The 115,973-nt window shown below is 40.2% G+C and overlaps 13 protein-coding genes across 23 annotated transcripts; 7 read left to right on the forward strand and 6 right to left on the reverse strand.

The window, feature by feature from the left end:
• Window positions 1-2,409: 2,409 nt before the first annotated feature.
• LOC108113961 (alpha-ketoglutarate-dependent dioxygenase alkB homolog 7, mitochondrial) lies at window positions 2,410-3,885 on the reverse strand. Its single transcript, XM_017224675.2, has 4 exons — window positions 3,761-3,885; window positions 3,514-3,707; window positions 3,296-3,463; window positions 2,410-3,070 (listed from the first exon to the last, which is right to left on the reverse strand). Exons 1-4 carry the CDS (start codon window positions 3,819-3,821, stop codon window positions 2,726-2,728), a joined length of 768 nt encoding a protein of 255 aa, XP_017080164.1. The 5' UTR covers window positions 3,822-3,885; the 3' UTR covers window positions 2,410-2,725.
• A 2,891-nt stretch (window positions 3,886-6,776) lies between these two features.
• LOC108114741 lies at window positions 6,777-8,292 on the forward strand. Its single transcript, XM_017225856.2, has 3 exons — window positions 6,777-7,084; window positions 7,150-7,185; window positions 7,274-8,292. Exons 1-3 carry the CDS (start codon window positions 6,860-6,862, stop codon window positions 7,850-7,852), a joined length of 840 nt encoding a protein of 279 aa, XP_017081345.2. The 5' UTR covers window positions 6,777-6,859; the 3' UTR covers window positions 7,853-8,292.
• On the reverse strand, window positions 8,202-9,780 carry LOC108114739. 5 transcript variants are annotated; one of them, XM_041818318.1, is made up of 3 exons: window positions 9,713-9,780; window positions 9,325-9,413; window positions 8,202-9,245 (listed from the first exon to the last, which is right to left on the reverse strand). In XM_041818318.1, the coding sequence occupies exons 2-3, from the start codon at window positions 9,360-9,362 to the stop codon at window positions 8,384-8,386; spliced, it is 900 nt and encodes a 299-aa protein (XP_041674252.1). In that variant the 5' UTR covers window positions 9,363-9,413; window positions 9,713-9,780; the 3' UTR covers window positions 8,202-8,383. The 5 variants fall into 5 exon arrangements, with proteins under 5 accessions (XP_041674252.1, XP_041674251.1, XP_041674253.1 ...); XM_041818317.1 differs by having other exon boundaries at window positions 9,709-9,741; XM_041818319.1 differs by having other exon boundaries at window positions 9,306-9,413; window positions 9,709-9,741.
• A 670-nt stretch (window positions 9,781-10,450) lies between these two features.
• On the forward strand, window positions 10,451-10,826 carry LOC108114082. Its single transcript, XM_017224836.1, has one exon. It carries the CDS (start codon window positions 10,551-10,553, stop codon window positions 10,746-10,748), a length of 198 nt encoding a protein of 65 aa, XP_017080325.1. The 5' UTR covers window positions 10,451-10,550; the 3' UTR covers window positions 10,749-10,826.
• Window positions 10,827-11,767: 941 nt separating this feature from the next.
• LOC108114060 lies at window positions 11,768-12,970 on the forward strand. The gene is made up of 2 exons (XM_017224813.1): window positions 11,768-11,853; window positions 11,939-12,970. The coding sequence occupies exon 2, from the start codon at window positions 11,945-11,947 to the stop codon at window positions 12,935-12,937; it is 993 nt and encodes a 330-aa protein (XP_017080302.1). The 5' UTR covers window positions 11,768-11,853; window positions 11,939-11,944; the 3' UTR covers window positions 12,938-12,970.
• Window positions 12,971-20,237: 7,267 nt separating this feature from the next.
• Window positions 20,238-22,894, forward strand: LOC108114711. Of its 2 annotated transcripts, none has more exons than XM_017225811.2 (4): window positions 20,238-20,342; window positions 21,429-21,465; window positions 21,540-21,975; window positions 22,199-22,894. In XM_017225811.2, the coding sequence occupies exons 2-4, from the start codon at window positions 21,455-21,457 to the stop codon at window positions 22,679-22,681; spliced, it is 930 nt and encodes a 309-aa protein (XP_017081300.2). In that variant the 5' UTR covers window positions 20,238-20,342; window positions 21,429-21,454; the 3' UTR covers window positions 22,682-22,894. The 2 variants fall into 2 exon arrangements, with proteins under 2 accessions (XP_017081300.2, XP_017081301.2); XM_017225812.2 differs by having other exon boundaries at window positions 20,244-20,342; window positions 21,411-21,465.
• Window positions 22,895-25,284: 2,390 nt separating this feature from the next.
• Window positions 25,285-114,810, reverse strand: LOC108114377 (putative dipeptidase NECHADRAFT_87110). 2 transcript variants are annotated; one of them, XM_017225329.2, is made up of 4 exons: window positions 114,785-114,810; window positions 112,902-114,410; window positions 28,775-29,403; window positions 25,285-27,535 (listed from the first exon to the last, which is right to left on the reverse strand). In XM_017225329.2, the coding sequence occupies exons 2-4, from the start codon at window positions 114,258-114,260 to the stop codon at window positions 26,638-26,640; spliced, it is 2,886 nt and encodes a 961-aa protein (XP_017080818.1). In that variant the 5' UTR covers window positions 114,261-114,410; window positions 114,785-114,810; the 3' UTR covers window positions 25,285-26,637. The 2 variants fall into 2 exon arrangements, with proteins under 2 accessions (XP_017080818.1, XP_017080819.1); XM_017225330.2 differs by lacking the exons at window positions 112,902-114,410; window positions 114,785-114,810 and adding an exon at window positions 37,950-39,089 and having other exon boundaries at window positions 25,290-27,535.
• On the reverse strand, window positions 44,802-45,457 carry LOC108114382 (mpv17-like protein 2). Its single transcript, XM_017225340.1, has one exon. It carries the CDS (start codon window positions 45,429-45,431, stop codon window positions 44,844-44,846), a length of 588 nt encoding a protein of 195 aa, XP_017080829.1. The 5' UTR covers window positions 45,432-45,457; the 3' UTR covers window positions 44,802-44,843.
• On the forward strand, window positions 53,346-56,696 carry LOC108114381. Of its 4 annotated transcripts, none has more exons than XM_017225339.2 (3): window positions 53,346-55,682; window positions 55,739-56,194; window positions 56,307-56,449. In XM_017225339.2, exons 1-3 carry the CDS (start codon window positions 54,668-54,670, stop codon window positions 56,339-56,341), a joined length of 1,506 nt encoding a protein of 501 aa, XP_017080828.1. In that variant the 5' UTR covers window positions 53,346-54,667; the 3' UTR covers window positions 56,342-56,449. The 4 variants fall into 4 exon arrangements, with proteins under 4 accessions (XP_017080828.1, XP_017080826.1, XP_017080825.1 ...); XM_017225337.2 differs by having other exon boundaries at window positions 53,350-54,590; window positions 54,651-55,682; window positions 55,739-56,696; XM_017225338.2 differs by having other exon boundaries at window positions 53,352-55,682; window positions 56,246-56,696.
• On the forward strand, window positions 57,177-59,638 carry LOC108114380 (myosin-9). Its single transcript, XM_017225335.1, has 6 exons — window positions 57,177-57,274; window positions 57,338-57,780; window positions 57,845-58,539; window positions 58,599-58,851; window positions 58,906-59,161; window positions 59,227-59,638. The coding sequence occupies exons 1-6, from the start codon at window positions 57,205-57,207 to the stop codon at window positions 59,352-59,354; spliced, it is 1,845 nt and encodes a 614-aa protein (XP_017080824.1). The 5' UTR covers window positions 57,177-57,204; the 3' UTR covers window positions 59,355-59,638.
• LOC108114383 (peritrophin-44) lies at window positions 63,430-64,538 on the reverse strand. Its single transcript, XM_017225341.1, is given in 1 exon segment — window positions 63,430-64,538. A coding segment is annotated over 1 exon segment (954 nt). The 5' UTR covers window positions 64,524-64,538; the 3' UTR covers window positions 63,430-63,569.
• On the reverse strand, window positions 98,381-100,426 carry LOC108114379 (succinate dehydrogenase [ubiquinone] flavoprotein subunit, mitochondrial). Its single transcript, XM_017225334.1, has one exon. The coding sequence runs from the start codon at window positions 100,354-100,356 to the stop codon at window positions 98,401-98,403; it is 1,956 nt and encodes a 651-aa protein (XP_017080823.1). The 5' UTR covers window positions 100,357-100,426; the 3' UTR covers window positions 98,381-98,400.
• On the forward strand, window positions 103,409-111,881 carry LOC108114378 (T-related protein). Of its 2 annotated transcripts, none has more exons than XM_017225331.1 (7): window positions 103,409-103,745; window positions 108,181-108,505; window positions 109,459-109,579; window positions 109,709-109,852; window positions 109,913-110,708; window positions 110,925-111,309; window positions 111,388-111,881. In XM_017225331.1, exons 2-7 carry the CDS (start codon window positions 108,186-108,188, stop codon window positions 111,692-111,694), a joined length of 2,073 nt encoding a protein of 690 aa, XP_017080820.1. In that variant the 5' UTR covers window positions 103,409-103,745; window positions 108,181-108,185; the 3' UTR covers window positions 111,695-111,881. The 2 variants fall into 2 exon arrangements, with proteins under 2 accessions (XP_017080820.1, XP_017080821.1); XM_017225332.1 differs by having other exon boundaries at window positions 111,356-111,451.
• Window positions 114,811-115,973: the final 1,163 nt, after the last annotated feature.

Below are 115,973 nucleotides of genomic sequence, written 5' to 3' on the forward strand. Positions count from 1 at the left end.
CTCAAAAGAAAATATTTGGCAGCGAAAAGTCCGCGGAATGGCGAGAGTCGTTCGACAGGCGAAGGAGGACAAAAGCCCTGCCCGGAGCACATTTTACGCTTTTCCCGACCATCGCCTTTGAAGTCCTGCCCGAAAAATTCCTTAAAGCAAAGGCGTTGTATTTTTATGGAACTTCGGGACTATTCTAAGTATAGCTAGAAGAGGAACTGCTATAAATTAAGATAGTATTTTTTAAAGCTGTCAAGGCTGTAAAAATTAAACTTAATATATTTATTAAATTACCAAAGTAACAAGCTAAAAATGTCTCTTAATTTTTTCTTTGACATTTTTAAGGCCAAAGAGAAAAGCGCAGAAAATATATATAAAATAAAAATTTTTAACTACCCTCCCGAATTAAATCCATACTCATTTGGACCTATTTTCCGGTAGTCCAATTCCGGGAGGGGTCAAAATCCTGGCGAGTGGAGTTCCAGAACTGTTTCAGCGAAATGAAAAACCCAAAGTTTCGGCCAACTTTTCGGGGAGTCCCACAGAAAGGGTGAAATTGTTCCGAGTGGATGGCAGGCAAATAATAATAATAATAATAATAATAATAGCAATAACCGAAATAAAGCTACGAATGAAAGTTGTTTAGGGTTTGGGTTGTTCCTTTTTTGCCGGCTGCCTCTTGAAATTGTCGCCGAGATTATTGTTGTTATTTGTGTGCTCTTTCTGTTACATACAGTTGATAATTTGTTCAAAACTTCGAGTTGCCACTTTGTTGTTGGTAAGGACCAAAAATAAAAAAAAGGACGATGGAAGTCCCTTTTGCTCTTTGTGTGTTTGTACTGTAGATCTCGGTTCCAGTCTGTGTTTCTGGGGCAAAACAAAATGTTGATGGCTTTTTTATCGACTCACCTGCAGGAGAGCTGTATTTCTTCATCTGGCTTTCATTTCGAGCCACTCGAGTCGTGTTCTTCCCCCATTCCCCATTTTCTTATCCCTTACAATCCTTTTGCTTTTTAGCCATTTCTCCACTCGAGTCCTGAACATTGTTCAGAAGTTCTTAAACCGTTGATGAACCGAACACCTGACAGGGTGACCAGCTGGAATGGGTAGCTAGTGTTGCTACTAACCATAAACGGAATGAAGATTTATTTCACGATGAGACTTTGTCTTGCAATTTAATTGTTAGCAAGCCTTGTTCAATTGATTTTATTGTTCTTTTATTGAGAGTTAGTTGATGAAAATGGCATTAAATTAAGCAAATTGGTTAGAACAACAAAAATATTTAAAGTTTTATTAAAGACAAAATAATTTTCAGTTTCTACACAGTTTTTCACATCTTTATTTAGCTTTTTATTTATTTGTTGATAGAAATATCCATTGAACAGAAAAGGTAGTAACCAAATAGTTTAGCTTTTAGCTTTTCTTCTTATTTTGTAGTACTATTTCCACACAGAAATGCCAATAAAAACACATAAACTCTTTTTAAGCTGGTTATTTAATAGATAAAAGTCTAAGGTAAATATTTAGCTTTCAAAATCGAAATATGCATAGCTAACTAAGTAATCTTGTAATACCCATGTTAGCAATGCAGATTAACGCTTGATGGAACTAACAGGTCGAACTTAAGTTGGCTGAAGCCTAACAGCCGTGTGGATGGCGTTCTAACAGCGTAAGAGAAACTAACAGCGAGCTTTTTGGCGGCCCACCCACTTTTGCGCGCCCATCCTGAATTTTAAACCACACAAAAAATCACATCAAAGTGCGAAGATGCTTTATCGCCGAATGATATCCGTTCGTCACCCCGCATTTATCATAAACAATACGTATATATATATACTATATATATATGTATATACCACCCAACAGTGCCGTGTTGGTTGTAAATTTATGACATCATTTGCAAATCGTCATGTTTTTGTTATCGGGCGCTAAAAATAACGCCCCCAGTTTTATATTTGCACAGGGATTTGCCGGGATGTCTTCAATCTCCTTCGCAAATAAGCCAAGCCAGGACCTCTAATAAACAAACAAATGGGCTAAAAGGCGTCAAGCGCTGTGCAAACGAATGCCACTAACGCTGATTTGTTGTTGCTCAAGCTCTTAACTTTTAATCAAAGATACACTTCTCCAACTCTCATTTCGTAGTAGCTTTTTTCTGCAATAGGTATTGGGAAAATGCCAGGAAGAAGTTTTGCTATTTGTATACAATTCTATTTAACTGCTCGATGCATTCGAAACTTTAACTCACAAACTAGTTATCGAACAAATGCAATGTTGTTCGTGCTTTGGGGTGGGTATCAAATTCTTTCTGTCGTGATTTGGTGAAACTACCTGTTTCACTGTAATTACGGGGCAACAATTACTGCCAAACTTTAAAACTTTTCAAGGAGACTTGTGAGCTTATTAACAAAATAACATAAGTAGCTTTGAACCTTTAATGACTCTACATAATGAAAGGTTTCTTAAAAAGTAACAATTGAAAATGTATTTAAATTTTCTTTAAACGGAAATAAATTCTTGAATAAAGTACAAACTAAGAAGTAACATTGCCGCAATTGGTTTCTGAAACTATAATGGTTTACTACATATATGTACAATTTATATAAACTATAGATTACATAAATAAACATCTGGATAAATTACTATGTTTCGGCAAAAGAAAACTAAACAAATGTTTTGACTTTCAGACTTTAGCTGCACCGAAGTGCATTTCCAGCTCAAATAATAAATGGCCCTCTCAGGGTTCGTTGCGACAAATGATGGAAATGCGACGTGTCTTTGGCACTGGCGTCCCTTGGAACTCGGAGTGCTCCTTGGCCAGTATCTCGTGCGTGAAATTGTAGCGAGCCGTGTGGCTCATTATGTACAAGGAACGTCGCGGCAACAGGAGATCAGCGTAGAAGTTGTTCTCCAGTGACGCCTCCGGCTGATGGCGATAAGCTGCATCGGTTTCGGAACCCTTGGATTCTTGTTCACTTGCAGTGCTCGTCGATTGCTGTTGGTATCGCTGGGCATCCGTGCGCACAAGACGCATCACACTGTCGCTAAGTAAGCTGATCCCAGAGATTGTGGTGCCGCAGTACTAGTAGCGAGAGAACGTTTTACTTGAAGTCAGTAATGATGCGTTTATAGATTAGGATTTAATATTAAAATATCTCTGAACGGGGGTACTTAAAGTACATAACATAAATGGAATGTATGGATTAATAATTAGAATACATAGGTCCTAACTCACATGAAAGGTATAGCTTATTATGATTATGATATACGAATCAAACTATGCAAAGTATATGGATGCTACACTTACGCGCGTGCTATCGACATGGGGTTTGATAACGCCATCCGGTGCCAGATCCAGGATATGAACATACGGCATAACCGCTCCATCGAAGGCAACTTGACGCACGCGCTCCAGAATTTCTCGATTTTTTGGGAACCACTTCTTGCGTTCTGTTTCCCGGAAACCATGAATGGCCTGCAAGGTAGTAAATCTTAGTTTTGGTACAAATTATAAAAATGACCTACATCGTCCCAGTGATCAAACTCGTAACGCAGGCGACTCATATACGGCTCGATTTCCTCGTGAAGCTGTTGCTCTTCCGATTCACTGATGAAATCCGAAATAATTCGCATGTGCTGCCGGAATTCCTGTTGCTCTTTTTCGGGCCATTTTCCAAAATAGGCGGTTAAACTTACTTTATTATTGTTGTTTTCAAGAGCTGGAAAACGATAAGAATGAAAACTAAGATTTTATATTGTTATCAGTACTTACCTTGACGATGACACTGTCTCAGAATCTGCTTTATAGGCGAACATCTATGTAAAATTATCATTTCCCCGTTAATTTATTTGTTTTGAAAGTTACGTGCAACTGCGAAAAAGACCGACAAACAGCTGATTGATAATGGCCTGGCGTTGCCACTACTCCGGTGACATTAGCTGTCACTAATATCTGGTATCACCTATAAACCGTTAATTTCAAATATCACCTTAAGCAATTAATAATTCTGACACTCAACAATGCAATTACTTTTAACTGTCATTTAATATCGCCTTGTATCTAGATATTTTTCCATTCCTTTGGCAATGAAAATATTATTCTTTTTTCGCACACGATGCGCCATAGGCACTTTCCAATTCTTTATTTTCTTTCGCTGTTAACGGGTGGCCCGCGCACACGTACATCCACACAACTATGTAATGAAACCATCAACCATTCTTTTGCTTTTGTTTTAAACTTTTTCATCGTATATTCGTACAGTTTTGTTATTGTTTGAAAGCCTGTTGCGAGCAGCATGGAAATGGAGTGAAAGTTTATACACCAAAAAATGGACCGACCCAGTGAGTGTGTGGCATGATATTCAATTTCGACAGTTGAGCTTTCATTCGAGAATGCACCTGAACTGAATTCTGATTAATCCTGCCATCCCTAGAATATTTTGAACATCTGCACTGTTTTCCATGTGTTGTCATTTCAATATTTGTCTCATTCGTTCAATTTTAAATATTCACATTTTTTTGGTCATGACCTTAAACTTTTGATCTAAATAAGTATAAAACACGTGATTTTAAAAATATTATCGCTGTAAATGAAAACCATTGGATGTTATTTAGCTTTTTTATATTTATGCACCTGTTGTATTAGTCAATTCGTTTAATTTTTTTCAGTTTTAAATTGTAGTCTGTTGTTTATGTTTTAAAACATTGAAAAAGAAACAGAAGCATAATTAAAGTCACTCTACACTGTTCCCCAAGGAATCAATTACATACATTTTCACCTTTTCCCCTACGAGTACATCACGGAAAATTCACGAACCAAAATTCAAATTGCCAACCGAGAGCTGGTGAAATTTATTGGAAACATGGGTACCCAACGTGGATAGAAAATTTTTTTGGGAAAAAAAAAATCTAATAAAAACAAAGGCAATTTGTGGAGCAAAGCACGAAAAAAAGGCCGCCAGCAAAAGTGCATAAAAAAGGAGACGCGCAACAATTGAGCGGAAAGTTGGTGGGGATTTTTGAAACCATTTGCCGAACCAACCGCAAAGTGATTTAATCAATGCAAATGACGGGCCGATGTGCCGCATGCGCCGACATAAAGCGTTAATGGAATTTCCACCGAGGATTTTCTATCCCAGCCAACCAGCCAGCCAACAACAACCCATCATTTGGCCATGTTCGGACTGTTTTCCCGTGCGTTGGTGTGTAAATGATAAATGAGGGACACAGTCGGTGGTGGCTCCGCGTGCAACTGTTCCGGCCGGAACCAACGGCTACACCAGCACACCACCAGACCCAAAAACACCACTGACACCACAACGGACCATTAGATGCTATTGTCCCTTTTTTTTTTTGTTTGGTCCTTTATTTTGCGCCTTGAAAAGTGGCTCCTTAACCATCGCATTGCCAGGACAACAACGACTATTGTTCTGTCCTGGACCCATCTATTATTGCCACGTCCATCCTTTGAAGTCGCAAGATGAATATTGCTTGGCATCCAGGAGCCATCAGTTATATAGACTCCCATTTCAACTGAAGTACGTGGAGAGCTTTTCGTTCGGGACTTTTTTATTAGCTTTGCGATACTTAAGACGGCCTTAAGAGTAGACCAAAAAACAAAAACGATAAAAACAATTAATTTGCCGGTGATTTTGTGGAAGGTAAGGCGAGTACAACCTGTGGTTCGAATTTAATTTACAACTTTTTAATGAAATATGAATGAATATATATTTAAATTTCTTTGAGTTCGAAAAAAAGGTAAACTTTATTATAATATTTTAATATTAAAAGATTAGTGTAGTTTATATCCTTAAACTTCTTTTAAATTATATTTATGTTTTTTATGTAAAGAACCTTAAAAGTACGACAGCTCTCTTCGTTTTGAAATAACTCATTTCCAGTTAAACTTAAAATCTCCTTGTGCTGAAAGCGAACTTTAGATTTTGGCAAGGCAGAGCTTATGATGAGATTTGGGCTGCATCTGTTTTGTCTTTTCCCCATTGCTGGCCAAGATTTGTTTCGTATTCTGGTTGCTTTGGCAATGCGGAAAGTCTTTTGAGGATTACGGAGCTCCTACGGCAGACCCTTTTGCGGTCAAAAGTTTTCTTGCCGGGCCAATGAGCTTTAAAGTTGCCGGAGGATATTGCAAAACAGATGAAAAACAAGAGTTGACAGTTGAGGAGCCTCTAAAGCAGTACACAAAATATCTCGGAAAAAGAAAAGTTAAGTGCATTTCAAGCAAAGGAAATATTGATGTATATTTTCGGTTCTCTGAAAATCGAACCATCAATAGCACTTCTTCATTTATTTGCTGCAAACCTTTATTAAAATGGACGCTGCTTGGCACGCACTTGGCACATTTCTGCTTCCATCGAATGATCAATATGTAAATAATTAAATAGTAATTAATCTATTTACGCACATGGCTGAACAGAACTCAGCCACAGTTCAGACACTATCAATCATATTTACTGCCGTAACATAACAGTGAGCCTGAATTGACAGCTGTGCCTACTCGGGCCGTAAATTGGGGTTTCCCCATTAATTACCAGCTATCAGAGGGCGAACATGGCAATTCGAAATGCTAAATATGAGAAATATTAAATAATTGTTTTGATTTTAGTAAAGAAAAAGTGTATTCAAATATTAACTTATTTAACTGTAATACATAAATTAAAATTCGATAAGTATAACGACTGCTGATCGATAAATATCTTATCGAAATCACAGTGCTGCCACTGCACAGTTAACTTTTTAGGAATTGTCAAATCTCCTCCAGCGACTCTGGCCACTCTATTTGTCAAGAAGCCGCAATTTCTAGCATCAAAACAAACAAAACATAATTATAATCTAAATAATATAAATACGCCTTATGGAGAACATAAATTTTAACGATTTCACGCCCAAAGAGCGTTACGAGATCATCAAAGAATTTCTAGTAAAGATGCAAAAAGCCGATTCTATGCCGAGCAAGGATATGCATGTCCAAAGATTCTTCGAGCATTATTTACGAAAATTCTACATATTGCCAAAGAAATTGATCAATGATATTGCTTACTGCCAAAGGGCCATGAAATCACATTTGGCTATTCATCAGGTATGTGTGGATCATATAAGCCATCTAAGCATTTATACATACATATATGTTTACTTTTCATACAGACAATCATTAGTGTTTTTGGGCAACAAGCTGATGCTGTAAGTATATTTTATCAAGTTGAAAATAAACACTGTATACATTCATACATCTTTTGTGAAATTATTTAATGGAATAATCCGTTCACAGGATCCTGTGATCAAGAACAACTACATAACCGAACTGGAGGATATGCTGTACGAATTAAATGCAGAATGTCAATATTTGGTCCTATGTCTCCAAGACGACATAAATCGTTTCTGCTTAGCTTTTACAGAGCAAAACCTGAAGCCCAATGAGCAAGTGATCAAGGATATTGTGAGTGCAGCTGTCGTGCCGCTCATAGTTAACCCGGATATTTCACTTAAGCCGTGTTTTGTATTGGAGCGACCAACCGACAGTGAGTTGCTAAGGAAATACTTTATAATAGAAGGAGCAGAACCGGCAGAAGAAGTTTCAACTCCTGTGGAACCACCAAAACAAGTTCCCTCTTCACAAACTAATCTGGATGTAAATAAGAGTCGGCTCAATCTGCAGGCAGCTTTAAGCCGAGCTCGTTCCAATTCCAAGCCAGCGGAAAAAGGTGAAAAAGATGACCAGCAAGGGCGCGCAAAGGATTTCTTTATGCAATCCGTAGGTCTTTGCTCACACGATGAGTACAAGCGCTTGAAGTTATCGATGGTTCTGCTCCAAAAGCGTAAGCCTAAGCCATCTAAGAAAAAAAAATAATTTTCGTCACAACTGAAAAAGGAAACATCTGTTTTTGTTCTGTTTCCGAACGATTTTTATATGAACGTTGATATTTTTAATAGGCTTAATGTACTTAAAGAAGGGATAACGTTATCGCAATAGGTAATGTTACAACCTATTATTACATAACTGTGTTATATACTCCAATTAAAATACAACTTCTTGGTTGTCTAATTAATTTTCAATATTTAGACTTTCCTAGGTAATCGATATTACTATCAAATGAGGAGCAAGTAACTTATAAACAAACACATTAATAATTTGTATGTGTTTTGAAACCATAAGTGAAAATTCCACCTCATTACAAATTGAAGAAGAAGCTACCAAATGAAAGAAATAGAAAAAGGCTTTTTATTTAGATTAACTCTTAATTATAAAAGAAAAGAATGACACAATAAAGTTCAAATTTTTAGATACCATTGCGATTTCTCTACTCTCATGGCATAATCACTCCCAAAAAGGAATCCGAAGTTTCTGGAAAATACAAATCCATCGCATGCTGCAAACCCCCTACGATTTTGATTTTGGGTACAGAAAATTAGCTGCGCACTTAGCAGGCATTTTTACTTTGCGTTTCTCCTCCTCGCTGGAGAGCTGGAAGGTCTGAAGAATTTGTTCTGTCAGCATATCATAGTCATCATCATCCCCATCATTTCGGTGCTTTGTGGGAGCAGATTTCTTGAGGAACGTGCACCACACTTTAAACTTGTCCATATTGAACTCCTTGCCATGATACTTATACATTTTGATAGTCTTCTTGACAAGGGAGGCTCGCATCTTGAGATCCGAGACTGTTTTAATGAGGGCTACCAAAGCGATGTGACACTGACTGTATTTCAGATAATATCCATCGGTTTGGCAGCTGCTGATGATGGCCACTACGATTTCTTTAAGTGGTTCACCAATAGCTTGAGCCAGTTTGGGTATTTCAAATTTGGAGAACACTGCTCCAGCCAGGGGAGTAAGTACAACCTCACCTCGCTTCACCTGATGTGGAACTAATTGGCAGTATTTCTTCACCGCAAGAAGACTAGCATGCTTGAATGATAACAGCAGAACACCCCGAATTATAGCTGGTTGGTTTTGCGGTGGATCGAGGATCCAGTGGGTCTGGATCTTTACTTCGCTTTGGATTGAAGTTCCCTTAGCATTAATTACATCCAGTCGGATCGACCACGACATATCCTTCTTCTTGGTCTTGGCTGCCGCTGCCTCCTTGCTGATGTGGAAAATCATATTCTCGGCAAAGCGACGACTCACAGTGGCCTTCTCATAGCTGGGCTCCTCTCTGAAATCCGGACAGATCTCTTCAAACGTCTGCTTCAGCTTCTCGAAGTCAAAGTTGTATTTTGATTTGGATTCAGTCATTTTTCTATAAAAAAGTTGATTGCAAAAAGTATCTACATATTGTGTATATATATTATATATTTACATATATAATATGTACATACATATGTAAGTATGTATATTCGCACTTAACAGTTAGCATTTTTCCTTTTGTGTTGATTCTTTTTTTTTTAGTTTCCAATTTCAGACGTGCCTAAAGGGTAATTAAGCATTGTTGTTGTTTACGTTTAACATTGAGATAAAAATACATACATAAATGCATTTAATAAAAACAAAATACAAAGTTCACAATTCATCGATCATTTACATGTACATATGTATTACAAAATATTTTTAATTTTTCTTGTCATTTAGATATTTTATAATGACTTAATAAGATATTTAGAACTTTAAAACTTCAATATTTTTTAAATTCAGATTTGATATATGTACACAATATGTATTACATATGTATACATATATGTATAAATAGGTGTTTAAATACATACTTACGATCAACAAAAGCCGTAACTAAAATTTTGATGTCTTGCGATCCGTCGAAGGTTCGAAAACTAAATGACTTCCAAGCGGAAAATCGAACAAATTTATGCGATCCAAAGAGCCGAGACTCACATACAACCGAAGTGAAATTACACATACATAGATACATCCAATATATATAAATGTATATACTGCCGAACACTTGCATTTTTGCAGTTAAGTTAGGGGAATACCATTAATAAATGGACAACATTTTTTCAGCTAAAAAAATGGGTTTCACTACATCAGCTCTTAGTTGTGAAGTCCCGTTAATGTAATATCCAGATTAAATCATATAAGCCGAATATTGTTCCTTTTGCTGTCTGGATGTGGGTGGTGTGAACGTCGGTTCATATCCACTGCTGATTTGCATATGTGTGGTCTGAGTGGGGGGTTGCTATGGGTAGTCTCTTTTTTTTTATTATTGACTTGACAGTCTCCGACTTGCGAGCAATTTGCATACGAAATATATCTGCACATCCCCGTCATCACCCGCGGCTTTCCTATTCCGACGTATTGATATGTATATCGCAACCAAAAATGCGCAGCATGGGTGGAGAGAACAACAATGGTCTGTGACCGACCAACTGACGAGTGACACTTTTTCAAATTGAATTTCCCCAGCACAACTCCACTGTACTTCGATGGTGGTGAAGTGGAAATCCGAGAAGATTTAGCTGAAGTAGCCTCTGCAGGGCTTGTCAGCCGAAATGTCATAAATTCACATAAGTACAGAGATCGACCAATCCAAATTCAGTTTTCTTGTTTTTATTTTTAAAATTTTTGGAATATTGCCGACGGAGAAAGCACAATGGATGGTTGCCACAATGACATCTTAGCACCCCTTATACTAGCTGTAATGGTAGCCAGTGGTCATCCACTCACCCTGGACGAGATCGTCGATGAAGTGACGGCAGTGATCAATTCCCAAACTGAGCTCGCCGTGGTTTCAGATAATATTGGAGACGGAAAATTTGGCTACAGAACGTTTAATCCCAGACGAAAATAGTGGAATCTCGTCTTTGGGACCATTTATAAAGCAATAACTCGAGAATGACTCTAATAAATTTTATCATTTAAACAAGAACATTAATATTTTAGCAATTTTATCGGTTTAACAGCTTTTCTATAAACTAAAAAAGCCTTTTTGAATCCTAAAAGAGGATTTTCTAAATGAAAATGAAAGGCAATGTAACGAAATAAGAATCTTTCCTATAGCAAAGAATTTTCTTTAAAATATTCCTTACCTTTAAGCATGCCACATAGCAAGGTAATGCTCAAACGAGGACGCTGTATAATATTTTCCAACCATGTGGGTGGAGGTAACCGAGGCAGACCCATGTACGGAAAATGTATGGACTGAGCGAGTTAAAAGTTTTTCAGCGTCGGGAAAAATTGTTTATGTTTCGCCTTAAAAGGAGCAAGGGAAACATTTTTTGAATATGTGAAGATGACGATGGTGGCTGGTTTGGGAAACTGCGGAATCGCACCCATGTGGCTATGTGTCGGTGAGCCATCGTGGATGCGGTGTGGTTAAGTTGCCCAAGGAAAAACACTTTTCCTGGCTTGGGCCCATGGAGTTGGGGAATTGTCAGCACCTGTAACCAGCCTGGGATGGGAAATTTTCGGTAAAGAATCCTACACGTACGCTCGTTCGCCTAATAATCACGTGCGGTGGAAGCTCATTAAATTCGAAGGTGAAAAGCAGCCTCCTCCTGTCTGTCGCCAAGCTACATAAATATATCCTGGCTGGCTGATAAGTAAAAGCATTACATTGTTACTTATTTTAGCAAAAGCAACATTTTAGTGCTTAACAATAAACATTTGTAATACCATTGAATTCTTTCTTAACTTAACAATAAACAGAAAAGTTAATCAAAAATATATCGAAGCTCCAGCGACAAGAATTTCTTTCCGTGTAAACTTTTCGATACAGTTCTCGATCATTATCCATTGAAATATCGAATTTCGTTGAGTCGCAGTCCAGTCAGTAGCAATCAGATTTTCCTCGAGGGCAAATCGTTTTATTCCAGCAAAAAATCGCTTAGCTGGGCAATACAAAATTGTTTATAAACTGAGCCCTCTCTATTAATAAGGTTGCCATATTAATAACTGTATGTAGATCAAATTTACAATCATAGTTCTAATCATATTCTCTCTTAAGTTTTATTACTGTATTTTCGATTTGTTTATTTTTAGGTAATCATGGCTAATGGTTCTCAAGGTCGGGCCAAGGATTTTGACTTCAAGACGCTTTGCGAGACCTTTGCTGAGATCTGTCCGGATTTTCAAAGTGCCACCGGATCGGATAAGTTAGAAAGCTTGGACTTTGCCAACCGTGTGCTTTTTCAATTGGGTCCCAAGATGCGGCAGTTGAAGCAGAGCGGCAATGATCAGATGTGGCGTCTGGTGTTCAATGGCGGTGGGAGCGTCTATGTATATACGTATACGTTCCAGAAACCGATCAGCGGACAGCCACGGCTTGGTGGAGGCAAGCTATATCTGACTGTAAAGCAGGCGGGCTTGCTGGCGGTTAAGAAGTTGTGTGCTCTTTTGCCCGAGTTTTATAACCCGCGAGATAAAATTCTGCTGACTCCGCTCGCCAGAGCTGTATTTGATCCCTCAAATATTCAGAAGATTGCCAGTGGACTGACCAATATTCTTGGGCAGAGAGTGGATTGTAATGAAGTGGTGCGTGCTGTGATCAGCAGCTGTCAGACCGATGGTTTCCATTTGGAGCATAGCAAGAGCCACATTGCCGTAGTGGCCGTCGGTGTCAGTACTCGTGATTTTGCAGAACGCAAAAAGCTTCGAAAGAAGACCGTAAAACAGTACTTGAATTATGGCAAGTTATTTGATCCAAATCAGTACAAGATTTACACCAGATTCTCTAGGATGACTGCCCAAATCGCTGCAGAACCACCACTTTCCGATCCAGATCCAGAGCCCAGTGTCAAACCAAGAGTGCTTAACGTTAGTGGGGTATTAAGTTCCATTGCCAAGGCAGCCGATGATCCATTGAGTGGCGAGACCATCTACATGAAGTTTAAAGCTCCTCTTAATCAGGGAAAGAGAGCAGAAGTGGAGGCTATGCCAACGTCAATGGATATCCGTCTGGAAGGGACAAGCATGGAGAACGTAAGATCCAAAATACTGGCATCATGTCAAACATCCAGTTGGTCAACTGATGGCTGGTAAAATTGATGATGATTTATAATTTTTAAATATTTTTTTAAAATGTGAACGCTCACGAAATATTTTTTTTTATATTTATTTATTCCACTGAAAGTAAAATTCTGTTAAATAAAATTACACATTTCTGAAATTAGTTTTTAATTAGCTTCACTAATTGGTTTATAGTTAGTTATAGGAACTTAAACCTATTTCATAGATACAACAAGCCAACTCTTTGCTGTAAAATATTACGAAATTATTTTTATCATTAACAAAAGGTGTCAACCGAATAAGGTATAAAATTTAGCAATTTCCTCCTGGTTTTTAGCTCCCGCTTGATGGTGTCAATCGGGCATTAATTTCAAGTGTTCAACAATATATATAGCGTTTAATGACGATACCAATCCTAAGGAGCCCGTAAAAGTTTATGGTCACAGCCTCGTTTTTATCATCGACGGGAAGTTCAACCTTCTTTGATGCCAAAATAAAGGCAAGGGCTGAAAACACAGGCGAATGCGGCAGACAAGTTTGCCAGTTCATAAAATGGCAGACGGGCTGCGACAACAAAGCAAATTGGTGGACAGCTAAGGACACCAGGACTGCAGATCCATTCCAGGATGTCCTCTCTGCATGAGCGAGTGTTTTTAACCGCAGAGTCACTGCTGCGGGCGCTCATTTTTACGGTCATCGGGTCACTAGTAAAAATAATCTTATGACTGCTTATCTGCCCTTCGGAGTCCTTTGACTGTCAACGCCAGCTTCCTTTTGGTGCCATTTTAGAGTTTTCAATCGCTTCTCCGGTCGAAGGATATTTTTCAGATTTTATGCAAGTACCATAACTTAAAGCAGTCACATTCACATATTTAACACTAAATTTGTGTTCTTGGGACGAAATAAATGTAACTAAGCTGTATTTATTAATCAATTTAATGAAATTAAAGTTCTTAGCTTTCTGGGAAAAATATTTTATTTCTATATTAAATCAGAGACATCTCTTGTTGCCTTCGCAATCATGACAATATTAAATTGAAAAATAAAATAAAAAGTAAAAGAAAGATGCATCCACTATATTGGATTATTTGCTTGCACCCACATAGTCTGTCTATATCTGTATACACAATCCAGACTAGCGCCTCCATTTGCTCATCAAATGTTTCACCTCCTCCTTTGTTGAGAAGTAGAGGAACATCCCAGTTCACCCACCAAAGACATAAAGTACTTTTGAAAAGACAAACCAAGTTTGCAATGTACATATGTACACGTGCGATTTGCGATTGGGTATAACGTTTGGGACATTTCGAAGGTGAATGGGTCCCGTGGGCGTATTTTGGAGGACTCTCAACGAAACCCACGGATGTGCTGACATGGCCTTGGACGTGTTAGCGATACAATTTCTCAGCTTTTAATTGATTCTCTTTAGCTTGCTTGGTACTTTGTCTATCCGATAATCAGCAAAGATACAAAAGACTTTTTCTTCTAAGACTAAAGGATATTTTGTCTATTTATTGCTAAAAGAACCATTCAATGCGTACCATAGTCATTTGGTTAATTGAGGCATCAATTCCGTTGGACTAATCGAAGGTATTTTACTAGCTCAGCGGGGAAAATTAATTAGAATACATAGGCATTTCGGGACTCAGCATAAATTATTGGGGGTTCAAATAAACAATGTATTGCAAATATACCCGAAAAACCAAGGAAATCATTTTTTTCCAAGATTTTTGACCCACTCTGGCGGCAACTTGGGATTTTTGCTTTCTCCATTTAATTTTATTTGTTTCTCGGCTTGTTGCCCACTTTTTATTTGTTAAAAGGGAGCAATCTGCTAGGGCCAACATAAGGGCGTACGTATATAACATACTCTTATATATATATTTGTATATTTGTACAATTATTGGCGTATCTGCATCTGTGTATCTCCACAATTTCAATGGCTTTTTCGTCTTTGTGCTTTTCATTTCAACTGTCTCGCCATCTGCAATAAAAACGTTGATAGAAGCGAATGCCAAATCAGGAATACCATACCACAAAATAATAGTAACAAAAACAAAACGAAATAAATACATTATTATTTTAGCTTGACGAAAAAAATTAGATATCTTTATGATTTCAGATTTAAAAATGAAATGGAAATAAAAAGTCTAGAACCTTCAAGTTAACCAAATCGGTTTTTGTAAAGTGTAAGATAACTTTTTTTATTGTTTTGGCCAAGGAAAAGCTTCTTTCACGGAAAATGCCGGTTCACGCTCGTAAATCGCCCAAAAAACACGCTTCATGCATAACCAGACCAAGAGGTTTCGCCTCGATTCGGGGCCAAACACGAAAATCAATCGAAATGTAATTGAATTGCAGGCACTTGAGAGCGAAAACCGCCGAGGAAACGCATGCATATTTTACGTGAGCGATTTGCTGAGGCGCTGTGGAAAATGGTTGCCGAACTAAGGGTAAAAACGAAAGCCGCAAAGTCGAGACGACGTCGCCGAGTGTGGAAATCCTTTTACCCAAATTGCCCGCAAAATATGCAAAAGCGAAAAACAAATATCGCCCAGGGATCTGAGGGACTTGCGCTCTGCTCTGTTCTGCAAGTTCAAAATATTTCGCGGACGTGGGAGTTGCGATACCCGGCTAGTCCTACGGTGCGTATGAGTAACGTTGTCGGCACGTACACAACGTATTCATCATACGCCGACAGGACAGAGTCTCGGGCAATTGGCAAAAAATCGAATCGAAAATTTTGCTTTTTTTTTTTGCTTTGCCTTACTCACCCCAAGGACCCCCAACGGCGACATCGAGTTGCCCAAGAAGGAAACGGAAATGTAAGCGGTGCACATTGGTTAAAAGGATTCCGATTTTTTTCAGCAGAAAACCCTTTTTTCTTGTATCTTTTGTTTTTTCAAAGATAAAAATACGATTTTTTTACAGTTCCAATTTGTTTAAAGTTTTATAAATAATTTATCAATCTACTATTATCATTTTGCTTTAACTATTTTTGCCCAATGTGCAATGACAGCCAAATGAAACCGAATGGGGAGCGAGAAAACACTGGCGTGGTCATGCATGAACGCCAAACGAAGGCACAAGGACTACGGCCGTACACGATTCCGCCGGATGCGCTGCGAGTGCACGAACGCGTCCAAAAGAAGATGAGCAAATTAACCGACTTCACGCGGATGAGTTTTTGAATTTGCACCAGCCTGTGTCTTCTGCTTTGTGGGAAATCATTGATGTTCGCCTAATTGAAAATTCAAAGCTTTTGTCGGTCCAAAAAAAAAAAGAAGGAAAACGGGAATCCATTAGTGGCTCAGGCGGTGTCCCTTTAAATTTCGAAAATATGCGTGGAATTTTCTGATATCAAGCAAAAATTCACATGTTCCATCATTGTAGAAAAGGACTTTAAAATTACACTTTATTAATACCATTATAAGTTAAATAATTTACAGTCACTTTTCTTTGAAGTTTATGGGAAAACCTTTAACCCTAAAAACGCGAGGGGGATTTAACTAGCACTCAATTAGCTGCAAACAACTCTGGGCTTGGATTAAACACAGAACTTGTTTATGCCACATAAATATACAAACTTTAACTCTCATTGAGAGAATCTCAATGGGATTGAATAGGATGGGTGGGTTTCGGTTGGGTTTTGGGTTCGGTTAGCTCCCAACTTTGCGACGTGTCTCCGGGAGTTTGCGTTTGTTTGCTTATGTCAGAGTTGGTAATTCATTTTTAATATTTTCCTTATGAATATTTGTATGAGCTCGTCTCTCACCTAGCTATGTGTGTCTCTATCCTTGCGCTTCCACATGGGTGTTATGTTACGCCCAACTGGATTCCGCCATTATGTTGTCCATAAACGTACACACCTGAGTGCCGGAGTCCTCCAGCCCGGTTTCCTTCTACCCACATTTTAACTTAACGCCGTAGATTGTCATATTTCACGATGTAACGACCATGCAGATGGACAAGTCGACAGCTATACAGCTGCACTTGCATGTGTACAGGGAAAAATGATAATTAAATATTTAAATATTATATAATATTTTTTCAAGCTTGAAAAAACGTAAAGTGTAGGACGCTTTATCAATTTTATTTAACTTTAAGTTTATACTGAATGGGATTTGAGTTTTTAAAACTTAAACTTAACTTAAAACATAATTTTGATATTTTTCTCTCTCTGTAAATACACCATTGCTCGCATGTTGATGATGGGAGCCTCCTGTCACATCTTTGTAACGTTTCCTTCGACGCGAAGCCGGAGTTTCCTTGGCGAATGCACTTGGCTGACGGAAAAGCAACAAGAACGCGTTGATAGTGCAGTTTTCCCCACTGAAAACAAGCCCATTTCAATTTTCTACCAACATTTGTACCCTTGCCAAAAGGAAAGTGTTTAAGTGGATAGTTTTAAAATTCTTAGTTACTGGAAAGGTACGACCACAATAGCCAGCATCCAATGGCGAATTTTAAGCTGTGATGATGACTTTATCCCCCAGTTTGATTGCTCTATAGAGTCCTCCAGAGAGCAAGGATGGTCTGGCTAATGACCAAGCCCATCTGTGAGGATTGACATGGTTTATCGTGCAAAGCGTTGATTGGCAAACTCAAAAAAAAAAGTGTGTCAAAATCCAATTCTATGTTAAACTAAAAAACACATATATAAGTTTATAGAGGATTTCTTAGCCCGAGTGTTTGCCAAATTGAATATGGAAATGCCTTAGGGTAGGCTCCTCTCCACCCATGTAGCGCCTTTTCACCTGACAAGTGCAGCTTCCGGCCGTAAATAACCCAATTCACAGACATCGGAACACAGGCAAAAGTCAAATTTATGGCACCACAACATTAACTACACTCCGGGGACCGAACAGAGCTTAATTACGACCATGTTTGGTTGGCGAACTCTTACCGGCCAAGTCATGATCTGGCCAAACGAGCGTGCCAAATTGGCCTGCAGTAAAAGTAAATCAATTTCAAGTCGTATACACACGCACCGCCAAAGTATTGGGTATTGAAACAAAGCATTGCTCTTGAATACCTTAAATAGAACGCTAAAGTTCAACAAAAATGATAGTTCTAAGATAGTTAATAGGCTTGATTCCCAAAAAAAAAAAAAAAATGGAGAAAAGTAGAATCAATAAATCGTCAAATTATCTCCCACATACATGCATACTACATAAGCTGCCAATTATATAAATGTATATCATTTGTAATCCTACACCCAAATGCTTTGGGTAAATATCGGAGACCATGGACAAATATCAATAGCAAGTGTGCAATGGCTGACCAAGATGAATTATTATAAATGGATTAAGGACGAGCTCTGTAATAATTAACTGATATTTGTACTGCAAACACAGTCTATGGCCAAGTGTTCGATGTGAAATGAGATTCGTTTGTGTGCATAATGCGGTTTCCGACGTTGGGACTCGAGGATTGCCAGATTTGCAGATTCATGTCTGGCAAATGGAAATTTTCTGCAAATTTCCTAATTACTTACAGCTGGGCGGGTAGGCGTTGACCGCCCATCAATGGAGTCGGTCAATTGTTCAGGACCGACCGGGGCGGGTGCCACAAAATTTACTGTCGCATTTGCCAGGGCACACTGCAAACTGATGTCTTTGACACACCATGGTGGATGGCCGATTGTGGTGGCCACCGAGTAGTCCATTTAAGCAAACAGATTTTGTGTTAATTTATATTTGAGTTGACCAAACAGTCAACACTCGCTTAGCACTCTACAGTTGTCCTTATGGCTGCAAGATAACCATTCTTTAATGCAATAATAAATACTGTCGAAAATATATGATGTCGCATATACACTTACACACATATGTAAAGGGTGTTTTTTTTAGAGATATAGTTCTTTAAATTTTAATAAAACAACGATGTCCCATTCGACGAATCTACGCCTTACTTGATTTCTGTTTGGGTTCAATTCAATACGTATTTTGCAACTATTATTTTCAAAAAAAAATTCCAATATTTTCAAGCATTGAATTGAATTGAATTGCCAATCCAAACCAAACGCCATCTAGAACAGTAATGCCAACTTACAGTTAAATTCCTCTAAAAAACACCCTTCACAAATATTTAATCTTGTTTATCTTCCTCCACACTGTTTGTAAATAAAGCCAACAAGAAACATGAAATATAATTGATGCGTAAGCATATCTTCAAAAACTGTGAAACTAATCAGAGGCCTCCCCACTGGGAAGTCGGGGTTTCAATGCTATGCGATAGTTATTATAACGTTAGTTCGACAAGTTTCTTTGTTATATTATAATATAAATATTTCGGGGGCGGGGGTATGTCGGTCGGCGGCAAGGGTATGTTATTCATGCTGACACTGTTATAGATTCTTGCAGTTACACAGTGAGTTCCGATCGGTTCGAACTTCGAATACCCAAGTTCAACTAACTCAGCATAAGCGCTCACGTCATAAACTCACTCAAGTTGAGCGTATGCAGCCATCTCTGTCTTATAGAGGTGGAGAAACATCGATGCGAACATCGATGACATCGATGTTTTCGAAACATCGGCAACATCGATGTTTACCGGAGGAACATCGATGTTTTTCCTGTTCTAAGGCACATTGATTGATTGGCGAATTGTAAGTACATATATAACTTAATTTAATGGCTACGCTTATAAATCTGAAAGAGTTTTCAGTAAAGCTGGACAACTTATAAGTGTACGTCGCACGCGGCTATCATCGACCGTTGTCGATAAGCTCCTCTTTTTATACAAAAGCAAAGATGTAAATAATATGCAAATATACATATATAGTAGAGTTCGGAATAGTAAGTATAGTAGGAATATCACAATATCCAAAAGAACTATTATTTTCTTTGGATCATGTATGTATATATTGAAACATTGATATAAAATTTGTTTTTTTTTGTTATTATTTACAAACTAAGAATATGACAATATACCAAAGAAGTAGAACATGAATATCATGAACAGTTTTATTTTAATTTGTTTTTCTTTTCGTTTTTATTTAATAAGTGATTAATAAATTGGATATTTTTTGTTGAAAATTTGACTTTTAATTTTTAAACATTACAAATTAAAATAAAGTTCAAATACATTAAAATAATTGCACATATTTTTTAATTTAAAACATCGATGTTTCATCGATGTTTTCGCCAAAAACATATATGAATAGTATTTCCGACAACAAAATAAAACAAACAAATTTAACAATAACATATTTTAAAAACTAATTTTTTTAATCAATATTTTTTGAAACTTAGCACGGTATTTTTTACGGTCAGTCGAGATTATTCGTGGTCTAAAGATTTTAGGACATCTGGTAACACCGATCTACGCATTTCGAAAGTGCCTCTTGGTCCCATTAAAGAGTCATCTGTCTTTCAGTGAAGTCTATTCTCTGAATTCGTTTTCTTAACTTTTAGTTTGTTGAACGAAATTCTGAGTAAGTCCGTAGATGCATACAGTTGGTCAATAAGAGATTTTTCTTCAGTATACATATTTGAATACATACATTCAATACATTTACATATATTCATAATACATTTATTATTAATGTTTAAAAAAAAAACAACTGGTGCAACGAATACTTTTTTGAGCATTAAAATCGAGTTAGTTTTACAGTGGCTCCAAGCTTATTTCGTTCAAGAATAAATCAAAGTTTTAATTTGACACTGCTGTTATATTTCTGTCTACAACCTTCTTTAGAAAGCTTTTTTAGTTTTTGTTTATTTATATATTAGTAGATAAAGATGTGTACAGCAAATTTCTCTCGGGCACCCTCGCAACGAATACTTTATTGACTAACTGTAACTAACTGTAGTTCCTGAGATCTCAGCGTTCATACGAACGGACGGACGGACAGACGGACATGGCACAATCGACTTCGCTATTGATCCTGATCAAGAATAGAGCGTCGGAAACGCTTCCTTCTATCTGTTACATACTTTTTAATGAATATAGTATTCCCTTTTACTCTACGATTAACGGGTATAAATACGTAATCACTGGAGAATTTGCAGTAGAACATAGAAAATCTGGACGGACCCACATATTAACACCACGGAAGGAGCATAAAGTTTTAAATGAAATTGTTGTTTTTTTTTCAACATTTTATAAAGAATACGAATAATTTTTGTGCGTAAAAAATGACTTATTTGTGTTATTAAGGAAATTATCTAGTATTAAAGCTAAAACTTGTTAATTTTATGTTTAAAATATATTCTCGAAATGTGTATCTTTCATTTGAGATATTACATTTTAATTTCCGTTACGTATTTTCGAGATATTAGGCAATAAACTTGCAACTCATGGGTGTACGAATATATTATGTGCAGACTGTATTTATTTGATAAATTAAATTTTTATACATACATATATGTTCATATACTCATATTTATTTATGTATAATACATATGTACATACATGAGAAAGATATAAGAGCATAGAAACATGCTTGATAAAAAAAATGACATAAAGCTTATCTTTATTTAATGGAATTTGAATTGTCTAGACTTTCTCATTGTTTCAGTACAACAATCAACTTTATAAAGAATAATGGATGTTTGGTGAGTATAAAAAATAAAATAATAAATATAAAAAATAAAGATAAAACTCTTCCCAATGTAATCGTGCTTTTTAGGCTACAACCGGTGTTTAAAGATCTCAATGAAAACAAAAAGTTCTCCGATTGTCGTATATTGGTGGAGGACAAATCTTTTGATTGCCACAAGTTAATTTTAGCCAGTGCATCGGAGTTTTTCGAACGCATGTTTTTGAGTGATTTCAAGGAATCCAAATTGGGCGAATATCGCGTGAATGATGTGAAACTGGAAACATTCTCAAAGTTCCTCGATTATGTGTACACCTACAGCAGGGAAGTTTTGGAAGATTGTACAAACTCTTTGCTAATAGAGCTAATCATTTGTGGCTCCGCCTGGCTTGTGAAGTCTATTGTCGTCGTCTGCGGAGATATCCTCGTGACTAGGGCACCAAAAATGGTGATCGGCGACCTGATTCAGCTTTTCCGGCACGGTCAAATATTGCACCAAAAGAACTTAATCGCTGTATCTGTTAACGTGAGTCAAATTATTCAAAAATGTGTAAAGCAGAGAAGGTGAAATTTAAGACCAAACTTAAAGCAAAATAAATAAATAATAATAAAAGTTTTCAATAAGCTAAAGCACACGTACTGTACATATCAATGAAAATAAATGAAATGTAATATTGTGTCATAAACGTATTCTAGAATCTAGATCATTCAATGCTAATTTAATTTTCTTTTTTCTTTTACTTCTTAAGAACTTAAGGACGCGATACGCGACCCACTTGAACTGCTACGACGCACTATGCTTGGAGTCAGAAGTCTTCAAGGAGTACACTATTTTAACCGGAGACTACTTGCCCGAGATCGATCGATTCAGGATGATCGAAGCATACGTAAACTTACATGGATTGATCCACAATGTTGCGGTTGATCCTTTGGAGCCCGTCGAAGACGATAAGAAAAATGCATCTGATAGTAGTGCGGTCATCGTGATGAAACTTAAAGAGTGCGATGAAAAAGCATCGGAAGCTGATAACAAGCCGGGAACTTCCATCAAAACTTCCGTTAACAATAAGGAAGAGCTTGACAAGATAAAACTACACAGCAAATATGTAAAAACTCTTCTGGGCTATATTAAGTACAATAAGATTTCTAAAAGGAGTTTTACGGATAAAATTGGCAAGTCTGATTTGTTAACCCCAGAAGAAAAATACGAAAAACTCTATTTAACTTACTAAAGCAGTTTTAAAATTTAAAAACCAAATACTTATATCATTTGTTTTCTATTCAATATAACATATATTTTAAAATGAACAAAATATCGTAGAATGGAAAAGAATATAGAATTTTTTCTTTAATGAATCTCAGCCTTCGGTTATGCTTACTTTGACAAGAATCAATATTGTTCTTTAATATGAAAATTAATAAAAGTTCCCAATTTGAATTGCTTATATTAAGATCAACTTTTGTAATTTTTAAGAAGGCGGTTTCTGATTTTTGAGATTGTGTCTAACTAAAAGTAAAATTTCTTTGAAGAATTTTCGGACCGTTATAGACTGATAGAATCAGCTATTCTATCTTTAGTAATAATGCCTTAAAATAATAATTAAGCTTTTTTGGGATGTTGCAAGTGAGTGGGTAAATGAAGTGCACAGATTTATGATGCTGTGAAGCGCAAATTTCGGCCACATGAAGCGAACTTCCACTTATCAAGAGCTATACAGTAACAACAACAACGAAAAGCAACAACGTTTTCCTCATTATAAATGTCATCAGGCATTATTTTGTCCATCAACTCGTCGCAGTTGTCGGAGGGCAATGTTTATGGCTTTTTGCCTCGTGGTTCCGGACTTCAGAGTTGACTGGCACTACAGGATCCACTACTGGGCATGCAGAGAGCCATTTATAATGAAAAGAAAAATTAAACAGGAAATTGAAACCGGACTGGCGTGTTAATGAGAATGCGATGCCATGCCGCACGTCTCGTTAACGGCCAGTTCTTAATTTTCGCCTGGGGACCTTCATTGTTCTTTAACAGCCTCCCAACATCCACTGGATTGTCGTTGCTGTTTACGTTGAGGTGTCCGTGAAATTGGGTAATTACTTTTAATGGCCAATGTAACAGTAAACGAAGTTATGATGATGTCCAAAATTTCCGAATCCTTAACTTCATGCTAAATTCCGCCATCCTTCTTGATACTGTTGTGTATATTTACTAAGACAATTATAAGGTATTTAATATTAATTAAATATTGATTAAAACTAATACTTTAACTATTTGTGAGATTAAAAATCACCCTGACTAAACCTAGCATTTTATTGTAAGTGCTTAAAGCAATGTTTAAGTTTATGATAGGATTAGAGAAGTATTAGAATTTTTAAAAATTGGTTAAATAATAAGATTTAAATTTAATTTCTTACCCCTAGCTTGCATTTAGTATTTATAAACATTTTGCTTAGACAATACCCCCTGATTTTCCGGGGATTGCTGGGCAAGCTTTATCCCCCGTCTGTACACAACAATTAGTGACTCTATTAAGTCGTCGCAAAATCAACAAAATTGAACAAAGCCCAGCGGAGTACTCCCACGCGGGGTTCAAAGCCAAGCAAAAGCAATCAAAACAGAAACTTGTAAACAAAAAAAAAAAATAAAAATAGAGGAAAAAGAGAAAATTAAGCGAGAAAAAACGCTGATATTAAAAGTTGATGGCGTCGCAGCCGACAAATAAAGGCGGGCCAACGAAAAAAAAAAATCAAATGTGTTTTTGGCTGGGATGGGCGACCGCTTAGTTTCATTAAAATTTAAGCAAAACTCAATGGACTGCAAATGCAAGAAATTGGATTGCCAGTGGCCCACAGCAAGGATACGGATGCTTCTCGACAACCTACTCCCGTTACCAATTTCCGGATCTACTGGGAGTTACTTTTTTTTTTTTTGCTTTTCGCCTAAGAGTATCTGGAAATAAATACCAGAGAGAGGACAATAAGACCGAACAGGCAAAAGGGACTCCGTGTCGTCGCAAAGTAGTAGAGGAAGAACTTTGGCGAACTTTCCCATTCTTGCACAATTTTGATTTACGACCACTTAACGTTTTTTATGGTTCCAGACTCGGCGATTGTATAGGAATTCGCGTGTGTATGTATGTCAGATTTTTCTTATAGTCAAGCTACAGTCGACATTCCGGCACTAACTTACCGTTATAGTACATACATAAATGTATATGTATAAACTAAAGTATCTAATGCCGTTGATTGATTAGGCATAAAAGTAAGGTTGAGTCAGCAGCATTTTACTATTAAGATGTGTTCGATACTCTTTTTGTTTTACAAGGCAGAAGTGCTCAACGCCAATGCTCTGAGAGTCAGAGTCTAAATTCTCATTTGTTTTTGTAAATGCTCGCTGCAGTGGTGCTAGTGGCGCTATTCCACCAACAAATTTTTGTTTTCCTCTTTATGCCTCATTCCGTCGTTAACTGTTCTTTTTTTTCCCTGGAACATCTTCGAATATTTGCACTGTAATTCATTTTTTTTACCTTCTGTTGGCAATTTGGAGTTTGTTTTTCAGTGTGGCATCGACGTGACTGTTAAAATGAGTGATAAAATTGTTAGCAAAAAAAATGTTTTTCTTTCTCTCAGTGTACAGCTGCAAACCAACACACTAATCATGTGCACATTCTCTTGTATTTGTGTTAGTAAATGCTCCGCTATAAGATAAATTTGAGCAACCCTGCCCTAAAGTGTATTTATGGTGCTAATTTTCATAGAAATATGTTAAGGATATTGAATAATAATAATTAAAGATTTATAAAATTTTAAATTTAGTGCGATTTTTGGACAATCCCTCATTCAAACAGCCCAACATAAAAATAAAAAACAGAGAGTGTGAATTTTATTTCCGATTTATTTTTATGGAAATGCGTGTCTCTCTATTCGATTAATCGCATTGCCCTGCTGGAGTTTACTTTTATTTCAGTTTTTTGGTGTGATATATATTGTAGCTATGCATACACGAATAACATTTCGTTTTTGATATAATCTTTTTTTTTTTGTAATTTTTGTAATATTTATTTTTAACTAACCTAGTACAGAAATTAAGATGGATTCAACACATACAGTCAGGGTGAGAAATCTATTTTTAATTGGAATCGCTGTGCTTACGTTTTGACTTTTGATCCTGGCATTAATGGTGAAAACTCTGGCAATTAATTTCGTTTCATTTTGATGATTTATATATATGTACGAGTATATTGGGATGTCTGTGTGATTGTTCGTGATTAAATATATTGCGCTTAATTGCGATAATTAGCGTGAATCATTGATGTGTGCCCTACATATATATATAATACATTCACAGACAAGTCAAGAAAGAATTTCGGATTGCGGTTCGTAGTTTGCTGTGTTGCTGTATCGCGCATACACCCCGTGGTACAGCAACATCAATAAGTATCCGGACTGTGCATAAATTATGCATTGCCACAACACCAATAAGTATAGCTGCAAACAATTATGGGCTAAATACTAGTACATTTATTATTATTATTTATTCATACGCCTATCGATGCATCCTATGGAAGTAAATTACGAGTACTCACTAATTATTCACGAGGGCTGCCACGAGACTGGTTCACTTTTTGGCCTGAGGGCGAGTAATGGCAATAAAGCTAATATATATATATATACATATTTAGTTATTTATTGTACCTAAAAATCCCCTCAAGATTTCTATGAAACTTTTTCGTTAATTTAATTTATAATTTTCCCTTAAATATAATATTTTTATATAGCTGGAAGTTAAAATTTGACAAAACGATACAACAAATTTTTAAAACCAATAAACTACCACCTTTTATTGAAAATAAAAAAAAATTTGTAAGTCTGGCAAAGAGTCTTTGCAGGCTTTCATTGTCTCATTACTCGCTCTCTGTCCTCGAAAACCTAGCAAAACCAAGACGAACCGCAAACCCAAAATCCCTTGCTTTGATTTGCCCTCCAAGCCATTTTACTGGAGCAATTCGCTGACCGTAAAGCTCGTTGCCGTGGCAGCGATAAACGCAGGATTGGTGTGATTGCTGGCGGAGTCCTTTGACTCCGGACTGTGGTTCCAGAAGTGTTCCCCCGCCAAGGTGGCAGTGGTGCGATTGGCGCGTTCCATTGGCGGTTCATCCCGCCGCTGCCTTACCGCCTGCGCCTGTGGTCACGAGGACATGTAGGTGCACTGCGTCTTGGGCTGAGGCTCTGTCTGTTCAATGGGCTGAATGGCTGCTCTTTTCCAGTAGTCTCGCACCGTTTCGACTGTCTCCATAATACGTAGGAAATTACGACCCGCCAGCATGGCCACATCCTCCTCACTCCAGTTATGATCCTCGAGCAGGGCGGCCAGTAGCTCTGGATATTTGGATACATCCTCTAGTCCCAATGGTGGCAATTCAATGCCATCGTATCCGGCTCCCAGGCCAATATGCTGGATGCCGGCAATGGCCCGCACATACTTAATGTGCTCGATGACGTCCTGGAGGCGTGCCTGTCGCCCACATGCTACATCTTCAGAATCGAAGCTCAGCATGATTAAGCCACCGTTCTCGGCCACCAGGCGCAGTATATCATCTGGTACATTCCGCGTCGAATTGCACAATTGGCGTGCCGCGGAGTGAGAGAAGATGACAGGAGCCCGGGTCACCTGAAGGACATCCCTGGCTGTGGCATCTGAACTGTGTGAAAGATCGATCATCATGCCCAGCCTATTCATCTCACGTACGATGGCCTTGCCAAATGGCGTGAGTCCTTGTTCTGCCACCGATGCACTTGATCCTGCCCACGATACGTCACAGCGATGTGTTAAGCTGAGATATCGTGCTCCAAGGGAGTAGAAAGATCTTAGGACCCCCAAAGAGGAACCAATTGTATGACCACCCTCCACTCCAATCAGCGAGGCCAGCAGTCCACGTCGATGTGCCTCCACAATGTCCTGCGAGGATGTAGCCAGCACCGTTTCCCGGGCATACATGTCCGACAGGCGCCGCACTATGTCGATCTGTTCCAGAGCCAATTGGACGGCGTCCAAGCCCTGTGCCTCGCACGGTACATATGCTGACCTGCAAAAATGGCAACGAAAGTGAAAAGGTTAAAGGACTTCTGCCAGGATTTGTTTTCCAAATAAAAACATAAGCTATATACTTAGCAAAAATAATGAATTTAAACAAAAAACTTCTCTAATTCAGGCCCTTAAAAATGTAATGACCCACGATTGCTGTTTAATTGGAAAATGCAAATTGAAAGTGCCAAAGTGGTTAGTTAGCAGTTGCGTTGAACTTTGCATTTTAGTTGCCATTTGATATGGCCATAAGCGAGCCAGGGGGCATTCAAAACTTCGCAGAGGACTGGGTTAAGCCCAGAGATCCTGCTGGTTTTGCCAAAAACTGGAAGTGAAGTTCAGAAAGGACGTCGAACGAATTGAAATGCCAAATTGGCGAAAAGTTACGCTTGCGCCATCTGGTGGTCACAGCAGCCGGCTCAGGCTAGTAGTTCGTTCTTTGGTGTGGTGTAGTTTCCTATCCAAAATGAAGTCAAGTCGATTGCCCATCAGCGTTGTTTCCCAAACTGCTGCTGTCTGCCGGCTGTCAGATTGTTCTCCTCCCTTTTTCCTCTAACCGAATTTGAAAAAGGACATTGAGTGGGTGTGCAATCTGCACTGGAAAATAAATTGATCAAATAGTCAAAAAAAAAATGTAGAAAAATATAACACTTTTTTGGATGGTAGCAAAAACTACTTTCCCACTAAAGGTTTCCAATTGCTAAAGATCTTTGTATTAAAAAAAATCATACAATAATTTTCAATAAACCATTTCATGCATAATTTTTTTTCAGTGTGAGATTTGTGTAGGGAAAGGCTGAGTACGACCAACAGCAGACAGGTTGGCTGCTTGCCCTGGGGCATCCAGTCGGTTGCCAAATTTTATTTTGCAGTCAAATTGTTGGCAGCTTTTTATTGCCGCGCGGGGAAAATAGTGGGGTTCAGCCGGAGTGGGCGGCTGTTTTGGATGCCCCCCCACGGTGGGTGTGGCAGCTGGCTATATATGTTGCCATGTTTTGGCCAACAATCGAATGCATGGTGGCAAAAGGGTCAGATCTCTGGCCCGGGTAAATGTCGCCTCGGCCTGATTGCAGTTTTATGTGACTTTTCAATTTTCATGACTTGGCCGCTAGTGGGCGAATTTTCATATCGTATACGCCTCATTGAACTTTGTAATTTCAATTGTAGTTCTTTATTATAATCAATAAATTAAAGTTCAATTTTCCATTAATATCCTATAGTATAACTTTCCTGAACTTACCAAACTTGAACGCTGACCAATCCCTGCTTAAGTCGCTCCATATCCGTTTGCGCCCATGCCGGCCGTGCCCACAATGACTTGTGATCGACATCATGGCTAAGATGGAGCTCCAGGCTGCTGTGGGCGTACTTGCGAACGTTCCAGGCATAATTGTTGTGTCCATCGACCAACGGTACTTCACGCAGAATTCGTCGGACGATTCTCAGTCTTTGGGCGTGCGAATTACGGCTGGGCGCCATAAGGAAGTGCTGATAGGCTAAGGTAGCAGCAATGGCTAGCAGACAGATGGCACTGACCAGTGTGATGGCCACCAGCCAGGAGCCTCTCTTTCCCTTCTGACCACCATCGGCTCCGGCGTTTGCTTTTCTTAAGCCTTTACCCTTTACTTTTCCGGTAGCACTGGCTCCCGTCGCCGAATTGAGCGATGTTGGAGATTTGGCATCGAGACCCACTATCTCACCGCCCACTACGACGCCCCCGGCCATTGGATTGCCAAAGTTCACCTTGGACTTTTGGATGCTGGCTATCTCGCCACCGGAATCGCTGTTCGAGATCGAGTTCTGGCGGGAAAGTGTACGGCGGATGTTCGAGTGCTCGGTGACATCGGGCAATCCACCGAAGCCAGTCGTCTGAAATGGAAAAAATTCAATTTAAATTAATTTTATTAAATCAAATAAAAAGACGTTATTTATTATGAACCAATAGTTATTCAAAGTATATCATTGTATATTTTTTAAGCCATTTCTTTGAGGTATTTCCAAGTAACATAGGCCCAGTTAGTGATTCATTTGACGGTTGAGTTCGTTTCTGAAAATGGTCTGAAGCCCAGCAAATACAATGGTTAACTTCGGTGGGCGGGGGTGGTGAGGCGTTGACTGCAGGGTGATACAACCGTTCGTCGAAAAGTTGCTTCATTAAAAGTGCGTCAAAGTTTCTTCGTTGATTTTGTGCCCTAATTAAAACTGCAGCCGAAGAAGCAAACTTCGAGAGCTCTGCTATATTCATAACTTGCATGAAACATCAACACGATGCGCAGGGAAACTTTTTAATGAACCAAATAACCATATCAGAATCAATATAATGCCCCAGCCACGTTCCATCCACCAACCATAACCATCACCACCCACCACATATTCCTTACCTTTTGGCATTCCCAGTGACGGAATCGAGCTAATCTTGGCCCGACATAATTAAGCCTTAGTCATAATTCATGGACTTGGGCCACATGTGTCCCCAGGTCCGAAAAGCTAACTTCTTCGACCCAACTCGATCCCTTGACGGAGGGGGTGTGCAATGGAATACGCCCACATATACAAAAGGACAAAACTGGGAAAGTTTGTCGTGTGAAAGTTGTGACATAAAGTTTGCCAGGGGCAGGCAATGATTTGTTTATATTGCGACTGCCAGAGGAATTATGCCAAAACTGTGCAAAGTACAAATCAAATCTAAATGCGCACATTGTTGAGCACAAGCCAGGGAATTCCAAGATGAAGATGTTTCAGGGTACAAAATTAGATTGGAAACAAACTTGGAACATTGCTCAAAGATGAAGCAAACTACTTTATATAAGGAGTATTAAGTGAAAGGAACCTACTATGAACTAACATTGCATTTAAAAAACTTTTTAAATGTATTTTGAATTAAGTTGGGGAAGCCTATTATATATTTTGTATGCCCTGGATTGTCAAAAAACTTGTTTCGCAAACGCATTTCATTACATAAATAAATAATACATCGTTTAATACTAAACAAGACCATTTAAAAGGCACACCATTTTCCGTTTGATCAGCTTAAGTAACTTATTCAAGCGAAATAAAATATTGTGTAAGTAATCTTACTACATGGTCACCCTAATTATCGATATGATTCCGATAACCGATAAACAAAGGTTAAGCTAAGATATGATAATTGGTTGGAAAGCATTTTTCGATTGTATTCATTCTTGGTTAAAAAGGGGTAAATAAAAGATTAAAGAGACTTAGAACATAAATATATACATAAATCTACTTTTACAAATATCAACTTCAACTTAAATAAACTTAAATGCAAAAATTGAATTTTAAAGAAGAGTTTACATATCTGTGAAAGCATTTTAATTATATTCTTTCTATGCAGTTGTAAAGTCTTGTGAAAGACATTTCTTCGCAGAGTTTTTATGATGTTTCCGTCGAAAGCTTTGACCCACCCGGACTGCGGCTAATTAGCTGGAAAATCGGCACCACACGGCGTATGAGCAACGAGCGTGATGGAAAGCACAGCAGTGTTTTTGCTGGATTTTAATGCACGGAAATAATTAAATTAAATTGAATGAAACGTGGCCGTAAAAGGAGCTACGTGGGCTTTGACCACTCGCTACATTTTCAACTATTTTTAATTATGAATTTCAAACATCATGAAGCGCAGGGAACAGTGAAATTAACTTTTTTTTTACAAAAAGCAGCAAACTTTTGTGCGGCTCCGCGAAAGTAATAAAACGATAACAAGATGACTGCAGGGGAAGGAGGGGGGAGAGAACTTTTGGCAGCGAAAGAAATATTCATCTCAATTTATTCAATTTTTAATAAAAATGCAAATATTTTACGTGCTTCCGCTATCGCACCCTGGCACCCTCGCACTGCATCCAACACAAAGTAGCATAATTTCTTTCCCCTTAGAATTTGTGTTTAAAAATAAAAATAAAAAAGAAGAAAAACAAAAATCAAGCTAAAAGTTATAGAGCCACCGTTGCGCTGCTTAAAAGGCGCTTCATTGTGCAGTGCACTGCAGTTTTCCACAATTTTTTTTTTTGGGGAAGGACCTAGGCGGGACTTTTCCGGGACAGCTTGGTGTGACGCGAAAAGTTTGTTTGCCAACGGAGGTCGCATCATAGTCAACGTCATCTCGTCGTTGGCATTGCGGGAGCTAAAGCTGTAATCCGCACACCACATTTGGCCACATTTTCCCCCAGACTTTGCTAGCATTTGGGGCGCAGGCGAGAGATAGTTGCCCGAAAAATGCATGACCGTGGGGACCAGCAGCCACAAAATCTGTCCCACAGGTTTGCCTTAGTTTAGCCAAGTTTATAATTAGTTTAGGCCGGGTCATGCCCTGCATTGACATGCCACCAAGAACAAAAACTATTGCGTTTATGGTGAAGAATAGTTTGCTGTTGGGCCAACTAATCGCCACCTTACATACCTTAGCTACTTGAGTGCTAAACGAGATATCTGTTAAGTTAGACATAGGTTAAGATAATCAAAAGTTATTATTTTTGATTTCATTCTTACAATAAATATTATGCATATGATCCTTTAGATTTTATATTGAATTATATAGCAATTTGGTATGCAAGGCAATGTGATTATCTAGTACAGCTCACTTAGCACTCTATTTCCAGCGATGTAATGATGGGTTTTCCCCTTTCAAGTGAGTGCGATAGAAAAGGATGATGTTGGCGTTTTGTGCGTCTGGCGGATTCTGTACAAATTGGCTCTATTGTTGTTGCCTGTTGCCTGATCCCCGACCCGGGGCTGAAATTCGTCCAATTGAGTTTTAAATAAAAATGAGCAGACTATGCGGCAACAACAATGGCAATGGCAATAGCAATAGCAGCAGCAACAACAACTCCATTTTCCTCTCAGCAACAGCAACAACCTGCAGCATGTCAGAAGCAGCAGCAGCAACATCAGAGTCATTCAGCTCGTACAAAAGGCGAAAGGAGGCGGCAACAGGACCAACGTCAACAAGGACAATAACAATGAAAACGGCAACGGCAGCGGCAAAAAATAGAAAACGGGAGCAAGAAAAAACTGTTACGGAATGCTTTATAGTTTCCGCCATTATTTTCCCTTTTGCAGCTGCAGTTTTTAGTAGAACCTTCTCTATATATATATATATATATCAACCTTTTTTTTGTGCATCAGCAACACCCTGGCAAGCAACGAGAATTTAGTCCGAGACTAAAAACAACTAAAATCTGTGCCGCATGTGCAACAGCCAAAGGGGTTTCGCAATGGTCGGTGGACAGGAAACGCTCTTTGCTGTATGCTGAAAAGTATTTGTCATGCTATATCTCATCCCAGCCGTGTGCATATATCATGTTATACGGCAGCACTCGTGGGAAACAAAGCAAATCCATTCCATAAATAATCCCCCAGTGGCTCCATGTAGAATTCCGGGTAGCGAAATGTTGGAATGGCGATCTCTTCTAGGTGCGAGTGCCAAAATATTCGCACGTTCTCTCGTGAAAGTAAATTGGTGGTATAACTTAATCTCTTCCTTTTGATTTACAATCGCTTTAACATGGTAATACGGGTGTTTTCCTAAACGTTTCCCATTTATTTACTAATTTTTGGATAAGTAATACTTAAGAGATGCTTAAATGAGAGGTTAGTTAGTAAGTTTCTGTAGTTTCCTATTTACTTCAGTTGGGTGTACCCCAAAGAGGCTACTTCATGTTAATGGATATTCCATCCTGTGTTCCTGTCATGTTAAGATGTCTGCAATAAGACAACTTTCTCGAGCAAGTAATAACTTTCGCAGACAATGCAGTAAACTTTGGCAAATCAATTTATCGAGTGGCCCTTTGCCTTGATTATGATTGATTCGACCAACAAGAAAATAACTCTATGTACAAAGAATTTCTGGTCAACTTTATCAATTCGCATCTATTGTACGCCGGATGTGATGAAGCTGTCCGTCTCTGAGCCGGAGACCCAAGGACCCCGGGGGAGATAGTGCACAGCAGGCATGTCGACAACCCCAGTCCTGGAGTTGTCGACTGTGGTCCTTGCCAGCTGCTGTTCCTGCTGCTGTTTTTAGTTTTTCAAATGTCATTTGGCCATTTCACGCTGATGGACATCAGTCTCGGTCCCCCCTTGCTCTCATCCCCGCCAGTCCACAAATTGCCTTGTGGCTGCCACGTAATTTCTGCCTTCCGTACTGAGGTTGCTCTGGCAACAGCCGCATTCAAATGTTGCAATCGTTGAAGGCAAAACCAAAACGAAACCCAAACCGTCTACACAGAAAAAAATCGAAAGTAAATAAAATAAAATGTAACTTTTAAGGATTTTATAATTTAGAGATTTCTAATGATGAATTTATCGTGGAACGATAATTTTATTTGAATATAACGGTCGTCTCGTTTCTAGTTCGCTGTCTCGTTTCTAGTTGGTTCATAGTACGGTACTTTCTCGTGTTATGTTAGTATAAGTACGACTACAAAAGAGTAAAAGTAAAGAGTAAGTGAGACCAAGCTAATGCATTGCGTGATCTCTTGAGATAAGTGAGAGTGAATGGGATGATGATAGTAATGCATGCAAATTGCGCAGCTGAATTACTCGTTAAAAAAATATAAGAGAAGAGGAGGAAAAGTCATTCAAAAAGATTACAAATTTGATTACCAATTACAAATATTTTCTTTAGTGTAGGCCCAGGAGATTGGTCCGAAGGACAGCAGACTGTTGGCCGTTGGCGTTAGCCACAATGGCTGTGTTAGAGCTTCGCATTTTGTTTGTTTATTTTGCCGTCCCATTGCGACTTATGTATGTGGGCGATGACCGGCAAATGTCCGCACCCTCTTCCCATTTTTTACCCACTTTTTGCCCCCTCACCCTTTTGGCTGTTTGTTTTGTGCCAACGGAATCGAAACGTTCTAAGTGTTCATTAAACAATTTAAAGTTGATTGGCCCTGCCCAGCTTTTTTGCCCCAGGAATGTGTGTATGTGTGAGTGTAATATGTCTCAATGGATTTGGACTTAAATGTAATTTGGCTACTGATTGCGTTAAGCGGCTGAGCACTTTCCTAATTGTGATGTCTTGTGGCGGAATTAATGCCTTATCGTATACAGATTGATGTGTGTTATCATCAGACAAGTTGCTATGGTGGAATGCTCCTTTCGGCAAAAAAAGCAATCTAATAAAAGTTGTGCGGGCTTTTGGTTCAGAAATGCTTAGGTCAAGTTTCTGCCTTGAAGTGCAGTGAGGAAAAGTTCCCAGATTGGAAGATGTTATTAAATTATGTTATTATATTCTAAATTATGTAATAAAATAATAATTAAGTAATCGGTTTTTTTGATGTTATCTTAATGTTTCTTGTTTTTAAAACACCAAAATTATTAAGGGTCTTAGGGTTTAATCTTTAAAGTACCCCCCTATAATTAATCTTAAATTCAAATATTTTATTGGTTTTATCCCAGTAGCTTAATGTCCTGTGCATCCCCATAACAGAGTGTTTCATCAATTCTGCATCGCAATCCTGGCTAGTGACAGCCCTTAACACCCGCGAACAGGACCAGAAAGCCAGTATACCAGGACAATGGATTTGGAGTGTCTGGTTTTGGCGAACCTGACACGCCGTCCACCACGTCCATCAATCAAAACTCACTTGGAGCTGCGGTGGAGCTGTGTCTGTAAAAACTTCTCGAATGAATGGCAGCTCCTGGCCAGAAACTATTTGCACACGAAACACAGGAAAAGCTGGACGTAGGGAAAAGTTTGACTACGACGGCAAGTGCGGACTCGACATTTTTGGGCGGTGTCAATGGGTGGAAAGGGGGCGGAGTGTTAGGGATTTGGCAAACTATTGGCAAACTCAATGATGGGGAGCATCGGAGCGAAGCAACCGACATGGATAGGGAACGCAAAGGATACACAGAGGAAAGTGCTAGTGAAATTTGATCTAATAGTTTAGCTTAAAATGTATTTTAACTACTGTTTTGGCTTTAAATTAACCCATACTATACAATTTCGAAGTGAAAAAAGTTGTCCAAGTTTCAGTAATGCATGTTTTATCTCAATTAATAAAATGCAAAATGTGAAATGAAAAATGTGATTTTAAATGCCAGCAACACATTGTTAATGTGGGAAATAAAGATTTTAGTGTTTAATAAGCACTTTTCCTGGAATTTTTCAACGTGTTTCGGGAGATCCTGCAAGTGGACATGGCACCAAAGCGCGAAATGAAGATGGGCGGTGTGGGGGAGCTGGAAAATAATGGCGATTTTTATGGCTTTGGCGGAACGCATAAAAAACCCAAGCTCAGTGGAGGAGCAAGAGCAGGACCAGCACCAGAAGGAGGAGGAGAAGCTAGAGCTGGACAAATGCCCGGGCCGCTGAAAGGCAACTGAAACTGAAAACTGAATCTGAAACTGCAACAGAACGACATTTGCAACATTTAATTTATTATTCAAATGTGAACAAATGGCGCCGGCGAGCAAAGATGACAGCGTTCCCAGTGAGTAATGGTTTCCCAAGGACAATTGCCCCGGTCCCAGACCTTTTACCCCTGCAAAACCTACCCTACCCTACTTTTTTGGGGTTCTTGAGCTTTAGTTTGCCTTCGGTTTATTGTTGGTGGCTTTGGCAGTCGGATTGGAATCATGTCCTGGATTTGATTCGCCCTAGTCCGTAGTCCAAACAAATTGAGTTACATGCAAATAATCGTTTGTCCGATTTGGTCACAGGATGTGTGTCCCACGCTTGTGTAAATAAAGTCCTTGGTATTTATCATGTTCCAGAATCCTTCGCAGTTTGGTTCTATCTGTCCAGTTTCGACAGCAAAAAGATACGATTGCGAAGTAAAGTTGCTCAAATACGAATTTGAATAGATTTTAAAAGTGCTCTGTGGAGGGTTTAAATATTGTAGTAGGATAAGTGACTTGCTATAATTATAATTAAGTACAACTCTGCTATAAATATGCTATAAACTAGTATTTGAATGTAACGGCTAGCTAGTTAACTTCTAAAAGTATCTTCTGTGGTAAAGTAGCCAATCTGGCAACGCTGTTAAAATGTTAAGTATCGATATTGATCGCAGCCAACTTCAGGTAATCGTATATAAAAACCGACATAGCGTCGGGCAGTTGCGAATAAGAGATAAAAGAGGATGGTCAAGTTTTTATAAAAATGTTTTAATTCGTGTAACAATTTATAATGCTATAATATGTATTAAAGATTATTTTATACTTTATCGCCAATCAAACTTTAATCTTGATATATTTTACACCTTTTTTGTGGAGTTGCTAACCACAGAATTTGTTCATTTTTTGCCACATATAAAAAGTACAGCAGAAATTGCTCTTTTTTCAATCTAATTCAATGTAACCGCAAATAATTAAACATTCATCCGATTCGGGTGCGTTAGATTCACTTCAGTTTACGCAGCTTTTTGGCTCCACACTTCAAATTCAAATGCAACATCTGACAGAGCCAATTTGCATATTTCAGCATGTGGACGGGCACTTGTCTAACTAAATAAACCCCAGCAAGTGCACTTATCAATGTATGATAAACGTTGAATATATTTGCATGTAAATTTTAGTTATTATTTCATTTACAAGCTTAAACTTAGAGTGGGATTTAGTTTGAAATTCTTGATTTCACCTCAATATTAAAATAATAATAAAATATCATAAAGAGACCAATAATTTCCTTTCTCCCTTAGACGCTATAAAACTTAATAATCTCCACTGATTTATCGATTCTTTGACCTCTGTAAGCCCCTTGTGTCTTGTTCAAATCAAATCAACTACGGGGAATATCGTTAAATGAAGGGATACGGATATGGCGGATATGTGTGGGGCATAAAAGTATACGAGCTTCTTTATGACGGAATCTGCATAACGGATCCTATCTGGCTGAAATAAAAGCGGCACATCTTCCATTCAAGACCAGGTCGTTCGATTCTGTTAAGGCAGTCTCTCTCTTTGCACTGGCAAAATTTTAAATCTAAATTTAAAATGCAATTTAAAGCCTTTTCTTTGTTATTGAAAAAGTTTATAAAGTAATTTAGAAGCAAATATTTCTTTCTGTTACATTAAAGATGGTTTTTGAATGTGTGTAAGAACCATTTATTAGTTAAGAAATCACATTTTTCTCAGTGTTTATTTAGTGACAGGCTGATGTCGTCAGTGAAATCGCGGCACGAACACAAAGAGCCGGCAATAATCGTAAATGCTTCCCTGTCTTCATCCAATTTTTGTGGGATAAACGCCATGAATGCCAATTACAGAAGCGGCAACGGTCTTATCGTTATCAGAGCTCACCCCACCTTCAAATTGCAGGTTTTCTATTCTTAAGCTAATGGTTGGGTTGGCAATTTAATTTCCGAAACCTTGATATGCCAAACTTAAACCCAGAACTAAGTTATTTTTATTGCACATTTAGTCTATGTTCTACCCTTGGCTAATCCACCCACCTGGTAATCCATGTAGTTATCGAAGTGCATGTAAGAACAGCTGCCCGCATCACCTGGCCCCGGAATGGGTAGACCATTCTCGTCTAGCTCGACGGCGGGAGGCGGTGGCGGCGATGGGGGTGGCAGATTGTCGCCCTTGAAGGAGACCCTCTTTGGCTTGCCCTGTCCCCCGGCCAGTCTCCTGCCTCGTCCCAGAGTTCCGGAGCCCATCATGTAAGCCAGTGACCCGCATCCCACCACTGCCTCTTGTTGGTGGTGTTGCTGCTGTTGTTGTTGTTGTTGTTGCTGTGGGTGGTGCAGGGACTGAAGGCCACAGGCTCCGAAACGGAAGTGCGGCATGCAGGTGGTGGTCATACCACCAGCTCCACATTCACTGCCCTCGAAATCCGATTCGACGTCCGTTACAAAGGCGGCCGGTTGGAAACCGCGTGGTAAAGTAGCCGCCATCGAGGGATTTTGATTGGGATTAATATTTGGATTAGGTCCGCCTGCCAAAGCCGGCATCCTTTGGCGTCCCAATGTTCCGGTGCACAGGATATTCATTTGCTGTGGATGCTGGATAGCGTGTGGAATCTGTTCGCCTTGCAGGAGCGCCAATTCGCCGGAATTTGCTGTTTGTGTTGTTGTTCCTGCTGTTGTTGTCGTTGCTGTTGGGTCGACTGGCAAGAGGTGGTGCGTGGGCTGCAGCTGATAATAGTGCTCAACTCCCGGAACTCCACCGCCCACTGCCCCCTCAACAGGAGCCGGCAGCAAAGCTGTGGGTATCACCATAATGGGCATCATGGCCGGCGGTGCCGATGAAGCCGTCGAACCACCGGCTGCCTGGAGCAACTCCATTTGGCACATCTCCTCATAGCTAAGCGGACGCAAGTGCTCCATGTCTGGGATTTCTAGGGCGTGGTTAATTCACTACTCCGATATCCTCACTTCACTTTTGGTTTGTAATAATTTTTAAGAATTTGTAAATTTTTCTTGGGTTTTCCTGCGAGTTTTCCACCTGTACACTACCGATACATTTATTTTCTCGGGGGTGTAGAGAGGAGTGGGTGGGAAGTTTTCGCGCGCGTTCCCTAGGTTTTGCTCACATCGCGTCCGTCTGTTGAAAAAACTCGTGCGCCTTCGTCCTTTCGTCTAACTTTATTCCGCGACAGTCCTGCAGCAACTGAGTCTGTCTGCCAATCTCTGGAGATTTTTGCACGTCCAATTCGCCGGAGTCTGTGCAGACGCAGCGCATGCGCCACCCGGAAACTTTTTTCGCCAGGCTCGGCTCTTCGCAGGAGACGCTTTCCCCCTTTTTACCCTCACTTGGCGCGTTTTGTTTTGATTCCGTTTCGTACAGAGAAAGAAAATGTGAGACGGAAAAAGTAGTCATTTGAATGGTTTTTAGAAAATATACTTATTAAATTTATTAATATGAATGAATTTTCTTGTTTCTAAATAAAATCAAGATAAAAACTTGATCAGCTTTTCTTACAGTGCAAGCTTAGTGTAGGGGTTGGCGGAGTTGATTGCTCTCAACGTCTGTTTTGAAGCCATGTTGATTTTCGTACGTCGTGGGAAATTAAAGTACTTCCCATCTGCGCCCGCAACTCGAATACAAGATTTTAATTGCCGCTTGCCGAGATGTGCGGCGCTTCTGGTTCCCAGGAGTGTGGGCGTTGCGGTGCATCCCACCGTTTTGCTTCTTTCAATCCTGCTCCTGTTCCAGCTCCTGCTCCTACTCCTGTTCCTGCTGCAATGCGCAGCAGTGCAACCAACTGTTGGGCTAGAATCCTGTCCGGCCACCACCACCACCTACAACTATTTATGTGGATGGTTGAGTGGTTGAGTGGAGGGCAACCGGACTCCAAAGGGAATGACCCGGCTGAATGGCCGCTGATTGCACGAAGGTGGCCTGCAAATGACTTTCTGATATGGCCAGCAAAATATTGACTGCGTTCAGCTTACACAATCTCACGGCTCTTTCAAAATTCTTTGGGGAATCCGTAAATTATTTTCGCACTGAACGAAATAGACTTGATATTGACCAACAAAAAAAAGGGTATTTCAAAGAGAATCACTGAGCTGCAACTGGATTTTAATGGTCTATTGTACGAGCACCACTGCGGATGAGTAATATTTTTAAACCGTACTTGAAAAATCACTCATCCGCTACGTCGATGCTTTGCTTTATTATAGTTTAAAATTTTTGTGTTGTTGTTTTATGGACGAGTTATTTATTTTGATGGTCATAGAAAGGTATTTTTTTTTAGAAATTATAGTGTCGTATATTTTATGATTTTCTAATATAACTTTTAATCCATGTTATCCTTTTTTAGTTTATTTTGTACGTCACCAAAGCTATGTTTTATGCACAATATTATTTAGCAAAATATAGTCTGCAAATATCGCACCTCTAAAACCGCCTTTTGTATATATTTAATTTGAAACTAAAATAATTTTAAAAGTGCCAAACAATTCCCTGGCCAGCCATAAAATAAAACAACTAGTTGGCGAGGCTTGAAAAAATATACAACCGAAATTCGATTGCTATCGAATCTTTTGTGTCGGCTGCCGGACAAAAATGTAAAAGCAAAAACAAGAAATTTATATAAAAAACATTTGTATCTTGACACTTTGGACGACCAAAGCCCGTAAATTTGTGCAACAAATAAGTGAATTTCAGACAGCATCAAGATAGAGCTTAAAATATTTGTCATAGTCGCACATGGAAATCTAGGCACGGCAAACTTTTCACTATGCTCGCTAGTTCCCAAACTACGCGTCGCGATTCCTGTTATTTATTTTTTATATACATACTCGTATACATATTTTTTTCCTTTGTCTTCCAGGGACATGGCACCTGGGGCGATGTTCCATTTGGGGACTCAGAGGAAAAAACACAGTTGGAGATGTCTTTAACAGATTTTTGAGTCAACGTTTTTTCTGTTGCGATTTGTTGTGCGTTGTTGTGTTTGTGTTCTTTTCTTTTATTGTTTTCAATTTTGTTGTTGTTGTTGTTGTTGTTGTTACTGTTGTTGTAGTACAGTGCTTCCCATTGCAACTGGCCTCCCCCCTCATTTACATTTGTTTCATCCTATTATCCTGGTTAACCGGCCCCATCTCAGCACTCCAATGCCCCACCGTCGTGCCATTTGTCAAGTTCTGCTCCCAACTTTAGCCCGCGGCTTTTTTGTAATTACACAGCTCGTGGTGAGGGGTAGCAACAGAATGGCGGAGAGGGTAGGTAGTGGGGATTTGGTCGGGTAAATGAAAGCGGCTTAAAAAAGCAGAGCGTTGGGGTTTTGTGGCGCTCGTTAAAATTTGTTGCTCTCATTTCGATTGTTGCTGTGGTGGCTGCTGTAGCTGCTGTTGTTTCTGGGCTCTGGGATTGTTGTTTTCGCCGCTGTTGCCGATTTTAGTGCGATTCCATTGGCCCTCCCCCTACCCCTCGTAGGCATAAAAGTTGGGCCCGGATTGAAGGTATTACGCTTAAATATGCGAACCGGATTGAAAAGCTCGCATGAAGTTGTCCAACCATGATTCATGATCCCCTCTTCTGGATGGCCACTTTAATGCTCATTCAATTTTCCAGATCCCAACAATTAAGAGTTTTTAATCATCGACTAGAGTCCACAACAGAGCAGAGGCCCAAAAGTGCCCAGCTGGTTGGCTGGTTGGCTGGTTGGTTGGATGATGGCCTTTGTATGGCTCCATTATGCGGTTGATTTACTACCCAAACAGCTGTGAAATATCATGGCCCTACAGGATGCCTCTTGACCGATGCCAAACGGAATGGAAACGGGTCAAAGAGATTCGCCCATATGTATAGAGTCTCTCTTTAAAGTTATCAGAAGTTTGGTCACTAGGGGATTGTGTTTTTAATAGGAAGTTGAAAAGTTAGGAATAGTTTTTAGGACAGCTTTTTGGTGCGTTTACTGTACTGTATACTAGTTGATAGTTCATATCTCTTGTCATATTTCTGTAAACACCTCCTAATAACCCTTTTCATGAATACCCAACTATATAAAGACCACTAAGACCCCGTGTAATGACTGTATTTATTATCCATTTACTGTACCGAGTTAATGCCCTGATCCCTGGCTTATCTTTGCTTGAACGCAGCAGCAGCAGCAGCTTGTTTACACCCATATTTATCAATCCTGTCCGCAATAAGACTTCGACAGAGCCACGAAATGCCCCGTTCTACGATAAAAGTTTTGAGCAACTCGGCTAGATAAATCAACTGGCATTAGGGGCCAGCAGCAGGGGCAGGGGTCTGGCGATGCTGCTGCGGCAAGATAAATAAATTAACTCGTTCAAGTTGGCTGACAGATGGACTTAGTGCCATCATGATGGGGAGGACAGAGACCTCCCTCTCCTTGCCTTTCAAACAAACAAGTCGTTAAAAACGCGTGAATCCTGGCTAATTTATGGCTAATTAAGTTGACGCAACTTTTATGCAGGACAAGAAGATGGGGAATTCCCCGTCATAAGCAACATATGCCACGTGCTTTCAAAGCAGTTATATATTTCGTTTGTGTTTGAAAAACGGTTTGGGGGCTATGTATATGCCCATTATATGGTCATACACTTAGCGAAACAAAGAGCACGTCTAGAACTTGACCTGCTCGGTGAATACCTCGTTAATTAAGTAGCCTGTTATGAGCAGCTTACCATCGTAATACATTTTTATGATCGCAAATGGAATTATAACTGCTGGGCATGTGACTACACAATGCTCTGCCTCCCTTTCAGTTTCATCCTTGTACTCATTTCGTTAGCAAGAAGCTGAAATGCACTGAGGGAAATGGCAGGGCTAAATATATTAGGAAAACTATTCAAAAATACCAATTTTAATAGCTTATTATAGCTTGTTATAACCAAGAAACGTTGTTATATAAGGACAGCAATTTAAAGAAAACTCGAACTTTGAGTTGCTAACATTTTTTCACACTGCATTTACACACAATGCCCTTACTGGGGCATAGGTTATGGTCGGATGGGTCAGTGGGACGCCCCGTAGACAGACTCCAGAGTGCGGGTAGATTGTTGAGGAGCCTCCTCCACAACATACACAGCTTCCAGGGGCTGAAACGAAACAGAACCATACGTATCCCTACCATGTCCCTACCCTGTCGGGGTAATTTCGTAGACAAACATCATTGGCATTTCTGTTTGAAGGCTCTGAGTGCCAATTAACTGAACGTGGCTGCCCCACCTGAACCGGACGGATGGGTGAATGGATAAGAGTACTCGTCCCCCGAGGGTACAGTAACCAATACATATATACTAGATATCGATCAGATCTACTATACGCATACTGTCAATGGGTGCTTATCTAATTACTGACTCAAAAGTGTGAACAATCCTGCCACCCTGCCATCAAATCAACTTATGTTAGTACTTATCTTTTTCATTAACGAATTGAATTCAATTTCATAATAATACTTTATTAATTATACCAAAATAATTAAGATATTATCTATAAACAAACATCTTTACTTTGCAGTCATGTTTTTTCCTGGTTTCCTTCGGTTAGCCGTCGGCGGTGACTTGGCAAACTTGGTCATCAACACGTAGTCTCATTTGGGATGCTTTAACCACACACACAACTCATCAAGAGCCCCAGCAGAGTTGGCTGGCCACGTGCCGAAACGCCTTCCTGCCACTCCTCTAGGAAAGGGATTCCAACGGGCGGTACTGGAGCTGAGCTTTTAAATTAAATCACAAAATGAGGATAGAGACCGACTAAGGCAACCGAGTCCGCCGCTAAACCAAATAAATAAACCCTTTGGCCGCAGTCCTTGGTGTCCTTGCTCCTTAAAGGCGCATCCTCCTTGGCAGAGATAACAGTAAAGACAGGAAGTCAACTTGCCAGTGGCCCAAGGGAAGGGGTTGGAATGTACAGTGGGTAAAGTGGGAAATTTAGTGGAGAAAAAGGAAATATCAACTTCATTCTTAAATATTTTTTTTATAATTTTTTAAACTTCTTTATGCTTAGATTAAATTATGACCAAAGATTTTAAGAATCAGTTATTAAAAAATCAGTAAGTCCCCCATTTCATCCACTGTAAAAATGGAGAAAGCGAAGAAGATGACTTCTCGTTGAGCCTGGCAATTCGGTCGCCAAAAGGACACACGGAGACCAAAAAGGATAATGGCATAAAATCCAACAAAATGAAAAGAAAGCGGCAAATCATGTTAAGAGATTTAAATTGGATTAGTTGACATGTGTGTGAGTGGGTGTCTATCTATCCTTGGCGGTGCCAACTGGCGGTGGCCGTGAAGCCCGACTGGCTGTGGAATATCCCAGCATTTCCGCCACTCGCTCATCTTGACATCAATTTTGTCACTTGATTTCCCTTTCTTTTTTTGCTTCTCCTCCTTTTGCATTTTTTTTTTTGCCATGCCCGGCCTGAGCTTTTATTTATTTTGTATGCTTGACACAATTCCTGGCTCGAGTGTCTCTCCGGTCCTCGATGCCATTCACTCGCCCAGAATCTGCTCTTTCGCAGTCCCCAATGAAGGTTCCGCCCAGGTTCTGCATTTGACAAGTATCCAAGCCTCCTCCCAATCCGTGCGGATGCTACCTTCCGTTCATCGTCCATCCACTGTCGTAGGAAAAGGAGGGACGACCAGTTTGACACCCGGAGACTTGGCGTCAGGTTGAGCCACCGCTGTGGCATGAAGTAAAAATAAGTGTCAAGCTTTGAGAAAAGCTTTGAATGTTAGAATGATTTATTATACATTCTAATTCTAAAAAAGATACATTTAAAAGCCAAAAATCTATCACCAAATTTAAAATTTAACACACCTTTTTATGGCAATATTAATTTATTTTTTGACTTGAGAGCAACAGGCTGAAGAATATACAGTATAATATTTTGAATTTATTTTACAAATATTTTTATATCATTCATTCGTGGTTTCCTTCTTTTTGCGATACTTAACTTGGGACGTGAAGATGTCATAGCCCAAGCTGATGCTGTTATCATAGAAAACCCGATACTGAGGTTTAATCAGAAGGAAATTGATGAACTGCGCCAATGGCCACACTGTCCATTCGGCAACGTAAAGGACTAGGGCCTTCTCCTTGATCTCCTGCTTAAGTTCCTCCCACGAATTATCCTCCAAAATAGCCATGGTAATAAAGAACACTGCAATGTAGAAGGGCGAGCAGATGAACTGGTCCAGTAAGATCTTCACTACAACCATTTTATAGGTACGATGGGGATACAAATAGTCCAGATACTGGTACCAATAGTGACACACCACGCCCACTGTGAGACCGGAAATGCCCATCCGGATAGTACGTATCCGATTCCATCCCTGAATCTCTCCTATGTACCGCTCATAGCTCTGCTCCATGGTATCACCCACCATGCTCAGGCCCACAGAGATGCCAATGTTGGTATACAGAAGATATTTTGGACTGAATGCCACCTGGTTAAATCGGTCCAGGGCCTGCAAAACCCGCTTCCATGACACTCGTCGGGCCATCTATTTGCCACAGTTGTTGTCCAGTCCATTCCAATTAATCCTAATGACACATGGCTCGAAGCTAACTTATGCTGAGTTTATGTTTTAACATATAGAGATTGATTTAATGATTCCAATTTAATAACTTGTTTCCTAACAAACGATTTTCAAGCGATTGTCACGCCATGCTGGCAACTTTTCCCAGCCAAACTCCAAATTCCAATCAAAATTTTAATCAAAATGCCGCAGGAATGCTTCTATACATATTTGTTAAAGATAAAGGCACGACCACAGCTAGAAATTATTCTATCAAAACAGAAAGGATTCGAGGGTGTTTGGCATTTAACTGGAAAACAAAGCACAAACAGGCAATGAAATCAATTTGCCGCCAACAACACGAAATGAGTTTTCCGAGGATTTGTTGAGGTAGCCTTAGAAGGCTCCAACTTATAGCTAACGCCTTGGGCGCAGGGCTCCGTCCGCCGTTGAAAGGATCAAAAAGGGTTTTTGGCCAACTAAAGGAGGAGAAAAAAAAACCGCTTTGCTCGGCATTCAAATGAGACTTTCCCCTCGCTCGATAATCCCCAGCCCACATGTTGCTCCTCTCCGTATACGAGGTGTGTTCAAAAAGTAAGGTGACTTTTCAAATTTCTCGGGCAACATATTTTCGATTATCGTTTTTTTTGTTTTGTTATATTGGTACACTCTTCCCTAACATCTGTACCAAGTTTCAATGGAACCTCCTCTTTTGTTTGGTTGTGAGAGGCGTAAAGTTACAAGTTGTTTTGCGAGCTCGGCGATTTTTTGCTTTTTTCGGTCTTGGCTCGTCTGGGCTCTTCCATTGGGACGATTGGGCTTTGGTTTCGATATCATAACCATATACCCATGATTCGTCACCAGTTATGACCCTTTTGAGTAAATCTGGGTCGTCGTTGACGTCATTCAACAGCTCTTGAGCGATGCTCATGCGACGGTTCTTTTGGTCAAAATTCAGCAATTTCGGAACAAACTTCGCTGACACACGACTCATACCCAAAACGTTTGAAAAATTTCATGGCACGAGCCAAGCGATATACCGACATCTTCAGCAACTTCTCTGATAGTGATTCGACGATTTTCCAAAACAATTTTCGTCACTGCTTGAACGTTTTCATCAGTTGTTGACGTGCTTGGGCGTCCAGAGCGAGGCTGGTCATTGGCATCTTCCCGGCCATCTTGGAAGAGTTTGTACCACTTGTACACATTTTTTTTACTCAGAACAGTTTCACCGTATGCCACTGTCAACATTTCAAGTGTTTCAGAGCACTTAATTTTATTTTTTACACAAAATTTGATGCAAATCCTTTGATCCATATTTTTCGATAGCAAAAAATCGCCGAGCTCGCAAAACAACTTGTAACTTTACGCCTCTCACAACCAAACAAAAGAGGAGGTTCCATTGAAACTTGGTACAGATGTTAGGGAAGAGTGTACCAATATAACAAAACAAAAAAAACGATAATCGAAAATATGTTGCCCGCGAAATTTGAAAAGTCACCTTACTTTTTGAACACACCTCGTACCTCATCCCCTCTCCGTATACCTCATCCCCTCTGTATTTTAGGGGCTCTGACGCCCCTGGCAGGGCATTTTTTTCTTTTTTTTTTTTGGGTGTCCCGGGTGTCGGGGAGTTAATTCTGCCAAATCATTCGCACGCGATTCCCAACCGCAAACCCCGAACGGAACCCCTTTTTGCACCCCTTGGGGAAATCATATGTGCGGTGGGTGATGGCACCCTCCCCGCCGCCGCAGCAGTGAATTGAAAAATATTTACGGCCTTCTACAGTCTACGCTAAAATCCAATTTTATTTTTATATTTCGTCGAAATCCGCCATAAAACCGGGTTGCCACCAACGCCCCTTCCCTGATTCTCGCCTGCCGGTTGTTCCGGTCGCCGATTCAAAAGCGCCAACCGTAAATTCAGCTTTGCCAGGACTGGTTGGATTTCCCTCCCCCCATATCATTCTGATTCTGACAGAATCGGAGGTTGGGCTGCTGGCATTTGTTTCATTAGCACCGCGACACATAGATGTATTTACTCTTTTCCCAATTCGCTGCATTATTTGCTGGCTTTAAATATGGAAAATGTCGAAAGAACAATAAGGCAGCGAATCAAAAATAATAAAAGTGAATTTTAAGTCAACAAAAATAAAAAAAAGAAGCGTTTGACGTAATTAAAACGGTATGTGTACATTTTCATGAAAATAATTGAAAAAGATAAAATGGAATCAGAAAACAATACAAAAATTTGGGAGTATAAAAGTTTATTGGGTGGAAAAATGTGTTGGAAAATAATGGAAGTCCGAACTAAGCACAATTATTTTTTAATGTATTAAGTTAATGTATTTATATAAATTATTTAATTTTGAGGTGCGATAAAATCTGATTTTCTTCTAAACGTATACAGCAATCATTTTTAGATAAAGTTTTCACTTTAAAACTCAGATATTTGCAGATATTCTCGACACGTCCCTTTTATTGCACCTTTCAACCAAGACTAAAACCAATCGATATCATCCTTAACAAGCAATGATCTTATCTTGGCTTAACCTTAAGTTCATCTGTTATCGGAATTATATCGATAATTAAGGTGACCATGTAGTCAGCCTACTACAGTTTATGTATTAAAATAAAAATCATATTTATTTTAACCCATTTTAAGAATCCATTTTTACAGATTGCTTTTTGATAGAAGGCTCTTAACCCACTAAACAAACTGTACTCTTATTATCCCCAAATTTTTGTACACACAACAGGCCCAGAAATTTGTTACTTTTAAAAAAAAAAAAGGGTCGACAACAATAAATGCTGATTCGGTTAGTTCCAGCACAGGACCTGCGTCACAAAAGCCTTCCAGGTCTAATTCTTTGTGCAAATGAAATGTGCTTACAGCACTCGGCTATTTACATACTGGCACTTCCATCCGCAGCCCTTTTTTCGGGAGCACCGGAGAGATATGGAGATACTATATTGTGTCGCCTGTCCCGAGGTCCATGGGCACATGAGTACGTCTAGCTGGATGGTCGCCAGGTTTGTGGAGCGTGGCGGTAAAATGCCCAAAAAAGGAACAAAAAGAAAGAAAAGTGAAAGCGGCCATGCCGGGCAAATGCATTTTCATAGTTTTTCCCACTTTGTTATGCTGATTTTTCACATTTTCGTTTCCTTTCATTTTTCCTGCCAGGCAGCCAGCCAGCCACCCAACCAGCCAGCCTTGTTCGTTCCGCTCTCAATTCTTTTTTTTTCATTTCGCTGGCACGGGATGATGTTGCCGGATTTTAGGGTTATACTGTCGGGTTGTGGGGTTCCCGAGCATGTGTGCATTTTAATTGAATTTTTCATTTCGCTCAATAAAAGCAAAAGCCAAACATGTGAGCTGAGCAGCGAGCCGCAAAAAGTGTCATAATCCTTCTCCATGTCCTTGGACCCATTAAATTCAAAGGGAGTTTTCGCAAGTCCAGTGATTTGGTTGATTTACTCAACTGCTCAGCCACATTTAGCTTAATATACATATATATGCTATATTGCAAATCACTCTCTAATTGATTTAAAATCGATTTTGAATGGCGTTTTAGTTCATGTTTGGATGGCCGTTCGGCTTCATTTTCCACTGGCTGGCGCCCACTTCAATTTATGCAAATTAAATCGAAATGTGATTTTAATGGTATTTCAGCACGGCCAGGCCCAAATGATGATGAGCGTGTTTGCAAATAAATGGAAGTCAAAAAGTTTAGTCAGCTCAGCTTTCTCTCTCTCTCTCTCTGTGCAGAAATCCGTGCAACGGGGCACGGAATCCACTCCGTGGAATCACAAGGAAGCCAACTATAACCGCATGTTCCGTTCCGGAAAACTAACTTATTCAATTAGTGGATGGGAAACTTTGAATGTTTACGTTACACTTAGAACAATAGAGGGGAGTTTCAATGGCAGACCTTCAAAGTTGTGATTTTTTAAAATATTTTAAAAACTAGCAATGAGCTAAGTTTAAGTTGAGATTCAGAAATGTAATCAATTTTTTAGACCTATAGAGGCATTTCATGACTATTACTGAGTTACCAAACAAAGATTTTTTAATAAAGATTTTCCTTTTTTAATTAAGAGTTTAAAGAGCACATTTTTTGTGGGAATCTCGAAACATTTCCACATTTTTTCCATTCCCAACTATAAACCGATTCGGGAAAATAAAGTATTAAAGCCAATTAACGAACTTCTTTTATATGAAACCAATAAATCACATATTTAAATGTAAAATTCCGAATTTTGTTCTTTTTAAGAGAAACATGAAAAACATGAGCATTTTTTATACGAATTCTTGACAAGAACAGGATAAAAATCGGATTGATTAAGGCCGAAAAAAACAAGTTAATACTGCCGCTGCAGATTGGCTTAAATAGCCAACGGGCATTGTTTAAACGGAATATTTAATCCATTAACAAACTATCTCTTACCAGGATTAAAACTACTATATCAGTATTTTTAAATATTTCCTTTTTTTTGACAGACAGAAGCAAACGGAATTTCATATGTATCACAGCGAATGTCAAAGGTCAATTGACTTGACTCGTGCAATCAACCAGCTGTGGGTAAAGGAACTCCCGGCATATTTGAATTGCACCGCCGAGGAAAATAAGTCAGCTCACCGTTAACGTAAACGAGCAAATAGCCAAACAGTCAACATGGCGGCACCGCCACCAGCCATCCGCCTTCCGCCACCCGCCAGTCGTGCCAATTTCGTTAAAGCAAACGAAAACAAACAACACGGCTCCACCCCAAAAACCCCCAATTGCAAACCAAATAGAGCCACACCGAAGCCATCACCCCAGTTTGCAGAGCCTGTCTGGACGATGCACAAAAACAAAAGAGCAACAAGGTGGAGGTCGGGCAGGGGATGACAGGTGTCCTGGTTCAGGAAGAAGATGCACTGTTAAAAAATATTTAACAAATATTATCAGAAAGTGATTTACCTAATTAAGATAAGAGTTTTAAAAACCGTTAAAGAGTTTTTAAGCATAGAAAATGTTTTCCAACATTAAGATAATATTAAAAATGTCTTATTCTTAGCCCTTATTTCTCTCAGTGTTGGTACCTTATTATCATGGGTAGAGCACAGCTGTTTATGAGGCGCAAAAATGTCATACATCATGCGACACGCGATGTCAGGTTGAGAGGACATGAGAACCAGGACCCTGGCAGCCTGTTCCACGTCGTAGTTGGAGTCGGAGTCGGTCCGTCCGTCCGTCCGTTCATGATGCGGAACGAGATGAAATTGGCTTGGGTCGCAAAACGTAGCAAAACGGCAGGCATGCAGAAAACAACGTCGCGGATTTGTAACTGAGAAGGATCCACTAACGGCAGAAACGAAAAATGAGTGCTGTAAGGGATGGGATTCCACGGCAGACAGACTGCATCATCGCCCGCATCATCATCATCATCATCGCCATCGCCACCTTCTGCAGTACTTCGCCATTATTATCAGCGGCATCGAGAGAAGGAGGAGCAGGAGATGTTAAGTCCTGGCTGCTGACTCCTTGCTTGGATAGGCATTCACGCCCAGCTAAGTGGCACACGAAGCGTTAAACTATTAAGCACATGTTGCCACTCGGCGGGTGATTCATGAACGGGTGTGCCGGAGGATCTGCGTCACGCACAGGAAGTGCTCTCACCGCCATTGTTACGCGGACCAAGATAAATCATGCACATAAGTCCTGGGCTATGTCGCCGTGCCGTGAGATTACTACATAAATTCTGCTTGCCATCGCATTTAAAAATTTCATTTTGTCACTGCTTCTCCACGGCGCCTGTCCAACTGACGAATTATTGGGACGCAATTTCGTTTTGCAGGTGGCAACGCTGCCAACGGTTCTCATGAGAGATAACAAAAATATTTTATTCTTAGGAATATATGACATGGGCAAAAGTATAATGTTCATAGTCATTGGATTTCAAAGTACAAAAAAGTATGTTTAAATTAAATCCTGCTTAAAAGCAGGCTATGGCTGTCAGGAACTCCATTTGAAATCAGAAAGGAAAATTCATTTCACATGAAGTTTTCATTCGCAAACACTCACATTAGCCCTTTGAAAGGAGTGTAACTGCTGGTAAACTAAAGTGCTTAAAGCCAGAAAAATAACAGACAAATTAGAAACATACACACACACACACACAACCCATCTAACTGAATAACTTTTCAAAGGCACTGTAAGGGATATCATGAAGCTGCGGGAGGCGGGGCACTCTAATTAGAATAATTTTGCGCTGCGTTGCGCTTGACGTCGCTGTAGAGGTGGCGCCATCTGGCGGACAACAGCATGAGAAAGAGGATGCCTGCAGGACTTACCTATACACACACATACACATGCAAGCCTAGCACTAAAGCAAACAAAGCACTGAGAGAAAATTGTATGATACTTAGGAATATATTTTGATATAAAGATTTTTAATATAATTCTTGAGATTTTTCATTAACATTAAAGTTTCTGATATGGGTTGAAATTATTTCTCTCAGTACAGTGAAAGCTCATGGACCTGGCCTGCATTGAGTGTACGACGGGGAAATGTCAGGACGAAAGGTCAATGAACCCAGGTGCCCACGAGAGAGAGCCTGCGGGATGATACAACATAATCATGATAAAAGCATCACACATACGCACTGTGGAAGCCGCAGGAGTCGGCGATGTCAACGGGGAGCGCCTTAAATTACAGAATTTAATTAATTTCGCCGAGATTTTTCATCGCCGCCGCGCACTTGACTTTGTACATTTGACTCATCTCCATTGCTCTTTCGGCTGCCACTAATTTCCCCATCATCTGCGGTTGAGTCGTTTTCATGGGGATCAGCCAGGACTTGAGTTCGCCACATGTGCAGGCTTCGCAGTGCTCCATTTCCATTTCCATTCCCAATGCCACACGACACATGGCACATCGTACATCGTGCATCCCAACTCCCATTTTAATTTTAATTAATTTCAATGTGTATATAGCAGCTGTGACTGTCACTAGCCAAGAGTCCGTAGTATGGGCGCCAGGAGGCAGTCGAGCAGTAGCCAAAATGATTATGAGTAATTAGTTTTAATGGGCTCAAAGCCTGTCCTGGCAGCTGGAGAATGTCACACCTGGGCCAGGTGCAAAACCCGGTCCTAGTCCTGAGGTAACATTACTTTCGGCCAGGTTGCCAGGCACACTCGAGAGTTGAAAGTTAACTCGAGGGCCGCCTGGGTTACCATGAGCTAAATATTTAAGTTGGTTTTTGAAATTACAATATAAGGTAACCTTTGGGTTAGTACGTACACATTCTGGTTGGCTAACCAGCCAAATTAATGACACTTCAACTAGATCTACTCTCCTTGAAGTGGGGCACTAGTTACTATGGGAATATTAAATTAGGTTTAGATGTCACGCCCTTTAAGATCATGATTGGTTTGGTGTACATAATTGTTGGGTTAATGAAGGCAAGTAAGGGAAGAAATAGCAATTTTAATAGTTAGTTAATTATTTCAGTTGGTTGCGTGATAAATACTCAGAACTTAACTTGTCAGTTTTTTAACTTATTAAAGTTAAAGAGTCCTTGACACTGCCAATGCCAGAGTTACATAAAATGCAATAAAAAATAAAAACAAAACCCAATTAATAATCATAGTACTAAATGCTTTTTTTACCCATTGTCTCGAATATTAAATCAGCTAAAAATAGCACATAATTTACAAATTTATGTATTTAATTAATATTTAACAATTGCTAATTTATGACTGCCACAGCCAGAGCTGAATCACATAAACAAATATTAAAAATTTGCATTTGTTTTGCTTTTTTGGTAAACTTAATTAGATTCAAGAGCGATTTAAAAATAACATAAACCACATATAATCTGCCTTTGCCGCTGAATTTCGATCTGTATGAATGCGACTAAAGCTGGATTTGGTAAAAACAAAGTCATAAATCAAAACCAATTTGTGCTACAATTTAACTGACATTTCGCTGTCTCTCAGCTCTGATCGGTTTTGCAAATAGATAAGTGTCAACAAAATATTTACAAGGATGCCAAAAAAGGAGACAAAAATCCTTCGATTGACTGCCAACCAAAAAAAAAAATCGAATCACGGAAATCAAAGCTTTGAGAACATTGAGCTGAAAGTCAATTTGGGGCACATACAAACATGCAAGTACAGGGAAAATGAGAAAATGGCGAAAATTCAAGAGAGAAATGGTGAAAACTTTGCTAGAACGAATACGACTACGAGTACCATACAAAATTTAATGGTCCGCAAATTTTGATTGTTTTACTTTGAGAATGGAAGTTTCCTTCCTCCCTTATTGTTTTCCATTTTTTTTTTGTTCTTTTCCCATTTTTTTTTTTTTTTTTGCATTCGCTATTTATTTATTTCGCCTAGCTTTGAATTCGTTTTCCCGCATTTTATGCATATTTCAGATTCAAATATTTTTCCTACGCAATTTGCTTTGACTGGTCCCTCGCGTATTTGTTTAGCTGCGGGCTCTCATCTATATATATACACACATACTTTCAGTTAGAACATTTAGAATATATTCTCTCATCTCACCCAGAAAATAATGTCGAAACTGGGGTATGTTTTGCTTTGCCCTTCAGGTGCTTTTGTTTTCATTCTTTTCTCATTTTTGTCCATTGAAAAGCCAGCGGAAAGTTGTCGTCAATGTAATTTGATTCCCACTCCATGGCGGCCTGTTCCACATGCCACACAGGGCTTCCTTTTCCCGTCTCTATGATTACGCATACGCTCCGTTGGACAAAAAGCAAATTGTAATTAGACAACAGGGGCCGAATGGCTCATGCGTGCGGACAACAATGAACGGAAGTTGTTCCCAGAATCAGTTCTTGCTACATCTTGCTGTTGTGTCCAACCGAAGGCAGCACACAACTGTCCTGGCTTTGATACTAATGAAAAGATACAATTGACATAGAAAAAGGTTTCTGAGAACAGGACAGGAACTTTATTATCGTTTTCTTTTCATAGGGTATCTTTTCTTATCAAATACCATTTACCTTCCTTAAAACATATACGTTGTATGAGGTAAGTAAATCTTAAAAGTTATAACTACGAATCAACATCTTAGGAGCTCTGTTAAAGAGTCACAGAGTTCACGTCACATTGAATCATCACTCAAAAAGCTGTAAGTCTTTCGTGTCTAAAATCCCAGTAAATTTGTATTTATTTTATTTTCATTCGGTAGATTTTTCAGCTCAGACAATGTTGCACGGACAAATGGATGGATGCGATGCAGAAGTGCTGAGTGACGAAACTGCAGCTGCAGCTGACAAAATGCAATCGGACCTGAAAAGCAAGTGTCCCGTGCTGCATTCCCAGGCGACCGAAGTAAGTTCTACTTCGCCAGATGTCCAAACTGGGGACTTTATCAAGCAATTAGATGTTGCAAGTTCCCTGGCAACCGGTGGGTTTGAGTCTTTTAAGGTGGACTGCAGCCTACCAAGCTTACGGCTGAATACTCTTTTGTCTCCTTTCAAATTTATCGATCAAATGCGTAAGCAGAGTGAGATAAAGGACTTTTTAGACTTCCAGTGTGATGCTGGTTTCTGTGGTTCAAAAACAGAGATTTTGGAAAAGAGCAAAATGACAAAGCCTTACTTTATTCCTGAATTGGAGATGGCTTGTGCTGGTGCCCTAGCCGAAAAAGTAAAAGAGGTAAATCCACCTGAGATTGAATGTCTGACTGTGCCAGAGATGGATCTTCCAGAAATTCAAACCATAAAGGAACCAACTTTAGCGGGAATCAAAGAGGAACCCTTGCCTTTTATTGAAGAAGCAAACTTCTCAAGGTTAGAAGATCTAAATTTGCCAGGGATAGAAAAAATACAGGAATCTAAAACGGAAGTACCTATGCCGCAAGAGATCGAAAAACTAAGGGAATCTATAAACAAAAATCATAACTTCCAACCAAAATTGATCCTTCAATCAAAATCATCTGGGATTCTAGTTCCAAAAACTTTTCAGCTCGATGAACTTATTGCGCCGTTAGTAGAAAAAACCAAGGCAGTAACTAAAATTGGTATTATTAGTTCCTTGGTAGGAAATAAGTTAGCTTTGGCTCCAAATATCAGACTTTCATTTGGTGATAAAGCAATGAGGGAGACTAACATGAAAGGAGGGCAATCCAAGGAGATTATTCAACAGGAAGCCTCTCGGGCCTTAAGGGCTCTCATTTTTAGATTAAATGTGCTCAAAAATATTCAAGCAGCTGCAAATTGTAAGTGACTTTCAGAAAAAGATAAATACATTTTACTAATCAATCATTATTTCCAGATAATTCTCAAAAGAGCAGAGCGTACCGATTTGAAAAGATCAAGAACTCATTAACTTTTTCCAGAGTCTTTAGGCAGAATATTTTCCACCTTACTTCGGATAATGCTAACAGCAAAAAGATAATCGAAGAAAATTCGCTAGGCTGCGGTGAACCCATGATTAGAAGTCCAAGGGAATATAAGAAACCGATTCCTGTACAATACCGACCGGATGCCAGCGAAAGATTGACTTGTAACGGCTTGAATGTGAGCAAGGATTCAGTTTTTAGCGAAGTTTCCGAAAGCGATGACTCGGAAGTCGAGGATAGGTTATGCGTGACCCAATCCTGTCGAGATTTTTATAGCTTGCATAGATCAACTGCCGATCTGAAGGACATTCTGAGTAGTGGAAGGATATTGTTCAGCCAGCACGTGAGGGTTTTCTGTTTCAACAAGTTGAAGGAGTGGAAACGGCAAGGTAAAGTACCAGGTCGCCATGACAACCCTTACCGTTCTCCCTCCTTCTCAGGCGAGGGTCAAATTGAAATCTTGGAATACCAAGGATCGTTTTACATTGTACTCCATGACAGGGTCACCGGAGAACTGGTCATCTACATGCGGGTGAATGAAAAATGGCGCATTGATTACATGACCAAGACTTCCTACAGCTGCCGATGGACTAACATCAATTACGCCTCCTGCCGCGAAGGTATCCTGGAGAGGATTGCCTGCTCCTTCCGGGAACCTAGCCACGCTGCCGAATTCGTAGCCCGGATCCGGAACAGTGCCATCCAATCCCGTTTCGAATTGTGTTCTTAATTTGCAATGATTTCATTTCCAGCGTTTTAGTTGATTTCCCAGTAAAATCTGCGTTTGGGGCCTAGTTGCAAGCTGACGATAAATTATTGTGGAATATTTAAATATATATTTTGTAAATAATATTGTTTAGGAATTAAAAATTGTAGAGAAATAATCTCAAGACGTTTGGTTTGATTCGCAAAGGTAAATTACTGCCAAATGAAATGGTTCCTTATTGGTTTTTCTTAGCGAAAGCAATGCAAAATATTTCCATTATTCTTATCTTTTTAGATACAATAATATTTTAATCCAAGAATCACAGCTTTTTGAAGAAAAATGTTTTAAATTTTAAAATTTCCCGCCACGTTAAAGAGCGCGGAACATCATATCGAGTGTATCGAATAAATGATCATATCGATTGTAACTTAACCTAAAAAGCTGTAAGAGAGAGAAAATTAAGAAGAATTTCATATTTAAGAAATACCGTTGATTCATTAGCAGAAATAACAAAATGTGTAAATTAAAATGATTATATAGCCTAATGTCCTTATATAGAAAGGGTATAAAATTGTTAGCAACCAGTAGAGCTTTAATCGTTGCCAAAACAACTTTGGTATCGATTCAACAAACAGTTAAGAGAACTTATTTTGTGAAAACTAATTTGAAAAGGTAAACCGCACAGATGAAGTCATGGAATCGGACAAGTTAAACGAATTAAATCGACAAATAAATGAGATTAAAAAGCGAATTTTACTGGCAGGTAAGGGCATATACTAGAGCCTTTAAACTTTCTAAATAATAATCTGGAAACAAATCCCTATAGAGGGCCAAAAGACGGCTAATGCAGCCGAGTGGCAAAAGCAGAACCGCATTAACTGCGACACAATTGGCTCATTGAAAAAGGACATTAAGGAGCTAACTGTTAAGGCAAGTCGGCTGCGTAATCCCCTCCAGCGACCGGTGGTCATCAAGGAATCTACTGGCGAATCCCGGAGGGCCCAAAGCTGCACGCCCACTTTAATTGTGGGCAAAGCCACGTATCCGGTGGGAGCCAAAAATGCCGATGATGCCATCTTCCTCACTGATCTCAAGATCACCGAGAGTCGCAAGCAGATGGATCTGCTGCGGCATCGCTTTAAGTCCCGTCAACAGCACTTCAGTAAGTTGGTGGAGAAATATCGGGGATTGTTGGCCAACAAGGAGGCACAAAATCAGAATCTGGGTGAAAAGCCTCCTGAGACTCTGGAGGAGGATGCTAACAGAAAGGTATGATTTAAAGAATCTCATATTCCTGTTTATGTAATATTTGATTACCCAACCTACCCCACAGCTCGTTTGCCAGCTGGAGAACGAGATCCATCGCACCAACGTGCAGTGGATGGAGGCGGAGCACATCCGCAAGAAGTATCGCTCCATCGAAGCATCCTTAATGACGGATGCGGAGCGTTTTGAACGCAGTCTTCGGGAACTGGAGGCCTCACTGAGTGACCAAAAGGCGGAGATCGAACGTCTGCAGCAGGTCCACAACGAGGCAGTGGAGATGCGGGACGCGGCCAAGGTGATACTGCAGAGGCAGGAGCAGCAGGCTAATCTTTCGCAGAAAACCAGAGAACGACAAGCTCTCGATTTCCGTAAACAAGTGGAGGCCCGTAAACTGGAGCTAGAGCGGATAGGTCGTAAGCTCTTCGCCGAAACCAAGACACTGGTCCATCAGGATAGCGTGGGGTCCAGCTCGGGCGACCAGCACACTGCCAAAACGGAGAACGGGGAAGAGGAGCCAGTATCCCAACTGGAGAGTGTAACCAGTGATATGGAGTCCCTGTTTAAGCAGCTCATGGAAGCATCCGGTGCCACCTCGCCATTTGAAGTCTTCGAGAGATTCAGTGCTCAAAAAGAATCCGCAGCCCGTTTGAATTACTTACGAAAGGCAGCGGAAGCGGAAAAGGCAAATCTGGAGGCGGAACGGGAAGCTTTGACAAGCGAATTAGAGGCCTCCAAATTCTCAGATGTCAAGGAGAGTGAAGTGTAAGTATCAAGGAACATTTTTAAATATGTTTATATTAATTTTAAATATATCTTTTCAGAAATCAAGAAGTTATTGAGCAAATCAAGAACAGCATCGCTGCCAAGGAGCAGGATCGCAAGCTGGATACTGATGAGGCTGGCAAATCGATGGGGGTATTAAAGTATCTCAAAGAACGCATCTGCGAAATGATCTTTAAGGTCCAGGAAGTGGACGAGAGCAACATTGAGGTACCCGAAAGAAAGCTCCATGTGAGCGTAGCAGAACTACCCAATTTTCTAGCTCACACAGCCGAAGATGAGGATATGATTGAGGTGGGTAATGATATTTTATATGTTTATGAAAATTGATAAATCTTTTCCCATTAGATACTCAAACTGAAGATCAAACGCTGCCAGGAACTAAGTAAATCCGAGGACGTACCACCGTTTGAAATACCCAAATTGGACATAGTTGACGAAGAGGAGGAGGAGATGTACAAGGTGGAGCAGCCCAAGTCGCCATCTGCACCGGAGGGCGAGAAACCACAACCTATGCCCGTTTGCTACTACAATCTGTTCGCCGGAAGAGCCCAACGAGCTGCAGGCACCTCCTCATCTTCTCCAGAACAGGCACCGGCGGCAGGTAAATTTCAATTTGATTTTTACAAAGTTGATATCCTCATTTTTTGGGAAATATGTTATCCACAGTGGCCACTACCGATGACGACAATGAAGTGCCTTCTCGTAACTTCCTAAAGCGACAATCTGTGCTTATTGTCGACTCGAAATCCCGTCGAAAACCATTTAGACCTGCGCCCGGAGGAAGACGCAAATAGGATTTTTCAGCGATAAATTGGATTATATTAAAATCATTTTATATACACATTTTCAGAAAATAAAACTTGCCAATCAACGTTTGAAAAAATAAATAGTTGATGATAAAGTTTTAAATGGGAAACTTTAAAAACTGCATAGCTGGACTTAAGCTCAGTTAAGACGATCTTTTTGGCAAAAAACCTAAAATATATATTACAAAGTGGCCACTAAATAAGATAAAGAAACATAAATCCTGCTAGCAGTAGACAAATTTTAAATAATGAATAGAGTTTCCAGAAAGACAATTTGCCCATCCATTCTTGTACTTTATGGACGCTACATTTTCAAGGCTAAAATGTACAATAGCAAAAAACTATCTACCAAGTTACTTATGGCCTGGGGGCGATTTAATATCGGAGGCAGCATCCTCTGAATATTCGTTTTGCTTACTGCAGTTTCTGGATAAATGTCAGCAGCTTCAGTCAAACGACATAACAAATAGCTGTCCCAGCGATGCATCTACTGCAAAGACAACGACAACGAAATGGGTAAACGTAAACAGAATCTACTGCCCTCGAGGAGGATGCCTTGGACTAGGAGGACGAGTTTTTAGGTTGGATGGTCGGTGGGTAAATGAAGTGCAAAACGGAACAAAATGCGGACCGCGGCTGTTTCAGACGAAATAACCTTTCAAAAATTGTTTACACCACTGAGTTACAGTGGGTTAAAATACTGATTTTATGGCATGAAAATGAATATAATTTTAGTCACTTTTAAACACCATTAAAAAGGCATTGACGTAAACAAATAAATCAATTAAACCCAACTTATCGAATCCCTTTCCTTTAGATTTTAGATGAACTGTGAAATTAATTACATACCATTGGGCTCATTCCACTTGAAAACTTTTAATTGCTTTTCGTTTTCCCCTTAATTACTATTTATTGCTTGTTTTTTTAACATTTTTTGTAAGTGTTTATATTTAATTGATTATAACTCTAGTGCAGCAGCTAAAAATGTATCCACTGTACAGGCAAGGACATTCTGTAAAGCAGAATGAACGTCCTGGCTTTTCTAGTTAGCAACAATAAAGGGCACCAGCTGACGATGAACAATCAGGGGGACTGCTGCAGAGGCAGCTGCAAACTTCGGTGGCGATGTGTAAACAAAGATGCCGATGATCCATTGCCATGGCCTGTTGCCGGAAGTCCACGACTCAGGACCAAAAGGAGGCGGCAAGGAGGCAGGGATCCGTGTTGTGTGTGTCAACTAAATGTCAACAACGAGGACATAAACCACAGCAGACGCATACAAACAAACCGGCAGTAAGATGGAAAATGTCCGAGGACGACGAGGAAAAAGCGTTCATTGGAAACTTCAGCAGTTCCGAAGAAGGCGCTGATGGTGGTGGTGGTGTTGGTGGCCCAAGTCAACCAGTTGGAAAAACAAAAGCGTAGCCCTTCGCCCTCCGGCCATAAAGAGCGTAGGATCTGCCGGCATGGCAGTGGCATTGGCCCTGACTGCATTGAATAAACCTCGGCCGGGATCGAGGATGACTTAGGGGGCTCGGCTTTATGCGGTTTTCACTGCAATCTGAAGAAAACGCTTGACACTGGAATGTCGCGGTTGCCTGCGGTTGAAGTCGGTCCACATTGAATTGCACTGCTTGGGTCCCGCCACAACGGTGGCTTCCCCCGGATTGCTCTTTGTCCTCCACTGCGCCATCATTTTCTCCTTTAATGAATATGAATTATTTTTAAATGGGAAAATCCGCATGAATGCGATGCTAAGACAAAGGAAATTCTTGGTAAATGGTTTAAAACCTGGCAGGTTGCTGGGTAAAAAGGTTGATATTTAAATGAGGTTTAGTCATCCTATGAAAGGGAAAACATTAGTGAGATAAAGTTGATTTAAATTTTTGTCATTGTTTGTCCGTCGTATTATAATTTCTACTTTTACTATGAAGTTTTTAATATTAGAGTTGGCTTTTAAAAAGTTGTCTTATTCAACTACTAAAGAAGGTACTAAACAGTCTACACTCATAAAGCTAGTATGACTTTTAGTACCTCATCAGAAGTTCACTCTTATTGAAATTAATTCCTGGGATAAGCAGATAAATGTAAGTGCGGAGTTAGAAGGCAGATAACATAAATACCGTCATTACATTTCTCAGCCTCTTTTAGCAATTTTTCCCACATTTCTTTTTTTTTTTTTGTTCTTATGCTTTGCGGCAGAAAAAGTTTTCACGACTTAGGAGTCTGGGCAACTTTCTTTTGCCATTTCCTCAATGGTCTCCAGTAGGGCACAAAGCCGAAAAGTCCTCTACAGCAATTACTAAACTCTAATCCCGGGAGTGCAGCATCGGGTAATCCCCAGAACCACAATTGAGGGAGAAGACCTTAAAGGGAATTAGCTAATTAAAGGTAAGTGATGGCGGAACCAAAACGGCTTATTGCCTTTAGTCCGGGCAACATCGTGTGTAATTGGATAGTCACGACTTTTATCCATTAATTTTCACCCCTACTATTCAGTAAAGGGCCGCGCCTACTTTTAAGGCAATTAAGCGATTCAATCTCTAGGCGCGACCGTTAATCAAACGCCCATCGATTCGGCAAGACAACGCCACTAATTTTAAGCCCATCGACTAAAGGTGGGCGTGGTTGGGACGCCTGGCAACCGCAAACAATAAATTTGAATTTCTGCCACCGCCGCGAAAAACTTTTTAACTGTGCACAAACTACGCGGAGGAAAGCATCAATATTCGGGTGGCGAGGTGCACTTAAAACAAATATCACTCTAGGTAAATATTTACATACAGAATCTATTTATCTTTTTAGGATTTTTAAAGCTATACTTTTAAAAAAATCTTATTCATTATCATAATAAAAATATATATATGAAACCATTTTGATTACATTTCTCTCCGTGTATTTGTGTGTGCGCTTGACAGTGTGGTAAATAAATGAGCGGATACGGAAACGGTTTGGGAGATGTTGGGCTCTCCCTTTCTCTCCCCCTTCTCGTTTTCTCACTGGGAATGTGTCCCTGTCGCTGGGTCGCCTCTCTGCGAATGATAAATAACGTAATTTCTTTACAACTTTTCATTCAAATTTTCGCTACTTTTAACCGCACTCCGGGCTGCGATCCCAGCCTGTTGTTAAGTAAAATAAATTGCGATTCCGTGTAATAAAAGTCAATCATAATAATTCAATGACGCGACGTATTGTTGTGCCTCGTCATTGGGCTGCCTGCAGCCAATGCCTTCGCAACAGCCAGCCAACCAAACAACCAACCAAACACCCAACCACCCACAATATGGATAACCATTCAAGGGCGTTTACTGCGCCACCCACCCAGTCACCCACTGGGTTTTCATAAATACAGGCCCCCAAGGAATATTTGAATTTTTCGTTGCTTCATTTGATTTTCTGGCAGGGAGACTTCAACTGTAAGATGTCTCCTGTTCAAGTTGATACTTCACTTTTGCTTGACTAAGACAGCACTTAGCATAATTAGTTATCATTAGTCAACTGATCAATCACTTGTGACGTGATTCAACTTATTTTGAATGTTAGTAATTTAACTTTAAAATAATCCACGAAAATCCATTGAAGATGTGGCCCTAAATCACCTTCCACGAAAGGTACCTTTAAGAATTTAATGGAAGAAAGGAAAGTTAAGGAAATTGGACCCAGACAATCTCGAAAATGTTGAATACCAAAAATGCTGAGCATAAATCTTATCCCGACTTCCTCTTTCCGTTTTGTTGTTCTTTCAGATTCAAGGTATTTGTATGAGAAAGCAACCGATGGTTAAAAAGGAGTAAGTGGAGAGGTCCTTGAGGCAGACTGTTTTCGTTCCTTTCACGCAAGCATGAACAATTAATTATGGTTTATCGATTGAACTTAACAGAAGGAAGCAAAATATATTACAAATTGTATCCGAAAACCTTTTAATAGATTGTGTTTTTGTGTTTTTACACTGCACCAAAAATTTATGCAGTTCTGCAGTGCAGGACTGTGAGTTAACGGTTCTATTTGAACAATAAGTTAATTTGAAATTAGAAATAAGTCTGGCAGCACTGAAGTTGTTCAACACGAGTTGGCAGAGTTTAAATGTTTTGACTTGAGAAAATCGCTATTGAGAATTGACGAGCGGCAAAACCACAAGTGTATGAAAAAATATGTTTAAATTTTATGTTTGTGAACTCAAATTGATATTTTAATAAAGATCTGTTATCCATCCATATAGCACACCCTATGATTAGGGAATTCATTAGTGCAGCGTCGCAAATCCTCATCAAAGTAAGGATACTCATCGGGGCACTTTTCTGATGTCTTTGATCGATAGTCCTGGCAGACTGTATACTCCCTGCAGCCAGTGTTGATGGTGGCCACCAGCAGCTGATTCATATTACCGCAGCGATCGTAGGGGCAGCTAATATCCTTGGGTGAACCACACCGCTGGCTCCACCACTCAAAGTGCTGACCCCAAGGGCAGCTGCTCCATTGGCCCAAGACAAACTCGGAAGTGCAGGTATAAAATCCATAGCAAGTCATTAAATCCGGAAGAAGCTACACTCCGGATTTATCTTTATCATAATACTTGGAGCATATATGAAAATCTGTAGCGGGTGGGAGGACAGCGGAAATTTCTTTGGAGCAGTATTCTGGCAACCAGGATTGGCATTTACCAGATTTTCGGTTAAAATATCGACCAGCTGAACACTGTAACTGAATACTGAATCCATTGTGGCACTTGTAATACTTCTGACAGCTCTTCGGATCGCCAACGATGGAACCATCTTTCATATACGAGCAGATGTTATCCTGCGGACAACCGAAACTGCCATCCAGGCAGGTCTGCTCATTATTACTGTACACTTGACCAGCACCACAGTTGCCCCAAACGGGTTCATCGATATTCGCGCACCTTACGAACCTCCGGCAATCGGCAGGATCGGCAACATAGTCCCACGGCTCTAGATCGGCGCAGATCTCCGAGAGCTGTGAGTGGCACATCGCCTCCGATGCATTCAGGCAGGTTCCATCCCGGAAATTGTAGAGCATTCCCTCGTTGCAGGCACGTCGATCGATAAGCTTGTTGTCCTCGCAATAACCCCAAGCCTGGCAATCACTGGGATCTCCAATATAACCCTTGCCAGCCCATAACTTGCACTTCTCTTCCATGGTAAATCCTTTGATTTCTACCAGCCAAGTCAAAATTATCACCAGATGGAATCCACATTGCCGAACTAAGGTGAGCTTTAGTCTTTAGTCTCCCAGCAATAATCACTCTGCTTTTAGTACCTCTCATTGTGGTTAGACCGCCGACTCGTCTGGAACTCAATGAACTGAGCTATTTGCCCAATCTATTGCTATATTTAAGTACTAAAACGTATCTTGGCCTTTTTGTGTCACTGCCTGTCAGTAGATACCAAAAAACAAGCTGATAAGAATAACATATTTTCACAATGAAATTAGAAATGTTCTGAATGAGTGACATACGGATAAGACAGTGTCGATTACCGAAAACGTTCTCAACCAAATTGTCTTGGGGAAACCATTCTACCATTTGATAAAGTTTGTTCTTAACGGAAGGTAAACTTTACATAAAAATCAAGGTTGAATGATAATATTTCAAGTCATTAATTTTTAAAGTAACTATTCAGACGGTTAAGTTTGTAACTTTAAAAACATGTTTGTGTACTGTTCAGTACCATTTCTGCCGTCATTATAGAAAAGAAAATATATATATATAGAAAAGAACTTTATTTTTATATCAAAATCTCTTGCATATTCTGCAACACCTTCGTCTAAATGCAAAATTCTGCAAAAATGTTGACATAAACTTGCAAGTCAGAGAAGAATAAATACAAAAATATTACTACAGTTAAAGAAAATATTGTTGTTTCTTAAATAATAATACTGGCAATTTATTTTAATAAAAATAAAATAATAGCGATTTTAAAACCAAAAACATATCAATTAAAATGTTAAAAACTTTTTTAAAATTGATATATTTTTGTTTTGAAGTCACAATTTCTTGCCCTGTACAGTGCAGGCAAAAAATGTGCTTATCCAAATAGGTTTATCGGAAAATATGAGACGCATGCATAAAGATAAGCTTGGATGTGTCTGCTTTTCCGTGTCCTTTGCATTGTTAGAGCAGTTCCTGCTTGAAAAAAAAGGAGAATATATCGGAAGGACTTGGGAAATGACGGTGCCCCAGTGGCTTGTCGCAATGTAAACTGCTTAGCATCGATTGGGTGCACTTATTGACATTTTATGCTTAAGGACATGCTTAATATCCACAACGTGCTGTTCCAACCGCTCCGCCTCCACGCCATTTAAGCCCTCAGCGAGCTCCAATGTCGGCACAGTGGGTTTGTATTGTGTATTAAGAACTCAATTAAAATAATACTTTAAATTATATAATTACTAAAAAGTAGTTAGCATAGCTTTAAGGTTATATTCTTTTTATCCCCATAGATTTGTTTTTACTCAAAAGTAAAACTTAACTTAGTTTAAAGATGAAATGCACTAATTTCCCTACATAAGCCTTCAAAGAGATTTTGAAATTCCACAGTAAAAGTGAAGAAAGAAATCTGCTCTGCGAAGCAGAAAGGAACAGTTGCCATCAGCGGATGCTGTCTAGGGGCATAGACATACATATCTATGTGGACTCCTAAATGCAAATGGCTCAGAGCCTGGCGGACCTGGCCCCCTGGCTCTTACCACTTCCGGAACTCAAGGCCGCTGGTCCCAGTGGCGGCGCCGGTCGCTTCCGTTTCCTCCTTTCCATCCGCAGGACATTTATGCTGCTCATCAGGAGCACTGTCGATGTGGAGACCATCTGGCGGGCCACCTCTTCCCCTCCAACTACTTGCCCGTAATTTTCTTTTCAATCAGTGGCTGGCTGCCTATCCCTGGGGGCAAGGGTAAGTTCCCTCCACTCACCTACACTTACGAATGGCAAATTGTGCGACTGCGACTTTTACAGAGCACTGGATAAGTTTAATGGGGTGCACACAAAAAAATGTGTATAAAAAATAATTTAGTTATATATTTAAAATATAAAGATCAACGTGCTCAAGCCCAATCCGATTTTTTTGACTTTTTAAGTTGGCTAACTTTCTAAACTTTTATAAATTATCTTAAAATTTACAGTCAACTTCAATTTTTGTAGAAACTAAAACTTTTTTAAAAACAATAATCAAATTATTTTCCCTGTGTAAGTTCGTTTGAAATGCCTGTTTTGGATTTCGTTCTTTTGTCGAGAATCCGCCCATCTGTCCATCCAATTTGCACCTCCCCCAGTTTTGCCCTGTCTGCTATCTGGATTTTTGTTCTTATTTTCATGGCCTTCTTTGTAATTTTCCCCACATGTTCACGGCTTGAATATTTTATGAGCTTAAGTACTTTCAGTTAGAGCCTTTGCCTGGCCTTGTGCGTTTTGCACCTTGCACCTCGTACATAAATTCATTAGGTTAGTTTGCTCTTCGCTCCTGGTCATTGTTTCCTGTTTGTCGGACAAGGAGATCCACTTGTTGAGAGTTGGCTCCATTAACATACCTGCAATGATAAGAAACCGGATTGAAGTCAGTTTTTGGGTTAACTAAATGGCAGAGGAGGTCTTAAATGGCCTTAGTAAGTTTCCTTTTATTTTCATTAATGAGTATATCCATTTAATCAGACTTTGGTTTTATTTTTTTCCGGATTGTGTTTGATCAGGAAATTTAATTACATATCAAATTTTAATTGAATAATAAATATCTTCATTTTATATAATTTATAACAACAAAGCTGTTAAAGCTCATTAAAAAGGCAATTATATTCCAGTAAACATAAACACAAAGGTGGTTGATTTATGCGAGATGCAAAATATTGAATATATTTTCTGATTCTATTATTTCTGCATATTAAATCACAAAATAATAATTCTATTAAACTAAATTAATGTTGATTTCTTAAATCGTCAAGCTGAGTATCTTATCGCTTAGAACATTAAACATTCAAACAAAGTTCAGGTATCCTAGCATAAACCTGTGAAAACATTTAAAAGAAACGTTAAGCATTTTGTGACAGCGACTTGTGGGGCCAGCGAAACATCTTCAGCTCAAGGCGCCACTTGGGCAACAGGGAAAATGAGCTCCGGCAAAGTCAGCAGGTCAAGGATTAACACGCTCTCTCCACCTGTCTCATATAACTCATTTTAATTAGGTTAAATATGCAATGGAAAAATGAAAAGTGCCGAGCGAAGCAAGTCGAGGGGAAAAGGTAAAAGGCAAGACACAAACCCCGGGCATTTGCTCCGTGTGACCCCCCTCCCTCTGAGATTCCGGAAAAGTATTCAGTAAAAATGTGGGTGGTTGGTTGGTTGGGTGCTTCATAAGCGGCAACCGGCTCAATGAGATGCAAAGGACGATAAACAAGTCCGCCAGCGAAGAGGATGCTCCGTTGGCGAAATAAGGTTACGGGTCCTCGACTCAAAGGCGACGAAGACACGGCGCTTGGCGGACAAGAAAAAAATAAGGCTAAAAGGAAAATTGCACGGCCAAAGGCAGCCACCAAGTCATATTTCTTTTGGCCAAAATGAAAACGCCAAACAAACACGAAGGGAAGACCCGGGTCCTCCGCTGAAGCTAAAACAAGAATTATGGTGGCTTCCCTTCGAGTCGAAGGCGGGGCTCCAAGTGTGGTTCGGCCGGGTGTGGGTGGGCCACGTACTTGGAGTATTTTGCCAAAATTAAAATTTATGAACAGATAAAAAAGCGTTAATGGCCACTCGCAAAGGTCACGACTGGACGAAGAAACAGTGGAGCAAGATGGATATTTTTATTTTTAAATTAAAAAATAGTTGTAACAAAAACCAGATAAATGTACGGGATCTTTGTACTGGCCATAGCACTTTTACCTATGCTTTTCATATATAAAGATTATTTACTTAAGTATTAGTAGAAACCACTGTGGCATTGGGGTGTTAGTGTGTAACAGTTTCCACCGAAAGTGGCAAATGGACCGAAGTGGCCGCAGCACGCGATGTGGACGTGGTAGCAAGGAAACCACAGTGAGGCAACGACAGCGACCAGCTATAAACGTTGCATTTTTATTGCACAGAGTTACAAAAATTCTAGGTACCTCTTCCAAGGTCCAGATGGGCATTAAAGTGCTCCTCCAGCATGCTTTTTTTTTGTTTTTGCTTTCTGTGGAATGTGGCAGACATTATAAGGTGTAGGTACTTTGCCAGAAGCCACGTGTTGACTTAGTGTGGCGCCACCTGGGGAGAGGTTGAGGCAGTTCGCCATAAGTTATCAGGGTCAAAGTGCATGGGTGGTCGCAAAATAAAGACAATAGTACTTAAGGTTATGCTTGGCTTAATTCTTGTTTCGCCCACGTATCTGCAAGTGAATTATTTGGGCTTTTATTACGGGTTGCCCTTGAAACTAATCAAAGATGGCCCTATAAATAATTCCAAAAAGAATTCTTTAATGAAGGTTGATTACAATCGAATTGAAAAGTTTTCTTTTGCTTTGATGAAAGAAACTTACGATAAAAATTGGGAACTTACAATAATGTTATATAGGATTTTAAACTATGTGAGACCTACTACTATATACTCCTATTTCCTAAAACAAACCCAAGACATGTGTGAAGTTTTCCATTCGGAATATCATCCACTTCGGATTGTCCCTCCATAATTCAAAAGCGTTGGACAGATGTCGAGCTGCCATGCACATGGAACATGTTGTTATTGCTCCTGCGATTGCTTGGCCTGTAAGTGCGGGTGTTCAAGGTTTCAAAGTCGCATTTCTCGCTCTTGAAACAATGTCGACTCGTTGACAACCTCCTGAAGTGCACCTTCGCACACTCCCCAGATGCTTTGTGCCAGGGCCAACTACGCCAGCCACCTCAACGATGCTAATGGCATTCGCCAGTTGTTGCTGCTGCTGCTGACATTACTGATGTTGCTGTTACTTCTATTGCTGCTGTTACAGCTACACTCGAAGAAAATCTTAATAATTTAAAGTTACAAAAAAAGTACGTTTTTAAATCTTACTTTCTTTTAATTCAGTAGAATTTTAATTTTCCGTTATTTTATACAACATCTGTCCTGCTTCCTTCGATCGTAGAGTGCCCGTACCTAGATCTTCCACTTAATCCCTAGCTTTTTTATCCTTAGTTTAACTTAGTTTTGTATTGTATTGGAACAGCGGAATTGAAGAATTTATGTGAAAGTTCAAACCTAAATTATATTAATTATAAATATAACTATAGTGCTGATAACAGTAAGGTTTTAAAAATATTAATTAGCACTTATGACATTTTTAGAAAATGCTGTTCTAAGTGTCCTTATTTCATCCACGTGCTCAGCAGTTTTCCTTTTTTCCTGGTCACGCGCGGGTGTAGGGCCCCGAAAGGAGAGCCATGGGCAATGGCAATGGCAGCCACTTTGGCCAGATGCAAATACGCGTGAGTGGCGCCTGGGTCAACTTTTCACTGGGAAAAAGGGGTCCCTGAGATGGGTCTTGGCAGGATACTCGGGGCGGTCGTGTTGTTTGTGGCGTTTAACGACCTTTTAAATGTGCGTCTAATTATGTTTACGTGCTGCCCCGTGCGACATCCAAAACCCAAGAATGGATGGCTAAATTGCCGGGAGAATGGCTGAAATGGGTTTAGCTGCCATGGTCGTGGGTGGGGTTGGGTTAGGTTTTTGACTTTGCACAAATCCATTTGCTCACAACTTGTTAATAATGCGAGTTTACGGTCACTCGGCCCAACGTGACCTGTACTCGGCGAAAGTATTGTTTTAATTTTTAATTGGACGTGGACCCAAGTGGGCTAAAAAAACATAACCTTTATTGGCGCCATATTTTAAGTTGGAAAATTCAGACCAACGCTTTCTTTATTGCACAAAGTTTAGTTATAATTTATTAATTGTTAAGTTTTAATTGCTCTCTTTTGAGTTGTTTTCTTAATTTGTAGTGCTTTGTAAAGAAAAGGATTTAAATTATTAATCAGGTTCCTTTATTCCAAAACACTCTCAAAGTAAATCCCTTAGCATCCAACCTTTTATTTAATACATTCTGTGACATATTACTTTATACTCAAAACTTTATTTCCCAAAATTCCAGGAGAGCAATTTTCATTTAAGATATTCGTAGAACCAATAAAGAATTTTCACTTGGCCGGACAGAGAAAGGAAACTTATATTTCTGAAGGACTTGCCTTCATTGTTGTCCAATGAACTAAACAAAGCGCTATCAAATTACGTTGAAGCTCGAAAAATCCTTCACGTTTCACCGTATCCTTCCGCCCACCTGACCTCTCAACCTTTGCCTCGTTAAGGGAAGCTTTGGCTGAACTCTGACCTTCGCAGATGCCACTGCCCCTGGGGGTGGGCTATTAATTTCTTATTTTAAAAGTTGCCCTGCCCTCTGGAGGGTTTCTTCACTATCACGATGCATTTTAAAATAATTTCGCATATTGCCACGTTGTGTAAATTAATAATCTGCATATTGAAGGCTGCAGGTTCTCAGTCTTTGCGAGATGAATGAGATGAAAAGTACGAGTACGAGTATGAGAAGTACAAAGAAAAGCCCGTATGAATTATTCATAAATTGAGGACGAGCAGGGCGTAATATTGCTTTTTAATAACCAGCGAATTGGGTTTCGGGCGCACTGCCGAGGAAATCGAATCTTTTCCCTTATGCCAGCGCCCAAATGCACATATATCTCTGGTGTCCTTGCCTCCTGAATACGCCCCCCTTTTATGGGCTTTCAGCAACAAAAAATTTGTAAGCGCGAATTGTGTGCCTGCCAATATGTGGGAATGAAACGATTCCACTGCGTTTATTGCAACGCCCACCACGAAAATGTTTTATTCGGCAGACAATAAACCAGAAATGCAAACACGTAACACGGAGATGCCAAAATCTGGGCTGGCATAAAGTGTAAACAGCTGGAAAGGATGTTGCCCGGATATATATTCCTTTCATTCGTTTTCTCCGCGGGTAATTAGAGATTCACAGTTAATGGAGCGCATTAAGTTTATTGGCCCATCTTGTTCAGGTTTTCTTTTTCGATGCCGGACAAAGTTGAATGCAAATGCCGAAACACATTTCATGTTTATGTGAGTAATTAACACGAGGATGTCGAGTACTTGCATTTCCCTGGAAGCTAATTTGAATTTTACAAGCGAAACAACAATCTTTGTCAACCTTCGTTTAAGATATTTAAATGGAAAACAAATGTATTTGTATGCCAGAAGCTATGTGATATATTCACTTTAGTTAAGCCCGGAAGTTAAATAATAGCAGTCAGAAGCAGAACTTTTGGGTAATATTTCCAATTAACTAAAAATAACAAAAGTCAAAGAAACCTCAAAAAAAGTCAGCTTTTTCACTTCTATTTATAGTTCTTAGTTAACATTTTCTTAGAAATATCATTTTCAGACTAGAATCCGTGCTCCTTTTGTAATAAGACCATCAAACAGATGGCTGCAACATTCCGGAGTGGAAGTCCCCAAAGTAAGAGCGGTACTCTAATGAGGGAAACTCATTTGGGTAAAAGCACAAAGCAAAGCATTCCGCCCATTAAGAGGCATAATAATAAATACTTATCACCGGAGCAGCCTAGCGGGCGGTCGTGGGGGGTCGGTTGGAAAACGCAGCAAACATATTGTCCCACTGCCCACAAAAACCAACCAACCGCCCACTTTCACCCACTCGTTTCTCACTTTTCGTCGTGCAGGGCGAGAGCACAGATGTGTGGCAGCAAATGCCGTAAAACAAATGTAAAGTGAAATTGCTTTCGCTGTTGCCAGCAAACAGGGACCACGCCCATCGACCTGTTCGCTATACGCCCACAAAAAATGAATGAATTTCTGGCAGTGTTCTTCGTATGCGTGTTTATGCAGAGAGAGAAAAAAAGGTACCTAATTTTAAATAATAAATGAATTTAGGTATTAAATAGCTTTTGCTTTAATTTTATTGATAATATTTTTAGTGGCTTTATTATTATTAAAAATGTTATTAAAAAAAATTTTTTTTTTCTGTGTATTTCCTACATAGGTGTGCGTGTCGACAGACGGATGCGGAAACGGATGTGAAAAGTGCAGTCATAAATGTGCCGCCGCCCTTTCTGTAAGACGTTAATAATTGTCGACCAAAGGCGCTGCGGTGGGTGGCGGTTGGTGTTGGGGTTTTTGGTTTTGGTAAAAAACATATTTGGTAGCTGCCATGCCAACGAAAAGGAGATGAAATTTTCAAAATTCGCGCATTTTCTTTCCACTTTATGGCATTTCTCCTTGCTCTTTGGTTTCCCACGGGCTTGGCTTTGTAATTATGACAAATGCTAAAATATGGCATGTGTGCGAGCACATATTTGAGTCAGTATGTGTGTGTGTGTGTGTGTGTCGTTAGGGGATTTCACATTTTTTTTTTTACTTTTCTTGCTGTTGGCTGCAGATCTCAGCTAAGCCCCACTGTAAACATAAAAATCCCCAGGAAATCCGCATCCACATAAACTACTAAATCAAAATTCAGCATCGCCTGGGAGGTAAAAACTAATTTAAAAATGAATTGTTATGAATATTTTCTGGGGTTTCCACTAGACCAGGTATTTTTTCATTTTTCAGAAGTTTTTCTTTTAATTGCTTTTTCAAACATCTTTTATTTTTGCTTTCTAGGATATTTTAGGCATGCGGAAAATCTGTTTTGGTTGCTTTCATAAAAACTAATATCCATTGGAGTTTTTAAGGAGTGATTGTTGCACTTAAATTTAAATTTTGGATATGCTTTTTCTTTTCATTTTGACCTAATTTACCCATATAAGTGAAAAATTGATGGCACCCTTTTGGGCCTGTCAGTCATAGCAACTTCTATAAAGACATACCATTCGGATGTTGATGGCCGGATATCAATTGCCAGGGTTTTATCGAATGGATCTTTGAATTTTGCATTCGCTTGCTTACTGTTTCTGACTTTGGCTATGGCTGCCAGGAGGAACTTGGCTCTCAGGCATAATAAATTTGCCGTGTCTGGATGCCTTGGCGTCGGAGGGGAAACTTGTTCACAGTTCAATATTTTCCAATTACATGCACGTATCCCTTGGCCCTAGGCAGGCAGGCACTCGATGTACTAGCAAACTCCCCCTTCTACTTTGCCACGCAAACACTGTGTGGTGGCAGAATGCGAGTGCTCGGCATTGAAGTACAAACTTTAAATTGAATTTTTGCGGTTTGTCATTGTTCACATCCGGATTCTGTGAACGGGTACAAGTTGTTGCATGCATCTCCCATCAGAGCGCGACCCACATTTGAGTAGTTTTAGGGATGGGCAATGTGTCAATGAGAAATGAATTGAAGTTGATTATATAGAAAATATTACTTCTTAAAAGAAGAACTTAGAAAACTTTTAGTAACAAAGATAAAAATTAGTTAAATTTCCAGCCGAGGAAAGGAGATTTCTATGACACCCTGTCATGGGCCACCAAGAATCGGCCGCCTTATGTTAGATTAGATTTCCCCTGACTAATGTTTAGCGTCAAAATTTTCACATATCGACATTTTACCATCGCTATTTCCCGACCCCCATATAAGCGGTCACTTTTGTTCGTTGGAAAATGCGTTTCTAATTCAATTTGCTGTCAACGCGGTGGCCAAAAAAAAAAAAAAGATAAAAGAAAAATCCACCAACGCCAGTTGCAGTTAGCAGCGGCGGACGAAAAATCGTGTGGGCGTGTCATGTTTGCATTGTTGTTACCGCCCCACGATGACAAACTTTTTGCGGTTTGGAAAATTATTTTGCTGTAAGTGATATCTTTTAATTTGCGGAAATTGCACCACCAATCGTTGGCGCTGTCACAAATGGGGCAGCCTTTAAAAGCCATCGACATGGCCATTTCTGTTGGAATATGTTAGCATTAAGCGGATTGCAAATGCGAATCAAATAATGAATGGGTCCTCGTGGTACTCGGCCCCCTTGTTTAGTCATGTAATGCGATTGCCGCCGTGTGTACAATAGGACAATAGAAATTTAATTAGAATTTCAGGTTATCTAATTACCCCGGCGATTTATGGATAACGAGCCTCAAAAAGGGGATTTAATAGTATGAAACTTATAATTATATGACTTTTTGAAAAGTTTATAATGTTTCCAAATAAAGTTTATATAGCTAACTTAGAAATGATTTTCCTTATGTAACTACTTCTCCTTTGGCAAAACATTCCAATTAGAAAGGATTAGCAGAACTGTAAGGAGTTCTTGACTGCAAACTTTAAATTGGATAATCGAGCTGAAGCTGAAGTTGCCTTTGTCAGTTGGCAAGCATTTACCAAGTGCTTTGCACACATTATGCCATCGTTCGGCTAACGCTGCGTATGCGTAATTTTGCAGTCGACTATGGGTGTTTACAGAGCAATTTGCATGCTAAGCCAACATTCATAGCCTGAGGCCAAGCCATTTATGAAACTGGGGTTCCCATCTTAATGTCTTAACAACGGAAGCAACGCAATGAAATCAAGTCAAGATGTGAAATGATCACAAAATTAAATTAAACTTAAAGAAGTGCTCTCTATCTGTTGGTCATATTAAGTTATCATTTATATATATGATGCTGTCAGGGCAATCTGATTTTTAATTATTTATTTCTGTTTTAATTTCCATTTATTTGAAATCCACTTAATCGCACTGGCTGAAAGCCCCTTGGGGGTGTTTCGAGCAGACTTAATTTATTCTCAATCATTAAGAGGCTTTGCTCTTTACGGGATTATCGAAATATTGTTCTATAGTTGGCGAGAAGCTGATTGTTGCCTCTTAATTTAATGAGCTTAAACTTCTTATTTAATTTATTTAAAATGCAAATTTTAAATATTTAATACTGTTATGTAAGGTACTTCTGGAGATGATAAGTTTTTAAGGTTTTGGGGAGACTGCAATGAAGTCTCGTCGTTTTATGCACAGAAAGGAAATTCCGATTCTTTTTCCTGTATTTCTCCCTCAGGGGGTCCCAGCCTTTATTCACCTTTCCTTTGCGCTTCAAAGAGTTCTTCATCAATATAAATTGCCGACATTCAAAATGCAAATGAAATTCGCGGAATTAAGGCGAGAGAACAGGCAAGCACAAACTCCTTCGGACTTCCTTCCTTCCGCAAAGATGCGGCGTCTGGAACGTGCCCGCAATTGTGAGTCCTGTATTTGAATTTCAATTATTTTCGGTTCGTCAATCGTCATTTGAATGCGTTGGCGAATGTCTGTTCCAGGCTGAGAGTCGATGCCATGGCAATTAAGGAGCATAATTAAGTGTATGCCAAACGGCAGCAACGGAGCTTTATCAACGGACATATCGTCGTCGTCGACGGGTTGTTGTGGCCAAGTTGATGCCAATTTAAATGCAAAGAGCCTTTTGAGCCACTGCGAAGGATGGGAGCCGAAATGTGCCAAACTGGCAGTTTCACTAATTGCGAGGTGAGGCAATGCCAGCTGAACAGGACATGACTTCTGGACGCGTCAGCAGGACAAACAATGCTAAGCCGTTCGAGGCAACAAATTTTTTTGATTGGGTCTTGAAATATGCCTTTTGAATTTAGTTAGAACTTTTAGCCTAACCAAAGGTAAACTAAACCTTTTTAATTACATATTTTAGATGCACTTTCTAGGATTTTTTTCAAATTTTATTTATTAATCAAATTAGTTTCATTAGCTTTTTTTTCCATATTTATGAAAATTTCTTTGTGTGCAAAATTTGAAGCACTGAAAAGTATGCTACGTTAGCTTTACGAGGCCTGTAGAAAAGTGAATTAAACGGAGGATCTCTCGAGCTGTCTCTGATTCTGTGACTGGTTGCCCTTTGCTTTTGGCCACTTGGCACTGCAGCTGGCGCTTAAATGGCCGAGGACCTTGTGGAATTTTGTAATTAAAACGACGAGGATTACATTAGCACGTACTCGCCAAGGGCATCCACTGGCGTCCACTCGCACACACACACACACACATGGGGCCAGCAACTAGTGGTCAGTGGTTAATTAAAGAATGAAGGGGACGACTGTTTGGGAGGAGCAGTGGATGAGGGAACAGTGGGACCTGGCCAAACAATTGGGATGCCTCGTCGGCCACAGGGTCAAAGTTGTTTTCTATATGAAATATTCGCATTGACAGCCAGTTGGCCGCAGGACATGGCAAACATGTCCAGCACACACTGCGTCCGCACATTTCCACAGGAAATCGAGGGTAGGCCCAGCGAACAAACAAAAAATAAAAAGGCAGAGCTGTGTAAGCTTTCACTTTGTAAATCTGCCGACGTTTACACATTGGAGAGGGCAAGTTTTTTTTTGCGAAATGCCATTAACTTGGTCACAAAGTTTACCAAAGAAATAAAAGCATTTTCAAGCGATTGTTTTGTAGAGAATTAGGCATTGTTTGCGGTTATTTTGAACATTTTTTAGGAGGTAACTTTAATGAAGTTTACAAAATATGTCATTCTTTATTGGGAAATAATAATGTAAATAGATTGTCTGACATTTTAGGTCTATTTAAGTGTTTTTTTCTTATTTTTTCTGTCATTTCTATGGGAATTGAAAGCATTTAAAAAAAAGGACCGTTAATATCAATTCCTTGATATATCGCACTTAACTAATGTTAATTGACTAGCATTTCCCCCTCAAAACTCCCCAAACTTCCCTCGCCTAGCTACTGCGCAGTGGCCTTTGCCTTTAGGTCAGGTGTTGTTTTTGCTTCGCCAACAGTTCAGGTGCGTATGCAGCTGGGCGGAAAGCCACGCCCCCACGCTCCCATGCTCTGGAAAAAGGATGCACTCGACCAGGATCCCACTTATGTGTGCGCTAGTGTGAGTGTGTGCTAGTGCACATCCTTCCATACTGCAGCTGCTGTCCATAAGTTTACCTTTCAGCAGAAGTAATCATCAGAAAGCTGGCAGCGGACATGACATGCGATCTGCTGGAAAAATATACTACGAACTGCCGCTGTCGACTAGCAGATAAAAACGTCACTGCCGATGGCGGGAAATTGAAAATGCTGCACATCATCTCTCTGTCTCTCTTTTCCTTCTGACCCAGTGCAATATTGAATATCCAATAGCGACCTTTGAAATGGATGCCTTCACAAAAGGTATTAATTCTATGCAATTTCACAAGAGTCATGTCATGAGGCTTTGGCACTGGCATAGCTCTTGCCTGAAGTTAAATTATTTATTCCCCCCTCCTGCCAATGCTATATTCACAAATAACATCATAATTTTCTATTCTAGAATAATATGGAATGCTGTGTGTATGTTAGCTCAACAATTTTTCAGGCTATAATCTGCCACATGTTTTCATTGTCAGAAAAATTCAAATGGCTTTTGGCCTATCAAAAATTTATATACAGTTTTCGAATATACAAAATGTTACAAACATTATTTGCAAAAGAAGTAAAAATCTAACTTAAATTTACCTTATTAAAGTAAACGATTATAGCAGCTTATGTTTACATCAAAGGCTTTCTATGGCAGTACAGCTCACTCGACTTATGACCTCATATGCTAATCCCCCAAACTAACTAACCAAATAATCACATGTATGTACAAAGCACGTGGCCAATGGCAGAGCTGTTGTTGTGTTTGTCTTAGGACGCAGATACGTTTGAGGGTCGGTTTACCCACCGCAGATACTGTGGCAATTTAGCGCGGCGACAACCATAATTAATTCGAGAAACACATTTGGCCTGCGGGCCTCTTTGACTTCACTGTTGACATTGAGGCAATGACAGTGGAAACAACACAAACAAAATCAGGATATTCCATCAACAAATGCGGTGAGTGAGAGGCAACTGAGGGGGGACAAAAATGTTTTTAAGACGACATCAAATATGGAAAACACATGAAAACAAATATGTACGAGTAGACCGCTAATAATTGGGAAACCTGACAGGCTACAGGTCTCATCAGATATATAGTATGTATATATTAACAAAAGCCCAAGGAAAATAAACAAAGGAACTCTATGGCTGGCACTTATAGCCATAAAACACTTTGTTTTATGAGATAAAAGGGCGTACCTAGTGGGGATAAAGACAAAAAGAAACATAATGAATGAAAAGGTATTTATTGTCATGGTTCTTAATAGCATCTTTGGATGTTAATTAAATGATAAAATAAGTGCAAAAAGTCATCTGGAAGATATTAAATTAAATTTAACATTGAAAAAAGGTGTTTAAAAGTGTAAGGTCTCCGCCTGTTTCAGACTTGGATTATTGCATATTTTTCGAGCAAAAGGTATAGTAAACTGATTTCCATATATTTAAGAAGTAAGGAGTACAATAATATAAGAATGAGTTTCTCTCTCTTAGGTACAACACGACGTATGAGTGATATAACCCTAAATCAATTTTTTTCAAATAGTTACTATTTAGAGAACTTTGTTCAAATGTGAAATAAATATAAATTAAATGAAGTAAACACTAAGACAGACACATTTAAGCCCCCTATATCAACTCCGCCCATGTCTTTTAGTACAAAACGCGGACGTGAATTGTACTTGGCGATAAGTACATGTGACTGTCAGAAATGCTAGTATATATGTATGTGTGTGTGTGTGTGTGTGCCTGTGTCATGTGCGTTCTTGAAGCTTTGTAAGTTTAAGTGGTAGATATTATTCAAAAGGAATTAAGACTGAAATGAAAAGCTTGTCGACGACGACGACAGCGACGAGGCCCAGAGGGAAAGAGGCGGGAAAATGTGGAAAAGTGGGAAAGTGGATAAGCGGAGACTGCCAACCGCAGGACGACGAATGCTTTTAATAAATATGAATGCTCTGTGCATGTGTGTGTGTATGTTTGTGTGTGTTAATATAAGTGTGTGTGCGTCTGTCTATGTTTACCTTTTGTTTGTCTGTTGATTTTGTGTGGCTGCTTGTGATGCAAATGTCGAAGGAAATGAGCAACAGCTGCCTCGGGAGGGGGCAGGAGACGAGGCTGCAGGAGGCCCAAGGATCAGCAGAGTGCAAACTAGTTGACTAACTTGTCTACACTTGGAGTAAAAAGTATAAAGTCTGTGATTAATTAAATGATAATTACAAAAATAATGAACTAATATGTTAATAGTTCAACTTATTTACTGAATTTTAAAGGGATTTTTCTTTAGCTGTTAAACTAAACTTTGGGTAAAGAAAACTACTTAATAATAAAATGAATCTCTGTTTTCCTTAGTGCAAGTGTGTGTGTTTTTCAGGAAATAGGAAAGGGAAAGAACCGCCAAACCAGCCAACTACAAAGATGTGCGGTGCAAGCTGCGGTGCGCTTATATAACGAAGCCAAGTGTCAACAGGATAAGTTCATTCCAGCGGGAGCAGAGCGGAGCGGCGCGGTCACCAAGTGCCACCAAATGCGATTGTGGAGGACGAAGGATGCACAACTATCGGTACTGGCACAGCCAACACAGCCGAAGCCAATTTAAGGACAAACAGCGCTAACTTTGCCTATTGCAGGACCAGGACTCCAATGGGAATGAGAATGGGGGTCAAAGGATCGGGGTCAGACTGGAGACTGTAGGTTGAATGTCGGAGGTTGGGCTATGTGGCTTTAGCCAGCAATGCGGCTCAGTGTCTGGCCACATATTCGCCTCGCTGCGTGCTAAATGAGTTTAGATTGCTGCACATAAATTACCATGGACTGGCGAGGCGACAATCGCAGGCACAGACATAGACATGGACGACATGGAAGGCAGATGCTGGAATCCCAGACCCCGACAGAGACAGAGAGAGGCCATTAAAAATGAAAGTAGAAGGATGAACCAAGTGGCAGGTTGTCCAGGCAGATTAGTTCCTGTCGTACAATGGGCTCTTATCGGCAATTTTAGTTTAAATTTACTTTCATTTCTCACTGTGGACATAGGCTAAATCTAAAGGCATTAATGAAGTTCCAGGCCACAGAATAATTAAAAGCCAACAGCTACAGCCATGATTTCAGTAAAGATTTCACTAATCAATTTAGTATATTGTTGCACGGGCTGTTGCAGCTCTTGATTACTAGAACATTGCACTTTATTTTCAGTTCATGAAATCAATTTGATTGGATTTAAATCAGATGCATTACCGAACCGAAACTATGGAGATATTTTCACAGACTGCCCTTTCATTTAAATGTAATTTAATTTCGGTTGCCAGGTATTGTGTTAGCTTATAAAATTATATAATCACATTACAGGGTTCGGGTAGCAGCTATCCAAATAAGGGGAACTGGAATGTGTGTGGGGCTGTCGGGCTTAATTGGTTGCCAAGCACAAATAAATCAATGCTGCTGGAATTTGCGTGATTTTCTTCCCCCCAAACCCCACTGTGCAGTGAGAAGATGGTTTTTCATTCTGGTAGGAACTTCTCCGCCCAACGAAACTCACATGGAAAATTTGCTCAAATGCCCAAAACTGGTTAGCAGGACAATACAAATAGTCAGCCTCACACGCACACATCCACATCCATCCACAGACACTTACACTTACACACACTAACAATTGGCACAAGGTTGCTCTTATTTACACAGTGGGCGGTGGCTTGGGCGGGAGGGGCGGTGTTGCAACTAACAAACTGCAATCCTGTCAGGAGCATAACCCACTCATCTCAATTCATTAGGAACCAAGATAAACTGCCGGTGTCCAAATGGGAGCTCCACACTTGGGCATAAATCCTAGGAAAATAAAGGGCGGCCATGCAAGGACCAAAAGTGACTTTAAAAGAAACTAAGGGAGGGGTTGTTATAATAGAAGAAAACAAGTATCATTACTATAGTTAATACTACTTACTGCTTAAACTTGTTTTTTTATTCAAGTAACTGATAATTTATAATTTATAGAAAAGTCCAAAAACTATTCTGCCAACATTTTTCTGAGTGAAAATAGCTGCCTCACCTAATTTACGAAATTTCATTTGTGCCTCTCTTCGTGCTATTTGTAATTTAGGTTTATGGCACCCGACGCTCATTAAACTTTAACCATTTTTAATTATTTAGTATTTGGATTTATATTTGGCTGGCTGTGCGAATGTCAGGGGAATCATAAAAACCCTAACTCGTTTTATTGCCAGCTGAATCCGACGTTGATGGCCTAGACTCACTGAATTTCCCAGTTTAGTTGGGAGTTTTTGTTTTTTCTGGTGGCCAACCATCTGGCAAAGTCGTTTACACGCCTCGCTCTTTAAAATTCGATCAACAGTGCGTATGCGCAATTTTGGTCCGTCAATTACACTTGGCTGTCAAATGTGTGAGTCGTGGCAGTCACGAAAATCAATTCCCCCCTTCCACTCTCTGTCGCCTTCAATGGCACTCAATCAATCATAATTAACTTTCGAGCACTTTCACTTGAATCGTTTTTTAAATTGCCCTTCTCCACCGCTCGAACTCCTTAACTCAAACTCAAATTCCATGGGAAAGGAACTTGGGGGAGAACCTAACCTCCTAAAGGTCGCAGTTCTGAAAGGGTTGCCATATCATGCGCAAGGCAATAAATCTCCATGTAATAAGATTAAATTAGAACAAATGAGTTCATTTGTTTCCAGGGCCAGCTGACGCAGCGCGAAAGTCGTTTGAACCGAAAGGCTAATGGCCAAGGCCAAGCCTTTTCCAGAGGCTTTTAACGGCTGGACTAGCAGAGCAAAGCTTCAAATTGGCCCACGTCACAGTTCAGGTCTTAGGCTACAAGACTTAAGAGTCTTAAAAGTCGTCATCCAAGTAAAAAAAACATTCAGTTCTTGTTTTGTTGGGGAAAATTTACTTGACTTTTATGTGACAGATTCAAATTCAATTGATTTTCCTCGAGGTCTCTTAGGAAAACCACAATATTTAAATTTATCAAAAAAGCAAATAAATTGTGACATTTGAAAACCGCATGAAAAACTTCTACCTCTCTTGAACAATATTATTTGATTTTTATTGTAAATTATTTATGAAAATTTGCGAATGATGTGCCAAATTGATGGAAACTCAAGACCTTTTGGCAACTGTTGCCTAGGGGAGTAATCGAGGGGCTAAGTTGGCGAACGTGTCAGCTCCAATGTCGATAAATTCACATAAAAATCACTTACAGATTCATAAACTGTCATGAATAAGCCACTGGATCGACCCTTTATCCATGGCCAAGTACCGTCCTTGGCAGACACATACCAAGTTATGACTCTGTGCAGGCAGGTTGGTTATGAATAATACGTAGGCGATGGCGAATTATTGACAACGGGGGAAATTCATTGGCATCGCCTAATTTCATTAATTTCATGCGCATTCAATGGTACGTCTGCAAATTTCACAGATTGCCAACGTTTTCTATTCCCCCAGGAACGACAATGGGAGGCGGTTGCCCCCCTTTCCTGGGGAGATTTATGCCTCTGGTTAGTCGGCATTCAGAGCCATTTGACCGGAAGTGACAAGTCAGCAAAATTGGCCCACTTACCTTTGTGGGGGATGGATGCTTTTTTCCCCCATCTACTGATTGACTGGGGAAGGTTGAAGGGAATACATAATGTATGCCCTTCGTGTGTGCGTTGTTGGTGCCTCTGCCTAATCATCCATGGAGGCGAATGGCAAATGTCATACGAGTTATCGAACTGTCCTCCGTGGGTTCGTGGCTTCTTGTTGTGTTTTCCTTGTCTCTTACTTCAGCATACATTAAGGAATCGATTCATTTCGGTTCTGGGCAATAAAAATTGAACATTAGGTCACCCTCCTTCTCTCTCTCTCTCTCTTTCTGTTTCCGTTTAACGTTTTTGGGGCACGTTTATGATTTTGATTAATGTTCTCCGGTAGCCACCCAAATGTTTCTGTCCATCAGCATAATCATAATGTCGCAGCTAATGTTGATTTACATTTAATGTGTTGTGCTCAATTTTTTGTAACATTTTCGTTTACTCATGCACTCTTGCCTCCTACCACAAAGTCACATGTGGATGGATGGATGGTTTTTTAAAGAGGTTTCCCTGTGCTTTGGTTAAGTGGAAAAAGCAAAACAACTCTTTGCTAAGGCAAAATGGTTGTGGGAAATTGTTCTTGACGCCGCTTGGCCGATCACGGGGAATGCCTTCCGAACACTCAATGGCAATATCGCGTGTGACGTGATGTGATGTAATGTGAAGTGTTTTATTCTAGAATATAGACCTCAGATAACTTAACTTAATACAATTCCTTAGCTTACCACAAATTCCCTCTCATTGTTATAGCGCAAATCGTGTGACTTGGCGCGCCCAATTTAAGCTTGTCATTGCCCAATTTAGAGTGACCGAATAACACGATCCTCAAATTCTCACACACAAATACCGATCTCTGGCGGCGCTAAATTTAAACTTAACTAACTATCGATAGCCCTAAACCGTTCGACAGTTGTCCTGTAATTTTATGAAGTAAGATCTTGCGAATAAGTAGAATTACTCATTCTTACAAGATATAATAGCTTGAACCACCTTCGATGACTTGCGATTACACTGTTTAACTTTTTCCCCAAGAAAGCGAAAATGTCGCCAAGTATGATAATGGTTACTGCTCACTTCCGTTTTTCCCAGAATTCAATGGGTGGAATCGGGGGCGTGGCTTTGGCTCCATCCTTTTATTTCGCCTGCCGTTATGTTTGACACTTGTCCGACGTTGGGTAACTTTTTGTTTCGGCCTCCGCCGGAGTCGCCAGCCCCAACCCCCATCCTGAGGGCACGTTCTCGCGGACAAACACGGCCATTGTTGTGGCATGTCCTGTACGTCCATGCTGCAAATTGCTGCCGCCGTTGTTTTTCATATTTCCCGCACTTTTTTCATCGTCCCATTTTTCTTCGTTTCTTTTCCATTGTGATGTTTTTCTTCATCACTTTTTCCCCCTTACTTTCATTTATCTTTTGGGGGCATGACAGCTTCCGGAGATGGGGACTTTAATGGGCCAGAGAATGCTCCAGGATCTTAAGAACACGTATCTCGCAGCGGGTCGAGTGCAGTTTTAATCTCTCAGAAATAAATAAAACTGCATTTAGCAGTCGATTGTTCGCATAATTGGCCAACTCTCTTTGTCCCCATTAAGGCTGAAAGTCATAAAGTGTTGGCAGAAAACCAGTAAAAGCGCACTAGGAAAACTGTGGGGAAAAAAGAGAACTTAACCAGGACTTAAATTCCAGAAATTCTGTTAAAATTTCTTTAAATTCTTTAAGGTTTTTTACTATAATAAATCCACTTTACACTTCTTTGACTTTGCTTTACTTTAAGACTGAAAATATTTAAAAATAAAACAATTTTAAAGCCTAGTTTTTCCCCGTGCAGAGCATGTTTGGCACCCTAAAGAATGCAGACAGCCTGCTGGCCACCCGACCCGGCGATTAATCAAACAAATCAATAATTCATCAAATCAACGTCAAGGACGACAATCAAAGCGAGTCCTGGATGGACCTGGCTGGGGCGTCTGGACATGAAAAATCGAATCACTTGCATTTTCACATCAATTTGCTCACTTCATCCTGGGGCAGGCAAGGAGGTCTTTGCTCAGAGGGTCGACCAAGTCGATAAACATTTAGAATTCGTGCACAAATCCGGAGATCTCTAATTGTGAGGGGAAGGAATCGAAGGAGAGTCTAAAGCCAGCAGATGCAATCCTTCTTCGTAGAAGTTACCCTCTCGCCTTACATTGATTGATGAGGCGATGCCTTATCCTGTGACTACGAGCAGGAAAAACAAGTCACAGCATTTAGATTTGTTATTTATTTCGATTTTACTCCATCAGCCGGTTAACATGGTTTTTCGATTTCATTGACTGCAGCTGCACTGTCGTAACAATCGAGTCACGTGGTCGGCAATTGAATTTCAAATCATATTTTCAATAACTCTCTCTCTCTCTCCGTGTGTTCAGCGGTTCGTTTGGCGGAAAATTCCAGCGGCAGAAAGTAAAAGTCGTGGTGCGTATAAAAAACAAGGTTTTATGGGAGAGCCGTGACTTGACAGGGGGTGGACCTGTTTTTTCATAACTTCCTTTCAACGTGAGATACTGTGGGGAAGAATTAGGTTTTTTAGGAACTTTTTATCAGGGAAATATAGAATATTTTCATCAAAGATTATAAATGAAAGAAAACTGAAAGAAGTTCCTTATAGCTTTCCTTTAAAAATGTAATTTAAATACCACAAAAATGTGTAAAACAAAGCTTTATACTTGCCACTTTCTAATATTCCTTTTTTCTACTTTATCTTCATTATTTTCCACCCATTTTTCCTTAAGCACTTTCCACAAAAGTACACAGTCAATTGTGAGTTACTTCTCTCCTACAATAAGTACAATATTATTTTTATTCTATTATTCCAATCGCAAAACCTTCCACTGTTCCTCGCTGTTTGAGTTCAGCAAACGGAACGTGAAAAATGACTTGCAATGTCTGCCAGGAGGCAAAGTCGGGCGCATTGTTGTTACCGTTGATGTTGCACATGCAACTGCAAAGCGAAAAGTTTCCCAAGGAAGGGGCTTTGTAAAGTAAAGGGGATTCTTGCGGAGAGAGTTGGTGCAGGTGTACAGGATACTCGCAACTGCGTGGCACATCGTTAAAGGGGAAAATCAATTCTATGGCAACCTGCGACTTTGCGCGTTGTTTGACGGCCCTTCCCCGCATTGCAACTGCTGATGATGATGACGATGATGCTAAAGATGGTGATGCTGATGACTGCGACTATGGCTCTGACTAAAGCTCTGAAGGCAGTCCACTGGTACGAGGCAGAGGCGAGCTCTTAAACTGTTATAAAGGGGGGCTTAACTCAGGTATTGCAGATTAGATACTCTAAAGATCATACAGAAAACTAACTTAATAGGTTTCATGGCTTATCTGCTAAAAAAAATTCAGGATAATAGACAGACATACTTTTATCACACATCATAATGAGGGTTAGTAAAAATTATATTTAAAACATTTTTAATATTTTTTAAGCTATGGCTTGGTTCAAAAATATTCCCCAGCGGCTTCCTTTAGAGTGCAGTTAACATTTGCGAACTTCCTTTGGAAGTTGCGCCACTGCCGACAGATGGCAAGTTGATGCTGACTTGCAAAATGTTTGCAAATTTATGCAACACTCACCTGTTCTGAAGCTGTAAGCTGAATTACGGTAAATACACACACACACATTTACACATCACCAACACAAACACACACATACACGCACTGGCAACATGATTACAGTGAAAACAGAATAAGGACACGCGGTCCGCCGGAGGCAGGGATCAATCCGCTTACATAGCGAAGCCAAAGGAAAGTGTTCCCACATTGGGAGAAAAAATAGGTACTTGATTTTTAATATTTAAGATTCCTTCCGCAATTTTTTAGTTATAAATTTAATAATTACTTAATCTCTACCAGAAAGCCAGTTCTTAAGATAATGGACCAAAAAATAATATTATTTTTCTTGTGTATTATCCGCATTTTCCACCCAACGGCACACCTTGTGGGTGGCAATGCCTTTCAAGCAGCTGTAAAAACTATTATGCAAAGCTATGCAAACGTAAGGCATTGCCACACCGCATGCCTCTTAAATGCGGGAAAAGCGAAGCCACAGGAATGAGAAGGGAAAATTGAGGGCTGAACGAAAGGGCAATGGCGGTAAAAATTTAAATTTCATTATCTCCCCTCGACAAAGCATTTTGCAGAGCCCATTGAGGAAAGTCAATTCATAATGGTCAGAATGTTAAGCAACCCAGCACAGTGGGGTTATATAACCTAAAGAAAAAGTAAGTTAATATATTAAATATAGTAATGATTAATAAATAAACTATTAATATAAAGGTCTTAATATTTTTCAACACAGTTTTGATTTTAAAATTGCTTTAAAACGTTTAGCAATATCGATATTCTTTCTCATTAATAGCAGCCCAGGCTTTTAAATTTATTATAGTAAATATCATGAATATTTCCCAAAAAGCAGGTCATATACTCGTACGAAATCGTTTACCACTTAAGTTTGCCCTCCGCTCAAGGATTCTTCAGTCGAAGATTCCACTCCACGGCTGGGTAGTCGGCCCGAATATCCTGGCAATGCGCACAGTTGTTGTCTGTGGAGAGCTGCTCGCGATACCGCAGCCATTCTTATTATCCTGCCATTCCAGACGAACGAGGCTGTTGTGGGCAAATATGCCGACCAATTGAAGGCGAAGCCCAGGAAAAGGCCTCGATGGCCACTTCAGAACTCGAGTCTCGATTTATGGGACAGTGAGTTCAAGGGGTTGAAAGACCATCGAAGGCAGGACATCTTGGATTCAGAGTCGCTGGCTCGTCGTCGTTCAGACTTCCTGGCATTGATTTTCAATTTGTATGGCGGCACGTGAAGTTCTCTCGCTTCATTTGCTATGTTTAGACAAAGCACCGGATCGGTGGAAGTTTCCTGAGTGAGTAAACATCGCGCTACATCTCACTACTTATCCTTGAGTCAGTGATGCCAAATCGGATTTTTGGAGGTTAGGATTTTTTGGTAAGTTAATTTCATAATTATTAATTTTTTTCGATTTTTTGTTACTTCAGTTAATTTCAGAATTATTAATTCAATATTGATAAAACCCGACCTTAAAGACATGAATTTTCTATAATAATTGAGTTAAATAAAATCCAAAATATATTCAGTCTGAAAATCTGGCAACCCTGCCTGCAGACCGCAACTATCTATCGATTACTGCCATTCAGTCGAACGGTGATTCAAGTCCTAAACCCAATAGGCGCCTATGATCCGGAATGCAGAGCACGGAGGATTCGGCTTGAGGTGAAATTGAATTAATTTGGACGCATTCACTGAGTAGTTTCCCAACCGCAGCGACTGTTTTCCCCAGGAAACGGAAACCTGCATGCAAAGATCAAGAGGAAGAGAGTGGGGAGAAGAGTTTCCTGTGCGCCCCAAAAACTATGCAATGCATTTTTATTTTCACGCTTTTGGGAATTTCATGCACAAATACACCCAAGCGGTCACGGCTCTTGGAACTGCATTCAAGCGAAAGTGTAAACAAAATGCGGAAAAATTCAGCCCCTATTTCCAAAAAATCTCAACGCTGCCTAATGATGAGGAAAATGCCTGAAAGTAAAACCCAATTTGAGCTTCACCCTTTTTGTTTGAAGTTAATTTAAGTTAGTAAGGATTAACTATTCCTCTTGATTATTTCAGTATAATGAAAATCTAGAAAATATTGCAGGATAAAGGCAATGAAAAGCTTTCAAACATTAAATGGCCAAAAACATGATTAAAATCTTATAGAGTTGCCTCAACGAGTTTTTACAAATTTAATCTACAAAACGGACTACGTTTAAATAACAATTTTAAGTAAATTTAAAGTATGACGACACATAAGCAAACATAAATTACCAAACCATTATAATGGCAAATGTAAATTACTCAGAAATGTATAATTATATATTGGCCGAACTGTTTTCCTTCCTCATTCAATCGTCGAAAAGGGCATTTTCAATCAGCTTTCTGAAACGGGCCGGTAGGGAAAAAAAGAGGCTTTCAGTATTGCCTGGGAACCGGCAATTGTCTGTCACATTCATTCCGGTTTTAATTGGAAACCACATTTAATTTGCCCCGTTTTCTTGTTGTTGCCACCAACGCAGTTACAGATGCATTGCCATTGGTTATTGTTTCATAAAATATAGAATTTTCGCATTTAATATGTCGCTGATAAATGGATTTCATCGCATGTCCACATACACACACACTCACACCTACTCGGACAAAATAATTATGTAGCTGGCGAGCTTAAATTGAGTCAATTCTTTCTACAAATTTTGTTGCTTTTATAAGCTGCAACCACAACGAAGGTTTTTGCACATTTCTGAATGCATCTGTATGTTGCTTATGGCTGCATTTAATTTTTAATTGAATTATTCGACCAAATGGGCGTCAACTTAATGCATCGATGATCAGCAATTTGTATTAAAGGTCCTTCCAATCAAAGTTGCCTGCATTTATAATTATTAAATTTTACTCCTGACATTAGTAATTATTTTGCAAAACCAAAATGATTGAACCGCATTTTAAAAGCGAATTATCAGGTTGCAGTTGCAGTCATGAAATGTCATGGAAATAGAATTCGAAATAATGAAAGCCTAAATTATTTCTGAAATTAATCACATTCCATGTCACAGGTTTTGGTTACTTAAATAATTTACCAATTTATTGTAGCCCAAAACGATTATGCCATTGCAATGCCTTTTGGAAAGTTGCCCTGATGTCCTATTTATTTCGTTTTTCAGTTTGCCAAACGAAATTCCTATCAACAAATTCCAGTTTAGTCACAAAATGGCCAACAGAAAATACTTTCGATTAATAATGGAGAATACTGAGAAGGTCCTTCGGTTTCAGGATTCGCTTGGCTGCGAAATCAATTGACAATGAACTTTCTGCCCGAACGACAGTTTCCAAATATTTTCGATGCCAACGAAATTTATAAATAGAATTTTTCATCTTTTGCCTTCATTTTCCTGTCATGCTGGAATGAGTTTTGTCCTCAGAGCAAAAAGGCAAAGAGGAAAACAACAGCAACTTTTTGTTCCGATAGTTTTCCACTTTTTTATATTTTCCATTGTGGGTCAAGAGCAGAGTCCGTTTTCCCTGTCCTTGCCATCTCCCCCTACCTCTCCCAGCATCCCTTTTTACAGTCTCAATTACGAAACTAAGCACAAATCATTAAACAAAATAATAATTTCCGCAACACAGGACCGAGGACGAGCGAGGTCGAGTGGGAAACTGACAAATTGCACCGCCCACATGGGTATGGTATGGTATGGTAGTAATGGTGAGTCCAAGAGGTGGTTAGGGGACTCCGGACACACCTAAATCGGATGGGCAGGCCGGGTCCGGCCGAATGTCAAGAGCAGGGCATTAAATTGTCGCAACCTGAAAGGCACACTAAGCCAAATTTAACAATATTTCAAGAAGTTAAATGTTTAATCTATATAAATAAATTTTTAAAATATCTTTTTAAACAAAGATTTTAAGTGACCAAAATCTCAGAGAAACTAAATTTAAAACAAAATTTGTATTAATTTTTTCGAGTGCAGAGCCAAACACCAGAAGGATGTGATGGGCACTCAGCCCCGGGACCTGACGTCTGCTGTTGGCCAGCCTGAGACTGCTCGTGTGTCCTGGGGCCGGAGGAGGAGGAAATGGCTAGTGGGGCACATTAATAATTTAGCCTACTTTTGTGCGCACTTAGGTCCCTTTTCTCCCAGTCGACTGGGTCTCTCAAGATGTGGCAGCGAGGATTTGGAAATTGTCAAATGTGAGAAACGCAGTGCCAGCAAAAGAGCAGTGAAAAATGTGAAAAACTTTCCTAATAATTTGCATACTTTTCGACGCGGCGAAGAAAACTTTCCCGCACGCACGACTTCTGCACTGGCACACTGAGTTAATAATATTTCTGAAGGGAAAACTTTAAAGATGGAGTGCATATGCTACTTAATAATACATGGCTAATAGTAATCTATGGCGATAAAAAAGAGGGTATATTTCGAACAGATATCAGAACAAACCGAACAGAACAATCATCAAAAGCAAACTTAAATATAAAATCTTATCTTACTAATATTCCTTAAAGAAGAGCATTTTCTTGCCTTCTCTGCTTAAAACAAAAACAATCTTCAAAAGTAACTTTTACAATTTTGATTCCTAAATCATTGATACGTTCCACTGTGCCCCACACACACTTTAGGCCACAGAAATTAGAGCGGGCGAGAGCTTAGAATAAATTTTCACACTCTTCGCCGGAGTGCAAACAAAATTAACGGGCACGCAAACTTTAAGGCAGCCAGCTGACACGCCCCCCCATTCGCAGCCCCTATCTGTTGTGTTTGGATTTTGCCCCATAAAACGCAGTGCAGCACAAAAAGTTGCATGAAATGCAAAAAACCTTCTGCGAAAATGTCACAAAAAGTAGCAGCGGTTGGTTGGTTGGCTGGCTGGCTGGCTGGCTGCCTGGTTAGTTGGCAGGTTCAAAGCAACAGCAACCCGGACTTTTAACCGACCCCCTTGTCCGCTTTTCACGCTCCGAAGTCCCGGACAGCGACAGCATTTTTACGGCAAAGAGCGTTCCTTTTCCCCCGTAGCTGGCGGGCGAGTACCGGCACTCTTTGTTGCCATTCCGCTGCTTTTCCCACTTTCCGTTGCTTTCCACATCCCCCAAAAAAAAAGTAAAATACTCGACGGATAACAAGTTAGAATGCTTTAATCGTGTGAAACGACTAAAAGATTCCTGGCACTGACTAGCAAAATATTAAGACTAACTTATGGGTAAAGTCTTTCTGAATGACTTAAGCTTAAGCTTAAGGAAGAGCTTAGAAGGAAGCAAAATTTGTATAGTTTTTCAGGAAGTTCATTAATTACTAACACATATATTTTGTCAACTACATTATACCTCCTCTGATCTACAATTACCAGGTATATAAAACTACACAAGAGTCTTCAGCCTTGGCACTACTTTGGCCACATTACAGCGGTAACTTGGCCAACTTTTCAGTGGTCAAGACTTGGTGGTTGTTGGATATAGAATGGAACGTGGGTTGAAGGACGAAAAACGAAGTAGCGTAGACAGGCAGCTTGTTGCTTCTTCCCTGTGGACAAACTGCAATTAGCAATACTTTCCCCTGTCCGGGCCAGATGCGGAAATCTTGAGCACAGTTTGCTGGCTGTCCGGTTTTTGTCTCTTGAAAGTTTCTCATTTGAAAGTTGTTAGCAATAATGAACAAGGACGCAGTATTTGATGGTGCTTAAGGAGTTTCCCCAAAAAAACTTTCTCTTCGGAGTTGAAATGTGAGCTCAAAAATGTTCGATCTTCTAACAAGGGGAAGTTTCAAATAGAAGTTTTCTATGGAAATAAACAAATACAAAAATCTTGAAAGAAGTCATAAAAAACTAAAAGGATTTTTGTAAGAAGTCCATTCAGATGTGCCCCAAAAATAAAATTCCAAATAATTAAATTCCTAAACTCATTTATATTAAACCTAAAACCAAGAAAACATTTTAGAAAATCTAAATTAACAAAATAAGAACAATAAATTGTTTCATTACAGCAGACAGCAACTTAAAAATATGCAATCTGAGGGAAGTGGAAAATATTTAATTTAAATTCTAGCCGACCCATAAGGCCCAAGCTGATCCTTGGACAACCTCCCAGAAGTATCCTAAAAATATTGCACGAACTCACCGCCCAGCAAAGCCAAACAAATACCCAATTAATTAGTTGTGGTAACCCAACAAAACTTGGCCATCGTGTTGGGGGTTTCAACTTTTTCCGGGCAGCCACAGAAATATTCGACGATAACTTGGAGAATGAATTTGCTTCGCGTCGCTGTTCCAGCTGCCCCCTGAAAAATTTCTAATGCGAGAGAATTTTCCCCTCGGCTTTCTGTGAAAATTATACATACACCTAAGTACACACACACAACCATATAGTTTGTTCTTATTGCTGTTGTTGTTGTTGTTGTTGTTGCTGCGTTGAGCTGGGTAAATAAAACGGAAAACAAATGAATATAAATGTGAAACAAACCAAGTCCGAAGGAAAAAAGTAAAGGGAACACGATGCAGGGCGAGCGAAATGAAATTGCAACGGAATTTAGTTGTCCACTGCACAGGAAACAAAAATTATGAATTTTAAGGTGATATTATAAGACTAAAATTACAGAATTAGTAAAGGTTTTTGAAAAAATTAAAAAATATTTAAGTTTTACGAATAAAATACATATCAAAATTTCTCTCAAAACTTAACTATCTCTCTTAAAACTAATTTAAAGTAAAACATTTTTTGTTCTGTGTTTCTTTCTGGGTTGGTTGTTCAGTGGTGCTATCATTCTTTGGAGTTTTTCCTGCTCATATTTGCTGCCATATAGCTGAAAAACAAAGGAAAAGCGCAGGGCAAGAGTGACCATTAATGGAAATCTGCTCAACGTTATTCGCATTGCAGACTCGGGTGCTGTAATAAGAAAGCTCCAGATGAAACAGGTCGGTAGACAAAACCCAACCAAAACTTCAATTCCAAAATCGAGTTTTGTGTGCACAATGTGCTCGCATTACTCATGCGCCCCGTTGGCCAGCACGTAATATTCGAAAGTGCGCAAGAAAACAAAACGGCAGAGTGGAAAAACTGGTCCTTCTGCCTTCGCCTTTGCCTTCAGCCTCTGCCTCTGCCTTTGCCTTTGCCATAATAAAATGATAAATGAGTACGTGCACTCCAAGCTAAACGTATTTTAATTTGAAAAACGGAAGCAAACTCTGCTACAGGAAGTACAATGTGGGAAACAAAAAATAATCTGAAATGGCCGGCGAGGGCCTGCTCATTTCTCTTGTTTGCCTTAATTATGCATTCCCAGCTAGAGCGTCGAGCTGATTCTTCTACGGAGAAGTCTAGGGGAAATATACTTTGGATACCTGATACCCTTTTAAAATAAAGGATCTATTGCACTTCAGAGGATTTGTCTAACTGCATGGGTTTTTTGTGGTTATTTTAACGACTTTTAATACGAAACTTAAAGCTCTTTCAAGTGGAATTGACTTTAAATGATTCCCGTTTATTGCTTAATTAATCTTATATTATTTTTATTTTTGTAACTTATAAAGTATTTTTAATAATAAAAATCTGAGTACAAAAAGTTATTCATTCGTTCTGTTCTTACATTCCACTGAATATTTTCGTTCTGCATTCATAGTAGCGAGCAACTTCTGGTCGAGTCACTCAACTGTAGCTCTGCCACTTGTTTTCCGAGCAGCAGGTGGCAAGGGACTGGTCGACAATGTTTGTTTATGCAAAACTCATTTGACTCCCGAGAGCAAGGCAAACGCAATGTATTTCCAATAGTGTCAGGCCGATGTGTGAGTGCAATCATCTGCACTTTCCCGAGCCACTCCTCACCAGGAAAATGTTGTCAGACACACGGAAAACCAGCACATGGGAAAGCCTATTCAAATTTTCTACCCCCTCCATCCCCAGAGATACGGCTACTAGATTCTGCCAGTTCGACATCTGAGCCGAGGAAACTGGCTGCCCATCACCACCATTCAATCGAGTATCGACATTAAATTCTTGATTGACAGTCAATATGACGACAGGACAGGAATTCCTTGCATGCTTCTGACGTTCATTTTGGCTTTTAAGTTGTGGTCTGGGAATAATATGGCATTTATAAGTTAGGGCAATACTGATGGTTATTTATGTAGTGAAGAATATAATTCATCATTTTCTGTTCTGTTTTTTTGAGTAAACTAATCTGTGGCTTTGACTTTCGGTTTAACTCTACATTTTACCCACAAAATTATTGACGTCACAACGTGCGTCACCTTGCAAACTAGCATAAACTCAATTGCCATAGCATAGTTTGCGGCATGCTGCTCATGCAAGTAACATTATTTTTCCATGTGATGCTTTTGGGCTGGATTTAAAAAAAAAAAATATTTTCCATCTATTTGTTCCATAAAACAGGCACTCAATTCGTTTTAAATTTGGCCAGCAATTTACCGGAAAACGTATGTAAGTACCCAGATACACACTGGAAAATTCAATTTTCCGCAAATTTCTAGTACACTAGCTCACCTGTCCCCGCATCTATTGCAATCCGCTTGGCCGGAACTCACCTGCAAGTAAATAAATGGAAATGGAAATACATTTTATTTCTGTATAGTGTGTATAATTTATTAATAAATCAAATTTATGCGGCCGAAAGTTTTTGGGCATGTTTTTGTGTGCTGGAAAAAACACATTTAACCCACAACCAAAACCAAGCCCAGAAACCATTAGCCAAAAAACAAAAACCGAACCAAAACAGTAGAATAGATCGGGCCGAAATGCAGTTTGGTATGGCCGAAATAGTTGGCTGCCAAAGTGGTCAGAATGTATGGACGGAATCGTAGGCATTTCGGACTGGTGGCTGCCTTTGACTCGGTTTTCTCCCAGGGCAATTCTAATGGAAATTATGGAGCTCCTGCTGCCTGCCTCCAAACGAGCAGATGATTGAGTCAAAGGAACGAAAGGCAACATATAAATGACGGCCCATTCGAACGCCTGGGGCCACGGAACAGATATATTTTCCCCTACTCATGTGCCTGGCAAATCCTTCAAATGCCAATCCTGATAACGAGCTAGGGAGTAGTACAGTACACTTGGAAAAATGAAACATGATATCCTATATTTATGAATGGAATGTAAATCCTAAAACAGTTAGTGAAAAATATGATAGGCTTTTCAAAGCTGATACTCGATTGTGTTAGTTATCAAGAAGTTTTTCTTAAATTCTAAGACTTTTCTTCGAGTGCCTACTGTACACATTCAATTTCGTGTTCCATCTTCCTGCGGCGCAAGTGCACTGCACTCGTTCACAAGCTGAAGTTAAAGCTTAAACTGAAACATTTTGTTTTGTTTTCCGATGAAGTGCAGAATGAACTTTGAGAGTTTCGGCAAACTTGCTATCCACAGCAGCGACTAGAAGCCAAAACACGAGCGGCAGACTAAAGAGCAGAACAGCAAAGTAAAGACGCTGGAGTACCAAGACAGAGATAGCCCCTGGCAGTCGCATGAAATAGATTTTAAATATCAAATTAGGAATAAATATATGCTAGCCAGGCTACAATATTCAAGTTTTGATAAAGAAAAGCTATTTGGAAAATAAATAAAATCACGTTCTTATTATCAACCACATGCCTTCAGAAAGTTTCATCATTTTATTGTACGCAAAAGTTAGTTTTCTTTAAGGCAAAACTTTGTCCAGAAATTAAATAAATAAAAATGAATATAAAATGAATATTTATTTAGATAGAGATATTGCCCTGCTCTTTTTAACGCATTCAATTTCACATTATGATTTAATATAGGGCTTCTGCTGAACTATTTAAAGCTAGAACTTTAACGAAGTTCTTCAAACTTTCTCCCCCAATACCAAGAGCAGCAAAAAGAAAGTTCTGCGTTGAATAGATATCAACAAAGTTGTGAGGACAGTTTTTAGTTTGCCAACCACGCGAATAAATACTTTTAATACTTTTTTAAGAAGCCAATTATGGTTTTTAACCCAGAAGAAGCCAATAAAGTTACCCAAATATGATAATTTCCTATGAATAAGTTATACAAGAATAGTCACCATCAATCAAGAACAGCCTTAATCAGACTCAGATATTATATAACATGGCCATCCACAGATTTCCGTGCCATTAGGCCCAGTCTCAAATAAACAAATTCAAAAACCCCGAAAAAAAAAACATTTTATCCAGTAACCAGAAATTCTCTTTAGGCCGTAGTAACCAACATTTGTTGCCGCAGGAAAGTTGAATCGAGCGAACTATTTTTTATGGCCAAGACTGGGCGGGCAGCATGTGGTGAGGGGGCGTTCCAAATGGGGATATGTTGTACGTAAGGGTGGGGTTGGGGGGTGGAATCATAAAAATAAATGAAAAGGTCACTTTGTATTGGTTGTGGGACAATTTAACACAGGCAAATGTGTATGCAACTGTAATTTTTGTGTCGGTGGCAGCAGCAGCCGAGTAGCAAAACCATATGAAATAGCAACAATTGTATCCACACACTGGCACACGAAATACATACCAAATAGTTGGGCCATGTCCTTGGTGTTTGGCCAGTGGGTGGTTAGGTCGATGGGTAGATGGGTTTATGGGTGGAATGTCCCAGCAAAGTATTCGTGTGGTTCTGTTCTGTTGGCCTTTCATTTGCTGTCCCACACAGACACACCAACACTTACTCATAAGCCTTAACAAGCGCCATTATTATTGGACCCATACACCCCAACAATTTCCCATTTTCCACAAACATACACACACACATGCACACATGTGGCCAAATGAACATGTTAAGTTTTCAACAGCTATAAATTATTTCTTTACCAGCCATTCTCGGCTTTTTCTCTATGCTAAATGCCCCTAAATGAAAATAATTTATTGTGGTCATTAGGAGAGGTCCTCCCCCTAGATCCTTCTTTGAGCTTTCCTCGCATAACCTACAACTTATTCCTGTTGCGGGTAATTATTTACACTCAGCCATCGGCAACAGTCGTACGAGTACAGCATCAGCAATCGAGTTGCCCCGATAGCCATCTGATGCTAATGCCCCGTTAGTGTTCTTTGCTAGCAACTGTAATTATCGATAAATTCTATCGAAAAATATGTTTTAATACCTTAACTAACCTTACTTCCTTTTAAGTGTCATTCATGTCCTTGAGTCGAGCATGAAAGATTAGAAACTTTTCCGAAAAAAGGCAAAATTAAAAAATAAATAAAAAATGACTTCCAAATTTATTATTCTTTTACTGATTACTGGAGCCATGCTATCGTTTCGCATCACCAAGAACTCCACGCCTCTGGAAATGCCTTCGAATATGCAATATTGTCCCCGGTATACGTTTGGGAATCCCAGGGCATTGGAACCCATTACCCTGATCACCGAGAAGAACTGGAAGCAACTTCTCTCCGGCGAATGGATATTCCTGCTCTGCTCGCATTTGGAGCAGAATTGCCGGGAATTGCAAATGATACTTTCCACGATGGCGACCACTTCTATGGGCTGTCCCGATATTGGATTGGCTTTTCGGGATCTCTCCATGCTCTCATCGTTACCAATACGATTTTACGTTAAAGGTGATGTGACCATATATCACGTTTTCGATGGGGAATTCCGTAGACTGAGCTTTATAAAGGACCCAAAAGCCTTTCGTGATCTTTTGCAGCTGCGCGAATGGGTTGGGAAACAGCCATTGCTGTTCTGGCGACACCCAACTTCCAAGTTGACACGTTTGATGGTCTATATTTTCAAAAGCACCCTGACACTGTTGGACTCTGATCTTTTTGGGTATAATGCTTTTCTAGCCATTATTATTTTTCTATTTACTCATGCCAGCTCACTGCTGTTTGTCCTGGGATTCATTACCCTAGTGCTAACTGTGTTTTCCGAACAAACTTGTTTATTTTACAACTTTTTATTGTCAAATGTTAGGAAAATAATTAAATTAATAAAGAAATAAAATTGCAGTTCCAGTTATTATATAGATTTATTATATATTATTATTATTATTATATCCTATATTATATCCATGGTAGGGACAAAATGTAGTCCCCGTAATTTAGTAAGTACGTATAGCAGGTGGAATGCTAGCTATCGAATCATCTAAGGGCTCGTCCACTACCGCACGATATTTGATCGAGGCGCATCCATTATTGCCCAGGGCAAAGGTCATGGTGTGCTTGCGCCAATGCTCCTCGAATGGTTTCTTTTTCTGCCCGGCCATCGGTGCTCCATAGTCCAGTTCATCTATGCGCATCTTGAAATCCTCACGAGCATGGGATCCCCTCGACTCCTTTCGATTCTCCATTGCCGTAATGATGTGCACGGCATTCGCTAACGTATTCTGAAGCTCCAAGGTCTCCACGAGATTAGTGTTCCATACCAAAGTGCGGTCGGATAACTTGATGTCCTTAAACTGCTCACACAGTTCGGCGACCTTAAGAAGACCCTCCTTGAGCAGTTTTCCTTCCCGGAAGACAGCTGCATGTTTGGTCATGATCGTCTGCAGTTCCAATCTTAAAGCGGCTGTTGGGATGCATCCTTTAGCGTTGCGTAGGCACTTGAAGTTTTCCATTGACTTTTCCGTGGCTTTGTCTTCCACCTCGGGTGGCTTGTCACCCGGACAGTTGTTCTCGGCAATGTCTATGGCACAAACCCGCCCGAAGATGATCAAATCTAGCAAAGAATTGGCCCCCAAACGGTTGGCTCCGTGTACCGAGGCACAGGAGGTTTCTCCGCAGGAGTACAGACCCTTGACCACCTGATCTTGGCCATTTTCATCCACGGTTATGACGCGACCCCTATGATCCGTTGGAATTCCCCCCATAATATAGTGTACAGTTGGTAGAACCGGCACTGGTTCCTTGGTCACATCCACCTTGGCAAAGATCTTCGCGGTGACCATGATGCCCGGCAATCGCTCTCTAATGATCTTGGGGTCTATGTGATGGAGCTGCAGGTGTACATGATCCTTGAGGGGACCACAACCATTGCCGTTAAGAACTTCCATGGTCATGGCGCGCGCCACTACATCTCTGGTGGCCAGGTCCTTGGTCTTTGGGGCATAGCGTTCCATGAATCGTTCTCCCTTGGAATTCACAAAGAAACCGCCCTCTCCACGGACGCCTTCGGTGATCATACATCCTGCTCCATAGATGCCAGTAGGATGAAACTGCACAAACTCCATGTCCATGAGTGGTAACTCCTGTCGTGAAATCCATGCATTCCCATCACCCGTACACGTATGTCCGGCGCTGGTGGAGAAATATACCCGACCACAACCGCCAGCGGCCACCACCGTATTATTAGCCAAGAACCGATGGAAGGTGCCATCATCTAGTTTCCAAGCCAAGCAGCCAACACACTTCCCCTGCGACATGATCAAATCCAAGACAAAGTAGTCTACAAAGTAGTGGCAGGTATCCGCGTGCTTAAGGGTCTGTCCGTAGAGGGTATGGACGAGGGCATGACCCGTGCGATCTCCGCAAGCGCATGCCCTTCTGGCCATTCCACCCTTTCCGTACTCCAAGGTCTGGCCTCCAAACGGACGCTGGTAGATCTTGCCACTGGAAGTTCGAGAGAATGGCATCCCATACATGTCCAACTCATAGATGGCCTTCTCCGCCTCGCGGCACATGTAATGGATGGCATTCTGATCGCCCAACCAATCGCTGCTCTTTACCGTATCGAAATAATGATACTTCCAGTCATCCTTGTCCATATTGGAGAGTGCGGCATTGATGCCACCCTGGGCAGCCACTGTGTGTGAACGGGTGGGAAACAACTTTGAAATCAGGGCCGTCTTGAAACCCTTCTCCGCCAGGCCAAAACCCGCCCGCATTCCGGCTCCACCAGTACCAATCACAATTGCATCGTACTTATGATCAGTCAATGAATACTCGTCCTTGCAACTACAATTCCTGACAGCGGTGGCACGGGGCAGGCGACTCCCACTGGGGTTGAGCAGGGTTCTGATTGCGGACTTTGCCGACCGTCTGATAAACAGGCGATTCATTTTAAGTAGTCTTGACCAGCAACTATTTCCTGTTTTGCGCCGTTAAATTAAAAGTGTATTCGAGTTTGGATAGAAAATCCAATGAATATGAGACTAGGGCAGTAATATAACATATTTTGGTACAGATTATTGATATATGTATGTCAAAAATGATCCATAATTATTATAATTATAAAAGAAAATCCATCGATTTTCAAAGTGAAATCAACTTTAAAGTCGTCTTTATTGGCTTTCTCGTCTATTGTTTGCCGAGTCACGCCATTTTCAAGTTTGAAGCTTGTTAAAGTTGGAAAATTCCACGAAAATCCTGCCGCGGCATTCGAAGAGCAAAAAGTAGACAGGGGGCAAACAGGCCGTGCTGGTCGACATGGTCAAGATGGCCCAAAGCAAACACGTAGAGATCGGGCAGGGCAAACATACTTAAGCGCAGCGAAAACAGCAGAGAACGAGCAATATGTAAATGAGTCTGGGTTTCGGGTCTTGGGATTGGGATTGGATATGGGCTTGGGTTTGGGTATGGGTTTAGGTTTGGGCTTGGGTTTGGGTTTGGGCTTGGGCTTGGGTACGAGCAAACAGACCAGAAAGGGGCGAACCCATGGGCGGAAAGCCAAGAATGGCGAACGAAAGACTTCGAACACAAACTCGACCGCTCTGGGATCGATATCGTTTGGTTATATATTTTTGGATTTTCCCGACGGCTAATTGCGCTCAAAGGACATGCGCATTTGCGTGTATCCTGTGCAAACGGAATGCCTGCCCCGTATTCCTTATTTTTTTCCTCTTTTTTTTTTCGCCGACTGCCTGCTCGGCGTTCGCACTCTCGCGTGTTTACTTTATGAGTTTACAACCTCAGCCTAATTGAGGCGGGGAAATTCGCTTAGGCGGCCATAAAATCGAATTGTTTGCAAACACACAAGCAGAAAGGATTGGCCATAAAGCGGCTATAATGCCGTGCGGTGAATATTTAGGGCAAGGACACTCTCGTCCTCGAAAGGGTTGAGGATCGCGGAGGTTTGGCCCGCATTTCCTCGTACTCCTCCCAACGGATTCTTAATGAAAACATCCGCGGCACCTTTAATGAATGACCAAGGTATAAGATAGGACAGGATAGGCTATGATAGGTAGCCAGACATCCGTCACGGGTGCGACAACTACATGGCGATCCATTCGATTCACTTGTCTGTTAGCCAGATCTACTCGTACTCTCGTGTATTATTCCTCCATTAGCCTCCCCTCCATTTTCCATCTCTGTGTCTATTTTATTGAGTTCCCTGGTCTGTTGATTTTTCTCATTTACTCCCGACGGGTTGTTGCTGTGGCAGACCTTTAACTAATGGCCATCGTTGCCCGCTAGCTGTTTGTCTTTCAGCGCCATAGAATGCCCAACTTTTTGACCGTTCCCAGCCCCCCGATAAAGTTGGTCCATTGACACGCGGCGATGACTTCAAACCGACTAAAATGCGACCTGAGATCCACTCAGCTATACAGACAGCCATTGCAAGGGGCGCGTGATCTCCAAAAAATCACGGAAAAGCTATAAATAGTTCCCACATTGAGACTTCCAATATAAAATATTTCAAACAATCCAACTTTCGATGACTCGAATTTTAGCAGGGAAACCTAACAGCCGCTGGATGTATTTTATTTTATTCTTTGAAATTAGCACTCGAATGAAGGCAATAATGAATGGATATTTTTAGATCGGCGTTCTTTTTATTTTTCTATAATAAACTATTGATTAGAGGGTAACAAAATATAGTTTAAAAAAATTGACATCAAGAAGTTCCTAAAGCATAGGAAAGAAAGCTGAAAAATTAAATTAAAATGTAAATTTTTCCTTTTTTAAAACAGTTTTTAACCTTTAATGAGTCATTCTGGTCTATGATAGACTTCATCAAAGGGCCATTTAAGGCCAATTCGCTCTAGTTTTAATGCCAATTCTGGTTTAGTCGAGTGTGGACACGCACCGCCCCAAAAATCCAGCAACTCCGCCCCGGGCCAACTCGTATTTTGGCCACATACACAAATTGACGCACAGAGTCAAATGTTTACAGCTCGAAATTCAGCTGAAAATTTTACCAAAAAAAAAAAAAAGAGCGCGCTGGATCGACAAACCCGTTTTGGACTGCAAACAGACCCCATGAAAAAAAATACAAAGTTTTAATTGGTTGCGCAAACAAACATGAAACGAGCGTCTAAACAAATCAAAGCCAGTCTGCGGCGGACAACGGACAACGGACACGGACACGGACCATCGGACAGCAAACCTCGACTTTATCTACACGGAAAAAAATACATAAAAGTTGTATATTTACATTTATCTAATATCATATGACTAAAGAGTAAATTAATTAATAAAAAAATTTTATAATTTTTATATTACTTCTTAGAGTTAACCTTTTTATATATTGGCAAGAAAACTTTTAAAATTTCTCAGGAATTAATATAAATATGCTGACATTGTATAAGCATAATTTAAAACCAAAAACAAATCTTCAAAATATTCAAATGACCATCAGCAACTTTAAGGCAAAGTCCCCATACTTTTTCCCAGTGCAATAATTTTAAGCAATCGAAACACGTTTCACTTAATTTTTGGCGCATGCAAAATTGAACGATTATTCACGGGGGTTACAGCAGGGGCCGTATACTGCCCGCCTAGGACTCCCATTCAGAGAGTTCTGCTCGCCCTGACCGATCCGACCCACCTGAGAGAGATCCCGGCCAGGGCCTTTACCTGTTGCCGGCTGTTCCCCCAAGCGATGGCCGCAGATTGACCAGCCACATGAGCAAGCGAGAGCTAAGATAACTCGGCCGTTGTCGTACCTGTTAGAGGGTGTGGCCTATACCAACCAAGCTAACCGATCACCGATCGGGTCAGAACGGGATAGCTATAGGAGCGAGCAGTGGAAAGAGTTGCTCTAGCCGGCCATCACGTCCCAAAATAACAACAAGAACAACAACGGCGATGTCGGCCAAAGACGAGGCATGAGAAAAATAGAGGAACCCAAAGCGCGGCTTGTGATGGTTGAAAAAATTAGCACCGATCGTTGATCATTAGCTCGGGAACGGTGGCAACGCAAACAACACACGATCGTCGGCAGCGCACAGCTCGAAACTCGAAACTCGCCTCGAATCGAATATCTTGAAAACCTGAAAAATCAGGCACGCGGTTCGCGGCTGTATCTATCTTCCATCATCTGATCCATTCAATAGAAATCCTCAACGTGATCCTAATTTAAGTGAGCCTTAAGTGTTATCCAAGTTCGTGATTTGGGTTTATTCCAAATTAAACTTCAAATTCAATACTGACTCATCTGTAAACGGAGTTTTTCCACTGGATTATATCGAGAACGCCGAATTACGGCGCGGATCAGTTTTTCAAATATGTAAGTTCGTTGAGAAGTTTCCTTGATAAATTTATCATATTTGATAAGAAATTATATGTTGAAATTTCATTAAAGGGAAAAAGAAAAAATCATTCAAAATCAAACCATAATTACGAATTTTTAAGAAGTGAATTTAAACCCTTTGCTGATTGTTTGATTTGTTGATTTTAATATTTCTTATGCTGAATAAATTATTTTGCTAATCTGCCTGTTATTAAGTAAAATATCGTTAAACATAAACTTGTTAAAATATTTTATAAATTTGAAAGCCATTTCAGCCCGACGGCAAATATATTTTCAAAATGTCGAAATTTGTAAGACATTTTTTGAGAATATTTATGATTTGATATTGATACTTATTTTGAAAGTATACGAAAAACTGATTTCAAAATATTTCAAAAAGCAATAAATAAAAGTCTAATCTTATTCCCATGACAATTCGGAAATCTCAAACTTTGACCCCAAAAAATAGATGGCGCCCAAGAAATGCCTAATACCCCATAGTCTTATATAGCTTCGCGGAATCCAGAGCTGGGAGATCATAAAATGTCAGTGTGTTTATTTATCTGTACGACATATGACCATAAACGTAATCAAATAGCAAATTGGCAAACCTATTTAAACGAACGTGTGAAAATCAAATGCCGAAACCAAACAGAAACCACCAAACAGACACTTTTTGACACTTGGCCAAAAAAAAAAAGAAGTGTGTGTTGACGAGCCGCCCGAAATACAGCGGGCAAGTGACAAAATCCCCTATTAACGATCCTAATAATACCTCTAATGACATAAAACAGCAGCCGAACCGGGGCGGGATAAGCTATATCTTTCTAGCCGTGGGCGTGGCAGATGTTCACACGCAAATTAGTGGGGACATAAGAATTTCAACGCAGACTTTAGACATGGATTGCCAAAAACTCACAGCAAGTTAGATCAATCCCAGCCGGCCAATTACGACGCATGTGAAAATTATCCTATTAAATGCAAATCAAAGATGCCCATAAACAGACCAGAAGGAAATACCACACCCGCCCCCGCAAATCGTTTAGTACTTGACAAATGCTTACTAATTAATTACAGTTTGTACAAAATTTTAGTACGCCGCTCATAAAGTGCGCCTATCAGTGTGCCGTGGAGTGCAGAAAACAAAAGTGTGACAATCGCCGTATAAAGGCACGCCCATTCAATGCCCCCACAAAAACACAGAAAAGGAAAAAAACACTTGCCGGAAAATCAATCCACTTCCATCTTTCCCCAAAAACCTTAACCTTTGACATTGTCCTCCGGAAGCAATACAATTGCTTTTCCCTTGGCTTTCCGTTTTGGTCCGAGTTTCGAGTTCTGTTCGCCCCCGCAGTATCTAAATTTAAATTCGGTTTATTTTCATGCGAAGTGGTGTGTGAAATTTAGCAAATTTGGTTTAATCGCCTCCGATGGGCTACCAGTAACTTGTCATCGATGCCACCCGCCAGCATCCTGAGCAGGTGCGAAATATAGTCCTGTTGAGCAAAGTGCGAACGGAGTAGATAAATCGATGGTATGGCAAATAAATAAATAAAAATAATATTACACGTGTACGATTTTTTTAGCTTGATAATAATAAAAGAATAAACAGGAAACCGATTAAATATAAATATAAAAAAACCAAGTTGGTTTGCAGTAAGTGTGGCAATTACTTTTACTGCTTACAAATGAAATGTTTATTAAATAAATAATCGATTAGAATTAAAAGCATAACTACAAGCTATTAGTTTAACAGTTTAACAATGTACTCAGTGTGAATCAACCTCTTTGCTTGTTATATATACATTCATATGTACATATATATTTTTATGGTATCATAAAAAAGACCTTTAAAATTCACTAAAATGTGAATAAATTAAATAAATGGTCAATTGGCTGTGCATCCAATTAAAGTAAAGCTGTCATAATTAAATGCAACAAATACACGGTTAATTATTGTGAGATTGGTTTTTCTAGTTTAATAAGTCTTGACTTTATTATTTTTAGTTGGTTGCGGTTGCTCGCGAAGCTTTTCGCTTCCTCGATCCTCATTTAACTCTTGGAATAAAAACTACTCATTTCCCCGCGCCAGTATTCTTTTTGTCAACTCATCTGGGCACACCCAAGCTCAAATGATAGGGATGCCAACCTCTTTCCTCATTATTATTATAATTGTTTTTTTATAGTCTTAAATATCCACCATGGCTGTTCAGTGATTTAAACATTTTTAAATAGTCATCTTTGTGAGCAATGAGGACACTCCTTCATCTAAAACTTAAAATCGAATAAAATCAAATGTATCTAAGATTTGCCAAACGGGCTTTCATTGACGACCATTAGTACGTTAGGGCGTATGTACAGTTATACATATGAACTTGTACTTATTTTTGAGTACGTAAGCGCCGTATTACAAAAGGTTCGGTTCGAATTCGAATAGCGCGCATATTTCATACGAAAAAAATGAAAAAAATACCACTCAAAGCGTCTGAGTAAATATCAAAGTCACGAAATGATTCAAAAATCAACAAAGACAACAACAAGAAGGCGGATGGGGAAAGAGTCCAATGCAAACGCCAAACCGAAACCCGTCATGGCTGCCATCAAAAGTCAAAGTATATACTATATACACATGGGCAAACAGTCACACACGCTTCCTCGACTGAGGAGACAACATACAAAAACAGCTTTTCATTAAGCTTAGTGATGGAGCCGAAGCTGGGACACCACCAAAGCATCGAGACTGGAGGTTAGAGTGGTGTGATGGTGCGGATCGATGTGGAACACAAACACGGCCATGAGCCATGTGAGGAACAAGCATCGCCACCATCACCAGCACCGGGACCGGCAACGTCATGAAGAGTGAATTTTTATGATGTCGTCTATTGGGCACATGAGAAAAACACCCGCCAAGAGTCGCGTGAAAATTAGGATAATTCGGCGCGAACACGAGCTGGGAAAACGGAAACCTTTGAAAATCCATAAAATGAATATAAATTTCCGATGACGGACTTAAGTGGTTAAACTTTTAAACTCAACAGATTGAAATCAGTTTAAAACTTTTAATTTGTTGTAGACTGGTGGTTTTTTTTTTAGATAAAAGCAAACGGAAATAAGGGTAATAAGTTGTAGTGAGTTTTTATTAACTTGTATTAAGTTATTATTTAATCTATATTTAACTCCTTCTAGCCAAATTGTATACAATATTTCAGGCAATACAGCCTCTTCCTTGATTGATTTGCTTTTAAATCTTTAAAAGACATCAGAGAGGACCATACATATATCGGCTGATTGATTATAGAACTGATTTTATGTGGGTCTCACCTAGAACCCAAGGGAAACCTGTTCGCTTGACACCATCAAATTAAATGGTTGACAAATACGAAAGACATCAAACCGCATTCGGTTATTGCCATTTTATGATGGAAGATGGACGAAGACATTTCCAATAAATCAAATCTAGAGCCCAGAAGAAAGAGCAATTATTGTAAAGGTATTTGGGTTCGTTTCCCATAAATATATCCTAGACGGGCGGCATTTGGCCTCCAATTCGTGGCCCAATAAAAACAAACAAAACAATTAATACATTTTGTTAATTTATGATTACAAAACATTGCGAGAAACACTTTCGGTGGTAGTGGGGACCAGAATTTAGACATCACCCGAACCGGCGCACATCTGACGGGATTTTTAGGCATCGCAACCGTACAAATGACCCTGGTCGGGCTACGGACTCAAAACAGAGGTGTTTGTTGCCGCGGCCATAAATAAAAAGGGTGCCCGTTGTTTATGGCCAGCCAGCATCTCAGTCGACTCATACTCTCAGACCCACAGACTCACAGCACAATCCCAATCCCAATCCCAGCCAGACCCACTCGCAGACAAAATCCCAGGCATGGCTAAAGTGTGCAATATAATTAAAAGCCGACAAGAGAGCTGGACGAGCATTCTTCTAATGCTCCTGGGACAGTGCTGTAAACGCATAAAGCCGACACTTCTTCGGCCAGGCGGGTGAGATTGCTTTAATGTAATGCCCATGCACACTGACCACGACTACAAATTTCTTTTAAAATTATAAGGAAAATCATGTTTCTTTTAATTTTAAATCAAAAATATAGATTGATTCCATCTAAGGAAGAACTAGTCTGAGATTTTAATGAAAGTTTATTGTCTAAAATAATAATTTCTATATTATTTTAAGTTTAGCAAAAAGTTTAAAAAACGATTGATTGATCTCTAAAAGGTTTTTTATGATGCGTTTAGCTTAAGAGTTTTCTTGATGGAAATCCTAACGAGGAAATAATCTTTTCCGGAATCGGTAACTTAAAGTACATTTAGTTAGTTTAAAAATTAAAATTCCTATTTTTAAAAATAAACTATTTAGGTCTGAACCTGAAAGCTGAAGCTGATTAAATATTCTTTCTGTGCATTGCAGCTGACATGACCACATCGCACATCTTGTCCGCCGTGGATCCAACAACCGGACTCAGTGGCAATGTGTCGGGAGGAGGTGGTGGCACTGGTGGCAGTGGTTCACCGCAGCATGTGACCCACAATGGACATGGTCATGGATTGGGAGGCGTGGTGGCGGTGACAACGGGCGGTGCTAGCATATCTGGTAATGGTGGCCATCGAGTGGTCGGCGGAGCAGGCAGTCCCAACGAACTGGATCGTAATCTGCGCATCTCATTGGACGATCGAGAACTTTGGCTGCGATTCCAGAATCTCACCAACGAGATGATCGTCACCAAGAACGGCAGGTGAGTGAGTCAAATTTTTCCGAGGGCTATACGAAAAAAAAAAAACATTTGAATGTGTTAAATGGCGATGGCGGCGCATTTTGTTTTCCTATGCAAATTGGCAATGAGTTTTTGCGCTTTTATTTTTGTTGCATTGGGTTTCCATGGTTTTCATCTTACTGCTCCCCGTTTGCAAGTCATAATGAAAAGTTAACGTTTCTCCAGCTCAGGCTAAAACGTTACACTCAAACAAAAGAACGACTAGTAGATTGTAGTTTGGAAAGGAATAGCGAATATAAGATGGCGACTTTCATTTTTGACTTTAAATAGTAATATATACATATAGACTACTTCTATATATAGTTTTCCTTTGTTTTTGCTATGTCTATACACTTTTACTATCTTAAAATCAGTATGAAATGTAGCCTTTTATCCCTTATATTAACCATGAATGAGTTTAGTCCGGTTAAATGCATTTTTCCGAGTGTAGAACAACGTCTATACGTGTGTTTATTTACATGGCAGCATTTGTTGAAATAACTAAAAATATTTACCAATTTACGGGCATATGTACGGGGAGTGTGTATGTGTGTGTGTGTGCGAAACGCTGGCTTAGAACTTGGAACCGGGCCGAGAGTCGGGTCTGGTGGCCTGGTCAGGTGCTAATTAGCGTGGCCCGGCAACAGCCGCCATCTTGTACTAATTGTTGTGGAACAGAGCCCGCATGAGCGTTCCAATATTTGTCCGCAACGCAATCCGGATCCTCTTCTCTTCACCTTATCCATCTCGAGATTTGAGTTTGGCATTAGGAGAAGGAAATGAGGGCTTTTGGTTTAGGTCTGGGCCAAAGGCAAACGAAAACGATTCGTGGCAGTTGACCATTTGCGCTCACTGTTTGCCCACTATTACGAATGCATAACGACTGTTATATAACTGTTATAATTGCTAATTACGATCTCCGTTGTCACAAACAGGCGCATGTTCCCCGTTGTGAAGATCAGTGCCTCGGGCCTGGATCCCGCCGCCATGTACACCGTCCTCCTGGAGTTCGTACAAATCGATTCACATCGCTGGAAGTACGTCAACGGTGAATGGGTAAGTCTATTAACCGATCTTAGTCATACGAACCACAATAATTGCTTAGAATGTTGATAGATCAGTAAATACAAATACAAATTAAAGAGTCATTATATATCTAAATGAAAGTTGATAACTATTTTCCAGGTTCCTGGTGGCAAAGCGGAGGTTCCCCCGTCAAACCCCATCTACGTACATCCCGAGTCTCCCAATTTTGGGGCCCACTGGATGAAGGAGCCCATCTCGTTCGCCAAAGTAAAGCTAACCAATAAGACCAATGGCAATGGACAGGTGAGAAAATTCTAAACCTAATCATAAGAACTGTGATAACAGCTGTCAAATCTCTTCCAGATAATGCTAAACTCCTTGCACAAGTATGAGCCACGTGTCCATTTAGTTCGTGTGGGCTCCGAGCAGCGACATGTGGTTACATATCCATTTCCGGAAACCCAGTTTATTGCAGTGACGGCCTATCAAAACGAAGAGGTGACCTCGCTGAAAATCAAGTATAATCCATTTGCAAAGGCCTTTCTCGATGCCAAAGAGCGACCGGATACGCTATATCCACACGACACCCATTACGGCTGGCTGATCCCTCCGCCCACACATTACACGGCTGCAGCTGCTGCTGTGGCTGCTCCACCGCTGTCTATCGCCCAGAGTCACGGATTGGTGGCTTCCTGTCCCAGTGTTTCGTCAGCTGGATCTGTGGGTTCCTCCACAGGCGTCACATGCGATCGCTACGGAAGATCCCTATCCGGACGCAGTGCCGCGTCCACTCGCACAACACCGTACAGTCGGCCCAGGGTAGTATCCGGATCAGGATCAAATGGAAGTGCCGGCAATGCTTCATCCACGTCGCCCCAACCTCCGTCGGCCCCGCAGACACCGACCAGCCTGCACTCCTCGTCTACTGGATCCGTTAGCACCAGTGTAAGCAGCTCTAGTACCGGCGGTATCGGAGCAGCAGCAAGTGCCGGATGCTTCAGCAGTTCCTATGCCCAGTCCGGTTTTATGCCGGTCGAAGCCAGTCCCACGGCCTCCGTATTCTCGTATCCAAGCAGCTGGCAGAGCAACGGCAATTACTGGAACGCCACCAGTGTACCGGGTCCAATGCCCATGAACGTGTGCAGTGGCCGCAATATCTGTGAGTTACCTAAAGAAACCTAAATTGAAGATTCTGCCGGAAGGCTTGCCAAAGATAAAGTACTTTCGGGAACAAGTTACGTGACCTTTTAACTTAAATAACAGAAATATAATTAGAAAGTAGCTTGGAAGTCTTAGATTTAAATTAAAATCATTCAGTTCCTTCCCAAACTAGAGAAACGACTTCCCATTGACACATTTCGTTGTCCACTTTCAGCCTCCCACAACTCGCCGTCGCCCACGAACGGATCCCCGAGCTATACGACTTCCTCGCCCAGCTACACCATCCACCACCTGACGCCGCACAGTCACCAGTACAACATGGCACAAACAGACATCTACGGAACCGGAGTGGCTGTTGGGGGCGGGGCCGGAACATCGGGATCCCCTCAAGCTGCATACGGAGCAGCTGCTCACCAGGTGTACCATCCAACGCCCACCTCGCCCACTCACCAGCTGTACACAAATGCTGTTCTAAATGCGCCCTCGGCCCTGAGTTATCCCGCCAGTGGTTGGCATAACGGATCTGGGGCAGAGTATGGACTATACCAGAACGCGGCCGCTGCTTACTATCAGCCGGAGTACATTCCACTGGAGATCGGGTAGGTTGAATCGGTGGGGAACTGTGCGCTCTTACCGCTAACGTAGCTATCAATGATTTCCCGCCACCCGCCTTGCAGCTATACCACTCATCCGTTGGAACCTGTGGAAGTATCGAAGTCGCTGGACGATCCACAGGCCGCCATGTACAAGCCAAGCGACGAGCAGGGCTCGGTCATTACTCTGGAGTGTGCCAGTTCCTCCCTTAAGAGCTCTCACGATGGCATAAAGATCGAGTCCTCATCTCTGGAGCACTCTGTGGACCGGAGCACTGTTACCGGTGGAGCTGCAGTGGTCTCAGTGCCCACTGCTGTGGTAAATGGTACCCCGGGCGTAAGTGCCGACACCTGGACACCTCTCACTCCGCCCCAGAGCACGCTGCAGTGATCGGATAGCACGGATAAACCCCCAGCCTTTAGACGCATGACCCCATGGAATGTTCGATCGAATTAGATGTAATCTCCCTATGTTAGTAAAGTTATTAGTAAAGCACGTCAAATCGCAATCGCACACAATGTAGAATTATATATATGCTGTAAAACACTCTCCTATAAAGACGTAATCGATGTACACATTTGGAGAGAATTTTATTTGGGAGGGAGTTACAAAAATGCTTAAATAACAGAAAGTTTTATGTTAAATGGAAAGCCAAATTTATCTCAACTAAAAACATATGTATTATCTAATTAAACACCACCAAATACCCAGAAGGAATCAAATTCGTGTTTTAAAAACATGATTATTTAGTGGCGTACAAAATTTTCAGATTCAGATCCTGGTTGCTTCGTGCAATATTTACTAGTAAAATATTTGCTCATTCCACACTCCTGTCATGATTTGAACAGCTTCCCAGGCAGTTTGTTTCTGGGTGTTGCATAATAAAAGTCACACAACCCCAAGGGCCACAGAGTGCAGCATTGCCCTCGCCATAGTAAAACAAAAGATAAAGTCTTGAGTTTGCGTGGGTCGGTCAGCCAACTCCTGCACTATTTTCAAATGGCAGCTATTAAACCTAAAATCATCTTAACAATTACAGACAATAACGATGTGGGGAGGCGAGAGAGCCACGCTTAATCCCGGCAAGAACGGCCATCTCGCTTATTGTTGAACTCAAAGGGGTATTCAATTTAGTTTAAAAGTTATCCCATCCTGCGGGCCACTCACAGTCAGACAATGGAGCACTTGGCAGAGTCAGTGCCCCCGGGCCGATCTCCAGGCGGCAATCTGCCAGAACCAATCCAGGCGTAAAACCCGGTATGCCCACAAAAGGCCAGGGTGATAATGAGTTTGGGTAATACGCGTGTGCTGGAATCTCTAACAGAGTGCATTAGAAAATGAAAGGCAAGGCCCACTGAATGTGCCGCCATTCACCTGAATGGCCGGACACCAGCACTGCAGAAATAGTTGCTGCAATTAAAATTACACGGCAGAATCATTTGTGGAAGAGTGCGCTTAGCGGGGGATTGGGCATGGTTTTCAAGTGGATACACCGAAAAGAAATTAGGATTCTAGATTCTATATAAAAACACATCAAGTTCCATTTACTTATTTAATCTATTAATACCAAAATAATACATCAATTTGGATAACTCACCTGATAGTCCATTGAGTTGCCGTAGCCCATGTGATTGCAGGAGCAGGAACAGTGTTTGATATGCTGCTCCAGTTCGTCATCGATGACGGTGGCGCCGGTTGTGAGGCGTCCAAGAACCTCGTGATGGAAATGGACGTGCTCTAGATCCCAGTGATCACGTTGCCGCAGGCGAGAATCCTTTGAATGCTCTTCCACCATTTCCATGTGATTTGCGGCCTGATGAGGCTGCTGCTGCTGTGATTCCCCTGGCCAATCCAATGATGAGGACTTAAACATTCGCCTGCCACTCGTAACATTAGCCGTTGTGGATTGCATTTCTCTGGCGGGACTACTCTGGGGACTAATGGTATTAGCTTTACCGTTATCGCTCTCTTGCGCTGTTAAACCTCCAACACGCAAGAGAGCGCCGCGCTCAAAGCTTTTGGCCGCCTGATGGAAAGCTTCGTAAGCAACAGTTTCGTCCTCCTCAACATCGCTGACATTCTGGTAGCGTCGCATTTGCAGGGCGCCACCAGTTGCTCCGGTCACATTACAGTTACCAATTGCTGCCGCCGTTGGTGTCACGGTGACCGCCGAACTGGCCGCACTAAGCATCAAACGGAGAATTTCATTCGTGTCCTTCGAGGGCAACGGTACACTACAGGAGCCCGTTTCCGCCTCTGATATCTCCTGTGGTTCTGAATTCATCTCATCCGAACCGTTTGATTCCTCAACCTCCATCTGTTGAGTTTGACGGGCCCGCTGTCCCACTATCGAAGCAGCTGTGGAATTTGCTCCATACTTCCAATACGTTTTGCCAGTGCCGGCAATCCTTTGCATGTGATTTCCGGCCACCTGGCGTTTTCTCTCCTGAAGCTGTTGCAGATTTTTGAACGCCTTTCGTACTGGTTGCGTATGATGCAGTGTGGCACATCTTCTCATGGGCGGCGGTGTATATACCGGAGAAACACTGTAGCTGTGCGAATGGCGGCCGGGTGACAGCGAACCACTAGACTTGGCGCCTACCAAGCGTGCCTTCAACTTTCTGCCGAAGCCAAAGCCACTTCCGTTTCCCGCCGCCGTACCGCTTCCAGTCCGAGATGAAAGTGAGTGGGCGGACAAGGAGAGGGCACGACTGAATCGCAGGGCCGCTGATCTTTGCTGTTTGACGGCCATCAGCTGGCACTCGTCAATCGTCGGCAGCTTCAGAAGATGAGGATGCAACTGAGCGTAGGTGAGCGAAGATTTCGCACTGACTGCATCGGAAGTGGGATTTGGCAGAGGATCAAATAGATTCTTCTGGCTGAGGGCCAGAAACTCGCGCTGCTCCTCTTCCTCAAGCGCCTTCAGCGCTCGCAGATCCCACTCCCCGGACGACATTTTTGGGTGAACCTTTTAAACGTTCATATTATGAATTCCACAATACCCTTAAGGTATCCGAGTTACACAGTCTATTAACTATTATAACCACTTTACTGAACTGAATTATTAAAACATTTTCGCGATCTACTAAATTTACTACATTTTATCCTTTGATAAGTTAAAACAAGAATTAGTAATTTGTTATCAGTTATTAAATTTAATTGGTAATACATTGATACTAAATAGAACTTATAAAAATGATAGTACTTTAGAAAATCATAAGCTTAAAGGTTTTTCAAATACCAAAAGTTTCTTAACTTTCTCATTAATTGTATAAATTAGTACTACAGTTTTTACAGATAATTCAAAAAATTATATTTAAATTGCAGTGTACCTAATAAAGTTAAAGTTAAAGTCGCGTCACAGCTTCTAAAGTTATTTATATCGTTAAAATATATATAACTTAAATAATGAAATTATAGAACGCGCAATCCCGCCAATATTTCGTCACATTTTCCGTTAGATTGAAGGTTTACCGTTACCCGATTCGAATACCGTTGCCACGCGGAGCTGCCTGCACACTGGCCACTATATTGCCTGCTACCGTTACTTTATAACGGCGCTGCTAACAGCAGCAGCAACAGTTTCCGCATTATGTGCCACACGGAGTGGATGGATGTTGTGGATCGTAAGTGACCTGGCCCAACAAAAATCTAAGGCAGTGGGTCGCCATGTAAACGCCATTTAAAGAAATGTTAATGTTATTATTTTTATTTAACGCTTTTTGGATTTCAGGACTAGGACTATTATTGCAAATTTCGAAAGAACTTTAAAAAACACCTTTCAGCTTGAGTACTAGTCAACCTTCTATGTTTTTATTTAATTTTTTAGCTTTTATTTCGTAATTAAGGTTACTATTGCACATTACAGAACACATAGCATCCATTGTGGGCTTTGATGACTTGAAGCCAAATGTGGCCCGCAGGTGAGACCGCAGGTGACAGGGCAGGAAATGAAATATGTATGCAAGTGCGTTCATTTGGCATCCAAAGCAATTTCGCAGTCAGGAGGAAGACGCATATCCATTTCTGTTAGCCCCAACTCAAAGCACTTATTGCCCCTAAAGAAAATTCTTTAAAAAGACGAACAATATACAAAAATGCGAAATAACTGCAATTAAGTATTAAAAAAACACATTAATCAGTGTATGATGTATTAAGTTTAATAGTTAACAAAAATTTGATAAGCTTTTATTTAATATAGTTTTTTCAAAAAACAAGTATTGTTAATTTATTTCTAAGCATTTCTATGTTTGCAATACCTTTGGGACACTTTTTTTGTAAATGTGAGAGAATTTCTTGCAACTTGACAGCGCCACCAGTTAATGTTGCAATACATGGCCACGTTTCTGCACACCTGTACCTGTGTACATACATATGTAAGCACTGGCACATGGCACATACATCCTTTGGAGTGCTCATCCTTCATCCTGATGTATGGCCATCAAGCATCGGCCGGGATGAGTACCGGAGAAGGGGAACCGGAATATGGAGGGGAAGTTAGTGCTTGCACTATTGCACTCCCCGAATTGTGTTAATGAAATTCAAGCCGAGTCTAAAATTTGCATTAGCACATTCTACACCCTTATGCAAATCATTTTCTAGATACTAGGCCTCGAATATTTTGATAGAAACGGGAAAATATATGGATCAATGGAATAGTTTTCCACAA

The sequence above is a fragment of the Drosophila eugracilis genome, unplaced genomic scaffold, assembly GCF_018153835.1.
Source record: "Drosophila eugracilis isolate 14026-0451.02 unplaced genomic scaffold, ASM1815383v1 contig_2154, whole genome shotgun sequence".
NCBI lineage: Eukaryota > Metazoa > Arthropoda > Insecta > Diptera > Drosophilidae > Drosophila > Drosophila eugracilis.

Excerpts from the sequence above, each read along its gene's own strand:
- LOC108114377 (XM_017225329.2), bottom strand. The coding sequence starts at position 114,260 with ATGTCGTCCGGGGAGTGGGATCTGCGAGCGCTGAAGGCGCTTGAGGAA. Across the intron at positions 29,404-112,901 it reads GCAACTCAATGGACTATCAG|ACGACTGGCTTCGGTGGATT; the intron begins GTGAGTTATCCA and ends TTTCCATTTCAG. Across the intron at positions 27,536-28,774 it reads TTGGTCAGCGTTCAAGTTTG|GTCAGCATATGTACCGTGCG; the intron begins GTAAGTTCAGGA and ends CCATTTTTGCAG.
- LOC108114379 (XM_017225334.1), bottom strand. The coding sequence starts at position 100,356 with ATGAATCGCCTGTTTATCAGACGGTCGGCAAAGTCCGCAATCAGAACC.
- LOC108113961 (XM_017224675.2), bottom strand. The coding sequence starts at position 3,821 with ATGATAATTTTACATAGATGTTCGCCTATAAAGCAGATTCTGAGACAG. Across the intron at positions 3,464-3,513 it reads AGTTTGATCACTGGGACGAT|GCCATTCATGGTTTCCGGGA; the intron begins GTAGGTCATTTT and ends ACTACCTTGCAG. Across the intron at positions 3,071-3,295 it reads CCCATGTCGATAGCACGCGC|TACTGCGGCACCACAATCTC; the intron begins GTAAGTGTAGCA and ends TCTCGCTACTAG.
- LOC108114378 (XM_017225331.1), top strand. The coding sequence starts at position 108,186 with ATGACCACATCGCACATCTTGTCCGCCGTGGATCCAACAACCGGACTC. Across the intron at positions 109,580-109,708 it reads AGTACGTCAACGGTGAATGG|GTTCCTGGTGGCAAAGCGGA; the intron begins GTAAGTCTATTA and ends ACTATTTTCCAG. Across the intron at positions 110,709-110,924 it reads GTGCAGTGGCCGCAATATCT|CCTCCCACAACTCGCCGTCG; the intron begins GTGAGTTACCTA and ends GTCCACTTTCAG.
- LOC108114741 (XM_017225856.2), top strand. The coding sequence starts at position 6,860 with ATGGAGAACATAAATTTTAACGATTTCACGCCCAAAGAGCGTTACGAG. Across the intron at positions 7,085-7,149 it reads CACATTTGGCTATTCATCAG|ACAATCATTAGTGTTTTTGG; the intron begins GTATGTGTGGAT and ends CTTTTCATACAG. Across the intron at positions 7,186-7,273 it reads TTGGGCAACAAGCTGATGCT|GATCCTGTGATCAAGAACAA; the intron begins GTAAGTATATTT and ends ATCCGTTCACAG.
- LOC108114711 (XM_017225811.2), top strand. Across the intron at positions 21,976-22,198 it reads TAATCGCTGTATCTGTTAAC|AACTTAAGGACGCGATACGC; the intron begins GTGAGTCAAATT and ends TTACTTCTTAAG.
- LOC108114381 (XM_017225337.2), top strand. The coding sequence starts at position 54,668 with ATGTTGCACGGACAAATGGATGGATGCGATGCAGAAGTGCTGAGTGAC. Across the intron at positions 55,683-55,738 it reads TATTCAAGCAGCTGCAAATT|ATAATTCTCAAAAGAGCAGA; the intron begins GTAAGTGACTTT and ends CATTATTTCCAG.
- LOC108114380 (XM_017225335.1), top strand. The coding sequence starts at position 57,205 with ATGGAATCGGACAAGTTAAACGAATTAAATCGACAAATAAATGAGATT. Across the intron at positions 57,275-57,337 it reads AAAGCGAATTTTACTGGCAG|AGGGCCAAAAGACGGCTAAT; the intron begins GTAAGGGCATAT and ends AAATCCCTATAG. Across the intron at positions 58,852-58,905 it reads AAGATGAGGATATGATTGAG|ATACTCAAACTGAAGATCAA; the intron begins GTGGGTAATGAT and ends TTTTCCCATTAG.
- LOC108114060 (XM_017224813.1), top strand. The coding sequence starts at position 11,945 with ATGGCTAATGGTTCTCAAGGTCGGGCCAAGGATTTTGACTTCAAGACG.
- LOC108114382 (XM_017225340.1), bottom strand. The coding sequence starts at position 45,431 with ATGGCCCGACGAGTGTCATGGAAGCGGGTTTTGCAGGCCCTGGACCGA.
- LOC108114739 (XM_041818318.1), bottom strand. The coding sequence starts at position 9,362 with ATGCTAACTGTTAAGTGCGAATATACATACTTACATAT. Across the intron at positions 9,246-9,324 it reads GAATATACATACTTACATAT|AAAAATGACTGAATCCAAAT; the intron begins GTATGTACATAT and ends ACTTTTTTATAG.
- LOC108114082 (XM_017224836.1), top strand. The coding sequence starts at position 10,551 with ATGGATGGTTGCCACAATGACATCTTAGCACCCCTTATACTAGCTGTA.